General features: G+C 41.5%; 2 protein-coding genes across 2 annotated transcripts; both read right to left on the bottom strand.

Annotated features, from left to right (window-relative positions):
• Positions 1-54,153: 54,153 nt before the first annotated feature.
• On the bottom strand, positions 54,154-102,728 carry EFNB2 (ephrin B2). Its single transcript, XM_084879975.1, has 5 exons — positions 101,913-102,728; positions 78,173-78,456; positions 60,810-60,902; positions 59,964-60,077; positions 54,154-57,998 (listed from the first exon to the last, which is right to left on the bottom strand). Exons 1-5 carry the CDS (start codon positions 102,035-102,037, stop codon positions 57,604-57,606), a joined length of 1,011 nt encoding a protein of 336 aa, XP_084736101.1. The 5' UTR covers positions 102,038-102,728; the 3' UTR covers positions 54,154-57,603.
• A 6,929-nt stretch (positions 102,729-109,657) lies between these two features.
• ARGLU1 (arginine and glutamate rich 1) lies at positions 109,658-133,617 on the bottom strand. Its single transcript, XM_084879979.1, has 4 exons — positions 133,001-133,617; positions 124,531-124,756; positions 122,163-122,246; positions 109,658-111,959 (listed from the first exon to the last, which is right to left on the bottom strand). The coding sequence occupies exons 1-4, from the start codon at positions 133,345-133,347 to the stop codon at positions 111,795-111,797; spliced, it is 822 nt and encodes a 273-aa protein (XP_084736105.1). The 5' UTR covers positions 133,348-133,617; the 3' UTR covers positions 109,658-111,794.
• Positions 133,618-144,179: the final 10,562 nt, after the last annotated feature.

Here is a 144,179-nt window from a genome sequence, read left to right as displayed (position 1 = left end):
TATAGTTAATAAAAGGAAATTTGGAGTTTTGCCCAAAAAAATTTTAACTGAATGTTTGTTCTCATAAAATAGTTATTTCCACTAAAAGTTCATAGACAATAAAAACTTTGCTTCCTTGGGAACTGCTTTTTCTAGTGGCTGATGCTTGTACACATTTATGTGTCAATTTAAAAAATTTTTAAAACCAGCATTTTTTGAGCCACCCATCAGAGCTTGTCGCTCTTCTGCAAAAGTGCCTTTTCTGAGTTCAAATAACTTTAATGTGTGAAATGTCTTGGTTTGTGATTTTTCAACTTGGCTCATTCGCAATGTGAAAGGGGAATACCTACAAGATAATTGACTTTTACTTGCAATTACACCTACAGTTAAAAGAAGTGTAACTGACACTAACATAACTGCTTTAAATGTTTTCAAGGTACTGAAACACTAGCTGGAAATGAAGGCTTGACCCTCTCTGAAAGCCTTGAATAACCGGAGGTCTCATAGTCATCTGTCACAGCAACAGCTAACTCTTCTTTTAAAACAAGTCCATTTTTCAAGCTCTTTCTGAGATTGCTATAGATCCTGGGGGCAGGACTGAAAACAAGATCATAATTGAGCAGTAGGAGGTCTGCTTATCTCTCTCAGCGATGAGTTGGCAGAGGACAAGGGACCCAGACAGAGTAAATGCAGGGAACAATGCACCTGCTCGGAGGCCTCTGCTGGTTTTAAATCGTGTTGGTAAGAAGGTGTGAAGAAGCGGGTCTGAGTGTTTTTATGTGCTGATTTAGGGTTTGGGGTGGGGGTGGAGGCTGGGAGGTTCAATGGAGTGGGCAGAAAAGACATAATTAAAACTATTCATTTCACATACACACACACACCAAAAAAAAAAAAAAAAAAAATCTGCTCTATTTTCCCAGTGGGCCTTGATCTCTTTGTTACACTGTATTTGGAAAGTTCTATTGAAATGTCATTCAGGAAGTGCCACTGGGGCCTTGTAGAAAAATAGAAAGAATGGTTAGCAAATAATAGGCAGTTGAAAGATAAAAGCATATGTTTTTTAAAAAGTAATATTTCATTGGAAGTCTCTTACTAGGTGTTTGCTCAAACCTAAGAACTTTGATCTGGATTTTGATTAAATTATATCCAATAAACAAAGTTAGATTTTTAAGACATTACCAATTCTGTGTATAAATATATTTGGTTTTTCACCTTCTTCACCAATACATTAACAATAAGATTTTACCAATGTGGAAAGCTGATTTATACCTAAAGGAAGACAAATGACAGTAACAAAATAATAGTTTCCATAATTAAAATCATCTGGTGACTGTGTTGGTGTCACAAATAAATACTTAGTGCACTCCATGATTTTGTTCTCAGCTAATGGATATCTACCTTCAAGTTGATTTTCTTATTCCTCTTTCTGCCTCTAAAAAAACCTCTTTCTAAAAAAAAAAAAATAAAAAAAAATAAAAAAAATAAAAAAAAAAAACCTCTTTCTGCAGCTCAGAATCTCCCGTTGGCATCAAAGGGAGTGTCTTATGTACAAGGAGGATTAAGGCTGCAAAAATCCCATTTGTTGGAGCTAATTTCTACAGAATGTACACACTGTATAAATATGTTTAATGTAAATATAGAATTATGCAGGAGAAATATGACAACCTTTCCTTCATCCATAAGAGCTAAATGTGTAAAAGCTAGGTATTTCTAGAATACAGGAAGTAATATTAGCAAAGACATTTAAAATAATCAGTTATTTTTATTCTCTGAGACCATGCCAATGCAAAGTGAAAGCAATTTTGACAATTTGGAATAATGAATCCATCTTGAGGTTATTAATCAAAATATGGTCAATCTGCTTGTCTTCATTAAAACTTGTTGCAGATGAGAGGGAATGGCTGGAGGAGGGTGAATGATAAGGAGGGGAGAATCTTTTTATAATAAATTTGAGCTCTAGTTTCCAAATTTATCTGTGTTCCGCTCTCTTGCTGAAATATGGATGCAAGTTTCAAGTTAGATAAATAGCAGCATAACTATCAATGCTTTCAATTATGTCTATAATTAGACACTCGAGTAAATCAAATATCCTGCTTGGCGTTTCTCTGTATTTCACAGAAAGAATAAAATTTATTTTTTCCAAGGAAATAATTTTCTGTCATATAGTCAATGCATTTAATAACTGAGTAAATTGGAATCATTTCCTTTGCTAGCATCAATAATGTTATTCATTCAACTATAATGAATGTGGCATTGAATAAAATTTTATTGATCACTAGAAACAAGAAATGCAGAAAAAATCACTTTTACCCTTTAAAAAATAAATATACAAAGAATATGAACACAGCTTGTTAAAACTTTTGTGAAGATTGTTTTCTATTAAGAACAACTGAATTCTTATATTTTACATAATCAAAAATTTTATAATTTATTTCTTTTTAAAGGGACAAAGTTCTAAATATGTTTGTAACAATACCTCTACTGGAATTTACATACTATGAATGAAGTATGCATATGTATTTCAATTTGTTTGGTGTTACAAAAATAAATATTTAACATTATTTGACCACTTTCTAAGGCAACTTTTTCACACAACCTACAATCTTAAGAAATATTAAATCCCTCTTTTAAAAGAAAATTACAACTTACATGTGTCTTATGTGGGTTCCAACCTTTCACACTCCTGCTTTTACAAAATTTAAGTAACTATCTAAGCGTGTTCTATGCCACAGTGTGTAAAGCATGGCACCAATTCAAAACAACTTAGTAAAAAAAAAATACTGATAAGTTTTAAGAGAATAATGGTGTCTTGTGTACCTCAAAGATGGTCTTAATTTATCATCTGAAAGCTTTTATTATAACATAACAAGCTGTGTAATCCCCACTTTGAAATTAAAACTGCTCTTCAGGATACATATTGTAAAACGGTGACATCAAAGACTGTGATTTTGAGGAAAATTGTTCTTTATAAAGTAAATACCCTATACTTGTCTAAAAACAAATTTCGCAGAAAGGCATCAAGACAGTGTTTCATTGTAGGCTGTGAATCCTTTCAAAGGGCCGGTGCCCTGAATATTAACATCACCTCACCTAGACTCAGTATGTGTGCAATTACCTCGGAGAGAAGAGCTGGGACTGTGAGGTCTCAAGGGCTGAGATAATGACATAAAATAAATTGCAACGATTACCCGTGTACTTTTCCAGGAGACGTATTATTTAAAACCTAACTAGGACTTCAAGAACGAAACAGAGGAATGTCCACTTTATGAAATTGCTATTAAAGTGTGACCCAGAGTTGAAGACAAGGTTAATTATTGGTTTTTAACCGAAGTATCATTCTCGTTTAATATCAGTGCCCAGGTCCTAATATTGAAGCAAGTCACATTTTTCAAGGACAATTGCCTTTGAATGAAGAATGACAGGGCTCTGGTCTTTGCTGACCTTTACAACTCCTACAGTGTAATCCATGGCAACTCAGTTACTACAGCAACCAAGGAACACGCAGAACAGGATAAGACCGTGAAATCTGATGTCATACTTTCATAAGATATAAATTGCAAATGATATTCTAAAGTAGGTTTGTTGAGTTGTGTGATCTAAATTATAAATTAGTTGGAAGTGAATGCGGACCAAGATTTAAGGATCTGACAACATTTATTGACCACCTACTGATAAAGTGGCAAGCAAAGATGAATAAGACATAGTTCCTGATGTTCTTTTCTTCCCTTCACCTTCACCCACTTCAATTGGAAGCTCATAGTTAGTTCACGGCCTTTCTTAGAGGCTTTGTTGCCAAAAACAAAGCATTTTGAAACACTTTCATTCCTTTGGTCAACAAGAAATATGTAACAGATCTCATTAGAAATTATCCAGATATTTGCCAAATTTCTAAGTTTCTTTCTGTATTAATGGTTACATCTCATCCTCACCTTTCCACCTTGGAAAACTGACTTAAGTATTTTTGTGTATTTGGACTCCAGCTCTAGAAAATAAGGCTCCTAATTCCTTCTGTTGGTGCTTCACTTTTTAAGTACTTGCAGTGACTTTCATTCAAGTATTTCTAGTATTTCATCATTAACACACATTTGGATATGAAAGTGAAAAAGAGAACTGTTATTGGCCTTAGTTTATCAGAGTTCTACAATTAGATTATAAAAAAGTCAATTTTCCATGTTGTGCTTGGGATATAACATGGAACTGAGAATTGAGTTTTTTGTTAGGACTTTGTTAAGGGTTCTTAATAATAGTAATAATAACAATAATAATAAGCCTGAGATGAATGTGGCAATAGTCATAATGATGTGTCTTGGCAGTAATTCTGCCATTGGCTCTGATCCAATTCATCACTGGATCAAGACTCAGAGTCAACTCCAACTTTATACGCCTGGAGACAAATGTCATAGCCAGTCTTCAACTTGCAAGTTCTATAAAAGGAAATACCAAGACTGTTGGGAAATATGAATGAGTGATATTACAACACATAAATGACTATTTCTCCACCTTTATTCACGGATAGAATGGAGGTAGTTCTAATGATTGCATTTCCCAGCAACCCCTGAACTCTACTGCTGGTGTGATCAAGACGTGCTCCACATCCAAGCACACTCTGAGGGCCAAACTGCTCTGCTCCAGCCTGCTTCTAAGTCAGTGACTATAAACTGTTCATTCTTTTCCTTTCAGATCAGTTTATACTACAAGTTCAAACCCCCTGTCACATATTACAAAAAAATAAAGGAAAGCATATTTGCACTTCACAAGAGGTTGGATGCAGAAAACAATACTGCCATCTGAGAGTTCAATCATTCCTTGCTTCATCGTACAAAACACTTACTGAGCACCTATTGGCCAACCACTTATGAGCCTTGAAAAAAAAAATACCATCCTCAGATCAACTCACGTGTCTGGAATCAAATGCCAGACATGCTAAGTAGGCAATTGTTATCAGAACAATAATTAAGATCTGTAGAGCCAGCCAAGAGAGAGAGAGGCAGGGTACAGACTTAAGATCTGAGAGTAGGAGCAAATGAGGCTTCCTAAATGGGAGGCCGGAGTGCCCTTAGAGAGCAACTGCAGAGAGTTCCTTACAGTGCCAACAACTGCACGGCCTTACAAGGGGATGAAGCAAATGCAATATGATTGGGTCCTATGGACCAGCAGGGGAGGGAGGCATAGGCCATGTTATGAAATTTGGTCTTCCTTCCCCTCAAAGACAAACCAACAAACAAACCCTGGAAGCCTTTTAGAATCCTCTTTATGGGCTATGTGCAGCAAGTGCTGCCAGGCCAGCAAGCAGCACAGTGTTAGGAGGGCCCTGGCTCTGGCATGGTGTTAGTGATCCATGGCTGCATGACAAATTCCCCCTAAAAAAAACTTAGCATCCTGGAACCACAGACATTTATTATTTCACAGTTTCTGTGGGTTAGAAACCCAGGTGTGGCTCAGCTGGTTGCCTCTGGCTCAAGGTGGCAGTCTGGTCGAGACTGAAGGAATGGTGCTAGACAGTGACTGAAGGAGGTGTGTGCTCCCAAGCTCACTCCTCCTAAAGGAGTGGAGCCTGCCTCATTCCTGGGTGTGTAACCCAAGGGAGAGTGAGACACACCCTAGATGAAAGACACCCAAGACAGAGCTACATACTTTTGCAACCTTCTCCTCCAGTGACATCTCATCACTTTTGTCATCTTCCCTTTGATAGAAGTGAGTCACTGGATCCAGCCCACAGCCTCGGGGAGAGTATTCACAAGGGTGTGAAGCCCCAGAAGGCAGGGGTCATTGGGGGCTGCATAATGAGCTGCCTAGCATGCCTGGTATGGGGATAGTCCCAAACTTCCGCCTATTTGGCTGGCAGCATAATTTCATGCTACGGGATCAGGGAGGACAGTGGGACCATCCTTTAATTGCCTCCATAATTCTGGTAACGTTTTCTGTGCATTTGCAAGAGCCCAGGCACTGTATTCAACACATTATTTACTCTAGTTCTCAGAACAACCATGTGAGACAGGAAGTATTGCCTCCGCTTCACAGTTGAAGGGAGTGTAATTAATTTGCCCAAGGAAAAACAGCCAGCAACTGTTAAGAATATTATTAGCATCAGGATTCAGACCTGACCTAAGTATTTTTTCTCTCCAAAGTCCACACGCTTCACCACTGTGCAAACAGCCTCCAGTCTCCTATCTGCTTCAGAAGCTTGTTTTCAACTGTGCTCCTCCCAGGCACTTCAGAACATAGTATAATATCCCTGATGTCTGAAGAAGAAAACATAATATCACCAAAGCAACGTCAAACAGGACCTTAGGACAGTGGTTCTATACCCTCAAGATTAGGCCCATAGCGCTGATAATTTGATCATTGCTCAATGAACCAAAAAGTTGCCCATGCACAAATTGAATCTCATACTCTCAGTGCTAATCCCATAACGCATGATCTCATCCTGATTTAAAACACCATCTTGTTGGCTTTCTATGCTTGAAGTAGCACTGTGAAGCCTACCAAACACACACTCCTACACACGAGTTGTACGTTAGGGCAAATTTTTCTGAAAAGAGAATTGACCATGAAAACACAGAATTTTCTTTCAAAATTCAAAGCAAAAGTATTAATGACACCACCCTGACTCTACACTAAAATATGGAAAGTACTCAAAAAGAGATCACTGGACTGACTATTAAAGTAAATCTAAAATTAAAAAAAGAAAAAGAAAGTAGTATGAGTCGCTAGGAAAGCATCTGGTAAAGAAACAAGCAGATATTAACTCCATTTGATTACAAGGTTCAGAGATGAAACATGTTTAAATGTGTTCTGTAATAACAGCCTTTATTTATATTTATACCAAGGAACTCAAAGTACGTTGTGAAATTATTTCATGCCCAAGAGGGAGTAGAAGATGGGTATCATTATCCTTTTTGGGGGTGAGGAAGCTGACGGTTCTGTCAGGCAGTCCTGTACTAGGCAGGCTGCCTCTGAGCAAACGTGTCACCCATTCACTGCGTCCCAGGGATTGTCTGGACAGCACCTGAGTTAGACACTGTCTCTGAGAAGGAGACCATCATTTGAAAGAACAGGTGTCGCAGCAAAGCACTACCGAAACACAGACATGAGAGTGATTAATTCTGCCTGAGACCATTGGAAAAGGTTGACAAAAGGAGACAAAACCTAAACTAGACTCTGAGGGATGAATGGGTGGAAGGAGAAGTCAGGAAGAGGGAACAGCATATGCTAAAGTGGAGAAGAGTGTAGAAGCCTGGTGCATTTGGGGACCACTCACTAGAGACAGCGCCCCAACAAGCTCCCCTTGTTAGTTATCATTTTAACTGGACATACAAATTGCTGCGTTTTTTACCTTTTGTTTGTTGATTATTGTCTTTAGGTTTAGGGTTTTGTTTTCTATGAAAACTCTTGCCTATTAGAACTGCATATTAAAGTCCCCATAAATGGACATCAGGTGCAGGCTATAAGCAATTGACAGAGCTTTAATTTTCCTCAGAAAAGGCATTCTCCAGGATTGAAACATGTACTTTAGTTTTGCTTCCTAGTATCAGAGGTGTTTCCTGGCCCACCTACGGCAATCTTATTGTAATTCCAACACCAACAATTTCTCTACTGCTGGGTGAGTCCCAACAGGAATACCTACTGGCATCACTCACTCAGAGCAGCCTCCTGGGAACTTGTATAATTATTACTAAATGAGGGTTCTCCATAAAGTACCCCAGGACCAGCAAATTCACTTATTAGGAAATCAAGGAAAGAGAACAAATCTATGAAATATAAAAATCATTTCTAAACAAAAAGTATATTTTCCCTTGAAAATAAATATAAGCTGGTCTATCCCCACTCATTCAATTTTACAGTATAGAAGAGTAATTTCTTTTTTAAAAATAAATATTACCATGGAATTAATGCAAAAAAAAAAAAAAGAAAAACTTGGAGAAAAGCATTAGATTTATAGTTGTGAAACAGTGTTTTGTTTTCCAGTTACTAATCTACTGCATCAATAAATTCTAAATAAAAGTCAAAATACCCAGACTAGATGAAAACATTTCTAAAAAACTTAACTAGACTTATGCACTGAGATAGAAAATTGTCCAAGGTATTAAGTTAAGGCGAGGGAGGAGGGCAATTGAAGGATTTCAATTTGGTTAAAAGTGATGATAATGTGTACGTTAGCAAATTAACTTTTTTAAAATTTAAGGAAAATAGATCTAATGGTTAACAGTGGTTATGTCTGGGAGGACAAAGTATTGAAACAATGAAGACATTTATAATATAAATGTTTTATAATGAGCATGTATTTTTTAATAATCAGAAAAATCAAACACTAGTGACTCTTATAATCTTTTGGGTATAGGTGAGATTGCTCAAGTATTGTTTAAAGTTGTTTATATGCTAGAAAAGGCCCCACTGAGGTGTCTTACTCTGAAATGTTTCCTCCTTCTCCGGTGAGATCTTAACAATTTTCTTGGTAAGCCCTTCCAGCTCTACGTTCCCACCAAATGAGCTTTGAAAGCAACAAAACAAACCGAAACCAAATCCAGAGGGATCCTTCCAGACCGCAGCCTGACAGGGGAAGTCCAGGGGCTGAAATCAGCCCGGCGTGGGCCTCTGCCTGAAGCACAGCCTCTCTCACTGGACTGAGTCTGGGGCCCCAGGGCTAGATCACCGGGTTTTTCTGCTAAAATTGAATTAACTGTGTTTTCCCAGCTGGAAAAAAAGAATGTTTTAAGCTTTTCTCTCACAAATAGTTCTTAAGCCTTAGGAACCTGCTACTGTTGCCATTGTAATTAGCTAGTTATTAAAAATAAGAAAGGGGCAAAAGGGAGGCCAGACATTCTAAGCATGGCCATCTGGGCAGCTTCACCAGGAAGCTGCAACTTCACACTCCCCAGGGAACTGCCAGTCCCTTCCCTACAGATCCCTGGGGAAAGGTACTGGACAAAGGCAAAGATGGACACATGCCCACTGAGCTGGGGTGACATGGGGAAAGCGCCTGTCAATCAAATCTGCAAACAGAAACCATTGGCCAGAGCGGCTGGGGCAACTGCAAATCTGCAAAAATTTGAGAATACAGAATCCCCTAGACAAAGGAGTTTGGGCTCTTGGCTCTCATGGCTCTTTTGCATTCACCCGTGTTCCTAGAAGCTGCATGGCCCATGGCCATTCGGACCCCACACACAATGGACGGATGGACTGCAGCTGGGAGCACACACTAAGCTAGTCTGATGCTGGATTGGACTGGGTCCCAACGTGGAATGGAAACTTTGGGCAACGGCTTTCATCCTAATGGGACCTTGGAAACACGGGGATTTAATTCCACAGAAATTAAGCTTTCTACAATATCTCATCCTCCCCTGTGAGGCTCAGAAATTTATTTTTCTTGTGACATTGCAAGAACCCCACTTCCACCAGCAACAGGGGGGGACTGGGAGAGCTCCCACTGATAACACGACCACTTGCCTTTCTTTGAATTTTTTAAGTAAAAATGGTATTTATTTTAAGACTAAATTATCGGTTGGTTTTAAGTGTAATGCACGGTTATTTTATGTGCTTTTACAAAACACAGAAGGACCTTCTGGTGCCTCACCACCTGAGTGTACTTGAAAATGTCCAGCCCAATACCCCTAGCAAGGTGCGAGGGCTGCTCCCCACCTCCCAGTGTGCTGGTCACGTGGAACACAGGTCTTTGAAGAGCCCCAGGCTCTACCTCCTGCATTAAAGCACACGGTTCCCTCTGCCCGGATTCCTCCTTCTTCCTCCTTCTCCTTTCAGATTCAAGTCAACCTTTATCTTCTTTAGGACATTTCCCCTTCTTCTCTTTCCCTGTTATGCTCCCATATCACCTGGTACATTCCTCCTTTTACAGACTATTCACACCGCAAGCTTATTTACTTGCATTTCTCACCTCGACTGAACAATGGTGAGAAGACAGGCACAGTGCTCTGGTCACCTGTTTTCCTAGCAGTGCTGGCCACAAATGGTTACTTAGGTAATTTCTTAAGAAATAGAGAAAACATTTAACTCAAACCCAATCTTTAACTTTAATTCTAATCCTAATCCAAAATAATCCTACTGTATCCTAATGTGAACTCAAAAATAAAGGAGAGAGAGAGAGAGAGAAGGAGGAAGGAGAAAACTTTCCAAAGCATTTGTCTTACATTTTAAACCAACCTATATTAAATGAACCCTAGAATTGAGGTGGCTTGTACAGTAATGTTCCCCCAACATACCATAGTCTCATTTTGCAAATATTTATGCAACACCTATCATGTGTCAATCACTATACTGAGCATGGTGAGCAAAATATACAGAAGCCATAGTTTGATATGGTCAGTAGACATTGACCCATGGTCACATGTATATATTTATAGACCATGATCATTGCCACAAATTTTTAAAATATGCATTAGAAAGGATCCTAAACCTGGTCTGGGAGGATCATGTTCCCATAAATGTGTCCGTCAGCCTAGAGTGAAGAAGGAGAGGATTTCAGCAGGCAATGGGGTCAGGGGGAGAGACTGGGTGGGGGGCATTCTGAGAGGGAAGAATATCATGTCACAAAGCTTCCAAGACTGAGGAGGCCTGGACATGGATACAGAGGTCAAGGTGCCTAGAGAGCAAAGACAGGGGAGAGAGATGGGGCCAGAGAAGAGGGCAGGAGCAGGTGATTCGGGGCCTGCTTGGCCATCTCAAGGGTTGGAGCCTGACAGTGACACAGTCAATGGACATTTTGAACAGCTCTCTGGCCACAACGAGAAGAAACAAAGAAGGAAAATGGAGGAGGCCATTGCAGGGGTCCAGGTAAGTGAGGTTGACAGCCTGTACCATAGCAGTGAAAGTGGGGAGAAGAGGAAGAAATAGATAAGTGAGATTTCTAGAAGCTGAAAAAAAAAACAGGATTTGAGGATGAGGAGAATGTGGGAAGCAGGGGGAAGGCAGGCTGGGATTTCTGGCTTGTGGGAAGGACGATTCACTTATATCCTTTACTGAGATAATTAATCCTGGGAGATTTGGATTCATTTTGGACATGTTGAGTTTCAGGGCTCTTCTAGACACCCAAGTGGAATTTAAGTAACTCTCATGCTTACTGCAGGAATGCAGAGGAGCCAAATCTTCCGTTCGGGCTTTAGCAAACAAAATATCCAATGAGGAAGGATTTGGGAGGAGATCTGAGGAGGAGAAAATTGCCTCTCTTCATGCCTCCCACCTGAGCTAAGTCCACACTAGCCTTCTTTGTCTTTGTAAAATATTTTTTCATGGGACGTGTTGAAAACAGGACTCTTAGCAAATGCTAAAGCCAGTTGCTGTGAAGATCTACAATGGGAAGACACAAACACTCATGCATTCATTCAGTCAGTCACTTATTGATATATGTGTTAGTACTCCCTGGTCATTATATTATATATTATATTATTCAATTATACTTCTTATGGTTTTTATGTATGTTTACTTTTCTTTACTAGAAGATAAGGTTTTTAAGGGTAGAATCTTTCTTTTCAACTCTCTTATTTCCAACAAGACCTAGAAAAAAATGCTCTTCTAAATAAAGATCTGTTGAGAGAGTCGAAGTAATGTTAGCTAAACATCCTGGAAAAAAAGGCATTTATAAAGCAATTTTTCATCACAAGTTGTTAGTATGAGCTAATCAGCAGGTTTGCACATGGCTGTTATAATTCATCAGAGGGAAGTGTTCACCCACTGAGCTATTCATTTGTTCAATCAACAAGCATTGCACACCCACCAGGGCAGCACAAGAAAGGAAAACCAAAGACCCTTTCTCCCAGGAGTGGCCTCGGATGCTGCCACCGTGGCCACCTGCCCGGGACGCTGCTCAGCCTGCAGCCTCTCTCCAAACCAGACAAAAGCCACAGCTTCTGCTCAACCATAAGGCAGGAGGAAAGGCATTTTTCTCCTCCCCAATCTTTTCCAAAGCCAGAAAGGAAGACTTGACTCGCCTGCAATATTAAGTGTTCGGATGAGAGATACTTAAACAATTTAGGATGATGATTTTGGAGGCGAGTCAGCATAAAAGCTGAAATGAACAGGAAGGTTCTTGTCAAAAACCGCTGGTGAAACCAAGGAGAGGCATGCATGCGCCCCTCCCTGTTTTCTGACGAGTTCTGAGATCCTCGCTGTGGCCATTTCGTCATCCTTCTGTGACTAACCCTCTGTCTGGTGACCTTAACCTTCTCACTGCCATCAGGCCTGAGAGGAGGATTTGGACCCCACTGTGGGGCAGAAGGGGCTGGGGAATGGAGAGGAATCTGACCTGCTGCAGAGGGCAGCTATTTCCTAGACAGTTGGATGACGTCCTCCAAGCCTACAAGATGCTGATCTGTGTGTACTTCTGCCCTGAAATCAGAGCCTGTCTCTGCAGTGGCTACGGAGCCAAGTCCTGAATTAGGTCTTCCCTTCACTGTACCCTGAGCCCAGGAGTGAATTCCATCATGCTCAGTCTTTTCAACCGCTTCCTACAGATGGAAGCTTCCCTCGATGCCAGAAGGCAGCGAGGAAGAATAATAAAAGGCTATAAAATTCCTTCCAAGTGTAAAAGCATTTTGTAGTGTATCATAATTTCAATGGTCATTAGCATTTTTTCAAAGTCGCTTAGGAAACATTTCTGATCTCGGGATAATTAAAGAATAATGAAAGAGTCTTGTTCCAAGGCACCTGGTCATCAATGTTTGACACACACCGAGCAAGGTTAAGCTGAAGTGCTAGTTTACTTTGGAAAATGACAGGCTTGTTTTTCAAGGTGCAATAGTTCGTTGCAACAGTCTACAGAACGAAGTTCACGATGATGAAATAGCAATTCACATCCTTCATCAGTTCAACAATATTTCTTTCATGCTGGATAGTTATTAAAATGAAAATCTGCCCTGGTCCAGGAATGTTTAATTCTTCTCATATGTGTATTGTTATTTTTATACTTTTGATTATTTTCTTAATCTACTTTCCAGGCTTACTTATTTTATCAGCTGAAAAGCTGGAAAAAATCCTTATGGCTAAATACTTTGCTGTTTATTATTTTACTTACTTTTTTAGCCAAACCCTATGATAACATTTTAATTTGATAATGTTCCATTAAACATATTAATAGGAGATAGAAAAATATAACAATTAAGCAATGCTTTAATAATTTTTAGTAAAATGCATCCGCAAGCACAAAAACATCATATTTTATACTTTTAGCTTCAGTAAATCTGTGACAAGTGATTTATATTAATAAACTGTAGGTACATCAATGTACACATTTTCAGAGTATAAACTAGAACCAAACTAGAAGCTATATCATGTGGGTAGTGTTCTGAAAATAAAGACATATATGGCCTGACTCTAACAAGTTTTGTTGCAATCAGTATATCAATGACCTTGCCTTCATTTCTCCATAAAATGCACAGTGGAAATAATGTTAATAATATAGTGATGTCATTATGAGAGACTAAGGTCAGAAAAACATTCCCCATAAACGCTTCAAAAATAAATGTTCAATTAGAACTTAAGTCTTACTAGTAAACATATTTTAAGTACAACTGAAACTAATGAGCATGTCCAGTTAGATCTAATTTTTAGAATATAGCTAAAATCAAACTGGGTCTTATTAACTGAATAAAATACAATAAATATCCTTCCAAGTAAGAGAATAAAAATATTAAAACATAGGCTATTAAGTATTTTATGGCAAAGAGTGTGATAAAAGAAAAAGAGAGATTTAAAATAATTGTTGATTAGTGATACTTAACCACTTAAAGAGATCTTTCTCTAAAGATAATTACACTAAGCCATTTTTTAATAAGAATTCTTATATTTAGACTTCACTACTAGTAAGTCAACAGTATTTTTTTTTTGTAAGTTTGTATTTCATTTAGCACATTTTTCTAGTAGATGAAACTACTGTGTACTCAAGTTTTAAATTTAATTTTTAGAAAGTAGCTATAGAAGCAATCAACATCTGTGTTGGTATCTGAAAATAAACATTGAGCAGGAAACAATAAGATTAAGTAATATTTACATAATGAGTCCAAATTAACCATATATACAAATGTCTGGAATTAAAGTAGCAAAAATTTGAAGCTAAATGTTTGGGTACTTTAAAAAAGCTTACCATTCCTTTATTCCAGACATTTCTAAACAAGTTTCTTCAAAATAATTAGAAAAGGAAACAAATCCTTATTAGCCATATTTATGCCTATATGTTTGTTAAAGTTAGTCACAATCTATTTTTTATGTGGTATTGTGAAATTGTTATCCTGCACATTAAAAATTTGTGAGTAGAGGTTACAGAAATATTTTTGTTTAATATAATATCAACTGTTACAAAAAAAAAATCACTTTGCTTTGGGGATTAGCATTGTCTTACTTTCTACCTTGTTCAAAGTATATATATATATATATATATATATATATATATATATATATGCTAATGTGTGACCGTCCAACTAGTTGCTATGATGCACACTGACCACCAGGAGGCATACACTCAATGCAGAAGTTGCCATGATGTACACTGGCCATTTACAGAGGAATGGCACCGTGGACTTGGAGCCCACAAAGCAACACTCAGCTTCCCCCAAGTGGGACACAGGCCCCACCACCATCCCAGAGTGACAGCAGCTTACACTGAAGAGACCCCATGGCCCAAAATGTGGCCCACAACCCAGCCCAGCCCAGAAAGAGTGGCTGTGGATGCCAGGTAATGACATCACATAGTAATGCCCAACTTCCTTTCCCTAGCAACTAGTCTCCTTGCAGTTTCTTCAGCCCAGGAACACGATTTGCTTTATAGACAGGTGGAAACATTTTACATTTTAACCAAATGTCTGTGAAGTGTTTTCCCATGCCTCATCTCATTTGATCTTCATAGAAGTCCTAGAGTAGGCAGATGGGAGACTCGGTGGAATCCTATTTTCTTTTCATTAGTTGGAAGACAGAGATTTAGAAAACTGAGAAACTTGACCCTACTGAAAAGAAGAAATGGTGGACCATAAAAAAGACTTCAGGTTTTCTCACTGCACAGGATATAGTCAAACACTGCTGCAGTTAAATATTTTACCCTTTGTTCTTCCTGCGTGATCTACAATAATTATTTGCTTAATGTTGATATTTACTGCTGTGTTGCTGACAATTATCTGAAAGAGAAGTTGGGGCATTTCACTGGGCTGGAAAAAGTTTAGCTAAATCAGAAAGCAGGCCTAATTAAGCAAGTTTATCTATATATTTAAAGATCTTGCTGGTGCCAATCACACACATGTGTTTCCATCTGTCATTGTTGATCATGAATAATATAATAGAGAAAGGATGAATAGCATTATAAAAATATTTCTTCTAATTAATTTCCTTTCAATGTGCATGAATTCATGCACCAAGCCATTAGTTAAAATATATTGTATTGGAAAAGACAAAACTATGGAAACAGTAAAAAGACCAGTGGTTGCCAGGGGCTAGTCTGAGGGGAGGAGTGAGTAAGTAAAGCACAGAGGATTTTAGGGAAGTGAAAATACTCTGTATGATACCATAATGTTGAATATATGTCATTATACATTTGCCCAAAGCTATAGAATGTGCAACACTAAGAGTGAACCCAAATGTACACTATGAACTTTGGGTTATTATGATGCATTGGTGTAGATTTATCCACTGTAACAAATGTACTACTCTTGCTGGCAGTGATAATGAGAAGGCTATGCCTGTGTGGGAGTAGGAGGTATTTGAGGAATCTCTGTACCCTTTGTTCAGTTTTCCTATGAACCTAAAACTGCTCTAAAATGTAAAAGTGTAAAGGGGTCAAAAAGTACAAACTTCTAGTTATAAAATAAACAAGTCATGGGGATGTAATGTACACATGGTGACTATAGTTAATACTGTATTGTATATTTGAAAGTGGTTAAGAGAGTAGATCTTAAGACTTCGCATCACAAAAAAAATTGTAATTATATATGGTGATAGCTAGACTTATTATGGTGATCATTTTGCAATATGTAAAAATATCAAATTATTATGTTGCATACATGAAACTAATATGTTATATGTTAATTACTGTTCACTTAAAAAAAGAAAAAAAATCTAGTAAAATTTTAGCTACTATAAATTTATTATGTAAATGAAAACCTTTATCAAACTTTTTCACCTATGTTTATACTTTACAAAAGACAAATGCAAATAAATGTCTGACTGAGAATAGCTGACAATTTGTTTTTCCTTATGTCTTTCTCTATGAATTATTTCCAAAAAGTTCTCTTTCTTAAAGCCAAGTATATTGAAATACTGATTTTTCCAAGTGCTATTGTTGCTGCTGACCAAATTCCCCTTCTTGGTGGGCTTATTTTTCCATATTCATCTATAGAAAGATTCCTCCTACTCACATTTGATGTACAAGTTTCCTCTTAACCTGTTTTCTTCTTTTACTTCTTTCCCACTATTTCTACCCACCACCTTATATACAAGCAAAGAGAAAGAAGGAGTTACAACATGCCTGGTATGTGCTCAGCACTCAATGGGAGTATATTTGTTGAATGAATGAATGAATGAATGAATGAAAAAAACAAACTAATTTATCTATTCACATCCAGTCTTTGGTTTCCCAGTTCATCTTTCAGGCTGTGCCAGTTATAGGCAATAAAATAAGCAAAGCAAATATCATGTCCCCCAACCCTCTAGTCCTTCTCACCATTTTCTTCTTTCCCTATGAGGAGGACCAAAACCCACTGCTTTTCTGCTGCCATTCTAGATCCCAACCCTGATGCATCCATTTCCTAGGGCTGCCTTAGCAAACTGGGTGGCTTAAAACAAGAGAAGCTTACCATTTACAGTGCTGGAGGCCAGAACTCCAAAATCAAGGTGTCAGTAGGAGCCGGTTACCTAGACTCTGGGTGGAATCCTCCCATGCCTCTTCTAGCCCAGGCCTTGCCAGCAAACCTCTGTGTTCCTCAACTGGCCGTGGCACCATGCCAATCTCTGCTTCTATTGTCACATGACCTTCTCCCTGGGTGTCCCTGTCTTCATACGGATCTTTTTTTTCTTATAAGGACACCAGACATATTGGATCAGAGCTCCTACTGATGACCTCATCTTGACACGTTTATGTCAGCAAAGATCCTATTTCCAATAAGTTCACATTCACGGGTACAGAGGGTTAGAACTTAGGTGTATTTTTGGGGGGGACACAATTCCAGCCATAACAACAGCTGCTTTAAGACTATCCCTGAACAAATCTGACAACAATTATGACAGTGGCCACAGCAACAACAAGTACAATGGTAACAAACAAAACAACTCCCTGATGATGATTTATATTATCTTCATGTTTATTCCAGAAGTGCTCATTTTGAACAACTTTGCTACAAGTAATGAGAACAGGAAACAAATCTCTACATCTTGACTTTATTAAAGTCAACAAGTATTTCTGGTGTGTGTTTCCAATTCTCTAACTTCAGCTACTTACTGCAAAAGAAATCATCCGGTATTCATTCAGGTTAAAATTTGGGGAAACTGGTATTTTAGTCCAAGGATGCGAAATCTTGTGGTGAAATGACAGGTTTTTAAAGCAGGAAATTGGAAAGTGTTTAGGGTGCATACCTGGAATTCTGTAAATTTATGCCACAGAGACAGACCATCATCAAATCTGCCCTCATAATTGAGGTCTGACCTGCCAGAGCGAAGCTTCAATTCTTATCTCACTAGACTCACAAGTCCAAGGTTCAAAAGCAAGTTTATGTGAGAAGGTAAGACGGTTTTAAATATGCTCATCCCGCAGGCTTGGGGCAAATGTCTTACACAGTTCCTCATTTAAAATACAGGTATTCCTAGTTTGTAGTTTTAGATGATAAGATTTTTATCAGTTGAGAACCCAGAGTGAAAAGAGCATGTGAAATTCCAAGTCTCTTCTGCCCTCTCCGCCTCCCCAAGACCTGTAGATCCTAATAGTCATTATGGCTTGTCCTGGCTCGTCTGGAGTGCACTGATGGTGAGTTGACTTTGCAGCCCTAATTAACGGGAAATTGTAGAGAGAAAACATTCTCTGTTTCTTTAAAAAAAAAAAAAAAAAAAAAAAAAAAGATTCTAAACAAAATTTAGCAAGTTTTTAAAGTAGTATGAGAGTTTAAAAGATTGAGAGCATTATAATTATCTCTAATGAGGCAGTTTAGGCCTCCATCTGTGAGGGCCCCAGGGCTTATGACGGCCCAATCAGATCAGGAGCAGGACATTCTCTGGCTGTTCCTACGCTGTAATTAAGTCATGCAAGTGAGGAATGCTGGCCCTGGTTAGAGGCTGAGGCTCTGAGACAGTGTGCTGGTGTGGAGTTCTTAGGTGGTAAGTGGAGCCCAAGAACTGTGTAATCTGTGGAAGATGTATTTTAGGATCCATATATGTAAGCTGTGAGGGTGATGGGGCTTTGGGGAAGGATAGCATACCACTATTTCAAAATGGAAATGGCTATTGCCTCTGAAGGAGCTAACCATAAACACCAGTAAGTCTTTAAATTTTTGTTTTGTTTTACTTTGTTTTTATCCATTTTCTCTGCCCAGGGAGAGCACAAGCCAATGAATATGTGAGAGAACAATGTTCTTCCACCAATTTAATGCACTCATTTGTTTATCTGATACACATTTACGGGCTGACTGATAGATGACAGACTGCCAGTGTTTTAGGCAGAAAGGAAAGGACAGGAACAGTATGTGTGGTATCTGCTTCCCAGGGAAAAAGCCTCCAGGCTTTCACTTGTGTCTCATATCCCAGCAACATCACATGGCCATCCCCAGGTGCAAGTGAGGCCAGGGCAGCAAGCATGGGCTCCCCAATTCCTGTAGTTAACAGGAAGTGGGTATTGGAAGGGAGGTAGAGTGCATGAACAATGCCTTGGACGGAAGCACTTCTGAGGATGTGGTACACAAGAAGGAAACAGGCAGCTGAAGGTCTAGAGGAGGTGGTTCTAGGCAGAGATCAAAGTAAGAACACAGCCCTAAATTTGGGGTGATCTTGGCCAGATCAAGAAACGTGGTATGGCTGGAGCCTAGTGATTGAGGGAAGAGTGAGAGAAGTCAAGGACCAAAAGGTGGTCAAACAATTATCAGGGAAGGCTTTGCAGGGTAAGAGTGTCAGATTGCATTTTGTCTAAGTATAAGGGGAGCCTGCTGAGAGGTTGTAAAAAGTAAGGAGTAAGATGGCACACCTTGCATTTTCAGAGGTCATTCTGACACCCTGCTGAGTGGAGAATGGATTACTAGGGACAAAGACAGAAGAAAGAGAGGGTACTGAGAAACTTGCCTCAGGAGCCTGACAGGAGATGATAATCCCATGGTCTAGGGTGGTAGCAGAAGAGATGAAGAAAGGTAAATGGATTTGGGATGTAAGTTGTGGAGAAAATCACAGAACTTGCTGATGGAATAGAGTATGTCATTTATTGTCCAGTGACAATTTTGAGAGCAAAAGGAAATGTTATAAATAAATTAAAACAAAAACTGGATCAACAAACCTAAATGACTATTCCAGGAAAATTAGGACACAGGCAGAGGTGAGGGGAAGGGGGGTTGAAAGAAGACTCCTGCTTGAGTGAAACAATTGGCTCTAGTGACATGGAGAAGGGAGTATACCAGCTGTGTGTGTATGTTTGAAGTAGGTTGAGTTTGAGATGGCTGTGAGATAGCCATTATCCCAAAACAACAGAAGCAGTAAGAGATAGATGAATAGATAGGTAAGTAGAGAGATGATAGACAGATACATTTTGAGGAATTAAATCGGTAGGTCTGCAGGCTGGAAACTTCAGCAGGAATTAATGGTGTAGTCTTGACTCTGAACTCCATAGGGCAGGTTGGCAGAGTAGAAACTCAGGCAGGATTTCTTTGGTATCATCTTGAGGCAGAATGGTTTCCTCTCCTGCAAACCTCTGTTTTTGCTCTTAAAGCTTTCAACTAGTAGATAAGGCCCACTTACATTATTGAGAGTAATCAGCTTCACTTAAAGTGATTGTCGACATTAACCACATCTACAAAACCCTTCACAGCATCACCTATGTTAAAGTTTGATTAAATAACTGGATACTATAGTGCAGCCATGTTGACACCTAAGACTATCACACCCATAGTAATGTCAAATAGAGAAGAGCTAGCTAGCTCGTAGAGAGGTCTGAGATGATGATATATAACCTTCTGTAAAGCCAAGGAAGAGAATGAGATCTTGTAATGAGAAAGAATATAAATAGAGAAAATGGACTATGATTAAGTCATGGAATACTCCACATTTAATGTTTGAGCCAAGAATTATGAGCCAGCATATTAGATAGGCAATTAAAGCTATGGAAGTAAAAGGAAAACCAAGCAAGTGGTCTTTCCTGAAAGACCAGGTAAAAGGTTTCAAGAAGAAGGGAGTGGTCACCTTATTACATGGTGCTGAGAATTTGCTTTAAAATGGAGAAATGGCTAGCACTTACCATTGGATTTAACAACATGAAAGATGGAAAATGTTTGAGAAGTTTCAGGTTGAAGGGAAATAAAGAAAGGAAGTGTTACTATGGGATGGAAGAAAGAACCAAAATAGAGCATCTATGCCCAGCCTAGGGGTTGGGGCAACTTTCTAAAGGAGATGAGTTCTAAAACAGGGGAAACCGAGGGGAATTTTCATGACATATTAACAACCACACACTTTTAGTCCCTGGACAAGTGGGGACCCTGGGAAGAATGTTGGCTGTGGGCATATTTGAGTTTTAAGTAAATTACTATGGTAACCAGGAAAGTATAGATTGTAGGGGCATTGAGTCAGGAAAGGGGCAGATAGAGCCCGTTTCATAAGTAGTCAAGAGAAGAGATGACAAGGCTTGAAGGACACAGGAATGGCAACGTGTTTTAGAAAGTAAAACAATTGTGTGCTTGCTTGAATTCAAGCATAAGGGAGAAAAAAATTGCCCTAATGAGTGTTGTTACCACCAGAAACAGAGTCTAAGCTGGAAGGTCAGTCTTGTTCATTTTGTTTAGCCTTTTGTTGGGTGGCATGGAAAGTTGATGAAGTGAACTTGGACCCATCTTGAATTTGAGGTGTCTGTGGGACAGTTCAATGATGTATTCCAGCAGATAGCGGAATCTGAAGTTCTAGAGAGTCAGGTTGGCTCAAGTCATGAGCCCAAACAGGACACTTGGCGCCATGGGGTCGATGGCATAATCCAGAAGAGTGTGGACATAGCCCTGGCTTCTTCTAGGGTTTCAAAGCTTCGTGGGGAATTTGTGATTGTCCAAGATGTGGACTGCGTTGAGTGAAAGTTTGGCTAATGCAGACAGTTTGGCTGGTTGATAGAAAAGGCAAAGATAGGGGGAAATGATTTGAAAGGAGCCAACAGCTCACATTTCTAACCGCTCCCCCCCTCCCCCCCCCATAGCTAGTCAGTGTGTGAAGGAAGCATCTTTATTATATCTTTTTTCCCCTCCAGCTTTCTTGCTGTGAGTCTTAAGTTACTAGGGACCTGCAGGAGTTTCAATAGCAATGTCATAGCCAAAGGTTTGGAAGCTGACTTGAATGCTTGGCATGCTGCTAAGAGTCATCTGTTAGGCTAAGGGAAGCCGATCATCAGGTGACACACTCATTTTGTATTGCCAAAGTCAGAGCAGCCAAGGGGAGAAAGAAAAACCCAGAGATTTATCAGACAGACTATTGTTGACTAACCTCAATGTAGGGGGGGAAATGGTGATTTTTTATTAAAGTGCTGAGTAGCACACAAGACTTCCTTCTTATCCTCTTAGTCCTTACAGGCTACCTCTATGAACATACTGAGAAAGCCGAAATTGTCTGAAGCACAGAGGTGCTTTCTTGGCATGAATCCCAGAATCCTCCCACACCATGTGCTTGGTGGGGAGGTCAGGAGAGTGGCATGGTTTGGAAGTGTGATGGGTACAAGGGGGATGAAATCATTTCTTCACTTGGTCCATGGATAAATATATCTGACAACTCTTGATGTATTTCACCTCGGTCTCTAAGAGTAGCTGTATGTTGAGGGGGAAGGGGGGTAAACACTATGCAATCTGAGAATGAAATACGGGTGAGTCCGAGTGACGAGATGAGGTAACACTGAGTGCTTGCCAGCCCTGAGCATGAGTTGGAGTGCTAAAGTTTCAGGCAGTGGAAAAAGGCAGGTGATACACTCTGGATAATGGATATGAGTGAGTTCACTGATGATACCCAGATGAAAAGCTGAAGTCCGTGGAGAAAAATGGAGCTGTCTACTTTGAAAAAGCCTCAGGTGGTGGAGTCAATACATAGGAGAACCGCTATTACAAAAACATGTGGAGTACCTGCAAATGCAATAACTTGGTTTCTATGTTTTAAAAAACTACAGGAAAGTATAGAACAGAACAGATACCTGTACAGCCAGTATTCAGAGTCAAAAATTGCTGACGTTTTTATTTTTAATTATTTGTAAAGAAAGTAAAAATAAAATTTTATAAAGTGAACTGTACCTTCTGCATCATGACTCACCTTCTCTACCTCCTCAGAGATAAACAATATAGGAATTTGATGTATTTCCCATCCATGTTACACACAGACATACACACACATACATACACACTCAGATTAGTGTTTTTAATATCGCCATGTACTATGTCTTACTGTTTTGCATTTAATAGTGCATTGTTTACAACAATTCATGCTGATATGCATTCATCTTATACATTCAATTACCATGTACTCATTTCAACTCCGTTATATGAAGGGGGATTACCTAGTTTCCTCCTTTAAATTGTTGTATATTTATTTCAACTCCATTATATGAATACATTGTAAATAGCTTATTTATTTTTTGTGCTGCAGGTTTAATACCCTTATTCATGTCTCCTGCAAATAAGCATGAGTTTGTCTAGAATATATGCCTCAATGTAGGTTAGCATATGTGAAACTTTAATAACAATTGCCGATTTGCTCTCTAAAGATACCAAATCATTTACCTTTCCAACAACATACATTGGTATTTTGGGGAGAGTCTTATCAAAATGAGAGTTGGCCATACAGTTGGCCATACCTTATGGAAGCCTGACAATTTAGACAAGCAAGTGTATGAAGGATGGGTTAGAATCATGGTCGGCAAACTGCGGCTCGCAAGCCACATGCAGCTCTTTGGCCCCTTGAGTGTGGCTCTTCCACAAAATACCACAGCCTGGGTGAGTCTATTTTGAAGAAGTGGCGTTAGAAGAAGTTTAAGTTTAAAAAATTTGTCTCTCAGAAGAAATTTCAATCGTTGTACTGATGATATTTGGCTCTGCTGACTGAGTTTGCCGACCATTGGGATAGAATAAGAGAGGCCTCACAAAGCACAAAGGGCATTTGGCTGATTGTTTCACTGCTTATCAGTAATTCTGGTGGCCGCTGAAACCAGTTTGGCTCAGTGGTAGAGCATCAGTCTGCAGACTGAAAGGTCCCAGGTTCAATTCCGGTCAAGGGCATGTACATTGGTTGCAGGCACATTCCCGGTAGGGGGTGTGCAAGAGGCAACTGGTCCATGTTTCTCTCTCATTGACGTTTCTAACTCTCTCTCCCTCTCCCTCTCTGTAAAAAATCAATAAAATATATATTTTTAAAAATGCTTTAAAAAAAGAAAGAAAGAAAGAAAGAAGGAAAGAAAGAAAGAAAGAAAGAAAGAAAGAAAGAAAGAAAGAAAGAAAGAAAGAAGAAGGAAGGAAGGAAGGAAGGAAGGAAGGAAGGAAGGAAGGAAGGAAGGAAGGAAGGAAGAAAGAAAGAAGAAAGAAAGAAAGAAAGAAAGAAAGAAAGAAAGAAAGAAAGAAAGAAAGAAAGAAAGAAAGAAAGAAAGAAAGAAAGAAATTCTGGTGGCCCTCTCTACAAGGGCCCTCCTGGCAGTAGAACTCACTATGAGAGAACCATACTTCTCTGGCCCTGTATTCTTTGGCCACGGAATACGAATAGAAAGTTTTAACAGCCAGCCCAAAGCTCAGGATGTTTCTCTCTTCCTTTTGCCAGCAATTTTCCATACAGGGATTACTTCTTCAATGCAGGTCACAAAGCACAGCGGGTCCTCAAATAACTTTGTTTTATTCAACATCATTTCATTATAGCACTGATGAGTTGCCTAAGGAGCTTTACTCTTGTTAATGTCAATTAACTTATGGTAAAATTGGTTTCCCTAGACATCATTGTGCTTAAATTTTGCAGAACCTATTGACGAGGACGTTAAGTGAAGATTTACTGTAAAGGCAACAGGGAGCAGAGCTTCAATCAACCCCAAAAGGTCACGAAGCTGGAAGAAAATATAAACTTTTGCTGTTGGAATCCACTTAGATGGTGTGGTCATTATTGTTGCAGCATAACCGTGCCTCTCCCAACTGCTACAGACATTTTCAGAATGAAGAGAAGCGATGTGGTAGCAACTGTGGACAAATCAAATGAATGAATGACTTCGCGCACTAAGAGAAAATGTTTTTAGGGTTGTGCAGATTGATTTTTAAATCAATACTGAAATGCTATGTTGTATTGGTATTTTGAACATCTTTTATCAGAACATTTGAATCTCCATAATTCCTTTTGTCATCATACCTAGCAGACGGAATCAGGAGAAATCCAACCTTCTAAATTAAGGAGAAAAATAAGAGGTCAACTGTATACCTGAAAAACTCGCCATCTGAAGATTCTTTATCTGAAGCCTTGGGTTGGATCTTGAGAGACATATAATAGATCTATCATCCTTGAATATCACAACATATTAGGTTGTATGCATTTATTTCTATTAAAAAACAAGGCAGGATTTTACAATTCAGTATTTTATTTGCTATCATTTACAAAGTAGCACAATGGCCTGGCTGGTGTGGTTCAGTGGTTGAATGTCAACCTATGTACCAGAGGTCATGGTTCCTTTCCCAGTCAGGGCACATGCCTGGGTTGTAGGCTAGATCCCCAGTAGGGGGCGTGCAGGAGGCTGCCAAAGATGATTCTCTCTCATCACTGATGTTTCTATCTCTCCCTCCCTTTCCCTTCCTCTCTGAAACCAATAAAAATATTTTTAAAGTAGCAAAATGCACAGCTTGTAATTATTTAAGAAAATAACCTAATTAGAATTTGAGAAATTAAAACTGAGAAAAAATTACAGAGGCCATTTGTTCAAAATTCTGAGTCCTGGTGCTATAGAGTGGGAGAAGATAAATATTAAAATGAATATCTCTACACTCTTTGGCAATTCAAATAGATATCCATTAAGAAAAAAAAATATTCGTTAAGCTTTTATTATGTGTTAGGTATAATGTTGTGTGAACGGGAGGCTCAAAGAAATGTAAACCCCAGTACTTGACCTTCCTGACCTCAAAATGCACTTGGGCAAATGGGACATAAACATATGGAAAAGCACCTAGTGGTGCTAATAAAAAAATTTTTTAAAAGTGATAGATACAGATAAAGAGGATTCCAAGGTGGCCTTCTCCCCCCTGCTTCCCCCCACCCCCATGGTTCTTACCCAAGGTCAATAGCTAGCAAGTGGCAGAGACCAGACTGAAATCTGGCTTCTTCCAACTCTGAAACATAACTGTAATTTAGAGATGCAAGCTAGTGGCTCACAAGCATGTTCTTTCTTCCTTCCTTCCTTCCTTCCTTCCTTCCTTCCTTCCTTCCTTCCTTTCTTTCTTTCTTTCTTTCTTTCTTTCTTTCTTTCTGTCTTTCGTCCTTTTTGGTTTTCACAGTTTCATAAAATCAAGGCAACATCTGATAATAATTCGAAGCATTCCTGTGAAACTTATATTCTGAGCATCCCATTTCCACAGCATCCCAGGCCGGAGATAACTGGTGGTTCCAGTGCATAGAGTGTGCCCTGCCCAGTCCACCCAGTCTCCTCACAGGACAGAGGCACATGCAGCCACTCTAGCCCTTAGTTTATCCCTCCAGTCAGCCCCATCCTCAGACCAGCCAGCATAAAGACATTATACAGATGTTATCTGTCCTGGTTTATATAAAAGAAATACCCAACTGGATGCCTAACATTGGAAGATTTAGTTCCCAAACTGTCAAATGTCACTTAGCCTGCACCTGGCTTCTTGTTCCATTTTTCCAACCTCCTTTGCTACTGCTCTCTTGGCCTAATCTCTGTTTATGTCTTTCCTTGTCATTCCAATTTGATGCATGATCCACCTTCTCTCAGTCTGTGACCTCAGCTCTCCTCCTGCCTCTGGCTTTCATCTCTCTGACTCTGATAATACAAACAACCATCCCGTCAACACTCATCCCGGGCCACTGGCCCCTGGAACCCATTCTCCCATGAGCAGAGCCGCATGGGCAGGACGTGGCCTAGCCCACTGCCTTGCCAAAGTTTAATTGGTATTGGCGTATTACCATTTAATTTTTCACTTATTGATAAGTTTAGTTCACCTGCTTCCAATTATTTTCTGAAACAAATATTCAGAAGAAATGCAACAGACACATTAAATGGTTAAAATAAGAACAATAGAGTAAAATTCAATGAATAAAGAGGGTGAGACACAATTTCGCTATTTCAATGGTGCTTATATAGAACAGTTTTAGCTTCATCGAAACCATGGCATAAAAGAAACAAAAAGGAGAGATACTATGAATTAATATAAGTTACGTGACTTTATCAAATAAAACAAACATATCAGTGCACCTGGAAAAAAAACTTTCTGCACTTGAACTCCAAGAAAAAAATTAAAGTCTTAATGAGTTATTACTTTTCTGCAACGATGAACTATTTCTCAGAGTTTGAAGATAAATGAAGCCGACACTGCCTTCAAAGAAGAATTTTTCAACCCACCAGAACAGAACATTTTGATGAAATAAGAAAAATGCATTCCTCTTCACAACCTAAAAGCGTTTGCCGGTATTATAAACATCATCTTGGTCGGAATGCCCCATCCACGGGAGTGAACGCTAATCCTGACCCTGCTGTGGTCTTTGACATGATCTCATTTCACTGAATGCTACCCTGACTTCCTAACTTTAATTAGCACTTAGCACCTGAAAATGGATACTTTTTCTTACAGCGAGGGAGAGCTTTCCAAAGTTCCTCTGAAGTGACACTATTTTCCTTGACAGGTTCATTGTGTGAAATAGACTCATCATTTCATTACTCCGGGACATCAAATTGTTGGGAGCTGTAGCTCATTCCCCTCTCAGCCTGTCTGGGCCTGACAGCTCCTTTACAATGGTTTTGAAATTCCATTATCCATTATCCAGTGACCCCTCTGACCTGCCCTTTGCTTGGCTGGCATCTACCCTCTTTGGGTAGGAGGGCTACCCTAAACCTTTCCCTTTGAGGGCCTTTCAAAGCTGTTCTTTTAGAGACCAAACAAGAGTTTGGAGCCCACGAGTAACACACAGAGAATTTCTTTGAACTGTCTCCTAACTGATCCAAGCAGACACACCCAGACCCCTCAGGAAAGGATTCAGCAGAAAGATCCAGGTGACCATCAAAGTGTTTTCCTCCTCCCAGGAAGCTACCAGAATCTGATCACCAGTGAAAATGACAGTGGTTACTGTTTTGTGTGTGGCCTCGGGCATGTGCCAGCCTCCTGGCTTTCCAATGACTGCCAGACCCCCTAACCAACGTGAAGATGGGGGTTTGCATGTCTCCGATTCTCCAATATAGGCCCTCAGCCTTGGCTGATAACATTGTCAGCGGCTTCAGCCGCTGGAGGAGGCGACGGAGAGGAGAGCCTGGGGTGACCACCTTTCAATTAGCATGTTGCTCTGCCAAGCTGGCCGGCCTGTCAGTTGGCACAGAGGCCTCCCACCCATCAGCCACCTCAGACAGGGCGACACAGCCAGATCGGTGAAAAGGAGACAGCAGTTAACACGGGCGAGCAACAAAAGGCGAACCAGAGAAAGGAGCCGGAAGATGGGCGCGGCGGGGGCTGTGACAGCGCCAGCCACGAAACTCCTGCCTCCGGGGGCAGGCTGAAGGCAGCAAGGAAAGGAGGGCCAGCTCAGACCTGACCTTTCTCTGCCGGCTGGAAACTCATCACTCTGAGCCCTGATCTTAAACATGGTTCCCTTACTTCCCCTGTGTGTCTGCTTCTGGAATAATCATGCCTACACTTGATAGTGAGGAATCCGAGACAAAGTTTATTTTTAGACGACAAAATGTTGACAAATGGTTTTTTTAAAAAAAAAAAAATTGTCCTGACAACGATCGGCGTGATTCTTCTCCATTTTCTCTTTCTGTGTTGCCTTGGAGACACAGCCTCATGCAGGTAAAGCTCTCTCTCTCTCTTTGGGGAACCACAGTGGGTGTGGGAAGCGCTTCTGCCACTTCTATCCACACACATGGCAGGAGCAGGTAATCCTCGGGAGTCCATATGGAACGCATTCATGCCTTGCAGGTGTGTGGGCAGGAGGCACAGGTGCTCCTGGAAATCTCATCTGGGCACAGGGCTTCCCCCGCACCAGCACATGAAAGGCCTGGGACCCTCGGAAATCCACCTGCACACAACCGTCCAGCCCTTGGCACCAACCACAACGGAAGATGATTTGTACAGCGGAGAAGCGGTCACTTTGATAACCATAATGGCATGGAAGCCGGTCCTCGAAAAATACGTGGAGAAACGCACGGCTTCTGACTTGCTACGGAGCGAGCCTTTGAAAGCCTCCATCCCCCCTCTCAAGGTGACTGCAAAGATACAGTGCCAGCGAGGCGTGGAGAATTCCCATCAATAATTGGGAGTGCATAAGACGCCGCCACTAAAAGCCTGAGAGAGGGCTCGGCCTGCGGTGACTCTGACATTGATCCAAGCATGATTATTCAGCTCTTCATTTCGCCAGCAAACCGACGGATGCAAAGGTGAAAAACAGAAAGTTCAAAGAGACATATTGCTTTCTGAGGTTAAGGCAGCATATTTTGTTGGCGGTGGGAAAGCGGCCCCAGGTGTTAACCTTGGCTCTTGAGTTCTGACGAAGAGAGGGATTCAGAGCCGAGCCTCAGATTGTAAGAGAAAGTTTATTTAGAAAGTCACCGAGGTAGGTGTGAGCAGTAGAAGAAATGGGCTCAGGAAACAAGTTCCAGCAAAAGAAGGACCCTTGGAGCTTAGTAAAGAGAGAGGGGGGGACCAAAGAAGGAGGAGAGGTTTGGGCATGCAGGGCAGGGGTGCGGGAGGGGGAATCTAGGAGAAGCAGGGGAGGGGGTGGGGAGAGTGTGCCAATATGAGCCATACATAGAGCCTGGCTGGGTGCTCTGTCCTGAGGGCTTTTAGCTGAGGTCTCAAGGGTGGATCTCAATAGAATACTCATGAACTTTCCCAGTGTGTCTCCTCAGCTCCTCGGGGTCTCCGCTGACTGGTTGGCTCCTGGGGAGGGGTTGTTAGTCATAGCAGCTGGTCCTGATGGCACCCATGGCATTGCTGGGCCTGTTTTTTGCTGCTTTTCTGGGACTAGAGCTGAAACACAACTGAGGCCTAGATGCCATCTCCAGGGGTTGATACTGAGGGAGAGTGAGTGGTGGTGCAAGGGATTGTAGCTTAGCCCGCTGCTAGGCACAAGGGGTTCTCTGCACCTGGCCCATCATTCCTACCCTGCGCATGTCCATCGGTCTACTTCACATTTCACTTCAATAAGGACCAGATTCCACATACAACTACAGACTTCTTTTATCTTTCAGAAACCAAGCACATGTAGAAAATAAGTTTGTTTGTCTGACTTTGAGTTTTGAGTTTATTCTTTCGAACAGGAGAGGGAGGAGATCATAGCTGGGCCTCGCTGGGTCCTCCAGCAGAGGCCCCTGGCAGAGGAGGGACACCAGTTGGGCCGGGGCCTGCGGGCCCAGACAGGTTAGGAAGGATGGAACTGGGATGCAGGACTGAACGAGGGAAGGGAAGGGCAGTTTGCCAAATGTTCCGGGCATCAAATTTGGTAGACTATAGGGAGTGATTGAACAGAGACGAGAAATAAAGGAATTTAAACCATTTTTGTGATATAATTGTTATAATACTCAAAAACAAAGTAGTGTAAGGAACTACCATTCTCCTCTCACAAATTTAATCATTATTGAGAGTTTTGTCATATTTCCTTTAACTGCTGTGTGTTGTTGTTTTTTGTGTGTGTGTCGTTTTTTGGGGTTTTTTTATGTGTGTGTGTTTTGTGGTTTTGCTCCAGTGTTTTATAGGAAATCCTGAAGTGCATGTCACTTCACTTTAAAATATCTGACAAGCACGCTGATTCCCTTATGGGACTGTAAGGCCATTATCACACCCCACAAAATTAACAATAGTCTCTTGAGTCATCTAAAGACCAATCCATAAAAAGTTTCTCCAACTGCCTTTAAAATGTCCTTTTGTTCAAATCAGGGTCCAAACAGGTCAATATATTATATTTGCTTGCTATGACTTGTAAGGCATGTGTCATCTAGAGCCATCTACCCTGGTTTTTATGTTTGTCCATATCATTGACTTTGAGGAAATCCCATCTTTTGGCTGTAGAAGGTCCCACATTTTGGAGTTATGTGTTTGTTTTTCCTTTTTAATCCTCACTGAAGGACATGCTTTTATTGGTTTTTGAGAGATAGGAAAGGGGGAGAGAAGAAGAAGAAGAAGAAGAAGAAGAAGAAGAAGAAGAAGAAGAAGAAAAAGAGAGAGAGAGAGAGAGAGAGAGAGAGAGAGAGAGAGAGAGAGAGAGAGAGAGAAGCATTGATGTGAGAGTGAGACATTGGTTGCTTCCAAACATACCTTGACCTGGGGATGGAACTCACAACCTGAGTACGTGCCCCGGGAATAGAGCCCATGACCTTTTGATGTATAGGATGATACCCCAACCAACTGAGCCACATTAGCCAGGGCCCTTGTACTATTTATTTGTACTATAGTTTTGAGCCTGGATGATTACAATAATATTGAAACCACTGGCAGAAATAGGGAAATCTCAAGGAGAATGGTCTAGTCTAGAAGAAAGGTAAGTTGTGTTGCTTTTTTAAAAATAAGATTTATTTTTAGAGTAGTTTTAAGACAGAAAATTTGAAAGAAGGTACAGAATTCCCATATAACCCTTGTCCCCATACATGCATAGCCTATTTCACTATCAACATTCAGGATGGCACATTTGTTACATTCAATGAACCTGCACTGATACATCATTATGACCCAGAGTCCATAGTTTGAATTAGGGTTCACTCTTTTTTTTTTTTTTTAATTGATTTTGTACAGAGAGGAAGGGAGAGAGATAGAGAGTTAGAAACATCGATGAGAGAGAGTCATCGATCAGCTGCCTCTTGCACACCCCACTGGGGATATGCCTGCAACCAAGGTACATGCCCTTGACCGGAATCGAACCCGGGACCTTTCAGTCCCCAAGCCGACGCTCTATCCATTGAGCCAAACCGGTCTCGGCTAGGGTTCACTCTTAGTGTTATGCATTCTGTGGGTTTGGACAAATGTGTAATGATGTATGTCCAACATCATGGTGTCAAACTGAGTGTTTATACTGCCCTAAAAATCCCCTGTGCTCCACATATTCATCCCTCTCTTTCCTCCCATAGCAACCACTGATCTTTTTTATTATTTCCATAGTTTAGCCTTTTCCAGAATGTCATATAGTTGGAATCATATAGTAAGAAGCCTTTTCAGATTGGCTTTTTTCACTTAGTGATATATGCATTTAAGTTTCCTCCATGACCTTTCCTGGCTTGAAAGCTTATTTGTTTTTAGAGCTGAATATTATTCGATTGTCTGGTGTACCTCAGTTTATTTCACCTACTGAAGGACATTTTGGTAGCTTCCAAATTTTTTTCCAATTATAAAACTTCTGTAAACATCTGTGTGCAGTTTTTTTGCGTGTGGACATAAGTTTTCAAGTGCTTTGGATAAATATCAAGGAACACATTTGCTGGATCATATGGTAAGAGCCTGTTTAGTTTTATAAAGAAACTACCAAACTGTCTCCCAAAGTGGCTGTATAGTTTTGCATTCCCACCGGCAATGAGTGAGAGTTCCTATTGCTCTACATCCTCGACAGCATTTGGTGTTGTCTATGGTCTAGATTTTGACCATTCATGTAGTGGTATCTCCTTGTTTTAATCTGCATTTTCCTGATAACATATGACATCTTTTCATGTGCTTATTTGCCATCTGTACATCTTCTTCGGAGGTGTTCATTAAAGTCATTGAACCGTTTTTTAATTGGGTTGTTTATTTTCTTAGTGTCGAGTTTCAAGTGGTCTGTGCATATTTTGGATAACAGTCCTTGTTCATATATGGCTTTTATAAATATTTTTTTTTCCAATCTGTATCTTGTCTTTTCATTCTCTTGACAGTTTGTTGTACCAAGCAAAATGTTATCATTTTATTAAAGTCTAGCTTATTGATTATTTATTTAGACAACTGTGCCTTTGGTTTTGTATCTAAAACACCATTGTCAAAGTCATCAAGGTTTTCTCCTATGTTATCTTCTAAAAGTTTTATAGTTTTGCATTTTACACTTATAGCTGAGATCCATCTGAGTTCATTATTGTGAAGGGTGTGAGGTCTGTGTCTAGAATAATTTTTTTGCATGTGGATGTCCAGTTTTTCCAACAATATTTGTTGAAAAGACTTTCCTCCATTATATTGTGGTATTGATGTGGGTCTATTCCTGGGTTCTCTACTCTGTACCATTGGCTGTTTTGTCTGTTCTTTCACCAAAACCACAAGTCTTGATTACTGTGACTTTACAGTAAGTCTTGAAGTGGGGTAGTGTCAATTCTCCAACTTTGCTCTTCTCTTCAATATCATGATATCATGTTGACTATTCTGGGTCTATTGTCTCTTCATATAAGTTCAGTTTGAAAAGATCTCTTTAGACCACATCCCCAGAATTAATTCATCTCCAGTTTATTTGTGTTCCAAATAAAATCCTATTGATTACACCAACAACAAAAATAAACAAACTAAAAAAGCCCCACTATGCCTCACCTTATGTTGATGCTATTTATGTCTGTAATGGCTCCGCCTTAGGAATATCAGGAATTGTAAGCTCTGCAATGCAGGAAGGGCCTATTCAGTTTATCCCCTACTGTTTATGCCCAGCTTTTCCTAATTTTATGAATTGTTTTGAGGAAAGTTAAATAAAAATACTTTCTGCTTTGAATATGTTAAAATGGACAAAAGAGGAAATGGTTAATGCATTATCTTTACAAGCATCCCTTTTCCTATTTCCAGAGAAAATATTTTCATTGAAAAATAAAATTCTCATATTTCCAGTTATGCCAGTGACCGTCACAGTTCCTCCTCTGTTTTGCTTTGTTGTGCTCTGGTCCCAGGTATTTCCCCATTCTCCCAGAATTTGGGGCAACCAGTCCCCTGGGCTCTCTGCTGTGTACTGAGGCTTCTTCTGCACCAGCCCATTTCCTTTCTTGAACTCTCTCTCTCCCTGTTTCTAAAGAACACTCACCCCTACTGATGTTCTTGTTATCAACACTCTAACATAGCATTCGACTAAGTTATTTGTGTATAACACCAACATAGGAGTTTATATGCAAACTATACCCCTTAAATTCCTGCTCATTTAAGCCTGTGTGCTAACTGTCTAAATAATAGAAGATAAAATAATAAGATGTATTAAGTGTGTAGCATGTGTTCAGCTATGTGCCAAGTGCCTTGGAGTGTCGTCTAAGGCTACTAGAGGTAAAGAAACTTACCTCTGATGGCAGAGGAAGTAGATGATGGAGCCAAGCTAGGACTGCAGTCAGCTGCTTTTAACCAAAACAGTGTGTTTAAGCCATTTTTATTTATTTTTTATACTAGAAATCTGGTGCATGAAATGTGTGCACAGGGAAGTAGGGGGGATTCCCTCAGCCCATCCTGCACCCTCTCCAATCTGGGACCCCTTGAGGGATGTTCAACTGCCCATTTAGGACCAATCTTGGTGGGATAGGGACTAAATGGGCAATCAAACATCCCTCTCACAATCCAGGACTGCTGGTTCCCAACCACTCACCTGCCTGCCTGCTGGTTCCCTAACCACTCCCCTGTCAACCTGATCAACACCTAAATGGTCCTTTGCTGGCCTGATTGCCCTAACTGCCCTCCCTGCAGGCGTGGTCCCCCTACCTGTCTTCCCTTGAAGGCCTGGTCCCCCACAACTGCCCTCCCCTGCAGGCTTGGGTTTCCCTTGCAGGCCTGGTTCCTTCCAACTGCCCTTCCCTTCAGGCCCGGTCACCCCCAACTGCCCTGATGGCCCGGTTGCCCCTAACTGCCCTCCCCTGCAGGCCTAATCACTCATAACTGCCCTCCCTTGCAGGCCTGGTTCCTCCCAACTGCCCTCCCCTGCTGGCCTGCTTGCCCAACTGCCTCCCCTAATAGCCTGGTCCCCCCAACTGCCCTTCCCTGCAGGTTTGGTCGCCCACAACTGCCCTCCCATGCCAGCCATCTTGTGACAGTCATCTTGTGTCCACATGGGGGCATCTATCTTTGACCACATGGGGATGGTCATCTTTTGTGTTGGAGTGATGGTAAATTTGCATATTACTCTTTTATTAGATAGTATATTTTTATTTCAGAGAGGAAGGGAGTGGGAGAGAGAAATATAAACATCAATGATGAGAGAGAATCATTGATTGTCTGCCTCCTGAGTGCCCCCCACTGGGCATCAAACCAGCAACCTAGCCCGGGAACCAAACCATGACCTCCTGGTTCATAGATTGACACTCAACCACTGAGTCATGCCAGCTGGGCCAAGCTATTTTGAATGTTGCTCTACAGCAACTCTCCTCCTGTAGTTTTCAACTGAGAAATGGGATGTTTGACTCTCCGAATTGAATCAGCAGTATCCATAAATGCCACTTTTTCATGAAATCCCCCCCAGTAAGCCCCATGCTATTCTATCAGAAGCAGAGAAACACACCCTCCTTTCCCTAAAAGAATGTGACAGAAGTGTCACTATATCACCAACAGGAAGTGTCAATATTCTCACAGCACATTGCAGTTTTGGCAAACACCTTGGACTGCATTGCCGCTCATCGCTACTTCTGAATTACATGCAGATCTTGCCACTTGATAAGCTAATAAAGAAGCTACTACTCTGTCACAATTATTCTAATATTTTGATAACTGTATTTTAAGGAATTTGGTTTCCTGTGATAAGTCCACTGTAATTGGTTTCTTTGGTGTCTTATGTGTTTTATGTTATGGTTTTGAAAATACTGTTCCCAGAAGCAGTCCAAGGATTTCACCAGATTGCTCTGGGTTCCTAGGCTCAAAAATTGGTTAAGAACTCCTGTTTGACTGCCTGCTTTACATTCAGAAATCGTTCCTCCTCGGCTGTGAAGCAATCTACTTAAAAATGGTCAACTAGCTTCCTCACTGAGAGGAGTGTGTTTCACATGGATGAGGTAAGGAAGCCTTTGCAGACCGAGGGTGGGGCCTGCGGGCCTGCAGTCACTTAGGGCTCACCTGGGAGGGCAGCCCCGCCAGGGCTGAGTCAGTGAGAGGAGAGGCAGCTGTACCCAAGGCCGTGGGAACGGGCCAGGGAAGGAGTAGCGCCACCCCCAGGCTCCTCGGCATTGGCATTTCTCTCTGTCTACTTCTGACTTCTGGTTTCCCAGACTCTGTTGGACTCTCCCCAGTTGGGCCCCATTTCTTCTGTCTGTGGTTTCCATCTCTGCTTTGACTCATCTTCAGGGGCCCGGCCCCTGGCTGCCAGAGCTCCTGCTCCGCACCTGCTCCCTGATGAAGTGTATGTCTCTAGAAATGCCTGTCTGATCAAGCTGACCCCTCACCCTGATGTAACAGAGAGGTGGTAGAACAAAGCTCTGCTTGACCATGGAAGTGCTTCTATCCACAATGGGAGGAAATGCTAAGTGTCTTCTCTTTTTTGGTCTCCTTCATCCATTTCTCCACCCCCACCTCCAGCTCCCACATTCTGGCTATCACCATTCTGCTCTGTGTATCTAACCTTGTCGGGGTATTGTGTGTGTGTGTGTGTGTGTGTGTGTGTGTGTGTGTGTGTTTTAGATGCCACGCTTAAGAGAGGTCATTCGGTACTTGTCTTTCTCTGTCTGACTTATTTCATAAAATGCCAAGTTTCAATTAGAGGTTCGTGCACATAAAGATGCAGGCAGGTTTGGTTTGGTTTGTTTTTCTATCTGGGTTCACAGATCCCTGAGTACTAACCCATCCATCAGCCGAGTCTCAAACACCAGCCCTGAGTGACTGGAAAGGTAATTCTTGTTTCTGGGAACATACTCATCTAGGGGTACAGCGGTCTCCATTCCACTCATGACTCAGTATTTCTCTCGAATGTCTCCCTCCCTTTAAGCTTCTTAAATTCCCCTTAGTGAGCGAAGAGGTTCCCGGGAGGGCTGGATGCCCACTCCAAAGATTCCTCGGGACTGTCAGGAGAAGCCACTGCCTCCCTCCCTCCGCTGCTCGTCATTGCCAAGGCAGAGATGCCCACTGAAGAGTCACCCTATGACACTCCTGCCCAGGGCAGTGCCACTGTGCTGGCCGCATGAGATGGCCCTTGTGGTGCTGTCATCACGGAAAACCCTGCTGCTTGTGCCACCGGTGCCTTCAGAGGTGGGCTTAACAAAGTGCCTGGCAGGTGGTCAGCATGCTTAACCATTCTCTGCATTGGGGATTTGGGTAAAATTGCTCTTCTAACTTGTAGGTGGCTTTGACCTCAGCCCCTTGCCCAAGCCTCTAACGTGAGCATGTAAGGGCTAGGTGGGGGCTGAGGAGGGAGCAGAGTATGAGGTTCTGAATCACGCTTTCCCTCAGGCCTTAGGATATGGCCTTGAGTCAAATGGATGAGCCAGTCACTTTCTGATTTCCCACTGATCCTTTCCCAGGAAACCCCTCAGCTCCTCACTGGTGCAAATCTTGGGCAGGCAATGCCCGGTCCTCAGCAGCCCTAGATCTGTCCTAAGGTTCAATTAAATAAGTCACTCGTTAGCTGAGCCTTTGGGGGAGGTCTTCGGAGCAGAGGCGGGATTTGTGACTTCTGTAAAATAAAGGATTGCCAATATTATCTTCATTTGCCTAACTGTGCTATTAAATATTAGTGGGAACTGTCGGTTGTAATGTGGTAAAGATTATTAAGATGAACCCATGGGAACTGATAATTTGAAAATGTATGTCCATTGCAATTCCTATTGGCTGCCCTAAAGTGAGAAGGAAGTGAAAGGAAGTCAAATCCTCAGTCATTGTTTTTTAAAAAGTTAAATAATCATTTAAAATTTTATTTTTATCTTTACCCATTCATTAAATCTGCTGTATATAACCACCACCACAACAATGATAGCAGTAAACACAAATAATTTGACTATAGACAGTATTGTTTCAAGCACTCTATTGTTATACCCCACCTAGCCACTGCAGCAACTCTGTGATTGGTAGTATTACTGGTAGTTTACAAATGAGGAAACTGAGGCACAGACTCAGATAGAAACCTTACTTATTATAAGGCAAGATTTTAAGAATATCTTAAAAGGGATCTAAGAATATTTCTCACTTTGTTAACTGCTTCAATGATCATAACTTAATGCACATATTGCCCTGAATTCCTTTGTAGAATTATGAAACTTCTCTACCAGTAATTTCCAAAGTGTGGATTTTACCCATAGGAAGTTGAAAAAATTTGCAAAATAGATGTGGTTACATTGGTTTAAAAAAAAAAAAAAACTGAAATAGAAGAGATTCATTGAGGACTTATGTAATACTTTCAACAATAAAGATTAAAATAAAATAAATAATTATGGAAATAGAACAAAAATGTATACAAAATATCAGGTTATATCACAGATGATAATGGTAAATGTTTCATGAAACTTTTAGTTGTATATTATGTGTGTGTGTGTGTGCGTGTCTGTTTGTCTGTCTGTGCTAGGTCACATATAACTGGGTTACAGTCAAAAGAACTTCACCGAGTCTCCAGCCTGCGCTTGGCAGGGGCAGGACTGGGCGGGTTAGAGCTCATGCTGAGTTAACTGGACCTGCCTGAAAATGCTTAGCTGGTTCCTCATCCCAATCACAGCTAAGGTATCAGACGCCCTTGCCTTTGGACCACAATAACAGCTATCTGTCTATTTCCTTCACGGTGAGATCAAAAGTAGCATATTATCTTCGTGGCATGAGTTAATTACAGAACCCCAAGAAATGGAGCCACACACACAGCAAGATTCACGTGCGATGATACTCACGTGACAAGAAGGCTTCCTTGCCCCTCCCCCGGACTGCCAGTCCTGAGCAGATCTGCATTGTCATCCCATTGAGGGTAACTGTAACAAACCAGGCAACCAGAGAGCCCTGTATAGGAGCCTCTGGTGGATGTTACCCCAGAAGCGACAGCCCCCACGACGCCCAACCTCATCCTCCCTTGGCTTACAATAAGGAGCATCCTTGCCTACATTCTCTGAGGCATGAAAGCCTGCTGCTGATTGGCTAAGCCATCTTCATCCTGTATCCCTTATGCATAGCTGCCATTCACTGCATACTGGGTGAATGTGAGGGGGTTTGCTTGTGGTGTGTGCATTCATTTTGAAACATAATTTGAACAGAACCATTTAAAAAAATAAGAGTTAGCTGAAACCGGTTTGGCTCAGTGGATAGAGCATTGGCCTGTGGACTGAAAGGTCCCAGGTTCCATTCCGGTCAAAAACATGTACCTTGGTTGCGGGCACATCCCCAGTAGGTAGCTGATCAATGTTTCTCTCTCATCGATGTTTCTAACTCTCTATCCCTCTCACTTCCTCTCTGTAAAAAAACAATAAAATATATTTAAAAATAAAAATAAAAATAAATAAAAATTACTTAAATAAATGCACAAAAAGTAAGTAACTGATATGTAACATATTTTGAGACTTGATGCATTCAGAGTCAGCACCGTTGTAAACTAGGAACTGAAAAGCAGCCCTGAAGACAGACCCTCTGGCCTCTCGGGCCATATTATTTTAGCCCAATGTTGCTGTCAGACTCAGAAACTTCCCTGGCTGTGCTGGGTTCAGCCACTGCACTGTCCGCCCTCACCTACAACCCTTCGTGGGAATGGCTGTGGGACTGGGTGTTTTTGTTACCAACTTATCAGAAACTTTGCAAGTATGAATCATTGGCAGAAATTTCCCAAGGGAATTCCTGACTATTGTCAGTTTGGGAGATATGAAAAAGTTATACTCTTGGCAATGGCACCACTTGCTGCTCACAGTTCTCTCCAAAAATGTAATGCTGCCACATAGATAAAATTAAGGATAAGGCAAACATTTTTTTTCCCTTGCTATATTCTATTTCCTGTTGAACTCTCTCTGTGTCCTCATTCTTGACTTTATGATAATAACTGCCTGCGGTTAATTACCTAATGTTATTTATCACGCTCTTAGAATGTGCTGCACTTTATGACAAATCTTTTATATTCACTGTCTCGTTTGATTCCTACCACACCTCATGCGGTAGGTACAACTGCGATGCCCATTTTATGGTGAGAAAACTTTGGACCGCAGAGTTATGGGAGATTCCCAAGGTCACACGCAGTGAATGCAGACCGAGATCTCTTGAAGTCTAGGCCCCTGGTCCAAGCTGTGCATCTCTCTGTTTGGATGCCCAGGTTCCTGGTTGGCATCCATCAGCCCAGTACAAAGAAACAGCCTGCTTCCCTAACTCTTTATTAGTCACTGCCTTATGCACTTGAGCTTCTCAGTGTGTTTTGTTGTTGTTGTTTTAGGACAATATAGCCAACATTTTAATCTACCTAGATAACATGATCCCTTCACCTAGACTTAAAGCATAATTTTTCAAAACTAGGTAGAAGAGAATAGAATCCCGGCTCTCCTACTGATATGAAAAGAAACACACAAATTAAAGATTTTACTTAACACATTAATGAGGCAACTGGTAAGACAAAGTTTAAAAGAAAACACGAAGAACAGAACCATTCTTAAAGATTGGGAATATTAAAATGGATGTGCAGCCGAAACCAGTTTGGCTCAGTGGAGAAGAACGTCGGCCTGCGGACTGAAAGGTCACAGGTTCAATTCCGGTCAAGGGCATGTACCTTGGTTGTGGGCACATCACCAGTGGGGGTGTGCAGGAGGCAGCTGATGGATATCTCTCTCTCATCGATGTTTCTAACTCTCTATCCCTCTGCCTTCCTCTCTGTAAAAAATAAATAAAAATATATTTAAAAAAATACTAAAATGAAATGGATGTACAGACAAAGGCAAAACCAGCTTCTTCCACAGTGGAGCAAACAAGTCCGCAGAGTTTCTACCTCTGGATAGAATTGATCTCGGCTTCTTTAGACAGTGTTGCATTGCTATGAGTTATCTATAACTCATGGAGTTCTGCAACAGCTCAAAGTCAGAGAAAAGCATGAATCGGATAGCCTGGTAGTACACTGCTCCAGGGAACCCCAAGTCCAGCCACCACTCTACCTGTGAAGATTCAGTGGGTTCTTCACAGCTTCCCCCTTTGTTTACTTATGGACCATAGCAGGATGGAGTAGTCACAAGAGACTTCCTGTGGTCCCCAATGCCTAAAATGTTGACCGTCTGGTCCCTCACACAAAACATTCACCAACTCCTCCTCCATATAATGTCTAATTTTTCTCTGAAACATCTTTTTTTCCTCATACCAGCTAAAGCACATGGCTTAACAGGCTATGGAAGGCAGGTGACAAGGAGCAGAGGAATTTCTTTCAGAGCAATAACTGAGGGAAATACTTGATGTGTTAGTTGGCTAGAGCTGAGGTAACAAAGATCCAGAAGCCAGGTGGCTTAAACAATAGGCATGTGTTTTCACACAACTCTGGGGTCTGGAAGCCTGAGGGCAAGGTGTAGGTTCCTCCTGAGGCTATGCGGGAGAACCTTTGCCAGGCCTCTCTCCTTGACTTGGAGATGGCTGTCTGCTCCCTCTGTCTTCTCCCCCTCTTCCCTCTGTGTCTATGCCCTAATTTCCCCCTTTTATAAGGATACCAGTCATGCTGGATTAGGGCCTATCCCAATGGCTTCACACTAACTGGATTACTCTGTAAAGACTCTGCCTTTAAATATGCTCACCCTCTGAGCTACTGCGGACTAGGACGTCAGCACATGAATTTGGGAGGGGACACGATGCAGCCCATAACATTTGGTTACAGGGGAATTTGTGCATGCACTAGCTGTACTGTGAAGGTGGTCAGCTTCTCTACCAATTCGTGGGACCTGCACTATTGCAGCCCGTCCAGACGCAGAGCCATTCCCATCGCACTGCTTCTGGAACTCAGTGGCTGTTGGAGAACATCTCTACAATTGTACTTATCTGTGTTTGAATAAGTTTTGCTCTCTGGCTGCAGCTAGCAAGTGTAGAACACTGGCATATGAGCAGGAACCTTAGCAGCAACACATTCTATGTATTCCTTATAATTTTACAGCTACCATGTATCTTGGCTTATTATAATAAAACAGGAAAAAACAAGATCTTACTTTGGGTCTGAATCAGTAGCACCTTAAATAAAATTGATAAGACTATACTTTATAATTGAGATTTACTGAGAGTAGAACTTAAAAGTTCATACTAAAAAAAAGAGAGAGAGAGAGAGAAATGTGTGAAGTGATAGGTTAATTAACTCAATAGAGAGAATCCTTTCATAATCTGTACATACATCAAATCATCACAATGTACATTTTAAACATGTTACATTTTTTTTCGGGTCAATTAGACCTCAGTGAAGCTGGTAGGAGTGTGTGTGGCTTAAACAATAAAAGCAGAACAGTGAGGTACAAAACAGTGTGTTCTTTTCTTACTCTGGAAAAAAGTTGCTAAATGTTTCCCCTTCATTTAGAGACATTTAAAGATGCTGTATATGTACTGTTTTTGGTTACTATTAATATTTTCATGTCCATTAAAAGAAGTATAGCTTTTTACAAACAAAAAAAAATCAGCAACATGGCATTACTTGTGGTCAAGAGTAAAATCCATCACAAAGCCAAGTCTTGAGACCAACTACTTAAAATATACTTTGAAATTCTGTTCAAAGATCATTATTGAGTGGCTATTATCTTCTAGGTCCATTTTGATATGTTACTTCCACTAATCTTCACAACAGCTGATCCAGGCTGGAGTTACTAGACCTCTTTTCATTGATGAAGAAACTGGGGGTCTAGGAAGTGAAGTAACTTCCTCATGAACTGGTAGAGAGCTCGGCCTGTTGTGGTTCAGTGGTTGAGCATCGACCTATGAACCAGGAGCATTGACCTATGAACCAGCAGGTCAGAGTTCAATTCTAGGTCGATCCCCAGTAGTGGACGTGCAGGAGGTAGCCGATCAATGATTTTCCCTTATCATTGATGTTTTTATCTCTCTCTCCCCCTTTCCCTTCCTCTCCAAATTCAATAAAAATATATATTTTAAAAAAGAACTGGTAGCGAATAAGTAGCAGGCACTGGAGTCGCACTGCCACCCGTGGCCAGTGGATATGCACTCCAGCTCTTTCATGAAAGCTGTGACTGTGATGGAACTGTATGATTGAAAGAGCCCCTTTGCATATCACATACTGCATAATTTGGTTATAACAGGAAGACACCACCTGCAGATTTCACGCAGTGCAGGAAGTAGGAAAGACCTGGTGATGAGCCACATTGCCCTGAGTTGCAAACCACTAGATTCCAAACGCAGAGGGAGGCATCGCTGACCAGTCCAGCCTGCTCTTCCTGGCAACAGGATCTTTGTCTGATGTGTTTTTCTAATGCTCCGACTCCACCTCCCGTCGCTCAGATCCACAGAGTGCAAGACCTATGAGTTATTTCCCTGCATGTGGAAATTGGCAAAAAAAAAAAGAGAAAGGGAAAGAGCCTAGAAGAAAACAAATGGATTCCATTTTCTCTCTCCTTGGTTATCACCGTTAGCTATTGATTGTGTTCGCTGAAATAATTAAAAGCCTCTCCCGGTTTTTCAAAGCCTCGAAGGAAAAAACAGAGAGCGTTCATGGTCCTTCCTGTTTGAAGAAACTGCAGCCAAAGCCAATTCCACATCTGGACAGAGAAGGCATAATTTGAATGTTACGGAGAAGCTTTTGTTGCCAAAAAAATATTTCTAGATCCACTCGCTACGAGCTGACGTTTTATTAGGAAAAACAAGAAAAACGGGCATTGTCTTCAGGAGGCCTGAGTGAAATAAACCATGTGCTTCCTGAGCAAGGCCTTCTAACCTTTAGAAACTGTTCATCAGATGAGACAGTTGAAATTCGGGGGTGGAGGAGCTGAGATACTAAACAGGGAGACTGTGGTGGGTGTGGTTCATACCAAAGCACACTTGGCAGTTTAGGGATGGGCTGAAGAGGGCCCGCCAGGGGGATGCAGGCCCAGGAGGGCACAGGCAGGAGGCCCACAACATGTGGCCTGCATGGTGGGGAGGAAGAATAAAGCATCGGTGCATTAAAGGCATTCAGAACCAACGTAACCATTTCTCTAAGGCCCGCTTCTTTTACCAGCCTCTCAGTTTCAAGTCGCTTATCTGTTGGCTTAATCTCTATTCTAGAATATCTGCAATAGATGCAGGTAAGCGAGGCCCAAATGGGCATTGGGGAGGCCTAGAAGATAGGATTAGGATAGAATTACCCAAGGCAAAGGGGACAACCACACAGGCGGTGCGGTCTAGGGAGAGAGAGAGAGCTAAGTCCAGTTCTAACTCAAAGCAGTTCTGAATTGCTGTCCAGGGAGAAATATATATATACACACATGTCTCCTCATCCCCATCCCTCCTTCTTATCTGATAACTGGAATTACGGGCAAGGGTTCACGTCCTTTCATTGAAGAGACTGAGCACTGTTTAAAAAGGAAATGCCCCCACAAAAGAGAAATGGACAAGCTGTTATCAGCCACTTATATGTCAGCAACCGTTGATGCTTGTTGGGATAACAAGATTTCTTTCTTTAAAAAAAAAAATTTTTAATTTATTTTTAGGGAGAGAGGAAGGGAGAGAGAAAGAGAAAGATCCATGTGAGAGCAGAACATCCATTGGCTGCCTCCTGCACGCCCCCCTGCAAGAGATGGAGCTGGAATCCCAGCATGAGCTCTGACTGGGAATCAAACAGGCAACGTTTTGGGGCATGGGACAATGCTCAAGCAGCTGAGCAACCCCAGCCAGGGCAGGAAAAAAAAGGATTCTTAGTCACACTCTAGTCCTTATTGAATCTGAGCCTCTGATACAGATAGCTCTATTTTTATTTTCCTGGATCTCTCCCACGCCCCCCCCCCCCCCCACCTGAGCTTCGTTGAAGAATAATTAACGACAACAAAAAAATTAGCATGTTTAAAATGTACATTGTGATGATTTGATGTATGTACAGATTATAAAAGGATTCTCTCTATTGAGTTAATTAACTTATCTATCACTTCACACATTTCCCTCTTTTTTTTTTTAGTAAGAACTTTTAAGTTCTACTCTCAGTAAATCTCAATTATAAAGTATAGTGTTATCAACTATAGTCATCATATTACACACTAGAGGCTCGGTGCATGAAATTTGTGTGTGTGGGAGGGTGTCCCTCAGCCCAGCCCTCTTGCAATCTGGGACCCCTTGGGTAGGGTCCCTAGGCCTGGCCGGCGATCAGGGCCTATCAGGGCTTTCCTTCTCTCCCCCTGCCCCCAGCAGCTCGGCCCATCCCCGGCATTGCCACTGCTTGCCATCTGTGCGGTGCTGCCACCCCTCCCCCACCACCAGTCACCTCCCTTTTGCGGGCAACATGTGTGGGGTGCAATCACTTGGCTGGCCTGGGCCTTCCTCTGCTTGGTGATAGCTGGCTAGCCCCACACACCCGCCACAGCATCACTGGCTGGTGGACTGAGCCTCAACTCTGTTGGGCAATTGCTCACCGTAGCCCCAGATCAATTGTCCTGCAGAGGAAGGACCCGCCCACCTGCTGCAGCACCGCCAACTGGGTGATCAATCACGGGGCTCTGTATCCGATCACCCAGCAGAGCGAGGTCCCGCCCACCTGGCTGGGGCTTCACAATCAATCACAGAGCTGAGGGTGGCCTGGGCTTCCCTCTTTGGGGTGATTGACCCCTATCAATTGCCCTGCAGAGCGTGGCCTGGCCCTTCCTCTGCAGGGTGATCTTGGGGCAATGGCAGGGCTCCCAACCAATCACTTCACAAAGCCTTGCTGGCATGGCGCCAGTGCGTGCTGTAGTCTGGAGGTCTGGAAGGTCTTCCGGAAGGTCATCCAGATGGTTGTTCTGCTGTTCGATCATTCGCTCTATTTGCATATTATGCTTTTATTATTATAGATTAGATCCTCAGAACGTATTCGTCTTAGAGCCAAAAGTGTGTATCCTTTTACCAACCTCTCCATATTTTCCCACCTCCCCAGCCCCTGGCAACTACTTTTCTACTCTGTTTCTATGAGTTTGACTTTTTAAAACATTTTTCACAAGTAGGTGATGCCATGCAGTATTTGTCGTTGTCTGGCGGGAAGCTCCGTGTTAAAATGGGGATCAAAGTTTACAGAACTAGTTTAGTGGAGAGCCATCATTTTTAGAACAATTTTTTATTTTCAAAAAAAAGGTTATTTTTCTTAATGAGCGAAACTTATTTCCATAAAGAGAATATGTTCCTCCATAAAACTAAGATTAAAGCACGGGGCTGTGGTTGGTACTTTAACAGCAGCTTTATCTTAGGTGCTTTCCACTTCTCCTGCAAACTTCCAGCAACATTTTTGGCAAATGAGCAATCGTTTGGGGAGACACTCAGTAAATCTGAGGTGAACAAAAAAAGTCCATGTCTCGCGATGTTTGCACAGAACTATTAACACATCCTCTTATGGCTTCCCGATCCCAGCCCATAGGCACAGAGTGAGAACAGAGGCAGAAGTAAAGTATATGAAACGCATGAGAGAATTATTGCCTAAATCTTACTAGATGAAATTTCTATTAGATCCTGTGGATACACACTGTGGTTTGCATTAGCAGTGTAACTGACTGTGACCAAGTGGCTTATACTTGGGCATCTTCTCTACCAGAAGCAGAAATATGTGTCCATGCATTGCGATCTGAGGTCCACGGCTCAAGAGATCCAGTTCTGGACACACTGGTCCTGTATTGGTAGGGAACACAAAAGTGAACATTCATACATATTTATGTACGTGACTTATTCCTTCCAAGAACTTGACATCAAAGTGATGCATGATGCCTTAACAGCTGCTCTGTACAGAGGTGGTACTTTAAGTACAACCCACACACCAACAAGAAGCTCCTGTTAGTATTAATCTTTTTTCACCCAGTTGCCTCTTGTAGGTTTTATAGTCTCTCACAGAGTAAAAATGTAAACACACTGGAGAAGGGAGGCAATGGAGTGGAGCAGAAGTTGCATATTTACACCAGAAAAAGAAAAAGGAGGAAATTGGAAGGCAATCTGGCAGTATCTATAAAAATTTCAAATCTGCATTCCCTTTAGTACAGTAATTACACTACTAGGAATTTACCTTAAGGATGTTACTTGGAAAAGTAGCTCCAGCAGTTAATCATGTATGTGATAAGAGAGATGGCTTAGCATGTAAATTTGATGTTACAGAGTAACACAGGTCTGCCGGCAGAAGGCTCTGCTCCACACAGTCACTCAGGGACCCAGGCCAACCAAGCTGCCACCATCTTTGAGCTACACCCTTTGGAACTTGTGACATCCTCAGTCGCAACAGCGGGAGAGGAGTGGAGCATGGGGAGCCTGTATCCTCTCTTTTATCCTTCACACATCATCCTGGCGCTGGACCATTGGCCTAACTTAATTGCAAGTGACGCTGGGAGCACTAGGGGAGTACATAAATTATCTGAGGAGTCCCACTGTCTCTGCCGCTAACCATGAGCCGCTCATGAGGTATTGTGTGTAGAAGCTGAAAAATCAAATTTTGCTAGTGGGGGTTGATTTAAATAAACTGTGGTATATTATGTGGTTGTTGTGTGTGTGTTTTTCAGTAGATCTGAATGCACCAACAAGGAAAGATTTCCAAGACATATTATTTACTAAGAGAAGCATGACACAGAACGATGTATCTCAGGGTGGTCTCTATAAAGATCGTTTTTAAAGAAGCGTGCATTCACATGCAAACCTATGCACACAGTATTTTTTTCTGAACCACTGGACACGATTCTATTTATGATGGTTATTTTGAGGGATGGAGGAGAGGGTGGGAAAAGAAACATACTTTTCTACCAATGCAGCCAGAGCACTATTTTTAATCCAGCGTTTCAAAAAATAAAAAGCTAAATTTAACAGACCAGTTGATAGATCGTGACATTCTCATTAAATTTTCTCAAGATCAGCAACGATAGTGTGTTTATTTGCGGGGGATTCCTTCTTTTAGATGTTAACATGTGGGAAGAAAGTTTCATGAGGTCTACAACTACTTTCAAATGCTTTCGCTAAAGTGGTGTGTGTGTACAAACACAGAGCATGCATGTATGTACAAATTGTAGATTCGTGGGGGTTCATTGTCCTGGTCTGTCACCTGTTCTGTATACCTGCAAATTTTCAAAGTAAAAAGCTAAGAAAAATCAGACGAAACTAAATGATCAAAAGCATCCCACCATAAAACAAAGGGCTTCACAGATCTCCCGTCTTTCCATGTCAGGGTTGGTGCAGATAGAGCTCAGGAGCAGCCACATGGAAACGTCTAAAACAGACATCAAAATCTGAATTCAAGACACACCAGAGAAAGCAGTGGTGCTGCCAGTCTGTGGTGGACCGCGCTCTCTGAAAGCATTTCTGTCCCAGCCTATAAAAGGCGAGGGCAACCCTATTAAGCGTAACCAGGCTATTTAAACTGCTTAATCACTGTTGTAATCACAGTGCCTGCCTGACTGGTAATGCCGTTTACAAAGCTCTGCAGCTTATTTCAAACGCTTTTCTGGAATCTGTCCTTCCAGTTAGCCTAAGTGAGAGACTCTTAAAAACAGCGCGCAGGGGGGTGAAAAGCCAGGTGACTTGGATGCGTTCTCTCCGGGTCCTTGAGGCGGCGGTGCCTGCAGAAGCAAGCAGGTCCCTCCAGGTCGTTCTTCGGGGGGCGAGTCATGCTGCCAGCCCAGCGGACAGCTGCCTCTCCCTGTGTCTTTCAGGGTCGCTGCCCACGGAGGTTTATTGCGAGACACACAAACTCCAGCCTTTTCCACTTTCAACAGTTCTCTGCAGCCACAACCAGGTCCCCACCGCGTGTGGCGAGGAAGCCTGAGAGAAGGAGCCATCCCAGGTGTATTTTTCATCATTTGATTAAGTAAACGGTAGCTTCCTCTTTGGAAAGGGGAAATTGTGCTCTGTCACATCCAGGAGACTTTTTTTTTTTTTTTTTTTTTTTTACAAACATGTATGTGACAGTTCCATGCAGTCTGAACTTAGGACACTCCCGCTCCTGGAAAGTGGTGTGGCCCGGTCTGCCTGACGGGCAGCCAATGGTATGGAGACATAAATGCATGCAAGTGACAGTGAGATTAGCTCCATCATTATTTGTATCGGAAATATTTAAGGGAGTTGGTGGGAGGCCCTTATCTCCTCTCTCCCCTTTTGCAAAGAGGGGAGTTAAAAGGCGTTTCTGCAGGAGGAGCCGCTTCTGCCCTGCGTCTGAAATGCCTGTAACCGTGCAGGGCGCTCTGGCAACAGTCCACGGGCTCAGACTCCTTTTCCCCTGCTGTTTGTGAGCTCGGGGCTGACTCCTGTTAGCAGACATAGGGCTCCCTGCAATTCTTCCCTCAGAACCAGCTACGAGAAAACTACCAATTATAGCCAAGAAACAGCCTTTCAAATACACATACCATTGTACTGTGGGCTGGGAAGCAATTGGAAACATTTTGATTTGCCCTTTAAGGCCAGAGGCAGGCACTTAAGGCGAAGTCCTAGGATGCTCTGAAGAGCAGTTGGGCTAAATTTAGCATCTAACCAGCAGTTGGCATATATGTAATGAAAGATTTAAAAGGGAAAAAATTCAACCCACAGGAACAGAAGATGTAAATGGATGAGAAAACAAGGCTCCTAATAAAAAAAAATGCTAAAAAAATAAATAAATAATAAAGTAAAGCTATTCCAGGAATAAAACAGAGTGGTTATAATGCTGTTACTACTTCTCATACATGCATCTCAGTTGCCTGGTTGCTATTCATGAAAGTTTGTAGGTTGCTGACTGAACTGTGAGCTCCCCAATGGGAGGAATTCTGTCTTCCATGGCATCTCTGATGCTTAGTTAAGCACTAAATAGACACCTGTTAAGCACTAAATAGACGCACATCGGTTAAACATCATGGTCGGCAAACCACAGCTCGCGAGGCACATGCAGCTCTTTGGCCCCTTGAGTGTGGCTCTTCCATGGCCTGGGCAAGTCTATGTTGAAGAAGTGGCATTAGAAGAAGTTTAAGTTTAAAAAAACTTGGCTCTCCAAAGAAATTTCAATCATTGTACTGTTGATATTTGGCTCTGTTGACTAATGAGTGCCTACCACTGTGTTAAGTGAACAAATTAATGCGTGTGTGTTCATTGTACAGAAGCTTCTAGACTTGTAGATAAGCATGAGTCTGCACAGGTGGACTGCTTGTGAGCTTTGTGGACCCATCTAATGAAAGGGCTCTAGGTGGGAATGGCTGAAACCAGTGTTTCTGCCTCTACATCACTGCTCTCTACTTACCTGGGAGTGTTTGTTGCTAATAATCTACACTTTCAGAGACAATATCTGTAGATCTGTCATGTTTTGTAAGCAACACTTCAGAATGAGATGCATGTAGTCAAGTTAAACCTTCGGAAACCTCCATGAATAGCCCAGAGAGCCCACAGCTGCATGGCTGGCCTCAGTGGAGGAGCAGCTATGCAGTCTGCCTGGGGTCACAGAAGGAGCCAGAAGTTCCAGACAGAGGTGCACCCGGCGCTGAGAGTTGTATGCTTTTTCTCTGAGTCAACGGACACGTCATCACCAGGATGGGCAGGAATCTAAACTACACTAAAAGATACGTATAAAACAACGAGATTTAGAGTTATGTTACTTGAGTGGTATGCAGATGACCTAGGTGATAAAGAACTAAGAGACCAAATACTTACAGATCTAAATGAAAGATGCACCTTGAGCAATTCCTATAGCTGTCTTTTTTTATTTTCTTTCTTCACCCTAGAGTTTGACATTCATTTGTACCACTTTTTTTTTTTTTGTCTTTTAATGTTGTGTTAATGAGGCCACTCAACAAAAATGATATAACTGAAGAAGAATCTTGCAGCGTTTGGCTCCAATTGGTCATAAGAATTTTTCTTTGATGACTTTTATCTCCCCTACTGTTTGGTTATCTCCCTCAGACTTTTTAAGATAGTCACCATAGCTCTAAAAACAAACACACACACACACACACACACACACACACACACACACACTCTGATCTTTTCATTAAGCACGAATGGCACTTAGGAAATAATAGCACTTTTAATCAACTAAGAGATGTTTCTTAGTCATACAGTTCCTTGCCCCAGAATACAGAATCAGAGGTATAAATAATAAAGGAGGTATAAATAATAAGGATGTGTCCAGATACCAGCGTGAAGAAAATTATCAAGGAAATAAAATAAGCTCACGTCTACAAGGACGACAACGTGAAGGTGAGCTGAGTTAACCGGTGGTAGAGACAATCACCAGCACCTAACAGGTGTCCTGGTCCATGGTGAGCCCCTCTGAAATATTTAAATAGAAGACGGAGGCCTGGTTGCGATTTTAAATAAAGAAAAAATATCTATTTAATGGTGCATAAAAGGCTGAAAAAACAAGAGTATGACTCCCAATTTAAAAAATTATATACCTTGCTACTGGATATTTTTGAATTTTGATGCTAGGAAGAATAGAGAACCAACAGCAGATCTCCGAGCCCTGTGGTGGGTTTGTGATGGAGGCAGTAGTAGGTGAAGTGACAAGTGCAGCCCATTGTGTGGGGAGAGTGGCACATTGATTATGAGCCACTCCAGTAGTCTTCGGAGCTTTGTCTGTAGGAGGGCCGCATAAATGGAAGCTTGCATCCAAATGCTTTTCTACAGCTGAAAATGCTGATGGCTTTGCTTCAAATTCTGGACAAAGTTAAAAGTGACCTTAATGTGTTCGAGTCCCACCCTCTACTTACCAGGTGAGACTGAACGGCACAAAACATGAAGGGATTTGCTGAAAGGCCATGGGGCAATCAGTAGCAGAAATTGAGCTAGAAGCCATTCATTTAACACATTTTTTCAACTAATGCTTTGTAGTTATATATGTATGGAGGTTTTTTGAGGGGGTTAGTTTTTTTTTTTAATGTAATTAACTTCATATTAATACTTTAGGGGATTCTGTTAATCAATTTTGCACAGTATAAAAATCTTGAAATGAATGAATGTATCCTTAGCATTTTTTTTCTTTTTTTAAAATTAATTTGAAAGAGAAAGGAAGGGAGAGAGAAAGAGAAACACCAATGTGAGAGAGAAATATTGATCATTTGTCTCCAACATGCACTATAACCAGGGATCAAACTCTCAACCTAGGTACGTGCCCTGACTGGCCATTGAACCCACAAACTTTTGGGTTTGGGGTGATGCTCCAACCAACTAAGCCACCCACTAGGGAATGTCTTTAACTTTTGGTGCACAGTTTAATCACTAAAAACTGTTTCATCTACCTGGTATGCTATACTTTATTACAATTAAGTATAGTACTTTAATATTCCCCCATCAATGCTTCCGAACTGACATGAGGGGTAGGAAATATTCTTTTCCATTCCAACACTGAAAATTTGACTTCAAGTATGTCTGGACTGTAAATATAACACACATAGTATCAAATCCACTGAAAAACCAAAACAAAAGCAGAAGCCAGGTTAGTGTCCTTTGCGCTACCCTACCAATTCTGTCTCCTCCTGAGCCACCTGAAGGCCTATTTGCTACAACCAGAGAGTAGGCTCATCATGCTTTTCTACACGCATCAGGAAACTGAGTTTTACTCCTCTGGATTTTACTCTGTGGCTTCCGCTGATTCTTCTCCGGGCTAGGTGTAGGGACTGGCAGTAAGCCGCGCAGTCCAGGGACTGAGATTTTATAGATTGTTTTTTCTCATTTCCATCGTGCACCTTTTATCACAGCGTTTGAATGGACAACTGTTTTCCCAAAAAGGGAATTGCCAGCCGCGGGAGCCGTTCTGAAGCACGGCCAGCTGGCCAGGGCAGCGTGGGGTGATGCAGTGCAGTGCTGTCACCACAGCGGGCTCACCTCTCAGAGGCACCCAGGGAACCTGGTTATACAGCCTCCGCGAGAAGTTTCCGTGTGTGAGACTCCTTGCCAGTTAAAAGGAACAACAACTGGCCCCATCCCGTCCTCTCTTCACTGAGTTTAACTCAATTTGAAAAACGTGGTTTCAAAAACAAAATGGAAACAACAACATGCTGTATCTGGTCATTTAAATAGGAAGAGAGGTCCCAAACTACATTTGAAAATGCAGTACATCTGTGTGGTTTTTTTTCTTCTGTTTTTTTTTTTTTTTTTAATATATATTTTTTTTACTGCAGAGAGGAAGGATAGAAACATCAATGAAAGAGAATCATTGATCGGCTGCCTCTTGCATGTCCCCTACTGGGGATCAAGCTGGCAACCCAGGCATGTGCCCTTGACCGGAATCAAACCCAAGACCCTTCAGTCCACAGGCGGACACTCCTCTTCCCCCTCCCCCTCCCCCTCCTCCTCCCTCTTCTTCTTCTTCTTCTTCCTCTTCTCCTTCTCCTTCTTCTTCTTCTTCTTCTTCTTCTTCTTCTTCTTCTTCTTCTTCTTCTTCTTCTTCTTCTCTTCTTCTTCTTCTTCTTCTTCTTCTTCTTCTTCTTCTTCTTCTTCTTCTTCTTCTTCTTCTTCTTCTTCTTCTTCTTCTTCTTCTTCTTCTTCTTCTTCTTCTTCCTCTTCTTTTTTTCCCCCAGACTAATCATTAGTAATCATGGTATACAGAGTAAGTATAGCATTTAACTCAGTGACTTAGCTAGGAATTGCAAGGGAAGGCAGTTAGATGTAGTAGAACTAAATGCTAAGATGAAACTACTATTCGAGCATCAACTAAAATGTGGTCCTCTGGAGTTATTTTATTTATTTATTTATTATTGATTTCAGAGAGGAAAGGAGAGGGAGAGACAGAAACATCAATGATGAGAATCATTGATCCGCTGTCTCCTATAACTGCCCTACTGGGGATCAAGCCTACAACCCAGGCATGTGCCCTTGACTGGAATCGAACCCAGGATCCTGCAGTCCACAGGCTGACACTCTATCCACTGAGCCAAATGGGCTAGGATCCTCTGGAGGTTTTGTTTATTTTTTAGCAAGGAGAGACTTGATAAGCATTTCTTTGGTACAAGAACTGTACTAGGAAGACACGCCAAGATCCCTGCTTCTAAAACTAGCCTTTCAGGAGAATCTCCCCGGGAGTTTTCGAAACATAAATATTCACATATTAGCACTGCGATCTTGGGCAAGACAATTGTGCCTGGAGAATCTTCTGGATCATTTCCTCATTTCAATTTACTTTCTCATCCTCCACACCCCCTACCTAAAACACTTCCCCCCTTGAGGGAAGGGTTAGCCTGAAATAGTACAGAGATCTGAGCATTTTTCCCCAACTAGCAGCTGCCAGCGGGTGATGGAGCCGTCCCCTGAGGGGACCAGACCAGTCTTTGCACCTCCAAGCCCACAAGAGAACCTCCACATTGTCAGAGCGCCAGCCACCTCGGTCACCTTCCCCAAAAGGCCAGCCTCGAAATGAGGTGAACTTCACCGCTGGCCTCAACCCAGGATCACAAAACACGCTTTTATCAGCATTACAATTTCACAAAGAACCCTTGACGTTTTCCTTCCTCTGGGGTTAGTCCCTGAAGAAGAATGAAGCTGCCGATAGCAAACTGCTTTGCTTGAATGGAAACTAGATCAGCGCGGACTCAACGCTGAGATAACAAGAGTGTGTTTCCCTCTCACAGTTCTCTTTGTGGGTCACCGGGCAGCCAGTGTGGCCCAGGTGAAACTCGAGCTAGTTTCTGTTTCGGAAGACTAGGACTTTATAAAACTTTATGGCAAAACAACGCTTGTAAAGTGTGCGTTCAGTCATTTTGGGGGGAGACCAATGGGCTCATGGCTCATGGCACTCCCATTGTGTGCACGGCCTGCTTTAAAAATGGGCAAACAGAAATGCCACGGGCAGAAAGCCCCGGGTAACTGCCATCACAGAGAAAGGGAAGGTGGTAAATTAAAATAACAAACAAACAAACAAGCAAGCAAGCAAAAAGAAAGGAAAAATGAAAAGAAGAAAAGGAAAATACTACGTTGAAAGCGCTTTTTCCATAGGAAAAAAATATTTTATTTTTTTAAGAACAAATTCGGTTTGAAACAGACGTGGAACGTGACTCACGGATCTCATTGTCTGGGGGCTAACTGCGATGTGGAACTAAAGCGGACTGAAAACCTAGGACAGGCTATGAAAATAAAACAAAGGAAGAAAAAAATATTTATAACTCAAGCATAATACTGTGTTACTTACAAATTGGACAACGAAATTTTAAATAAATATTCATGGTACATAATTACGGCACAAATATGCAGCAATTTGGCAACCTTTTATACCATTTTTTTTCCTCATTACAGTGCAAAGGGGAATGACACTGCCGTTTAACAAGCTGTAGCTAAATACATTGCAAAATTCAGATTTTATACAAAACATCTTGCTTAGACTTTATAAAAAACCAACATTGCTCTATGTACACAATCTGGGTAAGAAAAGCCATTTCTGTCTTGTTTGCATGTGTATTTTTTTATTAAAAAGGTGAATAAGGCTACTGATACACCCCAAATCCATATACAGTAAAATCTGGACCTATATACAGCATCTTCACTTAAACATTATGGTGCAAATTCCAAAGTCAGGTGACTACGGATGATAATACAAGCAAGGCATTTACAGTAACTTTCCAAAGCTGAACCAACTTCAAACAAAGGGACAGTTGGTAGATTGTCATATTCTGCACCAGACACAAAACAGACGCACAGAACACTTTTCAATTGGTCGCAGGTAACTCTTCATCAATTTATCTGATTTTTCACAGTTTAGCATATAACCAAAATGTAGCCAACTGATGATACACACATTTGATTCCATTACAATCAGACTATTTCCCATGTTCCCCCTTCTTGCCCCTCTCCCCCATACTAAAGGTAATTTTTGATGGCTTACAAGAAAATCTTGTATGAATGCACATAAAGGAGAAGGTTGGGGTGATGGAAAGAATTACATATGTACTGTGGCTGGTCACCATGGCAACCTTCCACAGAAATATGATATAGATATATATAATATATATTGCAGATATATATTATACATATATGTACACATGTATACCACACACCCACTCATACATAACACACACGCACTTTGGACCAACATCATTTTCAGGTTCAGGAAATAAGAGAAGAATAATTTCTGTTGCAACTCATTTTTTTTTTTTGCAGGTAATTCACTGGAGGTTCGAGAACCTTAAAATGCTGTTGCTACTTTTCTTTCCCCCTCCAATTCAGAAAGCAAAGTGTTACCATAGAAACAGGACTATGTTAAAGATGTCTATTTTGCATAGCACATAAAATAGTAGATTTCCTGTTTACTCCTTTTGTTTCCCAAAAGGGAGGGGAGGGGGGGGGTAGAAGGAGGGAGGAGGGAGCTAAAGCCAAACTTTTCGGCTGAAACCTCCCCGCTGGATGTGACCTGGTGGATTCTAGTGAACACTTCAGCCATAAGGCAAGGGAAAACACAACACAGAAAATAAATGCCGGAACATCTTGTCATTGTTAAATATATGATGCAGTAACATCGATTTCCTGGTATTCGGGGCTTGCACTTCCTAGTCTACAGTTACGTGAGACGCCTTCAGAGGACTTGGTTATTTTTGTATTTGCTCCCATTATTGTTATTTTTGGAGTGATGTTGTTTTTCCCAGAAGTAGCTGTCCAATTTTTTTTTTCTTCTTTTTCTTTTGTAAAGCACTGAGCATCGGGACCACTTAATTGCCACAAGTGAATTTCACATCTTCTGGTGTACATGGTGTGCAATCTTAAAATATATATTAGTAAAAAATCTTTCACTTTATATCCCTTGTGTTCTATACACCTATTATAAATACATCCTATCCTCCTTCCCCCCCCTCCTCGATATCATAATTTATTTCCGTCTTAAGGACTCTAAGAGGTTTGCCATATGTGCTTCACCTTGACCCAGAGCACCTGCACTCGGCCTTGCTCAGTACCTACGCCGCGGTCCCCGCAGCCCGGACAGCACCGCCATAAACCAAAGTGTTGTAAGGCTCGATCGGGGAGGAGGGGCGGGGAAGGGGGCACTGGGGGGGGGGGGACAGGGGGGATCTGACTACCTTTTACATGAGAATCCTTTAATAATGTTAATGATGATGGACTTACAGCCTGTTTGACCTTTGGCTTTTCCACGTCTAGGTCAGATTTGGCTCTCTGCTCTTCTCCTAAATGCTTTCCCTGTGTTTAATAAAATGTGATAAGTATAGCAGCTGAATCTGCTTTAAACATCATCCAAAGCAGACGGACTTTTCCTACAGCCTCGGAGCTGTACGTCTTATTGCCAGTACCACAACAGTCCTGCGGGATCTCTCCCCTCGCCCCGCCTCCCCCCTCCCTCTCCACGCCTGTTCCTCTCCCAACAATGACCCTTTGTTCCACCCAGAGGAGAGGGACTCTTCTTTTCCTGCAAGTTGCCATTTGATAAGAGTGAATGCCTTCCAATGCACCCCTCATCCACTGTGTGCGTGTGTTGTTGTGTCTCCTACTCGCCTCTTAAAATCTCAGTGAAACCAAAGTGCTGTGCTACCTAATGGGGTCGCCCCGCCCCACACCCTCTCCCAACTTTCCGTGTCAGAGGCAGTAGCATTGACCTGTGTTTGCAGGCAGCCCTTTTCCTCCTTCCACCCTCTCCCACCGACTCCTAGCCTTCCTGGCTGGCAGCCTGGCGTCTGGCTGGAAGGCTCCTCCTCCTCAGCAAACACAATTTCTAGAAATGTATCCTATTATGATCTACTCGACTGGAGCTGTTTGTTGCAAATGGATGGAGTAGGAGAGACCCCGTTCATGTTCCATTCGTGATGCAGAACGCGGCGGGAGGGGACGATCCCATGGGAAGTACGGCAGAGCCCTGGATAACGGGAATGTGCAACCGTGTGAGGCCTGCGAGCTAGCGCTCTGCTCTCTGCAAGCCCCACGGAGCCCGAGGTCTGTGTGGCACGTCGGGGGGCACACCCCCGAGGCAGCAGATGGCGTTTCCAGGCGTGTGTGTGGCATCCCGGGGCATCCACACCTTAGGATGCTCCAGGGCTCTCTCTCTCTCTCGTGTCCACCCGCCACGGTCTTCCCTTGGCTGCGGTGCAGGCCTGCGTGACCGCGGCACATGGCTTCGAGGAAGGACAAGGGGGCGAGGCGAGCGCCGGTCCCTTCTGCACAGTCTTCCAGCTGCTGCTGGGGAGCGAACATCTGGCCTCCCCGCGGCCCGAAACGCTACAGACTAGGTAAGCTTGTCCAACTCAACGGGGGGGCCCTTCGGAGAAGGAGGGTCCCCCTCCGCCACCCCTCGCTGTGCTTCATTCAGTCCACTGGAGCGAGACACAAGGGGTCGGCCGCGCCCCCGCGGGCGGGCGGTCGGTCGGTCGGTCGGGCGGTCGGCAGCGGGACAGTCCGTTTCCTCCGGGGGAAAAAGCGAAGGCACCGCCGCGGCCGCGGCTCAGACCTTGTAGTAAATGTTCGCGGGGCTCTGGGGCGGCATCTCCTGGACGATGTACACGGGGTGCCCGTAGTCCCCGCTGACCTTCTCGTAGTGCGGGCAGAAGACGCTGTCCGCAGTCCGCAGCGGGATGATAATGTCACTGGGCTCCGAGCCGTTGTTGTTGCCGCCGCTGCCGCGCTTCGGGGTGGCCAGCGTGCTGAGCGACAGCGCGGCCGCGTGCTGCGGCGAGTGCTTGCGGTGCCGCCGCCGGTACTTGAGCAGCAGCACCACCAGCGTGATGATGATGACGATGAAGATGATGCATCCTGACGCGATCCCCGCGAATAAGGCCACTTCGGAACCGAGGAGGTTGTTCCCCGAATGCCCGGCGCTGTTGCCGTCGGTGCTGGAACCTGCAAGGGGTGGAGGCGAGTACAATGGTTAGCGCTGCCGCCCAGAAAGCCCACCGCGCTGCTGCTCCTAGGAAATGTGGAAATGAAGCAGCAGGGCCGAAGTTTTATTTTTTTTATTGTTTTTAAAAATATTTTATTGATTGTTTAAAAATATATTTTATTGATTTCTTATAGAGAGGAAGAGAGGGATAGAAAGCTAGAAACATCGATGAGAGAGAAACATCGACCAGCTGCCTTCTGCACACCCTCTACCAGGGATATGCCCGCAACCAACGTACATGCACATGCCCATGACCAGAATCGAACCTGGGACCTTTCAGTCCACAGATCGACGCTCTATTCTCTGAGCCAAACTGGTTTTGGCCTTTATTGATTTTTTTACAGAGAAGAAGGGAGAGGCATAGAGAGTTAGAAACATCGATGAGAGAGAAACATTGATCAGCTGCCTCTTGCATACCCCCCTACTGGGGATGTGCCTGCAACCAAGGTACATGCCCTTGACTGGAATCGAACCCGGGACCTTTCAGTCCCAAGGCTGACACTCTTTCCACTGAGCCAAACTGGCTTGGGCAGGGCAGAAGTTTGAAAGGGCGGCGAGACTTTGACAAACCAATTACCTCGGCTGATAGCTAAACGGAAAAGGCAGAAGTGAGCCATCGAGGTGAAAGGAGATGTGACTCGAGGTCGGATTTTCATGCTGCTCTCAAATCGCATCGTCTCCTTTTCATACATCATCATCCATCCGCCCGCCTGGATGGGCCCTGACAGCCAGCCCTTGATCTCGCTTCATGCCTGAACCCACATCAGCCAGCCTGCGGCCACAGCAGGGGGAGCAAAGGAAGTGGCCGAGGCGCTAGCTTGTCCGTGTCTGCTGCCCACGCTGCACCGTCTGCTTTCCTCTAGGAAAGGTGCGTGGGTTCCTGGGAAGCCAGCAGCCTGCCTTCTCCAGAGAAGCCCTGCCTGCTGGCAGAGCGGGCGCAGGCAGCCACGGCGGTGATGGGGCCTGGGAAAATGTTCAACTCCTAACTCGTTTGTATTATTTGATTTACACTTAAAATATATTTGGAAGGCAGCAGAAACGCTCATGCTGAAACAGACTGCCAACCCAAATGTTAAGCACTAAAAAACTGCCTGGCATCATTATATTACCCATTTATCAGTTTGTCACAAAAATTTGACACATCTTGTCACTGGAAGTTAGAAATAACAACTTCCCTCCTTGACGCTTGGAAAGAGAGGGAATATTGCTACAGATGCTAAATTCACACGACTACCAACCAGGCGTACGGATCCCTAATACAAAACTGCTGAGGTCTGCTCAACCACTTCCATATAAAAAAAAACAACTCTTTAGCATGGTAACAAATACATAGCTGTTTGTTCAGATTGTTAAGAAAATGACGTTAAATGACAGCCAGTTTTATCTGGTATTGTAAACTTTTGCCAGGGATCTGTTTAATATTTTATATTACACTATGTTAAAAAAAAAAAAAAGTTTTTATTTTTTCTTTTTTTTCTTTTATGATAAGCACCTGAAAAACACAGCATTGTGTAATATTTTAAGATGTTACCATCTAAAATGTAGAAGAGGATCAGTCAGGCTCTTTGTGGATTAGATATAATTAGGTGAGGGATTAGAACATTAATTATATATACATTAGCATCGGCTTTAAGCTGGTGTTGCAACCAGCACAACAAAGTGTCAGCCAATGAAAATGACTTCGTTCTGAGAAAATAGCGCTAATAATTGGCACTTACAGCTGATGAATTCCACTCTTCCGACTGGAGGACTTTTGCAGGAATGAATTATGTTGCTCTTACTGAGCAATTACCCACAGCTAACTGAGAGCAAAGATGACTGACTTCAGTAACTACGAGTTAGTCCTACTGGTGTAGAAGTACTTCGACTCTTGGGATACGAGGCGTGTGATGCACACAGACTACACGCACAGTCATGCTGCTTACCTGGATTTGGTTTGACAAAGGGACTTGTTGTTGAGCTTCTTCCATTTGTACCAGCTTCTAGGTCTGGGCGTCTCGTTGGATCATTATGCCTGGTTGACCCAGCAGAACTGGCATCTACATGAAAAACAAATGATTACTTACCGCACAGACATCTGATAAAGATCTAGCTTTAGGATCTGGATATATATCTCAAGAGGCATGAATAGCAAATGAACATAAGATTCTTTATGCAAAGGACTATGAGATACAAGAATATAATGTTCCTTTTAAAACACAAACGGTTATACTAGTTATTTCGGAGGTTTAGATTGTGAGGCCATCTGTGGAAACTATAGGGATTCTTGCATTTGGCAGGCAGAGCATTGCAGATGACATTTCAATTTAACTGAGCGAGTTGATTGACTACTATACCCATTTCTAATTAGAAGAGTAATTCTTTCTGCACAATAGGTTATCTATACGTGAAAAGGCTAAAACAAACAATCGTCTTCTGTAGTCAAGATGCAGAAATGGGCAAAACTGCAGAGACTTAGTTTTCTTTCTGGATATTTTAATTTCGAACCATAGAGGTGTTTTGCTTTTGAGAAGACAAATATCCATACACGTATATGGCAATAGAACATTCTACCTGGCTGCCCTTCGCTTTTATTTCCAATAATAAAGAAATCTGTGACAGTGACTTGAGGAAATCTCAGTGGCTCAAGTTACAGAGAAAAGTTTGCTTTCAAAACTAAATGGAAGAGTGACTGAAGGTGAGTGTGAGCAATACTGGTGCCACACTAGCTGGGGGGTGGGGGGCGCGCAACCAGATTACAGTGGCTTCATGAAGCAGCAGATGGTCTTTACCTTGTCCAACTTTCATGAGGATCTTCATGGCTCTTGTCTGGCACACCCCTCCCTCCTGGTTATCCAGGCCCTCCAAAGACCCATTTGATGTAGCTGATTGAAAATAAAATGGACAAAACAAAAAAATAAAGAAAAATCAGGAAATCAATAAGCCAACTTTACATGAACATGAAATGTCTGAAAACAATTTGAAAAATAAGAATTCACCCTTAGTCATAAAGTTTTCTGAAAGTATGAGATGCTGAAGGTTGAAAATAAAAATAAAAACCAAAGAAAGAAAAATGGATACTGTCAACACTGCTGCATGTAGGCTATCTGGTTTCAGATTTACTTAAAGCACTTTCTCCTTCCTCCATGATCGAGTGGTTTCGTTACGGGTACACACAGATAAAAGGCACAGCATCTTCCAAAAGGCTTACTGACTATTTCGGGGTCAGACTCAAAAGAGCAAAGTAGTCACTACGGTAATTTCAAAACGTGGTAATCATCGCACAACACCTGCTTCCTCTACTACAGATTTCCTGCTTCAAGAACAATTAGCTTGATGCGCCCTGTTTGTCAAGCATCCAAGTTCTGTAAACACAAAAAGATTCCCACACCCCCTTTTTCTTTCCACAGCCCTCCTCGAGCTTAAAAAAGTACTGTATATGTACTAGAAGTCAGCTTTTCTTATTCTGAGGCCTGTCCCTCCTCATTTTGTAAGTCAACTACAAAGAACGAGTGTGTTGTTATTACGGATGTCAACCTTGGTCCAAGATTCAACCACGCTCCCAGTGTTGGGCAACTGTGGATGGAGAGAGGGGGTCCCCCACACATCCCACTGCTCTGCTTGGTACTGTGGCAAAGCAGGATATCAGCCACGGGTTCTAGCACCCACTCATCTCGTTCCCATTCTGTTTCAAGAGGAACAGGAGGAGGAGGGACAAGAACATCTGACCACTTTCAGAATTTCTTTTTCAACCATCCATGCTCTATCCCACTTGGACACATTCTTGTTCTGTCCTCTTAGGACGGTGAGTTCTCTGAATTGCTTTGAAACCGAAGCTGTCAAAGGATAGGCTGCCAGGTACTTTGCTGAGGAACAGGATTTAAATTACAGGTCAAGTTCCAGGAGAGAAAAGAAGCTAGACATTTTCATTCCTCCAAAGTTCAAGGGGCAAGGAACAGAAGTGTTTCATAATACACTTCTGCAATGGAAATCGTTCTCTACTTTGATTATCAAAGTGTTCTTTACCAACAGTATGCATTTAAAGGCACAGAAAAAGGGACAGACTTCCTGGTAAAAAAAATAAGCCCAAAAGACATTTTTTTTTTTTTTTTTTAAATAGGCTGCTTGTTTTCCAAACGGTGGGTGGGCCAGCAAACAAATTCTGGGTCCGTGTATAGTAATATGCATGTCGTGGATAATTACATGAACTGGAAAATAAGACACGTAATTTACTTGCCTCTGTATTCTTGAGTGATTTTCCTTAAAAACAATGGCTACCTCTTGGTATGTATAAATATCTCTTTGCTTATCTGAGTGTTTCCTTAACGCTCTCAGTCTCACAATCATATCTCGCTCTTCTGCTATTGCTGATTCTGAGTTTCTCTTGGGAAACTGGGCAAAAGTTGCCATAATAACTTTAGGGGGTAGGAAGTAGACAGTGGCCTCTTTGCAGATTGTTAAGAAAAATGTGTGGCAACAAAACTAAAATAAATACTAAAAATTAAGAATTATGAATCTAAAGAAATCATCTCTTCCCACCCCATTTCTTCATTTTTCTCTTTCCCCAATCCCTTCTCCAAATCTGTGCCTAAATTTCAAAGTACCCTTTTCTCTTAAAGAACTAGAATAGTATAGGTATCTATGAGCAGGCACTATTTCTGAATAAATATAGAGCAGTGGTATAGATTTTTTTCTTAATTATTTAGATCCTTCTCATAAATTAAAATATGTTTTCATACAGAAAGAAATTATAAAACTAATGTCTCTTTTCTGGCTGCTGGGTTTACTTAGTTCAAGTGAAATCTCTGTTTTCAAATTCATACACACAGAAATGCACCCATAGGCAAATGTACCCAACTCAAAGATAAATGACTTTTTCTTATTTAACACCAAGCTGGCAAGTGATAAAAAATAGGAGTGGAAGGGTGCTGTACAGAAAAAAAAAAAAAAAAAAAAAAAAAAAAAAAAAAAAAATATATATATATATATATATATATATATATATAAATATATAGATTTATTTTATTTTTATTATATATATATTATTTATTTATTTATTTATTTATTTATTTATTTATTTATTTATTTATTTATTTTTTACAGAGAGGAAGGGAGAGAGATAGAGAGTTAGAAACATTGATGAGAGAGAGTCATCGACCAGCTGCCTCTTGCACACCCCCTACTGGGGATATGCCCACAACCAAGGTACATGCCCTTGACTGGAATCGAACACGGGACCCTTCAGTCCGCAGGCTGACACTCTATCCACTGAGCCAAACCGGTTTCAGCAATATAGATTTATTTTAACCTTGAGAAGGATAGGTCAAAGATTTAGGTCTCAAAGAAAAAAAAAAAAACAACAACAAATGAACAGCAGAAAGGGTAAGACACGGCAGGGCACAGAAAAGTCACTGGCAAATACAATTAAAACGACATCTGCAAAGGTAGCAATCACTGGAAGCACAAGAGATGCCCATAATTGGAGTGACCTTTCCTTTAGATTTTATTTGTAGCTCAATGCCTTTCCTCAGAACCAAAGACTTTGTGCAGAGCTCCCTTGGGCCTACCCAAAATGATGTCCAGAGAACCCCCAAACATAAAGAACACTGAAAGTATTCAAAATTCAATTGTGATCTAGAATTTAACACCCACAGACTATGAGATGGTAGGAAGAACATTGTGAGAGTGAAACTGCATTGCACCCTGAACAACTGACATTTTGTGTGTCCCTCGTTGAGAAAGAAGCCTCTAAGCCCTGGTATTGCAATGAGGGGGACCCATGGATGCTACCCTGGCAGAGGTCTTACACAACTGAAGCTACTGCTGATGGAGGAGGGTGGGGGTAAGAGAGGAGGCTGGGGCCGAGGGGGAGAGCTGGCCAAGAGGCACAACATGGTGAGTGAGGGCAGTTTTTCTCCAACATTCTGATTCATTCCCCTTTATGTCAACTTGGACGTTGCAAAGGTAACTGGAAGACATTGAAAAATTCATTACTAATGTTAAAACAGCATGGGAACACTTGGCTATTTAAAAAAAGAGCTAACTTTTAACATACAGTTAGATATTCCGCCATGAAAATATTTTTGCCCTAGTGCTGACCGGTTTGGCTCAATGGATAGAGCGTCAGCCTGTGGACTGAAGGGTCCCAGGTTCAATTCCGGGTCAAGGGCATATACCTTGGTTGCTGCGGACACATCCCCAGTAGAGGGTGTGCAGGAGGCAGCTGATCAATGTTTCTCTCTCATCGAGATTTCTAACTCTCTATCCCTCTCCCTTCCTCTCTGTAAAAAATCAATAAAATATTTTTTTTTTTAAAAAGAAAATATTTTTTGTCCTAAATTAGGAATGACCTAAACTGTCACAGAAAACCCTGCTTTAAGATGTTACTACCAACTGAAATTTCAGCGGGTGAACTTTATAGCAAGCATAAAATAATTCAGAATAACCTCAACTTATTTTATGTTGGATACCACAGTCAAAATTGACCTATCTCCTCTCTACTACTTCCTCATGGGGCAGGGCAAGAGGGCGTGGTTCTCATTCAAGGGGTTTCCCTGCCCCCACCCTGAGAAACTGCAGAGCCCAGTGGCCTGCCCTGATTGTGCCCGTTGGCTGGCAGAGAATGCTGCAATAAAGCCACAAGCCTCATTGTCTGCTTCCTCCTGCAACAGCCAGTTACCAAGAAGCTTTAAAAGGTTGAGTGGCTGACTTTGAGAAACAACAAGAAACTGCTTATGCGTGGGAATAAAATCTATTTCCATTTCAGAGGAAATGGAATTATTTTTATTGCAATTATTTTTATTATTGATTGGAATGTATGGGGGGGGGGTTAACATAAAGAAAGTAAAAATAAACTGTTACCTCATTCTACATTGTTTTTCTCTGAATCTCTCTACAAGCATTATCTAATCCCACCGTAATCAGAAGTACTAAATGGATAAAATTGCACTGAATCATTTGGAGACAGAAAAATAACATTGTTATACCTAAGCTTTTTAGGGCCCAGACATTTTTTTCCCCCCTTGGCCCAGGGGGGGGGGGGAAGAAAAGACTTTATAAAATTAAAAATTACTAGAAAAGTTTCTCCATGCAGTTAGCAAATCGGTTTAATAAAAATACATGGGCATTTTATAGCCTGCTTTTAAAAGCTTTTGCTTCGGGGATCTAATTGCATGGACTGAGTACACTGAAAGCCTTATATTGTTCCCCCAGGGCCTGGTTTTCAGTGGGTGGAGATCATTGCTCAGCAAAAAAAAAGTACCCTGAGTTCACACTGCCTAAAAGTCTTCTTCGTGTTTTAAAACTACACAGCCAACGTCTGTGGTTTCCCCTCAATTTGCACATGAACTTATCTGCAGTTCCTGCTCCCTGGGAATAGTATACTGGTTATCTGAGTAGAAAAACAGAGCACCAGCGAGCAAGGCAGACTGAAAGGGCAAGAATATTTCTGGCTGTGTTTTTCAGAGTGTGACCAGGGAGAGGAAGCAATATTGCACTTAAAACATGTCTTCATTAGGCTGTTATTGCTCTGCACCCAGGAGGCTGAGCTGCTGCACTGGGTCTTGGCTGTTTTTCAGTCCATCGTATCCGAAGCGCTGTGTTAATCAGATAGAGAATTCTACTGCTGGATTGGTGCTGATATATGGGTCGCATTCACAAAAAGGTTAGAAATGAGGGCAGCACACAAAAATCCTACAGAATCATAGCTTCACTATGAAGGAAAATTCTTAGGTTATAATGGAAAGCATGAATCATCAACGTATGCTAATGCTTTGGAGAATATTCCTAACTACTCTAAAATGTAGCTTATTGCCATGGGGCTGGGTGGGGTGGGGAGATGGGTGGACACTCAAAAGCAAATATTTTTTATTAATTTCACCAAAGAAGTCCACCAAAAAGAGAAAGAGAGAGAGAGAGAGAGAGAGAGAGAGAGAGAGAGGGAATATGTATAACAGGGTCAGGAAAATCTGAGTTCAGTTTTCTAGCAAGAATTAAAACCTTATCTTTCTATAAAGCTTACACATGACATAGTCTCTCTTATTTAAATATGAAACAAACAGCATTGTATGAGCATTCTCACTATCACCCTCTTTGGCCTTACTATCTTTTCTAACATGGCATCCATCCTATGCTGGCCCTGCTGACTTTGATTTCTTAGACCAGCCTCCCTACACACTAGTCTCCTTCAGCTCAACACAGTCTTCTGAAAACCAGAAGCCTATTACCTGGCAAACATAGGAACTAAAAGAAGCAGAATCAAGTGAGGAAGATGGAAAGTAAAGCCAAGACATTAAAATAAACATGGCACAGAGACTAGCCTACTGTTTTTCCTCTACCAGGGTGTCTAAAAGAAAAGGAAAAAAAAAATGGAAATGAGATATGTAAGTTGAAAAACAAGGAGGCTGATAAAACTATAATTACTTAATGCCAACATACAACCCAGGAAGCTAAGCTCTGTCTACTTAACACCCCGACATCAGTTCAAATTCAAATGTGTGATGCAAATTCAAAATATGTTCTAAAGAAACAGAGATCTCATTTCTATAGCTCAAATGAAGGCAGTTTAATGCCTTGGGTACCACGGTTCTGCTTTCTGATACCAAATTAAAGGGGGGAAATCAATCTCAGCTGGAAACAATAACATTCACTGAGTGCTCAAAGGTAAACACTTTACAGAAATTAATAAAATTATTATACAGAAACATCTGTATTGTGTGCCAAAAGAAGATTCACTTTTTCTAACTTAGCCCTCCCCTTTTTTTAAAATATATTTTATTTATTTTTTACAGAGAGGAAGGAAGAGAGATAGAGAGAGCTAGAAACATCGATGAGAGAGAAACATTGACCAGCTGCCTCCTGCACACCTCCTACTGGGGATGTGCCCGAAACCAAGGTACATGCCCTTGACCAGAATCGAACCTGGGACCTTTCAGTCTTCAGGCTGACACTCTATCCACTGAGCCAAACCGGTTTCGGCAACTTAGCCCCCTTTTTGTGTTTTACTTTGTTGGATTTACTGTGGAAGAAATGAGGTATACACCACCATGACTTTCCAACAGCCCTGTTATTTTTGCTTGGCATATTATTAAAAAAAAAAAAAAAAAAAAAAAAAAAAAAAAAAAGCTCCACATTCTTTCAAATAACATGGCAGTTTATCCCATAATGCCTGCTCTTAGGATAAAAGTTTTATGAATACTTCTTAAATGGCCTCACAGAAGAAAAACACAAAGGCACATATTTTCAAAAGAAACTGTATATCCACAAAAGCTTTTTTTTTTTCCTTTTTAAATTCTCCACTTAATGAGATAGCTCTCAAGTGGCATTTGATTACCTGATTTTAGTGTGTGGGGAATGGTTTCCAGGTAAAACACTGGATAAGCCACTAGTGATGTAGGCTGTGTGGGTTTCTCACCCAAGGAAACCATGTCCCAGTGTGAGAGGAAGAATTATTTAAATGGAAACCACATCGCCATGGTTGTGCTTGGCAATTTTAAAGCAATAAATCAGGCATTAAGAAGTAATAACTATCTCAGCACCAGTGACTTCCATACAACACAATTACTTATGTTTCTCCATTACACAGAACAATTTGGGGGAAAAACGAATTTAAAAATGAAGTCACAATTTAGGCCTTCCCTCTTGGATTCCAGTATTAAAATATGACTAAAGATGCCAGGTATTGAGTGTAAGTGGATGGTCTTAATAAAATGGTATAATTTTATTTCCACAATTTCAAATGTTCACCATGAATGATAGGATTAGGATGTTATATTGACAGCTCAGAAAAAACGAGTTTTTAAAAAATGTAACAGCCTTAAAACAGCTTCGTAAACTGTCTTCTTGTGTTCACTGAAAGATTTAATGACATATATTACTTTGCCGTTTTACATTACTTTTTCGGGAAAACAAGAGACAGATGGGAAAATGTGCCACTCTCATGGCATAATAGTTTAGATAGACGTGATTTTATTTGCTTTGACAATATAGACACCAATGGTAAGTCCAAAGGTACCAATGTAATATATATTCTTATAGCTCATCTCTCATACATCAGATGAGACTTGGACATTGAGGGTCAACCTACTGAGAGAATAGTAACAACATAAAGTAATAAATACCACATTTAGAACATTAAGAAATTCTGCCATAGCTTGCTCATAAATTTTTTTCTATCCTCATCAATATATTTATTGATTTTAGAGAGTAGAAGGGAGAAAGAAAGAGAGAGAGAGAGACATCAATGTGAGGGAGAAACATTGATTGGTTGCCTCTTGTATGAGTTCCAATCAGGACCAAACCCACAACCTAGGTATATTCCCTGACTGGGAATTAAACCTGGGACCCTTAGGTGTATGGGATGATGCTCCAACCAACTGAGCCACACTGTCCAGTATACTCATACAATCTTTTCACTATTAAAAACTATACAGCCGAAACCGGTTTGGCTCAGTGGTAGAGCATCGGTCTGCGGACTGAAAGGTCCCGGGTTCGATTCCGGTCAAGGGCATGTACGTTGGCTGTGGACACATCCCCGGTGGGCACATCCCCACAGGAGGCGGCTGGTCAATGTCTCTCTCTCATCAATGTTTCTGGCTCTCTATCTCTTTCCCTTTCTCTCTGTAAAAATCAATAAAATATATTAAAATAAGTCCTAAAAAAACTATTTAAAAAAAAAAACTGTATACAAAGATCAAGTGATGATCATTGAAAATATGAAGACACACAGTTATCTTCAATAATTAGTTCTGAAAAGTCACTAAGATTCCATACCATCCAAGTGAAAAAGATGGGACGAGAAGCAGTGAATGTGTACATATGTGTATGTGTGTGAGTGTAAGTGTATGCACACCTCGGGGGAATAGATCACTGAAAAAAAATACCCACCAAGTATTAACACTTTGGTGAGAAAGATCAAATAGTCCTGGTGATAAATTACATGCCCTCTACCTTTTCTATGAGAGGCCTGATTAAATACATGAGATCATTTCTGAGTGGTTTACTTTATTTCCCCTTAAAATATTGCTGGCAATAAATGTAGTCTTGATTTTTAATGAATTCCGTTGAGGAAAAAAAAAAAAAAACATCACTTGCTAAGTCTAAGTTTTTATTGCTAAAAAATGATAATGATTTTTTGCAGGTGGAATCTCTCATTAGATTAAAAAAAAAAATTCAACATGAGTCCATTAAAAAAGAAAAGCTTTTCATCTAACATGCTTTAGGGGAGTTTGTCTTATCATCACAGTGATTCAGACAAAAATTAACATCATGAGAATGTGATAATCAACAATAAAAGAATAATTAGTTTTATACATAAAAGTGAACCTTACCACTGGCCAAAACCTACTAAAAAAGAGAAATTGTGTTTTAAAAATAGGTGCCCAGATGACCGCTTCAATATAATAACCACACTCACATTTGAAAAAAGAGAATGATGTAAGAGTTCTAAAGATAAAACATAATTCCCTATTGTCTCTATTAGTTTAATTTTAAGTATTCAGATTTTTTAAAAATGAAACTTTCCGGTCAAGAGATACGGATACTCTCCCATGAAAATATTCTGACACATGAAGAAGCATGTGTCTGAGTGAGTGATTCTTTCTAGCACACGCTCTCTTGCTCACTCCCTGACCTGTCTTTGTGGAGCTATGGAAATGTCTAGATAGCAAAGGGCCCGAGTAAAAAAGTTCCTGGTGGGGAGCGGTGCCCATCACGCAACCCTCTTGCTCATTCTGCGGTCACTAATTGCATGCAATGATATTAATGACCCCGGAATCGCCAGACCCCAGCACTGAAGTGGAAAACATCCATCTGAGGCCGAGCACCGCGCTGGTTGCTGGGACGTCACCAGTGACTGAATTAATGTTTGCTGACAGCTGAGAACACAACACTGCAGATGAGAAAAATATGCCACTCTGGTGGCATAATAGTTTGGATGGGCATGATTTTATTTGCGTTGACCATCGAGACACCAGGGGTAACCCCAATAAAGGGCCCTGTCTGAATCTGCCCTACACATGAACCTTATTTTGTTCGGGGTGACGTGCTCTGTCCTCTAAGAATCCAGAGCAATTTTCCACACGTTTGTTTCAATAAAGGAATACCTTCATCTCCTGGTTTAATATCAGGGACAGTGAAACAAGGCTACCTCACTAATGCAAAGAACCACTTGCTAAGCACAGCTATCTTTTAGCAACACTCAGCTGGCTCCTCTGCGCAGTGATCAGTTATGCAACTGACAGAGGTTCTGCCAATCCATCTATCCATCCATCCACCCATCCACCCACCCATCCACCCACCTGCAGCACCAGTACCTAGTCTCTTAATCCCTCTACTTTGAGAGATCTTTATTTGTATAATTTCACTATTTAGCAACTTTTTATTGAGGGCCTTAAAGTGCTTGGTGACATTAAAAAAAAAAAAATAGGATAGTCTTATTGAAGAAACTTAATCGGTAGCAGATCTAAAAAGGAAAGAAAATTCAGAAGATCTAACAAATTGCTATTATAACCAACTTGTCCCAATGGCCCTGTTTTTTTCCTACTGCTCTGTTCTTCATTCAACTTTAGGGCATATGATTGAAATTAGTTATTATTGAGGTTAGTTCCACAGTGTAGGGCAGGGCATTGGGCCCAGCATGTTTGATAGAATCATTGAGTTCGTTAGGTATTCATATCACACGAGAGTCTTTGCTATTGCTATAGATGTGTTATGAGTGTATAGGCATATACTAGTGCTCTTTCCTGCACTGTATTTGCGATGTGACATATACAAATACTATCTTCCCTCTCGCTGTGCATACATTCATATGTGTAGTGACACAGGGAAGTGTCACATGAATGACATCGATCTAAGGGTCTGACAGCCCTGGTTTGAGTTCTGGCTCTGACACTTCACGGCTGTGTGAACTGTTCTAAACAACTCACACTTTCGAAGTTTCGGTTTTCTCTCAGTGATAAAAATTTCTCCGTCACTTGTGTTTCCCAAGACTTCAAAGGGACACAGAGTATGTGAGGCCACAACACGTCCCCCGGAGTGAGCAAACACCCAGCCTGAGACTTCAGAATGTCAGGAACAAATGTGTGACTCTTAAGGACAATATAAATAAGGTTTTTCAAAGTAATCTTTTCTGTGTGTGTGTCTGTCTATGCCTCTTGGCTATTTCCTAAAGTGGTTTATTTTGCTTTAAATTTTGATCATCGTGATGAATATTTAAAGGCTATTAAGAAAGAAACTTGTTCCCTCTCATGCTTGTACTAAGTCTCTGCTATTGTTCAATTATTTAAAAGTCTAAGTGAACCTTTAAAAAGCTATAAATACAGGTGCTACAGATATTAAGATGTACTTTGTGAAATAGTAAAGGCAGTTTTATTCTGAGCAATTCCTAAATAATTTCTTTTTTTCTCCCTTAAGTAATCTCCTTCATTTCTCACCTGCTCTTGCTTTGCTCTTATTCTGCACAAGGCATTGGTTTCTCCCATTGCTTTGAGAATCAGGGTCACCTTATTCTTTCGCTGGCTATTTGGGAATTAGAAATAGTGCTCAGAGGACTCTTTCTGTCTACCTCTAAATGAGATAAGCTGTCACTACTGCCTGGTGAGGCCATGGACCATGAACAGCCTCACTCTACAACAGCCTTCTCCGCCTAAACCCTGAGGGAGCTGGGATAAATATCCCAATGGCCATGACTCCGTCAGACCCAAGTGCCACTAGTCTCTCAGCACAGTCTCCAGTTAAGCAAATCCAAGGCTTCATTCCCTAAGTGCAAAGAACTCTCTGTTCATATTAAATTCACCAAGGAGTCTTATTCAGAGACTGGGAGAGCCTTCTTTGCAGTCAGAAAAAGATTTCACATGTTTAAAAAATAATAGAAACAACGCTTCTAATTATCATACTAATGAAATGATGTACTTTCCCTTCCCGGCTAGTCTGGGTGACAACGCAACTCTGACACATTTCTTTTCTAGAAGAACCTTTATACTACATTAGGATGCTGCTGAAATTATCAATAAAAACACAGCACTGCCTTTGTGGAGCAGGGAACCGAGAAAACGCCTGGCAAATGGTTAAAGGCACGTGGAGGAAATGATTAGACAACTGGACGACTCCCTCCCGGTGCATCTCCCTTGGGTCTTACAGAGGATGTGCTCCCATGCCTGGGCCATTCCACCAACTAAACCACACATAAATGTATGTTTCCCGGCAAGGGAAGCCCAAGGACAAAGGAACTTTTATAACACTCTCGGAAGGCAAAGAGGGAACATCTTATAATTAAACTCTGCAGCATTCCTGAAACTTGTAAACTTTCTGGAGTTTCATGTTATGGATGGCTTTCAAATAAATGGTACTTTCTGATCGCATCTTCCCCACCCTTAGCTTGCAGAACAGCATAGGTTTGTCTGGCCTTCCGTCTCACACATCCTCCCGCACTCCAAAGAGACCCTTAATCATCTGCATTTGGTGCCAACCATGGAGGTAAGCACTTTACGCATATGACCCTCTGTTTAAACACACATCATCCTGAGAAGGAAGGTTCCGTTATCCCCAGTTTACAGATGAAGAGTTGAGGCAGAGACGGATAAGTTACTTTTTGAGGGGCATTCAAGAAGTCAGGTCTGTCCACCCCCAGACTCTCAACTGCTATGTTAATCATGTGTATGTGATTCCCCCAAACACCAAACATTCTGATGAACATCCTATCACAAAGATGACAGTTACAGGTTAAAAACAAAAAGGTGTTAAAATGCTTGAATTCAGCAATTATATGCAAGGCATCAAACATAAATCCTCACCCCAAAGTCAGAGGACGTAAGTGACAAACTGATGTATCCATATCACTAAACTTAATGGAAATGTAGTTTTTGTTACATTTATCATAGAAATAATAAATCAACGAAAGCATATAATCACTTCACAGACACCACATATCCCATATAACAAAAGGCTAATATGCAAATTGACCGAACGGGGGAGCAACTGGTTGCTAGGACTCGCAATGACCATCAGGGGGCAGATACTCAATGCAGGAGCTGCCCCCTGGTGGTCAGTGCACTCCCACAGGGGCAGTGCCACTCAGCCAGAAGCCGGGCTCAGGGCAGGGTGGTGGCGGAAGCCTCTCCTGCCTCCGTAGCAGTGCTAAGGATGTGGCTTAGGATTAGGCCCTGGGAACAGGCCTAAGCCATCAGTTGGACATGCCCCGAGGGCTCCTGGACTGTGAGAGGGCGCAGGCCGGGCTGAGGTACACTCCACCCCGAATGTCCAAATTGCATGCACCGGGCATCTAGTTCTTATATATTCTTCAAAAAAGCTAGGTATGAAAGAATATTTGAAAGCTCCCACAACTATTTTAACTATTTTCCTGGGGAAAACACAGTACATCCAGTATATTTTAGTGTCATTTGCCCCCCCTACTCCCCAAATACAAGTAAATAAAATAAAAATACAGAAATGAAATCTGTTCCTCTGTTTTGATTCTTTAAAAAAAATAGTGTTTCATCGTATTTGTGTGCAAGTGTTTTAATTTATTTTGCAATTTTGTTTAGCAGTGGAGTTTATGCCTAAAAATAGCAAAGCTGACTGTGGAGACTTCCCATTTTATATTCTCTGATTAAAAAAAAAAAATGCTTTGGAGAACTAAGCCAACGAAGGGCCGAAGAATGGTGACTCATTCTAACTCATCCAGTATTTCTCAGGGAAGAATTTCCCAAGGCACGGAAAGTGAGGGATGGCTTTCGGAAGGATGACTGTGAGCATGGCAGGGTGTACCTTCGAGAACAACTTTTAATGGAAGCGATCAGACAATTTCCCACAAATCCATGTCTTGGCTACGGATTTGAAGTAAAATAACACAAAAGCCACATAAGCTAAACTGGGAGGTGCTCTGAGCATGTAGTGTTCTTTTTTCTAACAACTCTGCCCTGGCCACTGTTTCCTGACACAGTGTTCATCCAATGACACTCATTTTTGTCTGTCTTCTGACTCACATAATTTTGTAGTGTGATGAAAACCTCTTCGTAGCTATTTTAGGAGATTTTGTGCAAAGGCTGGTTAACCCACAGAACCTTCCTAAGGTTGGATGTTGCAAAGGGCCAACACACCAAAACTGTTGACTCATTCGCCTCTATCACCTCTAAAAAGAAATTATAAACCAGGCACCAAGAGTTTACAAGAAAACTTTAAGACAAAAATTTGGATGAAGACTGAGAACAGTTAGAAATGCTTTCCTAGTATTAACTGAAGCATTTACTAAGACAGAACTGCCCTTGACAACAGGCAACTTCAGAGATAGTTATTTCATAAACTTTTTTTAAACTTTAAAGACATAATAAAAGTTAACTATAGGGTACATAAAATGCTTACTATGCTTTTAAGGTAATTAAGAATCTGAATGCAGTATAAAATGGGGCTTTTTCAGACCAAATGACCTTAGCATCCCTACCTTGGGATCATTTAAGATTAAGAGATTTTATTATGCAAATTAGGCCTGAGGCTAATTAGAGAAATAGGTCACTTGAAAAAGTTAATTCTAAACATTCAGAAAACCTGCATATATCATTTTGCCACATGTCAAAGCAAATAACCAGCTATGAGGAGAATTAATGAGGATTCATAGCATTTTGTCATGTGATGAATATATACTCAGTAGTCTTAAAATACACTTCCAATTAAAAATTAATATTTGCTTCTGAAACTCAAAAGTATAGTGCCTGTATTTTAAATCTGGTAATACTACACATCAAATTAAACATCTTTAAGTAATTTACAGCAGATCCTGTCTATTTCAATGGGATAAAAGCTACACTAACAAGAGTTCCTATATTGGATGCGTATGTCCAATCATAGTTGGGAACTGGAGACTTCCATCACTAGCCAGAACTACAACAACAGCCGTTTCTAGAGAAGAAATTAAAATTCAAAGAAATAAAGCTACATTCTTATTAAGCTCAGGCAGCAGGACTAGAACCCATATCCCCAGGCCCAGTGTTCCTGGAATCAGGAGATCTAGGGCACCAATTCAGTCCATTAGCAATTTAGACTATACCCTTGCAGGGTAATGAAGTACTGCACATAACTATTAATTCTCTTCTTTCTCGCCATGGAAAGAAAGCAACACACAATATTGATGATTTCCATACTGATGATGAAAATCATATTGATTTTCTTAGTTATGAAGGTGCTAAGTAGACACTAACATCTGAAATTAAGCACATGCAGCATATATTGTAGCAACTCAAAAACACCAGTATTATTTATTGACTATCTCAAAATAAATCGATGATTTGAAGTATTAAATATATACTTGTAAATTTTAAGTTTTTTTCTCCTGCTACCTAGTATAGTACTATTTTAATTAGAATGTGACTATGAGAGAGAGAGAGAAAAAGAGAGAGAGAGAGAGAAAGAGAGAGAGAGAGAGAGAGAGAGAGAGAGAGAGAGAGAGAGAGAGAGAGAGAAATATTAAGATTGTTTGATGTGAGCCCAACTGGCATGGCTCAGTGGTTGAGCACTGACCTATAAATCAGGTCAAAGTTCGATTCCCGGTGGTTGGGGCACATTCCTGGGTTGCTGGCTCCATCCCCAGTGGGGTCATGCAGGAGGCAGCCAATAAATGACACTCTCTCATCATTAATGTTTCTATCTCTCCCTCTCCCTTCCTCTCTGAAATCAATAAATATATATGTATATTTTTAGAAGATTGCTTGATGTGGAAAGTAGTCACTTTTTCAAATCTCTTTATTTTCTTGATGCCTTGGGATTCTTGAAGAAGCAAAAATGTTCACATTAACTTTTTAAACTATTTTAGAATGTGTTCTTCTCATCATTATTTCTTTCCCATGGAAAGCTGTGTGTCAGTGAGCTTTGCTGTAGGCTGGGTGACAAGTCGGTTTCTGCACTTTCCCCACTTCTGTAAGGTCGTCCTATGTCTGTGCCCTGGCGGAAGCCTTTCAGCTTCTCTGTGGAGAGTCTGCGTGGACTTCCCCAGTCTGAGCTCCGGGCCCTCACCCAGCCCAGTGACAACCACCCAACCAGCCACATTCAAACCGCCTCTCATTGTTCCAACCTTGAAATGCTCAACTCTATTTTAAGAACAATTCCTTTATCCCTGGCTTTTGCACTTTAAATCAGAACTCTACGGAGAGTTCTGGGGGCCAGCAGAGCTCAGCTACCCACAATGAATCTAATAACGAGTTTTTTGAGAGAAGAAAAATAAGAAATGTCATCATTGTGCAGATTAGTATCATAATTAATTACAAAGTAAACCGAGGTTCTAAATACAAACCTGTCACGTGTTGATAAGTCATTTATTATTAAATGCTCACATTTAAACAACCAAAAGATGTTGCTTGTTTAGTATTTATATTTATTTCCTGCATATTCAGACTCAAGGCTAACCCCATGGTTGCTGAAATCCCACTTCCACTCCCTGGGAACTTAGAAATGAAAAGCCGTCTTCATGAAGTCATAGACTAAAGTGCATGGAGGAGAGAATCCGGGTCTGTTGACGGGTCTGCAAGGAAGAGCCAATCCGTGGGCTTGGGCTGCAGGTACAGCTCCAATGACAACATCTAACACCACAGGAACATCTGATACTCTACAGCATCTGCTCTTCAGGTCTCCCTGCACCACCTCCATTTTCTTTCTTTCTTCCACCCTAGCTGGGGGAATTAACCTTCTTAATGAACTCATCTGAAGTCATTTTCAGTTCCCTATAAATGGTATGCCAAACATTAGTGTCCTTGGTAAAATCTTACTTAGTAAATTGTCTTTAAAAAAAAAAGCCACTAGGCTTACAAAAGCTTAAGGTTTCCATTTATTCTACCTAATAACTATTTTAGAATCTCAAAGATGTCTCTATTATTTTGTACACTTTGCCACCCAATCTACTTGCTTCATCCCTTAGAATGCTTTTATTTTCATTTTACAATAATTATTTCTTTAAATATATAATTCACCACTTTTCCTTTTTGTGTGTTTTTGTTACTTATTCTCGCTCAGCCACTCTCTGTGTATCAGGTTCACCTACAAATAGGTTTTCAGTCTCTGTGGCACTTAAGGTTTACAGCAAAGGATAATAAGAGAATTGGATGGCTATGACCACTTTTGTTTTAATTGCAAATGTAGTAAAAAAAATATTACATTATTGAGCACTAAGTCACTATTCAGTGAATTATTGACCCTGAGCTTTAAAAAGAGCAGCTAATAGGCTGAGAAAGCAGAGTTTTAACCTGGTCACCAAGAGATGGGAGGGTGCAGCCACTGGAGAGCAGTTAAGTGCTCCTCCCTAAGGAACTGAGACTATGGTAATAGATAAGTGAGCAAAATTTTAAACCAAAGAAATTAAGAAAAAAATTATTTCATTGCTTGAGTGACGTGAAGAGCTGTCTCAATCACCCAGTCTGCACTGACAAAGCCCAGGCCCTAGAATGACCTGGCTTTGTGCTAGGATGGAGTTTGCCTGAGTAGTCATGTGCTCCAGGGGATGCACTATGTGACTTCACAGCCTCATGATTAGACAGCAGTTCAGATATGACTCAAAGGGTACATGAAATACGTTCCTAATGCGATGTATCAAATGTCCAGATAGATTTTTAAAAAGTAATTGGTTGAGCAACCCCCACTAAATCTGCTTTTGACGTGCCCAGGCACAACTGTGGTTTGTCTGTAACACCCATCTTTTGAACCTATATGCTCTATCTCACTGATGCCTACATGAGGAAAGGGTACCCTTATTACTGTTGAATCCCTAGTACTAAGGCACAGTTTCTGACACAGAGGAAATACAAATGAGTGAGTGAATGGATAGATGGATGAATTGATGAAAAGAAATGTCACAGCACAAGAGTTACCCAACAAAAATCTCACCAATGGTCCTTAAAAATGCTTTTGTTAGTAGAGATGCTGAGTATATTCATATATATATATATATATATTCATTTATTTCAATGCTATAAAAACTCTAGATTTTTTTCTCTTTAGGTATTTATATTTAATGAGTACTATTAGTATAGGGTCCCACATTCAATTAAGGTTTCTTTCCCAAAAATGGATTATCACCAAATATTTGCCACAATAAATACTTTTAAGGAAGCAAAACTTGATACAAACCTATTTAGCTTATCCTAATTTCTATAAAATAAATAAAGAGAATTATACTTACATATAATGTAATAATCTTTGTTCTTCTGAAATTCTAGACCCCAAAGGTTAGGACTGAATTCTTGAAACTTGATAGTGAATTTTACATCTTGGTCTGGTCTGGCACAGTTGAGGAGAGGGGTATTTTCCTTTTTAATAGTGCATCTGTCTGCTTGGTCTTTATCAACCATATAAACTTTATAATATTCATACTGGCCAATAGTTTTAGAGTCCATTTTGGGGCAAATAATATCCAATTTGTCTCCTATCTGTGGGTATAGTACCAGTCCTTGTCCAGGTAGAAATCTAAAAGCATAAAAAAAACAACAACATTGAGTTGACAAATGTTAACATATTAATAATTATCACAAAATAGCCAGACAACACCAATAACTCCAAACTACAATTTTATAAATTCAAACTTTTATTTACTAAAAGTATCTTAGTTCAGATCAGCCTGGGATGAATGTATTTAGGAATTAAACTTTAAAGAAAAGAAAAGGCCGAAATCGGTTTGGCTCAGTGGATAGAGCGTCGGTCCGCGGACTGAAAGTCCCAGTTCGATTCCAGTCAAGGGCATGTTCATTGGTTGCGGGCACATCCCCAGTGGGGGATGTGCAGGAGGCAGCTGATCGATGTTTCTCTCTCATCGATGTTTCTAGCTCTCTATCCATCTCCCTTCCTCTCTGTGAAAAATCAATAAAAATATTTTAAAAAGAAAAAGAAAAGAAAGAACTACTCTCCTTACTCAACACCAGTGGTTTTCATCCTTTTTCATATCATGGCACACACAAACTAATTATTAAAACTCGATGGCACACCAAAAAATATATTTTTTTGCCGATCCAACTCAAAAAATGGCATAATTTTGATTCATTCATACCAGATGGCTATTGTTGTGTTGGCTGCTGTCACTTTTCACCTGATAATCCAAGGGAAAAGAGTCAGTGCCTCTGACTAAATAGTCAGCTACTGCATGTTTTTTTTAATTCTTGTAGCACATCAGCGGGCCTCTTGCGACACCCTGGTTGAAAATCGCTGCCCTGCGCAACGGGACCAATCAGCCTGCTGACGTTTCTTTGCTACCCCCTCACTTTCATAGCTCAGTACTCCTTTGTGTAACGTTACAATAACTTTTCCTGCGGGTGAGTCAGCCCTCCCCACCTGTTTGTTATTTTTTAACCATTGGCAGCTTTCGTTTATTGGGCATGCCACAGAAAGATGGCATCAGCGCCAGCGAACAGTGGGCGCACTAATACTTTGTTGTCTTGTTAAGTTTCCATTGGCTGTTGATGTTAATTAACAGACAAGTTTCATCAAGAATGTTTCAAATTACTTATCATAATTAGTCAGTCACTGATCAAACAATGGGTTTTTTATGGCAGCGAACAAAAGAAATGTCTTACAAACCCATAAAAGATAACTAGAAATAATTAGTTGTGGTATTGATTCAGCTGCAAGATGAAGAGTCCCTGACTTGCAAGGACAGCAGCTACTGTCCTTGCTCCACCAACCCTTTCTTCCCTTCCCTGGAGATGTATTTGCTCCAATTAATTCTTAGAAGCAAAGCTTTAGAACTAAGACAACTGATACAATATCCCCTCCATGCTTACAGCTAAAAGCGTCCCTCCCTCCCCTGCCTCTTTCTTGCTAGCCGTGCTGCTGAAAGATCGCTCTTAATGGGGAGTTTCTCTGAGAACTGAAACAAGAGCTTCCTAATGAACATCCTTCTACAAGTGCTAACACCAACAACACACTTAGAGATCCCAGCTCTTTCCTCTGTGTGCAGCCAAGCCTTCAGGCTCATTAAAATATTAAAGCCCAAGAACAAAGCATCATGTCTGAATCCTGCCAATCCGACCCTTTATTTAACCAGGGAAGCCCACCAGCCATAACAATGAATGGGCTGTCATGCAATGAGAAAGCCAGGATGGCGGGGCACCCTGGATGTCAAATCCGAACCGAGGAAACAGGTTATGATGTATCCTAATGAATGGTATTAATTTTCTGAAAATTACATGAGGGTGGTTATGAAGCATCACAGGACATAACAGAAATTACATTACAGATTTATATTAAAAACCAATACTCTGTTATGGCAGGGAAAATGCATGTTGCTGACAGTGGTTTGTCATCTTCCTTGGGAGCGCTACTTTACAATCCTGAAGAGAGAGAAGTACCCCCCACCATCACCACACTTTATTTTTGTTATTAAGCTTTTTTAGCCAGGATATATGACATTTATTCATTAACAAAAAGAAAACGAAAGAACGAAAGGAAGGGAGGAAGGGAAGGAGAGCAAAAATCACCTAACGTAATACCCAAATGAGTATTTTTTTAAATCACAATGACGAATTTCATACAAACATGTGTGCATACGTGAAGAATTCTCTAGAACTTTGGACAAATGAAGATTACCAGTGAGTAAGAGTCTGTCTTTGATCTTCTTGACCACTTTCCCAGTTTCCGGGGGAGATGCTTTGGAAATTCAACTCCAAAGGACCCAAGGACTCCTGGGTATTCCCCCAACCTCCTGAGTGCCAGTGTGGACTCTCTAGGCAAGTCCATCTTTGTGAATAAGAAAACAAAGACTCTAGGTTCTGGTGGTGGGATGGAATCAGACTGTCTGCGGAAAAGGCTTTTTAGCCTTCACACTTGTCCCTTATAGGGCTTCTGATATGTTGCTGGCAATCACTACCGATGAAATCATGTGAGCCTTATCTCACTCACCTGCGTGACTCATCCCTTTTCTCAGTTTTATCCTTTAACCTTCTTAGGAAACCTTCACTGCATCCAAAGACCAGAAGCAAATTCCTGCCTGGGGTTCCCACCTCACTTCAAATATTTTCTACCCTAAATCTTCTCTTTTAGTAGCTGACACAGAGCAACCACCACATGTAAGCTGTTGTTAGAAGTACTAGTATTCATCAATCACAGCCAAGGCCTGCAGCCTGGAGACCTGTACCTGCCTCCGCTCAAAGCCCTGATCTCCACACCCATCCACTTTCACCACCGGCCAGCGCCCCAGGGGCTTGTCCCCGCCTCAGACATCAGCGTCCTTAGCAGCCAGATGGACCCATTTTCTTGTCCATCCAGTCAATTCTTTTCAAAATATGCATCAGCTCCCCCACCCCTGCAAGCTGTATATCATCTCTGCCTATCTTAGAACGCTCCCACATCACACCCTATGTCTAAAGTTTGGCTCACCGAGCTCTTTCTTCATTCAAAATGCTCCCAGGATCTTGTTTCCTTCATGAGATACATTTTCTTCCTGCTTCACCAAGGACTCACTGGAGGTGTCCTCCCACCCATGGCAGTAACTCCTCATGACTCCCTCTTCACTCACCAACTCGGAGTTACAGCTTTTGCTGGTGCTGATGGGTGAGGCCAAGAAGGCGTGACACATGGGCTGATGTGCCAACAAAGATCTCCACGTTCTAGACCATATTTTCAGAAGGCACAAATCCCTTGAAAAGCGGTAATAGTCAGTGATGGGGAAGCCATAACCCATAAAGGGAAGGGGAAGAACCTCAAATTTCAATAAGCATACTTCATATGCTCATGGCAGTAAATCTCAGTAAAACTCATTATTTCTAATGCTTGAAAAGAGTCAGTTCACTTTGCAGAACATATTGCGGCAAAAAGTAAAGCAAGAATGTTATCCCTTTCCCCTGAAAAAGTAACTGTTTCAAGGGAATATTAAAAATATTACTGCTGCCCTAGCCGGTTTGGCTCAATGGAGCATCGGCCTGGGGACTGAAGGGTCCCAGGTTCAATTCCAGTCAAAAGCACATGCCTGGTTGCAGGCTCAATCCCCAGGGTGTGGTACATGCAGGAGGCAGCCAATCAATGATTCTCTCTCATCATTGATGTTTCTCTCTTTCCTTCTTCCTTCCTCTCTGAAATCAATAAAACAAAAAGTTTAATATATATATATATATATATATATATATATATATATATATATATATATATATTACTGCTTCTTTATGCAAATCCACAGAAAAAGACCCAATACTTGAGTGCTTTACAGGTTTACTCTGTAAGCACACATATATATCCGTCAGCATAGCAGTGGCTTTAATTGATGAGGTTAGGATTTCTCCACAGGCAAAGGGTGAGGCTGTGTTTGAGTCTGAATCACAGATTCCTCGTACATGTCACCACTGTGTGCCTTTGAGCCCCTGCAGCCTCTTTCTGCCCTCCCAGGAACCCTCACTGTTTCTAAGGCAACAGAGGAACAAACAGGAGTCATATGAGTGTAACAACTTAAAGCGCTGTATTTCATGCCAGACTCTGAGCGACAACAACAACAAAAAAAAGTAGAAGATCCTGATCATCAGGAATTTACAATCTATCTCCCTGAGGGCCAGAGGTCCCAGGTGTGTCTGATTCAATAACGAAAGCCCAAGGGCTGACATATGGTAAATGCTCCGTAAGTAATGTATTCACTGAAAAAAAAAATATATATGGAAGAACAAATGGGAGCCAAAATATACACAAATAAAGTAAAGTCAAATTAGGTGCCACAAACTATTTGCAATTACAGGCATGGAAGGAATGCTCGAGTTGGGACCACCTAGCGTTGGGACTGGGGTGTGCTGAGAGCAGAGATGGGATTTCCAGAAGACAGCAGCCTAGACAGGATGGTGTTTCTGGAGAACAAGAAGCCGTGCAGATGGAGTTTCAGAGCTGCTCTCTCTGGAAGGATTTATGGGTATCAGCAGTCCTCTGCAGTCGCTTTCTATTAAAACTGCAAGGCAATTAAACACCTCCAGAAACACTAATAACAAAAACACTGCTGCTTTTGAGCACTTACCCTGTGCTAAGCGCTGATCAAAGCGCCTTACATCACGTTCTCTTCGTGTAATCACTGCGCCCGTACCCAACATGCAAAACAGGTGAGGATACACCTGCGCCAAACACCGGGCACCACAGGAAAAGCGCCCTTTCTCTGCACACGTGTCAGGTCTCACTGCATTACGTGAAAGCATAAATCTGGTTTGTGAAATGGATTTTTTTTTTCTTCAATTGAGCTTTTCACAAGCCATAAAGTTAAAGGAAATCAAGAGAAAGTCAGTCTGCACACAAGCTTGAGAGCACCTCCATCTACCTCCAGGCCAATCACCGTGGTTGTGCCCAAAGCCGAGGCTGCTTCTGAGGGAAGAGAACTAGAGACCACGGCTCATGAGGGCAGCAATCTGGGATCCCTGCATTCCCCTAGGCCTATGGTGGGCAAACTGCGGCTCGCGAGCCACATGTGGCTCTTTGGCCCCTTGAATGTGGCTCTTTCACAAAATACCATGGCCTGGGCAAATCTATTTTGAAGAAATGGCGTTAGAAGTTTAGGTTTAAACAATTTGGCTCTCAAAAGAAATTTCAATCGTTGTACTGTTGCTATTTGGCTCTGTTGACTAATGAGTTTGCCGACCACTGTCCTAGGAGGCCACGAGCCAAAAGGAGACACAGAACCAAAAGAAACCTCCCCAAATATTTTGCAATATTCAATAATACACTTCTGTTCACTAGGATGTGTCAAAAACAACTATGATGGTGACAACTGGCTAATTTTATTTTATTTTTTTTTAATATATTTTATTGATTTTGTACAGAGAGGAAGGGAGAGAGATAGAGAGTTAGAAACATCGATGAGAGAGAGTCATCGATCAGCTGCCTCTTGCACACCCCCTACTGGGGATGTGCCCGCAACCAAGGTACATGCCCTTGACCGGAATCAAACCCGGGACCTTTCAGTCCCCAAGCTGACGCTCTATCCATTGAGCCAAACCGGTTTCGGCCAACTGGCTAATTTTAAATGACTCAACTGGCCATCCAGAGTGAATGTCAAATCCAGATTTCTTTTTGTGTGATGACCATATTGTAACCAGAAGAAGCACAGAGGGAAAGCCCCATAGTTATAATACGTATCACACAGGTGAAGCTGTTTTTATTAAACTAGATCGCAAGTAAAAAGTGGTTAGAGGCATCATTTAATCAAATCTGCTGGTGTTGAACACAAAACCAAAAGACAAAGATCAATCATGCTTCGCGTCCTACGTAGGAGAGAGAACACCGTCAGGCCAGTTTCTTCTCTGAGCCAGGCTACTTAAGGGCAGAGCAGTCACCTCACTGCCTTTCTGAGGGGAAGTCGGATTTGCCTCCCCATCGGGAGAAGTGGGGCTCAGCACTGTTTCCCGGACATTGGTGCTGTGACTTCTCATGGAAGGGCTTCCGTGGAATGCTCCGAGAGTGGGGCAGGCTGAGCAGAAAGAGGCAACTCCCTGTGTTTTCTTTCCCCGCCCCCAATGAATCAGTCCCAAGCAAGACAATAAATGTGATGATTTTGAATCAAAAATAGTAAAGAGACGGTAATAATGTGGAATAAAATGGACACTGGAAGTAGGGTTCCACATGTAACCTGCCCGGAATGAAATGGTTTGATGTATGTTTTTATCTTCCGATTCCCAATTGAACTTAATCCAAGTTTTTAAAAGTTACTCTGAAAAACCAGACTGTAATTCTTCCCTGGGGAATACTTTGAATCAATCTAATAACCTAAATTAGACATTACTATTTAATAACCGAAATTAGATCTCTAATAATCTAAATTACACATTTCAACTTCATGTTCATCTTTGGGTAAATTATTTTTACAATGCAGACAGTGTGTGACATGGTGTTCTTTAACGTTTAAATCCACTCTAGGAACCCAGGCTTTTTTTAAAAAAAAAAAAAGCTAGCACAATGCATTTGCAGCACAAACCAGCCACTTAGGAGTGTAGGGATGGTGACATGCAATTTTCGTTTGATAGAGCAGAACACCACAAGTTGTGATCACAAGCCTGGATTCTTCTATTGGCCAGCATTGCACTACCGGGTCTCACGGGATAAGTCAGATGGAGGCCATGATTGCCCAATTGACTTCTGAACCTGGCTGGATGGAACGAGGGGATGCCTGGGAAGCCAGGAGCTGAGATGCCTGGGGATAGCTCTGTAGTGGAACCACAAGTGCACTTTCCAGGCCCCTGCGTGTGCCCCGTTTCCCCTTCTCTTTCCTCTCCTACCCTCTCCTGCCTGGCCTCTGGCCATAACACATTCACCTCAGGACAGCCATCCAAAGACTTCTTCCCCTTTTCCTCGAGGTTCACCTACAAGAACAGCCAAATGACTGAATGGCCCCTTTGATCCCAATAATAAGTCTGTGAAAACATACATGAAATACGAAAGAGCTGGATCTTCTTAAAGAAAGCAATAAATATGCCAAACTCCCATATGAGCAAGGGCAACTCGAAATGTTGTGACAAATGCAAAAATGTGAAGCTGATGCAGAATACAAGAGATGAAAATGAAGACATATTGACCAGAATGACCAGTTTCTGTGGCCAAATGATTGGGTCAGGCAAAGCCCCTCCAACCAGACATGATAAAGGTGTTTCTAATTTAAAAAGTGTCAGCTCAGACCCAGAGCCATTTCTATTTACCATTATGCACAGAACAATCTACTTAATATAGTAGATTGTTCTGCACACTTATATTCTGTCCACCTGAAAATAGAACGATGGTACTCATGTCACAGGACCAAGGCCAGTCCTGCCGGTGTGCACACTGTGGGGACAGGAGTTGTACTCGGGATGATCTGTCTCTGGAGCAAACTGCCAAGCAGAATTGGGTTCATAAGTAAATAATTACTTTTTTCATGGAGCACTGCTTTCATGTTTCCTTTCAGTTCAAAATTATATCATCAGAATATATGCTTTATACTCTAATTTTTAGCTGTCTGGGTTTTTTCCAGAAGTCTCTGCAATAAACACTACATGATTCTTGTGATCAGATTGGAACATTATTTTTGTACCGTTGCAAAGAACAAACTCTATCATTTCTTGAGCAAGCTTTCAGAACTCTGGCTTTTAAAATAAGCATTAAAAAACATATAAAGCCTGTAGACTTTTCAACATTTTTTGATGCAATTTCTTAGAAAGCTTAACTAAAAAAGTTATTGTAGACCTGGCAGTTAGCTGAAGTGTCATCCTGTGCACTGGAAGGTTGTGGGTTCAAGTCCCCGCCAGGAAGCAACGGATTGATGTATCTCTCACATTGATGTTTCTCTCTCTCCTTTCCTCCCTCTCTAAAATCAGATTTTTAAAGCAGTTATAATCTGAAATGAGATCTATTTAACAAATCCGTTTTTGAGTCCACAAAAGCTGTTGTAACAGCTACTATGCAATGTACTAGTTTATTCAAACACACACACAAAAAAAACATATGGGATAGACAGAATTTATGCTTCATTACTGAACTGCACCAATCTGGGAGCTGGCTAACAGTGTAGGGACGCGGAATACCAGTGTCAGGAACTTTGGGGGCAGGTTTACCTTAGCAGTTGGCATACCAAAAATCACAGCGCATCATGAAGTCGACTCGTTCACAAATCAAAGTTCTGTCTTTTTATCGCATGTTAGAAAACTCCCACTTTTCCCATAAAACGCTTCCATTTCATTTGCCTTAAATGCCAAAGGCTGCAGGGAAGAAGAGCAGTCGGTTCGTAAACGGGGTGAGACTGAGACTCCGAATGAGGAAAAGCACGCTGCTGCTCTGCTGTAACTGGCTGGTCTTTCCAGTTACCTGCTGACAAAGGATGCACGCTGCTCTAGATAAGCCCGAGCCCTTGACCCGTAACGTCACCGTGCACTTGGGCCTTGCAGTCTACAGGGAGACAGAATAGGATTAGCACAGAAGCCCAAGATGCCTTTCAGAAACGCTCTGTGCACTCGGGGAGAATAAATACTGCGGATAACGACACGTTCATGAGTGTGTGAATCTGAGGGCACATTTCATAAGCAGGCAGGATATTCAGTTTTGCATTACTTTCCTTTAAGGCTAGATTGCTGCTACTGCTTAATAATGTATTTTCTACAAGCCCCAGACAGGAGAGTTTTGTTATAAAATATATAAATAAATAAATGAAAACAGGGTCCCCCCCCAAAAAAAAAAAGATTTAGGCAATATCAGCCATAAGAAATACTTGGGGAGATTTTTTTCCTTTTTTGTGCATAGCACTTTACTGCCCCCTTTTTGCACTTTAACATCAGAACAATTTTCTTTACAAACATCTTCTGAAACCAGAGATAGTGCGGTGTAGCTAGGGGGTGTCAGGTTTGTACAGAACTAGGTTACCAGATCCCACTGCTCGGAGTAACAAGTAATTACCTTAAAACTTCCAGAGAGTGTACCTCTACCTCCTCCGCGAGTGGCTTTAAACCTCCAAGAAACAAGGTAGTCACTGGAGGCTGTAACTGACATTTTCTGCTTTAACTCGCATGTGTGTGTGCGCTGGAACAATTGTGTGTTTTCGCAGGTGCCCCTTCTTTCACACTTTTCTGAAACAAATATTATCTGCAACATGAACCCGATGTATTCAAGGGAAAGAAAAGGGGCATAAAAGTAGGCTATACAATTTGGGGCCATTAACGTGTTATAAATCCGAGAACTAAGAGGAGGGGTGTGCCTTTCAAACTTCACACCAATGACAAGCGAAACCTTTTCAAGAGAGGGAAAGATGAGAAGCACAGGAACTCAAGTGCACTGGGAGCCTATACGCCTGCAAACCAGTTCAGCAACTCTTCAAAGTGAGGCGCTACAGTACTTGTGCCTCTTCATCTGTGCACATACTCAAAAAAAAAAAAAGCATTAAGCTGGTCCACAGGAAAGTTTTATTTATAAAATTCTAATCTGCAATACATTCCTTGGCCCAGCGACCTCCACTTGCATTTAACAGTCTGTGCGTGCTGATGTGTATACTTTCATTTAAACTTAATCCATTTCCCTCTGTCATCCTGCAATTACCATACAAGTCAAAATAAGATTAAATTTCACAGCCTACAATGCCGCACAACTGAATGAAAACCGACTCCTTCTGATGTTAATCTTGTCTTTTATTTGTGATATAATGCTCAAAACACTGGTGGCTAGAATAAGTTTTATTTTTACCTCCTCAAAAGTAACATTCTCGTAGCTTAAATTTTCTTTTTGCAGGGAAATAACCAAGTCATTACTTCACTTTTATCCATACCCTGATGTTCACTGTCTATAAGAACCTGCCATTCATGATAGGACAGCCTATCGCAAGCTGAGGTTAAAAAGGTACCTTCAGCCGAAACTGGTTTGGCTCGAGCGTCGGTCTGTGGACTGAAGGGTCCTGGGTTCGATTCTGGTCAAGGGCATGTACATTGGTTGTGGGTACATCCCCAGTGGGGGGTGTGCAAGAGGCAGCTGGTCGATGTTTCTCTCTCATCAATGTTTCTAGCTTTCTATCCCTCTCCCTTCCTCCCTGTAAAAAATCAATAAAATATATATTTTTAAAAAGGTACCTTCATCTGTAAGTCAAACTTTAAGTGTGTGACACACAGATATCACTGTTTTCTTTCCACAGTTCCCAGAGACCCAGGGCTCTAAAACAGCCCCTCCTCCAAAACTTTCCAAAAAAGAAAAAATCATGCCATGAAGGCTGCACGGAAGGTCAGGTAAAGCGACACGGAGGGACCTGACCAGGAAGCCTGGGAGGTAGCGCTGTGCAGTGGGAAAGCGAAGGAGAGGGTGAATCACTAAGGCCAGCCTTTGTCATGCCGGCTTGACCACGCCGGCTCCACTATTGAAACAAGCGTTTCACAACCCTGAGAGGCAGGAGACGGCGCGGGCTTCTTTCCCAGCTGTACGCTGTTTGCACCTGCACGGTCTTGTTCCGAGCCCTGCTTTTAGCCGGAGTCTATAAAGGAAGGTGGAACTCTCCTTATTTATAGGTGAGGCCCCAGAAAGAAAAATGCCTTTCATCGAGAAGGGCATCTCCAGCCGGTTCTCTCTCTGTTGTTTTAGGGAGAAGCGTGGAGATCTATGTGCTCATCTACCCGAGTGGGAAAATCACAGAGATGAAAGGCACGCGTAAATCATCCCAGGAACGGGTTGGCACTTTAACAACTCAGAGAAATGGAATTAAGGTCTTAGCACATAGCAGCAGCACAGCCTAGAATTTGGGTGTATCTTTTCTGTCAACCCCTCCCATGCCTTTCATTCCCATCATCACTTTTTTTATTATTATTTTTTTTTATTTTAAAGAATCTTGCCTATTTCGAAAAACAATTCACCGGTGTTTTAAAGGGAACTTTGGTGGGGCAAACGGCTCTGCGAGCGAGGGTGGGCACACCAAGGGCCTCCAGTGCTTGCTCTCCGAGCTGAAGTGTGCCTCTGGGACTCAGCCTGTTGCATTTACCCTTGGACCCGAGTGCCCAGTCCGCCCCGTGCCTTGTATAGAAGGGGAGGCCCATGGGTGTCAGTGTAAATAAAGGATGAATACTTGGATAAGGAAAGGTTTAACAAGAGACGAAATTCTTTTCGTTCTCTCTTGATGTAAGCTGAGATTCCTCTTGCCAGCCAAGCATAATAAGGCTAGCAACACGATTTATAAGGCTGTGCGTAATCGCTTTATAGCCGCCTCCTGAATACTTCCTCCTTCCTGGCTCCAGAGCAGGGTGAGGAATAGGTGGGAGGTGGGCATATGACAGGAGACATTTCCCTGCACCTCCTAGTGCCTGCTGACAGCCCAGAGAGTGGGGAAGAGGGAAGAGAAACCAGACAGGTTACACAACAGCCAGGTCTGCGCTGCTAATTTGTGAAAAGAAGCGTAAAACCAATTGGGTTGCTACTGACTTCCCTAAAGATTACTCCCAAAATTGCATATATCTTAGAAACATGAGAATGGTGTGCCATGGTAACCCTGTGGACATTGTATATTTCCTGCTCAGTCACCATGAGCAGCCTGGCATTACCTAGACCACATGTGTCAAACACAAGGCCCGCGGGCCAAATCCAGCCCGCCAGGCCTTGCAATGTGGCCCGCACCGCGGTGTCATCACTGCACTCCGCTGTCAGTTTATGACATTGTCAGTTTATGACTGTTCAGTAAACCATTCGGCCCTCGATTTAGGCTGGATTTTAGATTTTGGCCCCTTCTCTGATTGAGTTCGACACCCCTAACATAGACAAAAAAAAAAAAAAAAACACCCCCAAAGGTAAATAAGGTACTCAGTTGCTCCTGAACTAAAAGGAGGAGATAAGAGGATGCTCCAGGGCCCTCTAAGAGAGTAAAGATCTGGTGATCTGGCTGCTTGGTGTATAGGTAAAAGCAAATGATAAGTCCCAGGGAAATGCCATCCGGAGAGGCTCAGTCCGGAGTCACAAGAGCCCCAGGCCCACCAATACTCGCCGCCCGGCTTCCTGAAACAAACTGCTCCCAACTCGCTGAACATCAAAAGCCAGATGGGCTATCCTGAATGAATCCACAGGCAAGGCGCCAGAATCCCAGTTTGCTGTAGAAATGGGCCTGGACTTGATTTGAGTCTTCTCAGCTCTGACAAGCTGGAAGCTGGCACCGCTCCCAAAATCCGAAATAAAATGGCATTTAATTGTGACTAGACTCTTAAAAAAGATGTCATACTATCTCCTCAGCTTGACACACACTCCGCGTAGAACCAAATGCAGCTCCCCTTGGAAATCTGGCTTTTTCTCCCAGCAAACAAACAAGCAGATATGAAAGGAGTGATACCCACGAAGTGCATTAATATTACACACTTTCATAACTAGCCCCCTCTGGGTACGACCTTGTTATGTCGAAGACTTAAAGGATCGATTTAGAATTGCATGCCCATCAGAGGAAGGCTATACGTCAAGATGGACAAGGGAAGAGTTGTACCCAAAACTTTCTTTTTCTGCACCTTGTGTGTACTGCTCTGAGCAAACACCTAATTCAGTACACGATTTCTACTTATCCCATGCCACAGCATAAGAGAGGCAGGGAATTAGGAGGGGTTCTGGAACCAGAGTAATCAGGTTCAAGTGCACGCTGTAGCACTTATTGGCTCTAGGACTTTGGGCAAGATAATTAACCACTCTGTGCCTCAGTTTCCCCATTGGTACTATGGGAATCATAAAAGTACCACATAGATGGTTACTATGATGGCTGAATGCATTGGTTAAACAAGAACAGCAGCTGGCACATAATAAGCTGTATTCAACCTTGTTCAATAAAATATACTATGTCCACCAGGTAAGTAGGTTTCTATATAAGAAATACCATTTAATATTAATGCAAAAAAAAAAAAATGTTCCACTGCCCTCCCTACAGGCTGAATTTGTATTTTTATTCAAGAACCCAATCTCTTACTGTACCTGCAGTAAAATACACAAAGTGAATTCTGCCCAGACCTTCTGCCCTCTCTGGAAACGTTGAAGGATCCCGTCCAGGGCTATGAATGTCACAACAAAGCATCAGGGGTAGGAAGCACAAAAGAAGAGTATCCAATTTTGGTAGTAGAAGGAGAATTAAAAAGTGCTTCCTAGAGCAGAAAAGTCTTAAAGAATGTTTAAAAGTCTGGCAGCTAAAAAGCCACAATGAGACATCAGAGCTTACAAAAAGGCGAAAGTGCCATGTGAAAAATTTTATTAGCACTTTACTTTTTATCTATTCTGCATTTGTATGTGAAAGGCAAACTGAACCAGAGCTAGGGGCACAGCAGATATTCAATTAGTTTTAAATTAACAATGGCTGACATATATTGGCTCATTGTGGCAAGCACAAAGCTAAATAAACTCTTTAAATCTTGACCACAATTTTATTACTCTTTTATTCAGTACTATTAGATAATTATTCCCATTTTAGAGACTGGACAACTGAGAGACACCCAGGGGATACTACTTCCAAAGCTTCACAGCTAAGAATGAACTAGACTGGGATTGGGCCCAGACAGCCAGATTCTAAAAGCATGCACTCTGATCTAAACTAAAAGAGCACTTACCCAGTTGTCTTCCCTAAATCCAGTTGCCTGAGCTTTCCAGGATCAACACAAGCCTTCTGACACAGGATACTGCTAATTCTCATATTAATAAGGTAGCTGAAGAGTCACTGGGTTCACTCTCCCACACGGTTGATTTTTTCGTTTGTGGGCCCTATCTTTGAGTTATGCTCTGATAAAATAATGTAGGTGTTTGCAGATGTACACTTTGTAGAGACACAGCTCTCTTAGCTGGAATGTTATTCCTTCGAGTTGCTTATTGCAGACATCTACTGTGTATTTTGCTTTCAGATGCCTGCTTTCTCTCTAGACTCACTTTCCCTTCCCTGGGGCCGCTTTTCTGGACACCCCTCCAAAATGAACACCCCACTGACCATAGCCATAGACTATGCACCACATCACAAAATGCCTTTCCTCCCACCAGGATTCCCTCCACTCCCCTTAGGATGTAAGTATTTTGAGGGTAGAGACTGATTTTTGTATTCTCAGGGTCTAGTAATAGACCTCACAGTTCATAAATACTTGTTGAATAAATCAAGGAATTATCCACCGTTAAATATCTAGAGATTCTAGCTCATTTGGTCTGGCCCTGCTAAAGCATTAGGAGTGAGTTAATGAAATGTTCGACCAAATACAGCAGGCTAGTTTTTAAGTTGATCATTCTGTATGGCCCTCGAATGATGTTATAAATACCCTAATGGCCCCTTGCTAGAAAAATGGTCCCCTACCCCTGATCTAGATGATCCCTGATGGCCTCCAAAGAGGCAAGCATGGGGGCACAGGGCAATGAGGCAGGGCCACAGATTTCTTCAGAGATCCCAGAACAGCCTTTATGAGTACGATGACCTAATGTTGTGTAGTTTTCCAAAAAACTTGCTCAAAGGCAAAGGTTCTCAAGGTGTGGTCTCAGACCAGCATCAGCATCAACTGAGAGCTAGTTAGAAATGTAAGTTTCAAGTCCCACCCAGACCTCAGGAACCCGCAATCCTGGGGGCAGGGCCAGAAGTCCCGTTTTAACAAACGCCTCCGGGTGATTCTGAAGCCTTCACGTCCTAGAGTCCTTCATCTCAAGACACGGAGCTCCAGGAGCAGGTGATATGTTAATACAAAGCAGGCAGCCATAAATACATTTGGGCTGTGTCTGTTCATTCAACCAATACTTACTGGATGTCAATGCCAACTATTAGAAAATTCTGAAATGAAATAATTCTTGTCCCCTGCCTTGTAGGGATGGGGAGGATGGCGATGAAGGGGATTAAGACTTGCGTGTGAATCTTGACAGTGCAGTGTATACCGATTTTCCTATGGCCTGGGTATTTAACTAAATTGCTGTGGGATTATAGAGAAAATACTTAAAGAAATGATGTTTGATCTACTACATCATAAAGAGGGGAAACTGTGAACTTTATGGACAGTCTATTATAATAAAGATCCATTTTTAAGATCTTTATTAAAAGGGGGTTTGGGAATGTTTGTTTTTATCCAGGATGTACCCCAAATATAGTTCTGGTAGTTAACTGAAAACTGACATGTTCTATCTCTTCTGCAGGCTGATAAACATTCTGATGCCCTAGCTGGTTTGGCTCAGTGGATAGAGCGTCAGCCTGCAGACTGAAGGGTCCCAGGTTTGATTCTGGTCAAGGGCATGTACCTTGGTTGAGGGCACATCCCCAGTAAAAGGTGTGGATCAATGCTTCTCTCTCATCGATGTTTCTAACTCTCTATCCCTCACCCTTCCTCACTGTCAAAAATCAATAAAATACATATTTTAAACATTCTGAGCTGGCCTTGGAAATAATTGGCCCAGCCTCACTCACTATTATGGCAGTTCGTATTCAGGGCAAATGTTTTCAGGCCAGATTCAGAAGCATTCCATCTGGTGGTGAAACCACGTCGGGCCTCAGGTTCTCAGGCTGGAACACGAGAGGCCAAAGAGAAGCTGGAGGAGACATTTCAGACTCTCTGGCTCTGTAGGTCAGAGATTCTGAGATGCACAGAGCTTAGTATCCTGCAGGGAGTGCAGACTGCGGAGCCACAGTAGAATAGGCAGAAGGCAGGGAATTGCACCCCCCTTACCCCAATGCACACCCCTACCAAACAAGCAAAAGCCCAGGACTGTCTATAGTCTCGTGTTTTTGTCCAACACAAACATACACTGACACGCCAGTTTCAAAAAATGTAGGTAGCACTTGTACCTATTCTGGAGTGATATGGGAGTAATGCATCCATTAAAAAAAAAAAAAAAAAAGACAGAGTAATGCCTCAGATGCTATAGTTACTTAACTGGCAAGTATTGGATGAATGACCCACGGCCTGTAGTCAAAATCAGATGCAACCAAACTTAAATGGAGAAAATGAGCTGGATTGTTTAATAGTTTTATATAGAAAGCATGAAGAATCTCCAGAGCCTGCAAAGTTTTCAGAGCAAGGCAGAGAGAGCACCAGAGTTCCATTCCCAGCCTTCAGAATGCCTGCCCACTACTGGGTATAGTCAGAACGTTTATCTAACCATGCTTTAGAGAAAGAAAATAGCGAACTATGAGTACTTCACTACTGCCAATTTTCCCTATGTTTTCTTTAGAGAGTTACAAAGGGCAGAAACAACTTGTTTTTCTTTAATGGAGCATTCTCCTACTATGTTATTTATTTGAAATCAGCAAGCATGCACTCACCTGTCACAAAATGCTTTGGACTAGAATTACATGTTTGAATTTATACGTGGAAAGGAAAACAAAGCGCCACTGCTGATTTGCTGCAGGAGCCACAGAAATAAGTTTACCTGGCATTCAGTGGGTGTGGAAAACATTTTATAATTGACCACCTATACTTTTTCCTGGTTAGCCAGATTCAACCACCCTTGCCTGTAACACTTCTGAAATATGGTCAGAGCAGGATGATGGTTAGTAAACGAGAGGCAGGGCTTTTTCCTGCATCATTTCTCTGATCACTTTAACCCTGGCCCTCACAGAAAGCTGGAGGCCAGGGCAATTCAGCTTCTCCTTTTGTCATCTGCCTGCCATAAATATGCACCAGTCTGCAACTGAAAAGCTGAAGGAGGCCGCAAGCTTGCCGGACATTTATCATGCTCTGTTCCCTGTTAACAAGCAAATACTTTAGCTGAATGGGCCATTAGCAATCATTGTCAAATGCAGAATGCAAGGTGCTTGGATGTGACCAGCTTGTAAATCAGGGGGTGTCCCTCCTGCGTGATGAACCCAGGCAAGCGAAATGGGTCTTTGGATATGGATTGCTGAATTAAGTTAGAGAGGAAGGTGAAGCAGCAGGCCTTGGCTCTGGCAGGTCTATGGGCAATCATTTAAAAAATGGTTTTAATCTATGACAGGCACATAATGATGAACAGAAAAACAGGCCACGTATGCAATCAATCTACAGCCCAAAGCAGATGGTCAAGTCAGCTGCCTGAGAATTAGGAATAAAATCAATGAAATGGGTCTGAAACAGAGTATTTGGGATTAATGAAGATCTTCAGACACTCACAAAATGTGTTCGAATGCCCTTGAGCCAGCCACTCCATCAGGAAAGGCACTGGGGGTGTTTCGTTCAGCATTGTCAATGTCTGAAGAGTTCAGGCTCTCCTGAGGGGCTGCTGAAACTTTTCTTCAAGGCCAAAGAGGCGGCAATAAAGCAAATATTTCCCTTCTGGCTTGACCCAATTGCAGATGTCACTCTGCATGTAACCCAATCACGGCGTCCATGGCTTATTTTGTGTAATGACGGAAATGGAAAGTGTGGAAAGGCAAAAAAAAAAACAAAAGTACAGCGTATTTACAAGGTTGCTCTTACAAGGTTGCTCGGGACAGGGGGCAATTAAGATGCAACAGCATGGCGATTTTGTTGTTACTGTATTTAACGTGAAAGCTGGGCATGCTAACGTTTTCACAGGCCTTTTATGTGCATGAAGGGTGCCTGTCCCATGGGACTCAAAAGGTTAAAACTCACATGGATGAGTAAAATATCACCTAGAGAGAGCCCGTTCTAAATTGCCCCTTTAATGATTTTATTATACATATATATTATTTTTTTCTAGGGCGGGAAGGACAAAACTCAGAGAAGAATTCTCTGGCTAAGGGAGAGGGGCAATAATACATGTTTACCTTTTCTTCTCCCGCTCTGTGCTTGGAGGCTCAGGGTCTGGGAGAAGGTGGAAATCAAAAGGTCTCTGTTTTCTTTTGCACTAACTCCAGCCCTACCTCTCCCCTCTGGCCTCTGTTCCCTGCCAGCAGGCCCCTGCCTGAAGCCCCAATAGATGAAGGCAGGGACCGCCAAGTGCAGCTAATCCTACAGAACGGCGGCCGCTGTCAGGCCAGGAGTTAAAAAGGAAAATCTTGCAGGCCTTAACAACTGCAGTGATCTGAAGTTTTAATCAGCCCCCAATCTCAACCTCTGAAAAAGGCGGTCAATGAAACCTACCTTGGCCATATTATCTGCCACCAATGAGCAAGAACTGAGCAGCTTTTCTTTCCTTGCTTTCCCCATCCCAGGCCACAAGTAGGGCTTTCATACTTCCTAATCCGAGTTTCCAAGTCTGTGTGGTTCTCACATAATAGGCAACAGCCCGGAGCAAGGGCCTGGTTTCTACACCCTTTTCAGGGACGTGTCATTTCCAACATCAAGCTAATCTATATGTTGCCATGGCTTCACCCTTTATCTGCCTTTACATCTTATGAACTGCATGGATTTACCACATTATTTTTATCTGAAAGACAGAAAATGGTGGTTTTATTGCCATACAATCAGATTACTGCTGCTAGTTTCTCTATGCCTTTTTACCATACTTCAATCAAAGGGGATCAGTTTCTTTATACTCTGCCCTTGATTTACATTACATCTGTAAAGACCTAGTCTGGGTTGTAATCCCCTTATTAACTATGACCAGGGTTGATTTGCCTAAAAATAAAAGCAAATTGTGTCAGACCCTTTCACTTTGTTTTTGATTCGGAACTACAAAATGGATTACTAAAGAAACCTTCAGAGTTCACACGGCTCGTATAGCACTGAATTTAAAATGAGAATTAAACAAGTTAAACAGGGGAGCCGTGTCAACGGTTTACATTTTCCATCATGGGAGAAGGGCTGAATTGCTGATGTCTTTGTATTATTTGGCTTCAGAGAGACAATGAAGCCACAGGAGTTTTTCCAAGCTGTTCCGAACACTGTCCCATTCGCTATCCTTCCTTCCTTGCTTTTCTTATAGTCCTCTCCCAGCCCCATTCTAATTCCTCCCCTTAAAAAAAAAAAAAAAAAAAAAAAAAAAGGTGGGGGGGGGCCCCTTCCCTGAAAGACCCAACTCCTAACTAGAAGCTTATCGTTCTATGGGTCCTGCATATTTTAATCAAAATATTTTAAACAGTCGAACACTCCTATTTAAGGCTCCGCTCCTCCACACAAAGGGTGAGCTCATAAGCAAATCTATGTAGATGTATGATAAGTGACCTGAAAAACAGGCTCTTTATGTCAGCAGCAAATGAAGGCAGAGATTAGGCAGGCAGGATACCATTTTCATCATTACCTCTTAAAGAAGAGTGCTTCCTTTTCTGTCTCATTTGCAAGGGGAGAGTTAAAGAATAAAGTTTTCATCAAGTGCTAAGGAAATATCCCTCTTTAAGAATTTTTTTTTTCTCTTTCTTGGTGAGGGTCTACAGTATTTCCCTCCCCCCCCCTCCCCCTGCCACTCCCATTCCTGTGACAAGTCACTGCAGTCAGGATTTGGGGTCTCAGATCCTTTCCTCTCAGAAGAGCACGCTGGGAAATGCTGCTCTCAGGTAGATAGATGTACAGAATCAGCCTCCTGGGAGCTACCTGGAGCATTTCAGCGGAAGGCAAGGCAGCAAAGATTTAGTTGCTCCATTTGAAGGAAATTACGATGGTGAGCCACCAACTAAAGGATATATCTCAGTAACTTCACAGAGGAGAGGTTTTATGGGAATTAATTGAAACACACCCATTATGATTCTTCTTCAGCTGACTCCATGTGGAGAAGCCATACCAATCTGTAGTATTTTTGTTGTTGTTGTTCATTTATTTTTTATTTTTATTTTTACTTTTTAGATGACCTGGGAAAGATGTCTTATTCACCTGTTCTCATCCTTTAGCCCGGGAGTCAGAAACATTTAGGGACGTGGAAGTCATTTGCATTTCTTTGCATTCGCTGGACAAGTGTCAACAGCTCTGCTTTGGGGAAGATTTAGAACCAAGTGCTTAACAAATCATCTTAACCCCCAGCTCCCATTTCGGAGGCTTGAAGCTGTAATTGCTGAGGTTAGAAAGTGCAGTCCCCAGACACACGATTCCCAAATAAATTCTCCCCTCGTCTGAAAGAAGGCTACCAAGCATGTTGTGAGATAGCGCTTTAGCTCTGTCTTTGTGCTCTCTCTGGCTCAGTTGTCCGGCGAAACGAGACGACAGTCCATTACCTACAGTTTATCATCCTGACAAAACGTGAGGAATGTGGATGTGAAAGCACTCACAATTCCACCCCTGGCGCTTTGTGCTCTTTTTTCTCTCTATATTAAAACCGACAAGATTAACCCAAACGCAAACTGCGGAGCATAGTTCAAGGGGCTATTCAATCAGTGCTGAATGTGCATTTGTTTATCTACAAAAATAAGAATTTCGGGCACAATGGAGGGCAGGCTGGCTTATATATGGGATTGAATGGGCTGTTTAAACAGCACTATCCATTGTAGTTTATTTTATCAATCTCTGACAGGTCCGTATTTATTCGGAGCCTGACTGTGATGGAGCCCATGTATTATAGGTTATCTGGATATTATCCGGCCATTCTTTTCTATCAAGTCAATCAGTATCAGGAATTTAGTATTATGTAAGGAAAAAAAATGGCATGGGAAAAGCAAAATGCTTTGTTAACTTACTAGTATGTGGTGCGTAGGATAGAGCACCCCTAGACATGAGAAATTAATGCTCAACTGAAATTTTCAACAAAGTTGGTGTAATTCATTCTAGAATACCATACCAATACAGACTTGCTTCCTCTCAAGTGAAATCAATATTTAAAAAAAAAAAAAAAAGAAAAAGAAAGAAAGAAAGAAAAGAAAAGAAACAACTATTTTATTTTGGCAAGAACATCATGTTTGGGAAAAATTGTCCTACTGAAGTGTTAACTAGAAATAAATGAAAAAGCCAGGTTTTGCTGCTATTCTCTCCCAAGGTTAACACACACACACACACACACACACACTTTTAAACAACCTAAATGTCTACAGCTGATCCAACTCAAGCAGAGCACATGGATGCAATGTTAATAATCATCAGGGCTAGCGTTTCAGTATGTAGAACTTCTTTCAATTACTGCGTACACTCTCAGGGATGGGAGCAGCAGATAGTGTGATGCAAGTAGTTATGGAGACAGTAAATTTACAAAGGGTTTTCTGGACTCTGTATCCAAACAGCTGCTGCATGCTCCCTGTGTCCACCACCTGCTAAAAAAGCTGACCCCTGAATGAAACAAACCTAATCCCTGATGGCTGCTTCTTGACAAATGAGTTGCTCCCCAGTCCAGATGAACTGATGGGAAACTTCAATGCACTTGATTACCTGCTTGCCACATCCCACTGACCCACCAACTTTTCTCTGGAAATAAATATGCAAAACTTCCCCAACTAAAATGAACCCGCACCATGAGGGGTTTTTTATTCATTCCTCCAGGAAGAAATCTTTCTGATCTTTCATCCTAGCATTGAGCTACATACTTCAAGTAGACCTTTGCCAGTCCTCCAGGCAAGCCATTATCGCGAGAATGATAAAAGAAATTCTACTCTTGAGGACTCGGAGCAATCAAGCCAACAGCAACATCAGCAGTGCAAGGAGGCTGGCTTCTTTCTCTAAACTGCAGGCCTCCAGTAGGTCTCTAAATCCGGGACCACAGCTAGGAAAAGCAGACTATTGCTAATAATCACCAGAAATCATCAGGACGGTGAGTAAATACCAGTCACCCCCCGCACACGTTCGGAAAAGAAATATTCATGTCTAAACCTTACATTGAAATAATTATTGCTCTACGTTTTCTTTTTCCAAGTAGGTATTTCTAATGCTCCTCCCAGATAGACACCAACTAGTAGCTAATAATGCAAAGATATATAAAGAGCTGAACACTGGAGGAGTCAATGGGGATTTCTTTAAACTAGATTTAAGTACAAATATGAAATCCCAATGCGGGGGGAAGAATCAACCCCCAAAGATTGTGCACCAGTGAAAGTGCAAAGTGGAGCGGGCAGGCAGCCTGGGGGAAGAGGAGAAGGCTGGCGCCGCGAGCATTGCGCATGGAAGAGTGACCTCTGTAGGCACAAAGCGAGCACTGGCGGCCTCATCCGGGCTCCCCGCCCGCCTGGCCAGGGGACACCCGCGGCTGCGAGCTGGTCTGAGCCCGGCGCTTTCTGGCACCACCTGGTGCCTCACCCTCCTGTAAAGATGTTACTGCCACTCATTTCTCAGCAAATACGGCATCTTCCATTAAGGAACAACAGCCAAAAGACGCCCATGTTAAGATGAGGCTCAATGGAAGGAGGTTGCATGAAGTAACTTTTAAATGTGTGCAGGGCTGTGAAGGGCCAGCTAGCAGTCTAGCATGGTGCCTGGATTTATTTGATCCGCTTTAGTGCTGTGACGTTTCTCGCCCTTGTCACTGGGGGATTCTGGGCTAGCGTAGTATTGGTGAATGTGAAATGGACCACTTTTTAAGGAGTGGCTATCATTCTTTCATTAAGATGTGATTTCTAAATCAATCCCCCCTTCTCTTTACTCCTGAATCCATGGCCAACTCGCTCAACTTCAATGAGGCCATTGATTTTTGCTTCTGATCTCAAAAAGCTTACTGACTCCAGGAACCAGCCCATGCCTCCATAGTTTCCCCAAGTTTTCTCCAGGCTAAGATTCCACAATTCTGTACAATATTTTTTTGGCTGAGATTCATCCCAAGAATGAGGTAATATGCGATCCTGAGCGCCCAGAGGAGGAGTAACTGCGAGATAGTTAGCGATGGGTCGCCTTTAAATTCTAAATTCTAAATGTGCTCACTCTGGTAGCTCCCACTGAAAGTTAATCTCCCGCAAGGCCTGGCTTTCTCCTGGCCGCGCTGTTGGATAAAAGCAAGTGGGGTCTAAGGATCCCATTCCAGCCTGGGCTTCAGCTAAGGTCGCCTGGGCAGGGCCTAAATGAAGCTTTTGGGAAGAGCGTCCTTAAAATCTAGCCAGCTACCGGACCACGCTGAGTTCCTGGCCCCTAGTCTAGAAAAGAAGAGAGCGGCCTTCGTGCAGGGATCTCCAGGAAAACCCCGAGGCCCCTCTCCGGGACGGGAGCGGGGAGCTCGCCCCCGGAGTTCTCCCGCGGAGCCGGCGAGCTCCCCCTGCACTCAGGCTCCGGGGCGCTCCGGGCGGCCCGGGACCACAGGCTCCCCGCTCCGGGGTGCGCCCCGCGGCCAGGGGGGCCGCGCTCGGGGCCCTCACCGCGCTCGGGCGCTCGTCGGGGGCGCAGCATCCATCCCCGCCTCTCTCCAGAGCTCGCCAGCCCCTGCGCGCCTGCCTGCCAGCCCGGTTGGTGGCCCCGTTCTCCATCCTCGGGAAAAGAAGGGGTCCAGGGGCCATCGGACACCTTTGCGGACGCTGCACGGAGCCGCCAGGAGCTTTTTAACACCCGGGAGCGCCGGGGAGGGGAGGAAGGCGGGGATGGAGCATCTCAGCCCTGGCGCTCCGACTGGAAAGCCGAGCGAGTGCAATGTGCCATGGATGGGAGACGGGAATCTGGGGGCTCATGGCGGGGAGGGGGAAGACCGAGGTTCCAGAAATAGGCTCTGAGGCTCCGCGGCCCGACCTTTCTGTCGCACAGACCGCGCGGCGCGGCGCGGCAGACCCGGGGCGGCGAGGGCGATCGCGGGATGCCACTTACTTGGAGTTCGAGGAATTCCAATAGATGGGCTCTAAAACTATCGATCTGGAGATCGCACTTCTGCATAAAACCATCAACACTCCCCAGCAGTACTTCCACACGGAGGAGTCCCTCCTCACGGCCATGGCCAAGCCGCTCCCAGCTCCTCCGCGCACTCGGGACGGCGGAGGTGCGGGGTGCGGGCCGGAAGCCCTGGTTCTCCAGAAGGCAGCAGCAAAGGGGAGGCGGCAGGCAGGTCTGGGGCGCGCCGAGCAGCTCCAGCGGTGGTCGCGGGCGCCAGGAGCGCTCCCCCTCGGGGCCCTCACGGCGAGAGGCTGGAGCGCACCCGCGGGGCGCGGCGGCGCGGCGGGCTCGGGGCTCCGGGGCGCCGCGCCGGACCCAGCTCGAACCGCCGGCTCCCGTGCGACTCCAGGGTGTCGGGCGCGGGACGGCGGGGAGGGAGGGCGAGGGAGGACACAAAGGCGGAGAGACGTCTGACCGGGCGCGGGTGGCGGGTGCTGCGTCCCGAGCGAGCGGGGCTGCCTCCTCGCACTATAGATCCAGGAGGACGACGGGCAGCGGCCCGAGCGCGCGGGCGCCGCGACGACGCGATTCCATGTCCCGGAGCGCGGGGCGGCGAGGAACGTCTCCGGAGCGCGGGAGCCTCCCCACTCCTCGCGGCTCCCAGCCTGCGGAGCGAGCGAGCAGGAGGAGCTCGGTCCCAGGCGCGGGCGCCGGACGCGCGCGGGCCTTTGTGTGCGGGGAGGGCGCCGGGACCCGCTCTGCGCGCAGCGACTAGATCCGGACACAGCGCCGCGGTCCCCGCCGCCGAGGAGAGTCAGCGCGGCCGGCGCGCTGTCAGACACTATAAACGCGGGGCCCCGCCCCGCCCGGCGCAGCCCATTGGTCCTCCGCACGCAGCGCCTGTTGGTTGGGCCGCTGGCCCGTCAATCATCCGCCCCCCGTCCGGCATTGGGCCCCGCCAGGCGGGGCGTCGGCTGACAGGTGAGCCCCGCCCTCCGGCCCGGCGGCGGCGGCGGCGGCGGCGGCGCGGGCTGAGCGCAGGGAAGTCGGCGGAGGAGAGGAGCCGGCCGGCTGGCCGCGCAGCGCCCGGGAGGCGCGGCGGGGACGCGGGCAGGGGCGGGTGAGCGGGAAGCGGGGATGCACGGAGTCACCTGTCCCAGGCCCCAGGTCGCGGTTCCAGGGCCCGGCAAGTGTCCTAACTTTGAAAGACAGCGTAGAGGGCGAAACTTCGCCGACAGGGTCGAAGACAGAGGGTCTCCCCGTGCGTCTTCCTTCTTTAAATATCTAAAAAGTGGGATCACTCTGCAGGGTCTGACTCCCACCTCGCACGCGCATCCCTTCCTCTCCCCGGCCTCTCAGGGATGCGCTTCAGACCCGATGTTGGTACCAAACGTCAGCAGGGCCCCAACCTAAGTCAACGGGGCCTCGAGTTGCCAAATGATTCATCCCCAGGGACCCGGCGCCGGTGGGGCCGCGGACAGGGAGGGCGTGGACGTCCTGGCCCTGAATCCCCCGCGCCTTGCTTAGTTAGCATCGAAGGCAGCACTTCTTGGGGAAAAGTGTCGCCGGCCGCGGGGCTTTGCCTTCATTAGCCTCCGGGACGCACGCCTCCCCAAGGTGGCTGGGAATTCAGGGGTGACGGTATCAAATAGCGCCCAAGTGGAGAGGTGGCAGGAATTCACTTGGGTTCTTGGCGAAGTGCTTTGCCAAAGAACCACTTGGACAAGCGCCACTCTGTCGACTGCTTCCACGGACCCACAGCGCCCACTAGCGGCCAGCTCGCCATCTCCGCGTGCGAGAGCACAATGGTCTGTCTACCCACCCGGACCCGGCACAGCGCCCCCCGCCCCCACTGCTCCGCTCCATCTAATCGCGCAGAGAAAGTCCAAAAGGGAACCTTTCTTAAATGACCGAGAGCAGACGAACACGGAAGAAATTAAGCACAGTACAAATGTACAGTTCAGTTTGGGGGGCGGGGGGGATAGGGGGGAGTATGCCGTATATCCACAACATGCTTTCAAAAACCCCAACCCCCGTGTCCTCCAGGGTTTAATGTTTCAAATGCAAAGAACTGGGCAGTCTTCCTACAACTGTATTTCTTTACCCAACTTATCCGCTAAGCTAAATTTAAAACAGAAAATGTATGTTAGAAACATCGTGTTTACTGGTTTGCTTTCACCCTTGCTTTTAACATTTAAAGATTTGATGATGCATTAAGTATTCGTTTTGTGAGATCTAAGCCATAAATTAATGTATATTTTAACTGGGCATGTAAAAAAATAGTAAAGGCTAGTTTAAGATGGAAAATGTTATTTAGGATACACGAGGTTGTGAAAACATATTATTCCAAGTTGACCTTTACTCGAGAAGATTTTATATTCCTCAATTGCTAGTTTTAAATAATCCTCCAACTCAAGGAAATAATTTTTAAAACTCAAAGGCGGTAAAAACCGATTCCAGGACATGGGTAGATTTCCAGGAGGGCTAAAAAACATAGGAAAAGTCAGGCAGTATTTATTCATAAACTCACAAGGGTAAAAATAAGTCGTTTTTAATAAGCTTAAAGCATTCAAAAATTTTTTTACATTTCTTAAATATTTAAAATGTTCTTAAATTTCTTAAAATTTTATTTAAAAGCTACTAGCTTAAAGATCTTTTAAAAGAATTAGAAGTATGTTACTATGTTTTTATTTAGCAGACTTACACTGTGAAGCTTAAGTTGTGACCTCTTAGCTCCTACATCCTCTCTTCAAGTTAACCAGAGGAAACAAAGGAACTTTGCATTGTCTGAAAATAGCCATAGCTTCCATTTTTAGTAAATCAGATATTCTCACATCCATAGCATTTTACCTTGAGAAAAATATAAATGTATGTATAAACTCACTTCCTATTTTTATTTGACCAAAACTTAAAATCCTACACAAGATTCCTGTTGGGTAACTTTGGAGTGTGTGAACATTATCAACTTTCAGTAAATATGAATAATTAGCTATATATATTTACTACGTGAAAAGCATCAGCAGCAGTAACTTCAACATGCTAATGTTTCACTGCTACTTAGTAATTTCAGCAATTAAAAGCATCACCTCAAATCATATATTATACAAGGCAAAAAAAAAAAAAAAAAAAAAAGTCCTATGTATAAAAGACAAAGCTGACTTTTTAAGTATGGGAACCCAAGAAGAAGCAATCACATGAGTTATTTAATACTTCTTTGCATTTAAAGGACTTCATTTTACAATTAAATTGTTGGAGAAACATGATTATTTTTTGAAAATCTGTAATTTATCAGCACATTAACCCATCAAAAATAAATTTTATTTTAGCACAAAAAATTACTTGAAACTATTTCTAGAGTTAAGAAATTTCTAAAAAAAAAAAAAAATTGGAATTTATTCAATTACAAAAATAGATATAAATTTGAACGTCAAATGAGGTGGTAAATACTTAATGCAAGTTTAAGAAAAACAAGAGGGCAGTCAATTTTGCCCAAGTAAATTCCCCTTACTAGTTATGTTTCGGCCCCTTTGAATTCCCAAGCATGTGCTTATCTTTAGAACTTAAGTTTCTTATATATTCCTTGCATGGTAACCTATCAATTCTAATAAGTACTTCAAAAGACATCTTTAACTTCTGTAAAAACAAAGAACAAAAACCTTATCTAAACTTAACATTACTGAAAAAATTACTGAAACTTTTTGTACGTGATTAAATGTTGTCCAAACCATGAACTTTCTATGTGGCTCCATATTTCTACTAAAACTGTACCTTTGTTTCCTGGCAATTTATTTCATACTAGTCACTTACGTTTTTAGAACTCCTCTGCAAATGCTCAATTTTACTGGAGAAAACTTCGAAACAAGTAAAAAATAAAACCCTTTCTTAGATCAACTTTGTCATACACTCCTGCCACATCAATAAAGCTCCTAAAATTCAGATCACACATTAAAGCTTCTTAAATTTACTTATGAGTTTGGTAGGAAAGTATTAATTATAGTGGGTTCTTAATCAAAAGAAAAATTTTCCCTTTTGGAAATTTAGTGACAAATCATACATTATAGGCAAAAATACCATTTTCCACTATCGCAGTCACCTAAATCTCTAGCTCAATTTAACATTGCTTTTACATTAATGCAAAAAAAAAAAAAAAAAAAAAAAAAAAAGGCAGCACAAGAGGAAAGAATAGTGATGGCTCCAACTGTCTTGAGCACCTGGCATGCAAGAAACCACACTTCCTTATTTGCAAATGAAGAACGGGTTAAGAGGAAGCACGAAGCTGAAGTCACCATTCCAAGTGGAATTGGTAGTTTGGTGAAGATACAGATAACAACTAGCTGTGCAGTTTTGATTTTGTCAGTTCTGATTTTGTTACTCAATTGTAATTTAAATTCTCCAAATAGCATTCCCACTTTATGGACTGATCTGATATATATAGCCGATTATAAAGTTAAATTATGCTCTAAACATATAAGGAATATTACTGACAGCAGTCATTTGATAAAAGGTCTCCTAAAATGGGTTGATAAAATCATTTTTGCTCCCTCTTTAACCCACTTTATATTAAGACATTTAGAAACAGCTGCAATTATATATTCCTTTCTTTGTTGCCATTTGATCCATAGTGAAAACCTTTACAGTGAAGGAAGCAATCATTATCTAAGTGTATACAAAGTACAAACCCATTTTATTCTGTTAATAAAGTCCTGTTTAGTCATAACAGTAGAAAATATACTGATACTATTAAACACACAGGCTCACTCTTGCCTGAGTGATAGTGAAATTGCTGCATCAGTAAAGTTGTAATTTTCAACTTACCAGCTTTCAGGCATAGAAAGACTAAAATATGTATTAAAAAAAAAAAAATAGAACCATTTGAACATCCTCTAATCCAGTGGTCATCCGTGAGGTCTGAATGGTTGGTGACCACTGCCTAATCAATCACTAAAAACCCAGGAAAAGAACAACCTTCAAGACTTCCAATTATGTTCAATCACACACACAATTTTGATAGTAGGTCATCTGTATCCTGTTCCAGTGTTTCCAGCTGCAAATCAGTTATTCTAGTAACTGCAGATACTAAATATTAAAATTAGGCAATGCAATCTAATAATCTGAAAATCAATGGCAATCTGCTACAAAATGTATAGTGCAGTATAATAGCTACTCCAAGATTATGGACTATTATTTCAGTTTGTCGGTTGTTTTTAAATGAGTTGACAACATGGATAACGAAGGTAATAGCAAAGGAATCAAGACCACTATTAATGGCAATTCAACAAATGAAGTTAGGTCATGCCGAAACCGGTTTGGCTCAGTGGATAGTCGGTCCGCGGACTAAAAGGTCCCAGGTTCAATTCCGGTCAAGGGCATGTACCTTGGTTGCAGGCACATCCCTGGTAGGGAGTGTGCTGGAGGCAGCTGATCTATGATTCTCTCTCATCGATGTTTCTAGCTCTGTGTCCCTCCCCTTTCCTCTCTGTAAAAAATCAATAAAATATATTTTTTAAAAAGTTAGGTTGTCTACTGCTTGGGCTTTCAACAAGCATTCCCAATTCCTAAGCAGAGGCCTTTATTTCTTCTACCTTCAGTAGTTCTCTCAGGTCCTTTCACTAATACCGTGATAATTAATAACACTCTGATGAGTGTTCATAGGAATACTGGAGGGCTCTAGCTGGTTTGGCTCAATGGTTGAGTGTTTGTCTGTGGACTAAAGGGTTCCAGGTTCAATTCCAGTCTAGGGCACACACATGCCTGGGTTGTGGGCTAGATCCCCAGTGTGGGGCCTGCAGGAGGCAGCCAATCAATGATTCTCTCTAATCATGGAATATTTCTCTTCCCCCCGCCCCTGAAGTCACTAATACACACACACACAAACACACACACACACACACAGGAGTGACAGGTCTCAAAAACTAAGATAGCCCATCTTCAAAATTTCTCACGACCAATAATATAAAACAGACAAATGCTTCTGGGTATAAACAAACAGAAAATTGAGAACTGAAAACAGAACCTCTTGTTAATAGTGAAGTTTTGGAGAAATTTTAAGTAACAAATGGAGGATCCTTAATATAAAATTAGCATTTCAAATGATGTATGGAGTTCAATTAGCCAAGATCCTATGCTATTTTACTTCATAAAATAAAAACGTACAAAACCACTGAAAATTCTTAAGTTGCTGGTGGCTGTGCAATATTAAACGGAAGACAGAAATGGCCTAAATGGTTACATCTTTATAAGGAAAACTGGAGCAGTAAATCTTTAAATATAAACCCTTTCCCCTCTTTACAAACATTAACCAGTCCTCACACCAAACTATTGGGTCGGCAACTAAGTAATTGCGGATTTTTTAAAGAAAATCAAAGACAATTTTTTCATGGAACTAAATAAGTTTATTCTGTAATGTATTGCCCATTTTGATCAATGACCTTTTGCCATCTTTCAGGCAGCATCATAATCCCACGTTCAAAAAACTTCTGGTTTTTATTAGCAAAAAACTGAATCAGGTACGATTTGACATCATCATCATTATTGAAATTTTTACCATTCAAGGAGTTTTGTAAAGATCGAAACAAAAAGTAATCAGATGGTGCAAGGTCAGGACTATATGGTGGATGTGGCAAAACATCCCAACCAAGCTCCATTAATTTTTGCCGAGTGACCAAAGATGTGTGTGGCCTTGCATTGTCATGATGGAATACAACACCTTTTCGATTTGTCAATTCGGGCCGCTTTTCTTCAACTGCATTGTTTAATTTCGTTAGTTGTTCAATGTAGACATCAGAATTGATCGTTTGGTTGGGTGGTAAGAGTTCAAAGTAGACAATTCCTTTGTAAACCCACCAAACTGATAACAAAACCTTCTTTTGATGAATATCAGCTTTTGATGTTGTTTGAGTTGGTTCACCTGGCCTGCTCCACGATCTTTTCCGCTTGATATTGTTGTAAACAACCCATTTTTCATCGCCAGTTATCAGTCGTTTTAAAAATGGATCATTTTCATTACATTTCTTTAGCAAATCGCAGCTGCTAATGTGTTGCGTTAACTGTGATTCTTTCAGTTCGTGAGGAACCCATGTATTGAGTTTTTGAACATAGCCAATTTGTTTTAAGTGATTTTCAATGCATGTATGTGATACATGAAGCTTCTCTGCAATCTCACGTGTTGTACTGTGACAGTCTGAATTGATTATTGCTTTGATTAGGGCGTCATCAACTTCAACTGGACGACCAGAGCGTTTTTCATCTTTGAGTGAAAAATCACCAGAACGAAATTTGGCAAACCAATTTTGACACTGCCGTTCTTTTAAGGCTTCGTCACCATAAACAGCACATAACTTTTTATGAGCTTGTGATGCGTTTTTCCTTTGCGGAAATAAAAAAGCAAAATATGACGAAAATGTTCCTTTTGATTTTCCATTTTTCAACGAACGCCAAACGAAAACTACAAAACAGATCAAAAAACTTTTTTTACTGATTAACAGCTGAATAGCCAACTATCAATAAAAAAATGTGTTTTACATTTGTACTACGTCTGCAAACCTAAAAATTCAACTGAAGCCATATATGTGTGAAACCCGCAATTACTTAGCTGCCGACCCAATAATTTAAAGGTTTAGATTATAAAATGATTTAATTCTGCAAACTTCACAAATGGCAATAACCATTTATTTAAAATACTGTAATAAAAAGTCACGTTAATTCTATAATGGACTAAGAAATAACCTAAAAAAACAAAAATGGTAAATAAAGGCATATTTAATAAATTAGGGAACATCCAAATTACTAATAGACTGAGAATCTGAACTTTTTAATACATACACAAAGGCAGTGAAAACAAATGAAGAAAACAAATTACTACACATTGTTGCAGCACAGAAAAAATCGGGTGTATTTTATTAACAATTACATCCTCTTTCCTATAGCCTGGCACAGGAACAGTTTCAATATCTGATGTGAGTCTCCAACAGCAAGTAGATACTGCAAAATGTTACTACCCACTTACTGTGATTTCACACCATATGTGGCAGTAAGATATTTTTTTAAAAATTAAAGGCACGTGTAAGCTAGTATCAAATATTTTAAGTCTGGGTTACTTAGATACAATGTTTAAAACACTTGAATTGCAAAACAATTTTTCAATAAACATTTCCCAAAACTTGAATACACAACTTAGGAGCAATGGATCTGTACAAAATAAAAATAAAAACAGAGTAAGAATCATGAAATTAGTTATATTTAGAAGCTGAAAAATAACTTGTAAGCAACCTATATACTTTAAATAAAGTGAATGTTTTAGAATAAGTATGTTTATTAAGTCAGTTCTCACTACATTCATGCCTATAATTCTATCTTTAAAGATGTGTAAACTGATTTTATTGTTCTGTACCACAATTAGGCTTATAGAGCTCAAACTAAAGCAACAGCATTTTTCTTAGCATGCACACACAAAGTAATCTACCACTTACGTCATTTCATTAACTTATGTTTTCACTTTTAAGGACTGATCAAAACTGTCTCAAAATATTGGAGAACATTTCCTCTACTTTGATGACGTTTATGCATCTCAGGTAACATCTTTATATTCATATCCTTTTCTTTAATAAATGTTTCAATACCAGTACACTTAAAGAAACATATGTAAAGATAAATGAGGCAGATTCTGCTCTGTAAGTAATCCACATCACATGCAAAAACAAAATAAAAGCAAAATAAACGTGTTTGTCCCCAAAATAAACGTGCAAGTGCCCTACCAGTGAAGATGATTTGACTCCCTTAGCCTTTCGTGAGAGTATAAAGCTAAGTTCTTTCTGATGGCCCACTTTGAAAATAATCTAAGATTCTATAAATTTGAGAAGCATTTTTCTGTAGTTTTCATTAAGTATAATTTACTGAGATGATATTTATATCCTAAAATAGAGGTACAGGATTGAGAATTTCAATCTTTTTCTGAGTGCTTAGTACTTCTTAAAGGTAATACTGATGTCATAATTGCTGTATCAGCATAAATATTTGTAAAAATAGCCATTAAATACTAATCCATGAGTATATTTAATATACATATAAATCCTATGTTAAAAGTATGAAAGGAAATATAGCATAGTTCTAGGATTTCTAAATTGCTGACCATCAAAAAGTAAACCACCCTCTTTAAGACTTAACAGAACTCAATTTTTAAAAAAAATTGCTTCAACATATGAATTTAAGACGCCTTTATTCAGCAAAATCATTTTATTTACACAATGGGGAATGCTGGTTTGATTTTGTCAGTGAAATAAAAACAACCTGAACAGAGACAATACTGAACTGTATATGTTTTGTGTTAGAGCTGACCAACTGTTTCCTTACCTGTATCAGGAACATCAAGAGCAACAGTATCATGAGGACACTGATTTAACAATACACCATATAGGTCCAACAACACCCGGGAGCTTCCAATGCAATTACCAACTTTTTCTTTTTTTATAAATATATAAAAAAACAAAAAGTCAGCAAAACCAGCATTATGATATAGTAAACAGAGTATAACTCTGAAGTCTGTGAGTCAGTAAAAACCTTATCAGACCATCCACAATTTATAAAGTGATCTGCTCTTCTTCAGATCACTAACACAGAATCCAAACAGGTGAAAAATATATCACTTTTTAGAAGACAACAATGATCTGATAAGGATTTCACTTAATAGAAGTTAAGGGGGAAGAAAAGGAACTGCAGAGCATAGCCCCTATTAGAACAAGCTAACTTTCCAGATTTTCCAAATTAAAAAAAAAAAAAAAAAAAAAAAATTGAAACAAAACAAAACAAAAAAAAACACTTCAACATGAAGCTACAATACAAAGTTTTTCCATTTTTCTTTGTAAAAAGTTCAGAGTTTGCAATTTAATCCTGGGTTTTTAAGGAGAAGGACAGTTTAGGCCTGGACTTCCCCTTGCCCAGGATAATTTTTTGTTCTTCTTTTTGTTGACGTTGTCGTTCTTGTTCTAATTTCATCCTTTCCTCATGAATCTTTCTTTGTTCTTCAACAATTCTCAACTGTTCTTCAGCCTGAAAAGTTAGAAGTAAAAAGTAGAAAATTCTGTCAATTTCATGGCTTTCATTCGTCTTATTTGGGAAATTAGGTGAGAATTTATAATCAATAGAAGTAAACAACAGTATGTTTAATAAAACTTGGCCTAACATCACACAAACAGTGAGAAGAAAAATATTGATAATTATAAGAGAATTTATTAATTATTCCTACATTTTCTAATTTTTAAAGAAAAAACAAACTATAGAAAAGCATTTATACATTTTGAAAATGAAAATTTCTACAAGCCATGCTTGAGGTCAGTATACTTTTAGTCCTGTTACATATTTTTATAGATACCTTCCGTACCATTAGATTAACAGATTGTCAATTACAAACCAAGGTATGGATTTATTCAAAATATTTTACCTAACAACTACGATAGCTAAATACATAATTAGTAAGCCATACAAAAAATTATAGGATAAATCCTCACTGCACTACATTACACTGTCAATATACAACCAAGAAATAGTAAAGGCCTCTTTTTTTGGAGAGAGAAAAGTTAAAACTTTTTTTGACCTGGCTGACTATAAAATGCTATTTCAAATGATACTTGTATAATTAATTCCTGCAGAGGGTTCAACTCCTTCATTTTCAAGCAACCAACTTCCTTTAAGCATTCACTATAGCTTTCCCCTCTTTATCAAGAAAATATAGGCCATTCACATAATCTTCTTCCTCAGCAAGCCTCTCCTTGCGCCCCAAAGTACCATGCCTTCTTCTGTGTTTACAACCAGGTGCAACTTTACTCCTCTCTCAGAAGGTATCAGGCAAATGTGTGGTGGTGATTTTGGTTGTACAATGGGGAAAATGGCTCCTGGCATCTAGCAGATAGAGGACAGGCGTGCTGCTAGATATCCTACAGCAATGCATGGGACAGCCCTCCACAACTAAGAATTATCTAACCCTTGGGTTTTTAATCTCAATAATTGAGTTGTCCTTTTTTCTGTATCTAACCTTGTTCTTAAAACATTCACTGCATCCTTTGAATGCCTACCTATTCGCAAACTCAAATATTAAAATGTCATTACTTCCATCTCCATTAATTCTACTGAAATTATTTTTCACATGGTCAAAAACTAACAATAAGTTTAGTGCCCTTCCTCTTCAGTCATTATCCTGCCCTTGAACTTCAGTCTCCTGTTTATCTCCACTGATAGGTAATGCACTCAGAAAAATGCAAGATAAAAATGTTGAAATTTATCTTGTGGATAAGAAAAAGCCCATTTTTTAAATACATAATTAACACAAAGAGGTTTATTTTACTTTTTGCTTTCAGATGGGGGTGGTGGTAGTGGTGACAGGCTAAAAGGTAGAAGATCAAATAAGGTCAGAGATGAGAAAGATCAGAATTATAATAGTGGAAATCTAGTGGGTAGGCAAGATTTTGGAAAAGTAGATTTTCATGTATTTCTAGGTCTTCATAGTCTCATAAGGTGAAAAATCCAACACAGAACTGAAATATATCTTCTCTCTCTCAGATCTTTTTCCAAAGCTACATTTTCAACTAGCCAATGAACACATATCTGGTAAAACTCTAGGTACCTTCAAATTTCAGTATGTTCAAGATTTAAATTCCAGTAGCCTAATCCTAAAATACACCAGCCCTTTCTACGTTCCCTTTTGCCATCCACATACTATAGCTTTCTGATCCTTCTTCTTTCCCTGACAACATCAAATAGTCATCAAGGTATGTCTCTTACCTAAAAGGTTTTTTCCCCCCACTTACAATTGTTAGCATAACTGTTCAGGGCAGAGCTCTTACAAACTTAAAATGGTTTGTTTCCAGTCCCTGTCCTTTGATCCACCCTACACATCACTGCAAGTCTCACCCTTTTTAAGCATTGCTCTTTTCTGCACTCAAACTTCTAATGATTTTCAGTGTGCACAGAATATGACTAATTTCCTAAATTAGCATACTACCTAGGACTTCCTTTTATATGGCCCCAACTGTTTCTACTATTCTCTTTTAAATTGTCCTTTTTATCTTGCTACCCCTCCTCCTCCTTTGTTCATGCCACTTTTCCTCCTACTGAAACCCAGTCTGTATGCCAAAATTCACTTCAAATCACCTCTCTTGCTTAGACTTTCACTGGTAATCAAAATAAAAAATTATCTGCTTCTGACCATCTTCAATGAAATCACATGCCAATTACTTTACCCACAGTTTTAATAAATCATCACACATTTGGGGATAAGAGCTGGCATGTGCAACTGAATCGAAGTAAAGATTCTTAGTGTGTGCACATACCCTTGGGAAGAAACCCTCACCAATACCCAGACTCACATTTCTCTAAGGTTCTAATTCAGCCCCTAGGAAAGTAGAATAGAACCTTGGGGAGTGAAGGGAACATCACAACCTCAAGACATAAGAGAAATCTATTTACAAATAGCATTTTTTACCCTATCATATTGATAGAAATTAAAAAGTATATTAAATGCTAGCTTATGAAGAGTATATTGGCAGTAATCTACTAAAATTGCATCTTCATAGTACTTTTTACCCAGCTATGTAATTTTCTGAAATTTATTCTATAAGTGAACTGCACACATGCAAAATTATACAGTTATTTATTACAAACATAGCTTGTAAAAGACTGAAAAACTCAGTATTCACCAATATGGAACTATCAATAAATTACAGATCTATAAAACAAAACATTGTAAAGCTGTATTTTTTTTTTTAAAAAAGGAGTCCCATACATACTAATATAGAAAAAAAATCTCCAAGTTATATTAGGAAGTGAGAAAAGCAAAGTATCAAATACTATGTACCATATGTTACTTCTGTGCAAAAAAAGGGGAAAATAAAAATGTATGTATTTGTATCTGCCTAAAAATGCATTTAAACTCTGGAAAAACAAATAAAAAAATAATTGAAAATACCTTTTGGAAATGGGAATGAAAAGTGGGTGGGTGGACAGGGGGAAAAGGTAGAAGATTTCACTGCTTATTTTTCTATAACAAATTTTTGAATCATGCAATCATATTACCTAATCAAAAAATTAAAACAAGATTTTAAAAGTAAAATAATTTCTTTTATAGACAAATACTAATTCTACTGCACTGAAATTACTTTTAAATTGGATTTTAAAAAGTTGCAGTTTCACAAATACCAGTGGCCAGATTATTATGATCTCTGAACATATAATAATTTGGCCACTGAGTGTGAGTGTGTGTGAGTGTGTGTGTGTGTGTGTGTGTGTGTGTGTGTGTGTGTATTAGAAGCCTGGTGCATGAATTTGTACATGGGTGGGGTCCGGCCAGCCTTGCCAGGGGGAGGGGACATGAACAGTTGGCCAGCCTGCTTGCTGGACGAACTCCTGGTCGAAGGGACAATTGGCATATTAGCCTTTTATTATATAGGATAGGATATACACTGAGTGGCAAGATTATTAGGCATTCAGAGATCATAATACTTTGGCCACTCAACTGTATAAGAGATAAAAGTATGTATGTGTGTACAGCAGCTGTAATACCACAGGAAACAGTGGTACCCTAGTGTCTTATAAGTACTTGATAATGGAATAATTTTTATATATAAACTAGAGGCCCAGTGCATGAAAATTCATGCACTGGAGGAAGGTATGGGGGTCCCTCAGCCTGGCCTACCCCCTCTCACAGTCCAGGAGCTCTCAGGGGCGGGAGGTGACCTGGCAATCAGGAAGGCAATGCCCCCATCACACCTCTGCTGCTGCCACTGATGACAGCACAAACCTAGGCCGGCTCTGGTTACCTGAGCCTCGGGCAGCCCTGGGTGACTAAGCAGCCGCCATCTGAGGCTCTCCTGCACCTCAGGCCAGCCCTGGGAGGCTGGGGGACTGAAGGGACTAGGCGCCACCTGGGCGCCGCAATCATTGAGGGTGTGACAGTCAATTAGCATATTCCCTCCTTATTAAATAGGATAAAACAGGTGACTATCCTGTCTTTACATTAAATATTTGTTATTTTGTTCTATTATTCCTTTAAATTAAGCTCAAACGTTACTCAATCACACCTTGGCAAAAACAAACAACAAGAAAGAAAAAGGAGACTTGTCTAGTAAAAACCAAAGCCATCTCATCTTAATGCAGTGGCCCTCAAGTGATGAAAAACTGGTTTCCCACCCATCCATCTGTATGGTCCGACACGATTATCTTATTTGTTTGGTACTCTTCTAAACATTACCCTCTCTCTGCAGTAACTGTCTGACTTGCTGTTATCGTTCCTTGATGACTCCATTTGCTAGAGAATATACATTGTTCCTTCCCCTCTTGTTTCAAATCCATGCAAAAGGCATTATTCTCAATGGGGGAGGGAGGAAGGTATGTGCATGTGTTTAAGTACGAACAATACTAAGTTCTCCTGTAAGAATTACGTGGTAGGCCAAAGAGAAAGCTAGCACCCATAATACTAGAGTCATTATACCCAGGGCCCTGTTATGTCTCACAAAGATGGCTTTCAATCCTACACCTCACTCCAAAAAATGACGAGATGAAATACCAAAAGCAAAACATACCATTATAGAAGGGCCTATTTATCCCTCTCAGTATCTTTTGTCCTTCTGTCCCAACTTCCTTTACCTAAAGGTCTTACTGCTATCTAAAAAATTATAAGCGTTCTTATTACACTTACTAGTTTTAGGTCAAGGTAGTCCTTTACAGAAGTCTCTAACAAATATTGATAAGAATACTGAAATTTACTGGTCTCTACCTGAAACATGTATTAAATTTTAAAAATACAGATAAAAACATTTTATATAAGTTATAGAAATGATGGGAAAGATATTATAATTAGGAATCATGCAACTAAGAAATAACTCAAAACTGTTGGTTCAACAAGATAAACTAGCACTACTGACCTAAAGTCCCATGCTGCCTACAACACTATCATAATTCCCTTCCTTTCTTAAATATTTATTACTAGAGATCCGGTGCACAAAATTCGTGCACGGGGGTGTGTATCCCTCAGCCCAGCCTGCACCCTCTCCAATCTGGGATTCCTCTCACAATCAAGTACTGCTGGCTCCCAACTGTTCATCTGCCTGCCTTCCTGATTGCCCCTAACCGCTTCTGTCTGCCAGCCTAATCACCCTCTAACCACTCTCCTACCAGCCTGATTGATGCTTAACTGCTCCTCTGCCTGCCTGTTTGCCCAATAACTGCCCTCCCCTACAGGCCTGGTCATCCCTAACTATCCTCCCCTGGAGGTCTGGTCCCCCTCCCAACTGCTCTCCCCTGCAGGCCTGCCTCCCCTCCCCCAACTTCCCTTCCCTGCAGGCCAGGTCACCTCCAACTTTCCTTCTCTGCCGGTCTGGTCAGCTCTAACTGCCCTCCCCTGCAGGCTTGATCACCCCCAAATGCCCTCCCTTGCAGGCCTGGTCCCTCCCAACTGCCCACCCCTGCTGGCCATCGTGTCCACATGTGGGCGGGATCTTGGAATACATGGGGGCAGCCATCTTATGTATTGGAGTGATTGTCAATTTGGATAATATTATTTTATTATATAGGATTTTAATGGTGCTTTCAATAGGAAGATGAAAGGGCAACAAAAATAGAAACCTCAATACGTGCCTTGCATCTTTATACAACAGCATTTAAAAAAAATACATTTTTATTGATTTCAGAGAGCAAAGGAGAGGGAGAGATAGAAACATCGATGATGAGTGAGAATCACCAACTGGCTGTCCCCTGTACACCACCACCAGAGGTCTAGCCCCGCACGTACCCTGACCCAGGAAATGGACAGTGAGGAACAGTGACCTGGTTCATTGAGCCACACCAGCCCCGCTACAATAATATTTTGTGTGTGTGTCCTCCTACACAAAGGATATTCTACTTTCCTTGAAAGCATATAGAACCAAATAAAAAGTTTCTCCAGCATCAACAATAATTTCTTATGCTTCCAACTTCACTGAACACAAGAAGTAAATTAGTTCATTATGTCCAAATTCTTACCAAAATTTCTCAAATTCAAACTTCTTTTTCCAAAAGGTAACTTTTCACTAAAGTTTTAATAATAACATGAAGTCAGAATAATATCACCACAGTCTATCAGGTCAAACACAAATATTCTAGAACCATTAGTGCTAGTCTAAAGGCCCATGGACCAGTGACAGCCTGCAAACTAATAGATCCACGGGTCTAAAAGTGTTTTAGAAGCTTTAAAAACAATAATTTTTCTATTATTTGTCTTAACAGTATTATGCAAAAGTAGGACTCCAGTTGAAATTACAAAACAAAAACTGAACAATTACCACCACTTGAGCAATATGTGCTCATCTTTTCCCAGACACACAGAAAATTAAGGTTCATGAGGGTAAACAAAAAGGATACTAGATGAAAATAAAGAGGCCAAACTGTCCCTAGACACCTAGGCACCCAGATACCCAACCCAGAGTTAGAAGGAATCAAAATCTTGGCAGGGCTTAATAAGTTAACAAGCTTTGTTCTAGAAGTCACAATCTGGCATTCCAGGCTATCATCCACAAAGTGAACTCACTACACTATCCAAGCTCTTATGTACTAAGAGAAATTCTATCCTACTTGCTTGGAAATTCTGTTTCAATGTTTTAAATACCAATTATAGGGTCCCTCTCTTCTAGAAATATCCATGCCTTACAAACCATACTGTATTTACTTTTCAAAGCTCAAATTATGATGCACACTTACTTCCTCCTAACTGCACTGAGATTTTTCTCCTTAATGTAATCACCAAGAAACATTATCAAATACAAGGTGGTACAAAAGTAGGTTTAACCCAAGCCATATGCTCAATTAATATTTGACAAAGGAAGCAAGAGCATACAATGGAGTCAAGATAAGTCTCTTCAATAAATTGTGCTGGGAAATCTGGTCAGATACATGCCAAAAAAAACTAGATCATCAACTTACACCATACACCAAAACAAACTCTAAATGGTTAAAGGACTTAAATGTAAGAAGGAATTTAAGAATCTAAGAAGACTCCATAGGCAGCAAAACATCAGACATATATCGTAGCAATATCTTTACCGATACTTGTCCTAGGACAATGGAAACTAAGAGAAAATAAACAAATGGGACTACATAAAAATAAAAAACTTCTGCACAGAAAAATAAACCATCAACAAAACAACAAGAAAGCCCACTGTATGGGAGAAGGTATTTGCCAATGCTATTTCAGATAAGGGTTTAATCTCCAAAATTTACAGGGAACTCATACAACAAAAGAAGATAAACAATCCAATCAAAAAATGGGCAAAGGACCTAAATAGACACTTTTCAGAAGAGAACATATAGAAGGCCGAAAGACATATGAAAACATGCTCGAAGTCACTAAACATCTGAGAGATGGAAATCAAAACAATCAGGTACCATCTCACACCCGTCAAAATGGCTATCTTCAACAAATCAAAGACAACAAGTGCTGATGAGTATGTGGAGAAAAAAGAACCCTCGTGCACTGCTGGTGGGAATGCAGACTGGTGCAGCAACTGTGGAGAACAGTATGGAGTTTCCTCAAAAAGTTAAAACTGGAACTCCATTTGACCCAGTAATCCCACTTCTAGGATTATATCCTAAGAAACCAGAAACACCAATCAAAAAGGATATTTGCACTCCTATGTTCATAGCAGCACAATTTACCATAGCTAAGATTTGGAAACAGCCTAAGTGCCCATCAGCAGATGAGTGGATTAAAAACCTGTGGTACATCTACACAATAAAATACTATGCTGCTATAAAAAGAACCACCACCATGGAGAGACCTGAAGAGCATTATGCTAAGTGAAATAAGCCAGTTGGAGAAAGATAAATACAACATGATCTCACTCATATGTGGGATATGATGATCAACATAAACTGATGAACAAAAATAGATACAGAGATTAAGGTAGCACTGAACAGACTGTCCAACCTCAGAGAGAAGACAGGGTGGGTGGGAACGGTCGGAGATCAACCAAAGGACTTGTATGCATGCATATTAACATAACCAATGGACACTGGAATAGTGGGGGCTTGCCCTCAGTGGTGGAAGTGGCGGGGTGGGGAGTCAATGGGGAAAAAAGGAGATATGTAATACTTTAAAGAACAATAAAACATTTCTTAAAGCAAGTTTATAGTTCTGAGTACACAAAACACAAGTTAATTCTTGTATTATTATTGTATTATTTTTACATGAACTATAGACCTACTTTTGCCCCACCCAATACTTATTGATAAGTAGTGATGTATCTTATAGTGATTCCTTCTCCATTCCATTTGAATTGCTTTTTCTACTTAAGCAGATTTTAGGGTATTTTCACTTAAAAAGCAAAATTAAGTATTCTCCTTCCATTCTGGCCTTCAAAAAAACCAGGACAGCAATATTAACTAAGAATTCATTATACTGTGCTCACTAAGTTGCTTAAGATATTTCCAGCATTGGCTCTTACGGGGGGGAAGGGGGCGCTCACAATATCTTTAAAAAATCATGCTCCAAAACAAGAGTGGGGGACCTTTGCTCTGCCAAGGGCCATTTGGATATCTATAACATCATTCTGGGGCCATACAAAATTATCAACTTAAAAACTAGCCTGCTATATTTGGCCAAACATTTAATTCACCCCAGATGCCTTGGCAGGGCCAGACCAAATTATTTTGCAGGCCGTATATGGCCTGTGGGCTGGATGTTCCCCACCTCTGCTCTAGAAGCAACTATCCTCATGATTCAAACTTTTTTACATTCTTATCTACTATGGATACATTATCTATGGCTCTCTTTCACTTCCACCTTCAATGAAATCCACTGTTAATTACTAATACCATCCCAGATCTTTTTCAGTGACCTTATAGATACAGTCACAGAATTTGTTTTTTCTAAACCACTTAACTAGAGCTTACAACTTGCTTTTCCCCCTCCAGTCATCAGTATGACTTAGCTGCAAATATCTTCCTATGGCTATATGGTTTTCAACACATTTCTAAATAGATAAAACTTTTTTAGACATCTAGAACCAAGAGTCCCTTCTGAGCCATGACTTCATTATGGGTACTAAAAATCTCTACTCCCTCATTCATCCTAATGTAAAATCCATTCCATCTCTGATTTATATTTTTACTTTCAAGTAGAATCACCCAAATGCCACATTCATGATGAAAAGGATTTTTTCTCCTGTACAGAAATGTCTGGTTGTCCTTCATGTTTTGGTTTATGTCCACAGACTTTTAATTCTAGCATTCTCTTTCATCAGTCTTTTATAATTTTAAAAAATTATCTCATCCTCGTCAGGCAGCTCAGTTGGCTAGACCGTGGTCCTGATATGTAAAGGTTGGCGGTTTGATCCCCGGTCAGGACACAAAGAAGAATCAACCAATGAATACATAAATAAGTGGGGGGAAATTACCTCAATATCCTTACATTGGCTTCTTTAAAATTTAAAAATTGCTTTATGTCACCTTTTCCATCTCTATATCATGGTATAATTAACTGATTCTCCATACTTGTTAGATTATAAACTTGGTAGAAAAAAGAATTTACTAATCCTGGTACACTTATCATATATACATATGATCTATCTATTTTGTCTAGCAATTGGTAACAAGGCAACTAATGCAAAGTGAAACGTTGCTTATTAGTTGGTTTAAATACCTTTAAGACTGTTTTCATTTTTTCAAGCACAGAAGTGTAAATGAGGTTAGAATTGAAAAAAAAAAAAAAATTGGGAATGAAGGTAGTACGATTTTCTCCAGGAAACCGGTTTTAAACAACTGCAAATTTCGGAGTTTCCTTCAGATTAATTAGAATATCTGGATTGTCCCCAAAATAGGTTACTCTGGAACACAGTAGCTAAATTCTAGTCAATTATTCCACTCTTGGCTCAAATACCTTAAAATGACCCTGAGAACTAATAATCATAGAGCACAAAGTTATTCAACAAAATTCAGGAAAAAAACAAAAATTATTATTCAGCCCTAGTTGATTTGGCTCAGTGGCTAGAGCATTGTTGGCCTGCGAACTGAAAGGTCCCAGGTTCGACTCTGGGCAAGGGCACATTCCTGGGTTGTGGGCTTGATCCCCAGTTGGGGACTTGCAAGAGACAGCCAATCTATGATTCTCTCTCATCATGGATGTTTTCTATCTTTCTCTCCCTCTTCCTTCCTCTCTGAAATCAATAAAGATATATTTTTTTTAATCAAACTTATTAAAAAACATATCATTCAGGTATGCTTTATACATACCAGTTTGGCTTGTGCTTCGGCAATTTTTCGGTTATTCTCTTCCAGTATTCGCTCTAGCTCCTCACGTTTTGCACGTTCTTCCTCCTAAAGGGGAGGACATGTTAAGATGTTAGAAAAATAAAATGTTTAATTTTACTGATAAATATTTACTAATCTTCCTCTGAACTTTTTTGATCTGATTTACAGGGTAGCTTTATATAAAGCTACCTTCTGTCTGACAAATGATAAACTGTGCAGCCACTAAAATTTGTTTCTAACCCTAAATTGCAATCATCCCTCCCAGTCCAAACAGCAACCGACTAAACCCTCCCTAATTGATAGTTTCCTGGCAATTATTACTAGTACTTTAATATCACACAAATCAACAAGGACAACTAACAAAACTGGAATAGTATTTACCAAATTAAAAAAAATAATATAAAATATAAATAAAGTGAATATTTGTCTCACCAATTATGTATACCTACGTATTCTTTACCTATACTCCTTTAATCAGCATTAAAAGTTGAATATTTACTGTCTTGTCCAGTGTCCTGCAGAGTGTGCTCCTCGGCTGCCATACACGCCAGCTTCCTCTTTAAAATGATTTGTACTGTTAGCTTGGCAATACCTGCATCAGCAGCTCAACCATTTATAAACAACATACAAGGAAGGCTGAGCTGAGGAATGCAGATGTTTATGGTAAGAAGGAACAAAAAATGTAATTCATCATTCCTAAGGCAAACAATTAATAAGAAAAATACATTTACTGTTAGTGAAAAATACAAATGGTAATCCATACTTCATGGAACTAAGGGCTTCTTCCATGGGGAAAATGGACTTAACATTCAGATGTTGACAATTTCTAAAGGCAGCTTATCTTGTCATCTACAGTCTGAACTGAAATTCAGGAATCCATGGGGTGCATAGTCAGGAAATAAAATTCTGTAGTTTATTTTTTCTTGGAGAATTTAATGAGATTTTTATAATGCAAACTATATGAAGATTGCTCGATGGTTTGGGCAGTGTTAAGATCACAGCATACATATTCAAATGATTTTAATATTTGGAAAGACTGGCAGAGGGATGTGTCCGTGTAAAAAAAAAATATTGTTAATATGAAACAAAAAGCACATGAAGAGAAAAAAATCTTCCTATGATTAATAACTCGCTACAACACAGCACCATTACTCCAAAAATATTTTCATAATTAAAAGCCCTGATACAAAAATTTCATACATTCAATTACATCAAGTCTGTGATGTCCACCAAATACAGACATGTATATGTAGTTAAAGACAGCACAAGGGAAAATACATTTGAAAAGCTAAACTTACTGAAAACAGAAATTAATGTCAATTTGTCCACAATAATGCCAGGACTAAAAATGACAAAGAAGCATATATTTTGAGGCAAATATTTAAATTCAAGAAAATATAACTATAGGATTTCCAGTGGCACACACCAATTAAATTCATATTCACTATGGAAACTAGGTTGAGGGACACTCAGTGCTGTAATTTGCTTTGAGTGTGTTTCAGAGACTTTCAACAAGTTTTAGGATCCTGGAGTAATCAGTGCAAATAAGCCATAAAGCTTCAGTAGCAAATTACTGTCTCACAGAAAGAAATTTTCAGCTTCTGCTCCAGCTGCTGATAAAACAAATAATGTGTTTAGCTTGACTCCAGACAAGGACAACCTGCTCCTTCATAACTCTCTAGAGGAAAAAAGGAGTTGTTAGTAGATACTAAAAAGTGGATGAATAATATGGACATTTTTCCTAAAAAGATTCTTTGAAACACATTAGAAAAATGGAGGGCCTTATGATCAAAACACTAGAATTAGTCCATTGTGTTGAAGCAGAATTTGGGGTAGGAGATGAGGGATAAAAGAAGGGAAAAAAGGAGCAAGAAAACCTATTTATCAAAAGCAGGTGCTCTCATCACTCAATGTTAGTCCCTGCTCTTCTTAATCTGACTGAAGGCAAAAAGCCTCTCACAGTCTAGGTAATAAGAACGATAAACAGAAAAGAATACATAACCACAGGTGGATTTTTAACCTTTTCCCTTTATAACTCCCTGTGTCCCCCCATCCTCCCAAAAAAGAGTGTAAGTCCTGCAGCCATGGCAAAAGTTTCAAACACTTCTCAAATATGTAAGCCAGTTCCATTAAATCAAAAAGTTTCCTTGAATATGTTTTATGAAAATAACTTTTAAATATCAGTCAGCACTTCTGCATAGCTAAAAAATTAACTTTCGCAGCAATGTTAAGTTTAGATGAGAAAGGAATTAGTCTGTATTCCATCTCTTTCTGAACTGAGCAGGAGGCACAACCAAAACTGAAAGTTTTGCCATGGACTGTCTCTACTTTCCAAACGACCGAGCGTTACCTCTCTGGCTTTTTGTGCTGCAAGCTCAGCTTGTCTCTGTCGCTCGAGTTCTTCGAGCAACTGCTTTTCCATGATGCGCTTGGCTTCTTCCACCCTTCGGAGAACTTCTCGCTCAATTTCATCCTTCCTTTTCTCCAATTCTTCCTCTACCCTTTTTGCTACCAATTCTTCCACTCTTCGTGCTGTTTCTTCCTCGATGAGTTTTTCTTCTATTTCCTGCTGCCGGCTAGCAAACAAAAATGGGGGGAAAATGACTTAGATAATATAAGAAATAAACCTAAAAATTAAAACTATCTGTAAATCTGTAAAACATTGAGCCTGATTATAGGTTTCTATGATTTTACAATTCATTTTCATGCAACATTCAGGGATATAATAGAAATAATGATGTTAAGTGATACAGAAATTAAACATAAAAGCATGTTTTTTCCCCATCACTTTCTGAAATTAAAGACAGTATATACAAGAGCTTAATTCACCAGTTTTTATTTAGAAATGTAGACCAAATGTGAAACGGGAAATCCACTTTTGTTATCAACTTTACAATGAAAAGACAAACTGTTAATACTAGTATATGGATTTGCTTATTTGCCAGTCCACCCAGTTTTAGGGCTGGGCTGCAAAGAAGTCAGGAACAATCATTATGTAGCAAATGCTAATAATTCAGACCAGAAAAACTCATTACCCTCTTCTCCCTCCAGGCAAAGTCAGAATACAGACTCAGAGTTTCAGAGTGCCAAGGCAATAGTTGTATAACATTTTAGTGAAAATATACCTTACTCAGATTCTGTACTTCACTGTATCTTTTAATTGGTTTTCAATTAAAAGTTCTTCTAGAGATGGAAAGTGGATAAAAATATATTATCAATTCTATTAAAAAGCCAACTGAACCATAATACTGATTTATTTTAACTCCATTTTGATATTATGAATCAACTTACTTAAAATTCTGCACTGAAAGTACTGTCATTTATCAAGTCAGCATAGTGGAAACCTTATTTTATACCACTGGTGTCCAGTGATTGCCTCACATATATTTTAGATTGAATTGAAAACCAAAACACAAAAAAAGACCTCATTTCTTTCTTTTTTTTTTTCTTCAATATATTTTATTGAGAGGAAGGGAGAGAGACAGAGCTAGAAACGTCGATGAGAAACATCGACTAGCTGCCTCCTGCACACCCCCTACCAGGGATGTGCCCGCAACCAAGGTAATGCCCTTGACCGGAATCGAACCCTGGACCTTTCAGTCCGCAGAACTACGCTCTACCACGAGCCAAACCAGCTTCGGCTCATTTCTTTATTTAATTACATCAAATGATAATATTTTGAGATTGACTGGAAATATATTAAAATTAATTTCACTGGTTTCTTTGTTTAATAAAGTGAGCATTAAACACACAAATCCACTTCAACTATATTTTGGGGGTGATTCAATTTCCACTCTAGCGCTTTCATTCTTAATTCCTGTTACTCAGAGTGATACCATTCTAATACTGATTTACCTTTCACATTCTGATTCATGTTATAGATATTTTTACATTTAAAATATCTACTTTTTTCTGTCGAGATAGCAGCTACTTGAAAAAGCATAACTTCTTTTAGTTTCTAGGAATTTTAAAAATCTATTTTGAAGGTTATTTCATTTAACTTTCTTTTTATTACTGACACTATTACAGATACCCCCATTTCCCCCCCCTTTGCCCACCTCTACCCAGCCCCCGCCCTTCCTTCCCTCTGGCCATCACCACACTGTTGTGTTGCTTTATTTAAAAAAATAACTACTCCCGCTGAAACTGGTTTGGCTCAGTGGTAGAGCATCAGTCTGCGGACTGAAAGGTCCCAGGTTCGATTCCGGTCATGGGCATGTATGTTGGTTGCGGGCTCATCCCTGGTAGGGGGTGTGCAAGAGGCAGCTGGTCGATGTTTCTCTCTCATCGAACGTTTCTAGCTCTCTCTCTCTCTCTCCCCCTTCCTCTCTGTAAAAAATCAATAAAAATATATTTTAAAAAAAAACTACTCCCCACCACATTAGTAGTTTTTATTTTAAAAAGTCACAAAAGCCTAACATGCTCTAACTATTGTAGAATTTTCTTTAACTCCTCTTTAATATCCAATAAAATACAGCCTTAGGGTATAAACATTATAGCTGCTCAGTAAGAGAATAGATACCTACCCCAACATTAAAAATAGCTAGGAATGTCTAAAGGAAACCAGGCAGCAATTTCAATGGAAATTAAACTACATTTCAAATACAAAATTTCTGTTTATCTACTTCATCCAGAAAAAAATAAATAAAAGATAAAACAAGTAAGACTGACAGCTGCTAAATCTGGATGAAGGATGCATTAAGCTTATAATAACCTCTCTACCTTTGCATTAAGTTGGAAAGTTTTCATAACACAAAATTTTAAAAGTATACAGGCCCATATATACATAATTTGTTAGTTGGTTCTTATGCAAATTAGTAAATGTAGAGAAATCTAAGAAGAAACTTTATAATGGTACAATTCAACTCTTAAAGGAAGGACAATGTAAAAAGTTCCAATTAAAATTTTCCATGTAAAGTAAAAAAGAAGGAAAAGAATAGGATAAAGCTTTGGTTAGCTTATCAATAGAAAAGTTGCCAACAAATTAAACTTAGAAATTTGGTAATGGTAAAAAGACCTGATACAGATTCAGAGGTTTTGTCAACCAGTTTCTAAGTAATAGCAATACCACAGGGGCTAATAGGGCCTCATTTTCATAGACAAGTATGTAAGCAAGCAAGTAAGGAGAAAAGGAGCCTAAATAAATTCAGTTTATCACTTACAGCAAAAGCCAGATCAGCATGGTATTAGCTCCCCCATGTCTCTGCTCCCACTGATGGATACCAAACCACAGGGGCTGGGTGACAGGTACCACAAGCACAGGTAGTGGGTTGCTCTGCTGCTAAGAAGTAAATTCTAACTACAGCTCAGCAGTTTTATAGCCTGAAGAGGAGGGCAAGTGGAAAGTCCCAAGCTCAACTAATACAGGGAAGATGAGAAATGGCCTCATAGAATTTCTCACAAGGCTGCTTATCTATCTCCCTTTGTTCCTGGAGGAGCAGTCCACCATGACGATAATTAAGCCTGCTGCTGTGTCCAACTGGGAGAAAGGCTAAGAAGGTTACAATCCTACAACAGAACTGTTCCCCCATGAGTAGTATCAAGAACATAATCTTTGTTGTTGCTGTTATTCTTGGTAAGGTTAAAATTACTACTCCAGTAAATTAGAAAACAAAACAAAACATTTTAATCAATTTTTAGATCTAGCGCTGAAAAAGCTAAAATCTAATATTGATTTAATTCTCCTCGCCATAACATTGAATTCAGAAAACCGAAGGGCACTTGTACAACTGAATTAAGCATGAGTTAATCTTTATTGATGACAAATTTATCATAATCAATGATAAAGCAGCTATTACACTAACTCATAAGAGGCATTGAAACTTTCTTAAAATAAGCACTTTTGTTACCTTGCCTATCCACTCCCTAATACTTTTGACATAGGATTGTCAGTCTCTTGATGTTCTTTTATCTCTCTCATCTTTTCCTCAAGCTCTTCTGCAGAGTCCATTTCCCTGCCTAGATTTTGGGGCACTGATGAAAGAGATGATCAAAATTTTCAAGTTTTTCCATGGAAATGGCATAACATTAGTTCTCCTTTTTCTCCATGATCTCGGGTGTCTTAAAAACACTAGTCACAATCAATTTTAAAATGGCAACTATTAAAGTATCAAGAGCCCAGAGAAATAGCAGCTAAAGGATATCACGAATTTGTACAGAGCAGCCTGAAATATTATTTTTAAATCTCTTTAAAATGTATGAACTCAAGCCTAGGAGCTTAATTCTCAGAATTGCTTCATAATATTACCAAACAACATTTACTAAGTATTGACTAGGTACCAAATGCTCTGCCAACAGCTTTATATACCACTAGAGGCCTGGTGCACAAATTCCTGCACAGGTGGGGCCGACTCAGCCCCCTGGTCTAACTCCAGGTTGAACTCCAGGTTGGTGGAGGGGACAATTTGCATATTAGCCTTTTATTATATAGGATGTCATCATCTATAATACATAGATCTTTGATGATTCCTGAGGCTAAGAAGGTTACTAACTGGGCTATACCTCATTGCAGGAGCTAAAAGGTGTGATTCTCAATTTGGGTAAACTTCCAAAGCTAATGGTCCTAAGCCCTATAATACCCTTCATTGTTTCTCCAGGACCAAAGTGAGAGACAAAGGCATACATAACGATCTAAATACAAAAATAATTATTTTAAAAATTCATAATTCTTGTCAAGAGTTTTAGATTTTAGAATTTAGCTGATTTTAGAATACAGCTAGATTGTAGGCCTTGATGCCCTCATCTCCCCTAAATACATAGTTCCATCTACTAAATTTGCTTACAAATTCTGCTCTCACAAGTTCAAGTATTCTCTTCAAATAAGCACTCATATATATCCCATGTTCAGTTTAGATATTCTAACTTAGCAGGCTTCTGATTGGTCATGCAGTTAAACACTAAGCCTACTGGAATCTAGGTATCATCAATTACCATTTTCCTGATTTACTGCAAGTCATTTTCAGCTGTCCACTTTTCATCAGTTAATACAACATGCATACAGCATCTCAAAAGATAACATATGAAAATGATAATAAGAGTGCAGGGGATGGCAGAAAGGGAACCACACTAAATGGGTGGTTCTTGGGGAGGAGGGGCAGAACTTTTTAACTGAATTTTGAACCAGGTGAATTAGCTATGCAAAAAGGGGGGAAATCTTTTATTGCATTAAGATTTTAACTTGTAAGATCATTTCTTAAGTTCCGCTCAATATGGCTGCATTTACATAAACTATATTAAACAACATTACTTACTGAGGCCCATTATATGCCAAGCATTGTTTTGATAATTTAAATGCACAATTTCTAATCTTCACAATAAGCAAGGCAAGTATCTTTGTTTCAGATAAAAAATCAACCTTACAGGTAGGTGATTTATTCAAGGCCTCAGAATTGTTAAAATGGCAAGGCAATCTGGTTTCCATCCTTACCACAAACTTTCTAATTAATTAGTTAAGCCCAACAAAAGATTCTAATTTTGCTGGCTCTCTCCATGGCACACTGGACCTCTTGAAGGTACACTTGACACTAGGCGTTCTGGTACCTTTTCTCAGCTTCCCCTTACCCAACCCAATTGTAAATACAAACATTCCCTAAAGGCTCTTTCAATCCCTGGAACTAACTGCTCTTTCCACCCTCTCCAGGGGTCATTCCACTCTCAAGGTTCCCCCAGGTTTGTCCCTGTATCAACCTTGTGTAAACCAGCTATATCCAAAAATTAGTGCCCACAGTGGAAGTGTGAAACAGAAAACTCCCTCTGATTTTCCCTCCTTCCTCTCCACTGGTTTTTGACATTTTAACCAGTGTCTGAGACACAGTAGTTAAACATTTGGTGACTGAGATGTAATAGCCACAATAAAAACATGAACCAACATTATTACTGTTTTCTTTCCCTATGTTTCATGTTCAATGTTATTTGTTCTAAATGTTTAAATCTCTCTTTGGCATTCCCACAACTGCTCCTCCACTACTCCTGTGTGTACTTACTATAACTAGTTTCTTCCCTATAGAGCAATCGGGGATCCATTGTTTTGTTTGTTTGTTTTTATAAAAGGCCTCATGTCATTTACCTGCTTAAAACCTTTTGTTTCTGGGTGAAATCCAAGCTCCTTAATATGGCATACAAGACCCTTCCCATGATTCCCAGCTTCTACTTGACCTTTCCAGTTACTCCATGACTTAGTATTTACAGAACTTCATGTTCCAATTAATATTCACCTTTTTACTCCACAAATATCCTTCTAGGCCTACTCTGACAATCTCTATTTTTATCCACCACTCATTCCTTAGGGCAGGGGTCCTCAAACTTTTTAAACTGGGGGCCAGATCACGGTCCCTCAGAGAGCTGGAGGGCCGGACTATATGAACTACTAATTCCTACTGTAACACCTCGGCTGCGCTCACTGCCCAAAAAACCTGGCGGGCCGGATCAGACTCCTCTGCGGGCCGCATGTGGCCCGCGGGCCTTAGGAGAACTAAAGTGTTGACCCATCCAAGATACTTCTACCTTTCTATAGTCACATCACTATCACTGAATTGGTACCTATTTCTTCCAGTTAGATCAAGATCTTGGAGAGGGGTCTATCTTTATACCCAAAAATAAGACAGTGTCCTATATTAATTTTTTCTCCCAAAGTTGCGCTAGGTCTTATTTTCAGGGGATGTCTTATCTTTCCGTGCCCTAAGTCTTATTTTCGGGGAAACACGGTATTAACAGCACCTAGTACACTGCCTGGCACAGTAAATGCTCCATAAATTGGGTAGTTGTCAGTGGTTGGCAAACTGCGGGTTGGGAGCCACATGCTGTTCTTTGGCCCCTTGAGTGTTTAGCAAAGGCCTGCTTAGTGGTACCCTAATTAAGTTAAACAACGTACCTACCTATATAGTTTAAGTTTAAAAAATTTGGCTCTCAAAAGAAATTTCGATCGTTGTACCGTTGATATTTGGCTCTGTTGACTAATGAGTTTGCCGACCACTGAACTAACCAACAGGGATTTGCAAATAGGAGTTCTGCCCATTCTCTTGGCTCCAAAATCTGGGTCTTTCCTTTATTTCTTTTGCGTTATTTCAAAGGCATTAGACCGTATTTAGTAGTGCCCACACCATGACACACGAATTCAGTGTACAGGCTGCTAGCTCTGCCCATTCCTTCCTTTATAAATGCTAAACATGGTTTGCTTTTCCTATCAACTTGGAACTACATAGCTGCTCTATTTTCCAATTTTCATCCCTGGACTTCTCTGCTATTTATGTGTTGCTCACGGATAAATTATCCTAACTTTTCATAGCATACCACATTTCCTCTCACTTGTCCTCAAGTCTTAGCTTTCTAGGGAATGGAAAGGGTCTTTGGAGGTCTCCTTTGCTTTCACATGAAAAACGTATGCAATATCTTAGGCAATTTTAATAAATATCCATCTGTTGATAGTTATTTGAGAGCTACATGTTTATAGTTAATCTTGTTCCAGACCAAAAAACCTGGGTTCTATATAATCAAGGTTTGTTGTGAAACAATTATTTGTACTTGCTTTTCATATATATCACTGAAAGTTCTGAAAAATAAAGGAAAGTTGAAAGCATTGCTTACATTTTAAAAGAATGCAGCAAAATACCCCCTCCAAGTACTGTATTCTCTGTAATATTAGTGTTCCAGTCCCCTACCTCTTAATAACTTTGCTCTTAGAAACAAGGTTTGCTGAAAAATCTACATAATACAAACCTAAATGCACAAAACACACACACACACAAAAAGCACACAATTTAGTACACATCAACTAAAAGGGAAATTGTCTCAGGAAAATTTTAAAGTTCCTGCCTCATGAGCATTTCTAAAAGTGCCCTGAAGAAAGGAGGAAGACAGCTAGTTAAAAGGCGGAAGTGAACATACCTAAATCTACCTTTCAGCCTAACTGTGGGAAAGGAGTATCCAGAACAGGGTACCAACATTAAAGGCTCCATTTTAAACGCGGAAGTTCCTTAGTTTGGGATTATTTACGTCTACCCTTGAATCAAAGGATACCTGAGAAATACATTTTACCCAACAGGACTTTCTGCACGTGGGCCAAGTCTAAAAAACATCAAGTACACTACAAGGGAAAACGAATGTCAAAACGGTACCGAAGTTTGCTCCAGAAGCATGTAACTCAGAGCTAATAAAAAGCAGTCAGCAGTTAAGAGCAGACTGATTGGGATGGTGCTCCTCAGATGAATGCAAGCGTCACAATTGAGTGTACGGCACACTGAAGGTGGGGGTACAATTGTTTTTACACCTCAAATCACAAAACCGAAAAACGGAAAAGCAGCCGAGACATGTGAAACTACTAGGAATACATTAAAATAGGAGGTGGTGGGGGGTGGGTACTGTTGGCCCCAGACCTAGAAAGTTATCTTATTTCGGAGAAGCCCAGTACCAAAGGTAAGCGGCAATGCAACCATGCTCTGGGGCAGCTGCGATCTGCACCCCACGAGTGAGTTCCCCTCTGTTCCCCTCCTGCGGGTCTGCAAAAGCTCTGCAAAAAACACGGGTCTCCGGGCTGGTTCGCCGCTCGCCCTCGCGGCCACGCAGCTCCCCGGCCCCACGCGGAACTCCACCCCCTGCTTCCTGCACTCCCCTCCACCCTCCTCTGGCGCCAAAATCGCGTGCTCCCCTCTCTACGCCTCTCCTGCTCCAGCCCCAATCTCTTCCTCCCCATCCCACTCCCGGGTCAGGTCCTGCTCCAGGCTCCCCGGAGGGTCCTCGCCACCCCTCCCCGCCTCCCCCCGCAGCCCCGGCGCGGCCTCCATCTATCCCCCTCCCTTCCCCTCCCCTCCCCCGCGGGCGCTCACATTTTTCGCTGCCGCTCGAACTCGGCTTTCTTCTCCTCCTCCTCCCGCTTCTGCTTCTCGTCCAGGCTGCTGCGCTTGCTCACCGTGCGCCCGAAGATGTCGATGCGGTCGGGCGGGGACGAGGCGCGCTCCCGGTCCCGCTCGCGCCGGGACACGGCCGTGTTGGTGGAGCGGGAGCGGGACCGCGACTCCCGCCGCCGGTTCCGCTTACTCTCCCGGGACTTGGAGCGCTTCCGCACGCGCTCCTTGTCCCGGGACCGCGACCGGGACCGGCTGCGCTTCTTGTTGTGCTTGCTGCTCTTGGTGTGCTTGGAGCGGGACGAGCTGCGGCTCCGGGACCGGCCCATCCTGTCCGGGCGGCGCTGGCGCCTAACCGCTGGCCTCAGCCCCGCGCGCGCCGGGGACGCTCTCGCCTGGGAACCTCCGGACGCAGGCCGGCCGTCTCGCTGGAGCCGGGGGAAGGAAGGCCGTCAGCCGGCTGCCTTTCCGTCACTCCCGCGGGCGCACGGCCGCCACGAAGGCCACCTCCAAAGACAAGGCCGCGGCACCAGGAGTTCCTAAAGATGGCAGCCGCTGCTGCACCGGCCGCCCTTCCCACAATGCCCCGCGCGGTGCGCGCAGTCGCGCGAGCCCCGCCCCCCGGGCGATTGTTGCCGAAAGCGAGGCGGGCGCTTCCGAGCGCGCTCGGCTCCTTCCGAAGGCGAGGCGGGCGCTTCCGAGCGCGCTCGGCTCCTTCCGCCGGCCCCCGCGCCCCTCCCAAAGCGTAGGAGCCGAAGTTCCTGGCTTCAGCTAAGAAGAGTGCACTTTTTTTTTTTTTTTTTTTTTTTTTGGCTTTCTGGTAAGATTGGCCAACACCTTTTAAGAATGAACCGAATACGTTGAGGTGCGAACGAAATCATGTCTTGGCATGAACGGACTGCTTTATTTTTTCTAGGATCTGGTTTTGTCAGGCCGCCCTAAGTTGCATCAGAGTGACCCTTAGAGCAGGTCTCTTGCCTCTCTGAGCTTAGCTTCCTCATTTGTAACAGGGGAGGTGACCACACTTTATGAGGTGGTTGTGAGGCTTAGAGGAGATAAAATGCGCTTTGATAAATGGGAGCCTATGCTTAATATGGACCTCCATGTACCATTGTTTTCAATGCTTTGCATTTATTAACAGGGGTTTAATTCTCATTTTAGGGATGGGTACCCTGACGTCCAGAGGGTAAAGTTGCCCAGGTCACACAGCTAGCAGGTGACAGAGCAGCCAGTGTTGGAAATCCTTGCACATAACCAGCAGCCCCACCAAGCCCTAGCCAGGAAAGCTGTATTCCTACATAGTACAACAAACTGCTCCTGTCCTTTTAAACAAACAATACCCTATGAAAAGTGAAATAAAAACATTTTCTCCACAGTGGCAAGGAAAACTATAAAATACTTTGGAATCAAATTTAACAAGTAAAAAGATCCTGATGATGAAATCCCTAAACCTTTGTTGAAAGTCAGAAACAAAGCCTGAGTAAATGAAAGCCAATGCGCGCTTTTTGAGTGAAAAGTCAGTATCAAAAATATGCCAGTTCGCCGAAACCGGTTTGGCTCAGTGGTAGAGCGTCGGTCTTCGGACTGAAGGATCCCAGGTTCAATTCCAGTCAGGGGCATGTACATTGGTTGCAGGCACATCCCCGGTAGGGGGTGTGCAGGAGGCAGCTGGTTGATGTTTCTCTCTCATCAACGATTCTAGCTCTCTATCCCACTCTCTTCCTCTCTTTAAAAAATCAATAAAATATATTTTAAAAAGAAAGAAAGAAAGAAAGAAAGAAAGAAAGAAAGAAAGAAAGAAAGAAAGAGAAAAAAGAAATAGGCAGAGCCCTTGGCACCAACTACCAAACTCTGGGTAGCCGCTTATCAACTGATCAGTCTTTGCTGTTTCTGAGGTAATCTTCCTATCTTTTCCCTAAGCTATTTGAAATCCCATTTATACTCATCCTTCCCTACCCCACTCAATCCCCTGCCCCTTGGCAGGTTAGTTCTCCTTGGCAGCACTTTTCATTCATAGTTGTAATTTTTAGAAAAGGTTAATTAGTTATTTCACATTCATCTCTCTTATGAAAAAGTGAGCTTCTCAAGGGAAGGGGAGGGACCTTTCCTCCCCTTTTGAATCTAGAACTTTGCACGTGGGAAGCATTGGACAAAACGTAATTTGAAATGGTAAACAGGGAATGAGTTATCTGTTTTCCCTTAGAAACCTTAAACCATTGCTTCTTTTAAAACTGCTTTAGACAATTCAAGATTACAGAATATTACGTAGTTTGAACTTAGAAAAACTGATTGCCATTACAGCTTTGGCAATAAAATCAGCAAAACTCTTGTTTTCAAAAAAGCTAACTTTTGATTCAACTCAGAATGTTTGGTTCTATGTAAAACATACTGCTTCTCCCTCCCCCTCCCCACCAATAAAACAAACGTTACTCTTATTCTTCATCTAAAACTATTGTCAGGAGGCCCTATGGTAGGCAAGGTTAATTGTAAAATTGTATGTATGTCCCTATGCAAATATTAAGGGGAAGACAAAAGCCACGTTTGCCCAAGAAACAGAAAGGAAATGCTTCGCTCAGAGAGAGAGCAGGAAAAAATATTTTCAGATGGAGAGAAACACACACAAATAGCCCTAGCAGCAACAAATGCAGAGATCTCTATCTGTTCTGCTCAGATGCCTGAAGAGCAAGGCAGCAGAAAGTCAAGGGAAGCCCTTCTGGGAACTTGTTGAGACTGGCTGGTGGCTGGAGCTGACTGTGAGATGGGGTGTGAACTTGGCAGGCCCTGACGTGGAGCCAGTCCAAAGTGGGAGGCCGAATTTAGTGTCAAATAAGGAACAAATCCTGACTTAGTGAGGAGAGACTTTATTCAAAAGGATTATTGAAAGAGCTAGAGTGGGGGTGGGAAGACTATCACGAAAGGGAGAGGGCGGCCTGTGGAAATAGGGGGAATGTCCTGACAATGAGACCTGCAAGTGTCTCCAGAGTTAGACAAAAAGGGGTTTTCTTTCTTTTTTTTTTTTTTTTTTTTTTTTTTTACTGTGAAGTCTTAAAGTAATAAACTGTGCATATGAAATTGTCTCATGATCAAATTCACGGATAAGAAAAAAGCCAATTTACAATAAATAATTGAACCATGTACAAATATGTATTTAAAATACTACACATTTACACATCTGCAATAACATAGGCAGCTACACACAGAAAATTATTCCTCCCTTATAGACTCAAAGAACTTCTAAGTATCTTAAAAAAGAGAGAGAGAGTAAAAAAGGCTAGAAAGTAAAACAAAATTAGAGAAAAACATCTATCTATACATATCTATATCTATCTATCATCTATCTGTCTGTCTATCTGTCTATCATCTATCTATCTATCTATCTATCTATCTATCTATCTATCTATCTATCTATCTATCTATCATCTATCTAAAAAGCCAGCAACCAGAATGACTAGTCGCTATAACGCCCATTGTGGCCAGCAAACCAGCTGGATCTGGGGTGGTGCTGGCCAGCCAACCTCCCAAGACCCCTCCCCCTGGCCATCCCCGCCCCCGATGGGTCTGCCTCACCCCGATCGGCCCCTAGCCCCTCCCCCAGCCAGCTCCAACCTTGATCTTCCTTCCTACCCCAATAGGGAGTGAGGCTGGCTGCCCAACCTCCTGCAGCCCTTCCCCCCAGCCAGCCCCACCCCAGATGGGCCCTCACCACCTCCATCAGGGGAAGGGCTGGTTGGCCAACCACTCATGGCCCCTCCCCCAGGTTGCTGGCCCCCAATGGGCCCCCCCCACCCCATTCGGGGGCAGGGCCATCTGACACACAGCCCTTCCCCATGATCGGCCCCACCCCCAATCAACCCCCACCACCCAAATCAGCCCTTCCCCCCCCACCACCAGGCCTGCCCCTGATCAGGCCAATTGAGGCAGACTGGACAGACCCCACCTGTGCATGAATTTGTGCAATGGGTCTCTAGTTTACATTATAAAGTAAATCAGCAATACATTACTTTAGAGCAGAGAAGCCCCTCATTTGCTGTTTTATTTTTTTTTTAATTATTTTATTGATATTTTACAGAGAGGAAGAGAGAGGGATAGAGCGTCAGAAACATCAATGAGAATCATCGATTAGCTGCCTCTTGCACATCCCCTACCGGGGATGTGCCCGCAACCAAGGTACATGCCCTTGACAGGAATCGAACCAGGGACCTTTCAGTCCGCAGGCCAATGCTCTATCCACTGAGCCAAACCGGTCTCGGCTTCTGTTTTAAAATACTTTTAAAAGTAAAGCTGTATTTTTTCAACAAAAAAATTTTTTCCCCCACAGTAAACAGTATTATATATATGTGATTAATTGTCTAGATACTTGCTTGGGAATTACACAGCTAAGCAATTGTTTATCATCTGAAAATCTTGTGACATTTAAGAAAGAAAAACCTCTTGGGATTGCCTTATATTTGTTCCTCAAAGAATCTGTGCTACAAAAAGTTAAACTTTAAAACCATGTTTTAATTCATTTTTCTCCTCAGATCGATTACAGTATTTTGGCATTAGCCTCAAGTGAAATAAAATAGACTAGGAATGATTTTTTCTCTCTTCATTCCCCATTTAAAAGCCCCATTAGAAGGGGGAGGGGGTGGAAATAGTGTTTATATTTCAACTGCTGTGTAACTAACCACCCCCAAACTCAGTGGCGTAAAACAACCATTTCATTATGGCCCAAGATTCTGTGGGTCAGGAATTCAGACATGGTACTTCAGGCTTGTCTTTGCTCCACGGTCTTGGGGCTCAGCTGGAAAGACTCTAAGGCAGAAGGCAGAAGAGGGAGCGTGACTCAATAACCTGGGGCCACGTGGACTCACATGACAGTTGATGCTAGCCATTGTCTGGAACCTTAGCGGAGACTATCAGCTATATCCCTTCTGTGTGGCCTCTTCATGTGGCCTGGGCTTCCTCACAGCATGGTGGCCTGTGGCAGCTCCAGATGTGAGTGACTTAAGCAAGAGAACAAGCGAGACAGAAGCTATCTAGCCTTTTCTCATGTTATTTCAGAAGCTGTGAGGCTCGTTTCCGCCACATAGTACAATTGGTTATAAGTAAAATACTAAGTTGGCCCAAATTTAAGTGGAAAATACTTACATACCACCTCTTGAGGGTTCAAAGAATGTGCAACTGTGTCAAAAAAAAAAAATCATCATAATACCCTTGACAAGTCAATGTTTCACGTAACATGTAATGAAAACGGTCATGCGTTCTAGCTGGAAGAGGTCCAGTTCCTGTTGGATGTGAGAAAGGCATTGCACCTCTCTAGTCCTCACTTTCCTCAACGCCAAGATGAAGGGCTGCCCGAGGTGGGCTCCACAGCTCTTCGCAGAGCTATGATTTTACGGCTCTTCCTATAATTAAACCTGAGAGGGTCTAGTTTGAATTTCATATCTGACCTTTCTCTGAGAGGAAGCTAGGATGCCACTGAGAGCAGCATGCCATTCTAGGGCAGAATGAAACACATATCCCTACCCTTCAATTCTGGTTCTTCCCATTGTAATTACCGGTGAGCATAGCATCCATCTATTGCAAGGGCCAGGTGCTGTTTCTTTGCCTCCTTTGGCTTATTTTCTCTCCATCCTCCTAGCAACCTTTACCTTGGTACTGCTTTAGACACCTTTTTGAGGGATCTGCTCAGGCCCACTCCCTCATGGGGAGACCTCTTCTCGGCTTCCATTAGGTTGTTGAGCTTCAAAAGCCAAGTTGATGTGGTTATCAAAATAGAAAAAGGTCAGGAGGTGGAGGGGAGGGGGTGGAGGTTAAGGGTGGGATGTCTGAACTGAACAACTGAAATCTTATGTGAAGTATATTGCCACTAACACTAGATGTGTTGGTAGTATATCACATGGAACATACTTATTGCGTGGGCCATACTTATACCAAAAATGTGTTGTTTTCTGAAATTTAACTGGGTGACCTGTATTTTTATTTGCTAAATCTCACAACATTAACAGCATATTCTTCCCATTTTTCTTTTTGTCAAGAAAATTCTTGCTGTACCCTGTAAATTGCTGAGAGAGACCTGCTGATTATATATTTCAAGGACAACCTCCAAACGCTTCAGATTTGCCAAGGAGGATTCTTGCCTGTAGAGCACTTTGAGATAACAGAATCCCTCTGTATGAATAGGTCATAGAGGATTTAGCTACCAATGACCCTCAAATTGAACCCAGTGCAATCAGAGGCCCCCACCCCCTCCTTTGTCTTTAAAATATATGTTGTGGCTGGGACTGATTTGGCTCAGTGGATAGAGCATCGGCCTGGGGACTGAAAGGTCCCGGGTTCGATTCCGGTCAAGGGCATGTACCTTGGTTGCGGGCGCATCCCCAGTAGGGGGTGTGCAAGAGGCAGCTGATAGATGATTCTCTCTCATCGATGTTTCTAACTCTCTATCCCTCTCTCTTCCTCTCTGTGAAAAATCAATAAAATATATATTTTTTAAAAATAAAAAATAAAATAAAATATATGTTGTGCCCACTCTTCTCACACCAGCAGTCATTTCAGTGATGCAGCCTTGAAATAGTAATGTGTTTCTAAGATCACCTGAACCAAATATGTCAGTGAACCCTGGTTAAGGCCTCTAGCCTCTATATAAATTGTAAAATTCCAGCAGGTGGGTGTGGAGATCTGCTTGTCTTATGCACCCGGGATAAGCCTGATATAGAAGTTCCCTTGCTTGTTACACCTGCCAGTGTAGTTTCAATCACTATTTTTCTTTTTATCCTCAGCGGAGGATATATTTTCCATTGATTTTTATTTTTTTAAATATATTTTGTTGATTTCAGAGAGGAAGGGAGAGGGAGAGAGAGAGAGATAGAAACATCAATGATGAGAGAGAATCATTGATTGGCTGCCTCCTGCATGTCCCCCCCCTCCCCCACCACCACCACTGGGGATGGAGCCCACAACCCAGACATGTGCCCTTGACCAGAATCAAACCTGGGACCCTTCAGTCCACAGGCCGATGCTCTATCCACTGAGCCAAACCAGCTAGGGCTTCATTGATTTTTTTTAGAGAGTAGGAGGGAGGAAGGAGGGAAAAAGAAAGAGAAAAGCATGTACATGAGAGAGACACATCAATTGCAGGGAATCGAACCTGCGACCTTCAGGTTCTACAGGCTGATGCTCTAACCAATGGGAAACTGGCTAGGGCTATAAATATTTTTTTTATTAAGGGTGGATGTTGAGTATTTTTTTTTTATATACATTTAAGGCTTACATTGGCTTTTCTATGAATAGTTTATGTTCTTTGTGTATGTTTTCTTCCTTTTTGTCCCCCAGTAAGTTCTTATTTTCCCTCTCAATTTTCTAAGGAACTCTTTTATATCAGGAAGGTCCTTTGTCTTGAATATGACTGAAAATATTGTTCCCCAGTTTATTGATATTATCATGTCTTTTCACTATTGATATTTATTTTTGGTTTATGGGTTTGTCATATGCTTATAGGAGAATTAAAATATCTTCCCATGAGCGGGCTGTGTCTATTTCTCCTTGTGTATCCTAGTTTGTTTGTAGGTAGTTAGTACATTACAAAGTGTTCTCTTCATGTCACTTGTAATGATTTGGAGCCAGAATTCTACTGTGTCTGATTTTAGTATTAAGACCAAAGCTTTCTTTCTGTTTGTATCCACTAAGTTATACTTTACCCATCTTTTTATTTTCATCTGAACTGAATCACTTTTATAGGGCATATCTCTTGTGCATGACATAGTGTTGGATTTTACTTTGTGATAAAATCTAAAGATCTTCCTTTTTTAATAGGTGACTTAATCCTATTTTCATTTAATGATTAACAGATAGGTTTTGTATTAGCTCTGTCACATTATTTTATGTTGTATGACAGTATTTAGGGTATTTTTAAAAAGTCCTTTACAACATAATCTGTTTGTTTTGTGTACAGAGTTCTTATATTAAAGCTATTTATTCTCATTTTTATTGACTACTTTTATATACATACCTAGGGGCCCAGTGAACAAATACATGCACCTTGAAAGGAACTGTGGCTTGTGAGGCTGCAGTGGGCGCAGGGGTGGGTTTCGGCCCATCCTCCACACTGCTGCCCTGTCCCTCCTGCCCCAGTCCCCTCTCTGCCTGAAGCCCTGCTCCCACTGCCACTGCTCCTATGCGCTGATGGCACCCAGCCCCACTCACACCTGCTGATGGCACGAAGCTATTGGGGCCAGTGCCAGCAGCGGGTGTGAGTGGGGCCATTGCTGTCAGCCGGTGCGAGTGGTGGCTGCTGCCACAATCTCCCCTCAGGAGCAGGAGGAGGTGGAGAAGCCCTCAGGGGCGATCAGCACCAGCAGCTGCTGCTCGCACCTGCTGACAACACAGAGCAATCAGGACCAGCGCTAGGTGCTGGTAGCCGGTGTGAGTGACAGCTACAGCAACAGCTGTGGGTGCAAGTGGGCCATCCCCTGTGGTGGGTGCAAGAGGCGGCTGCCGGCCCCAATCACCCCTCAGGAACAGGGGGAGGTGGAAAAGCCCTGATGGGTAATCAAGGCTGCCAGCCACCACTTGCACCTGCTGACAGTGCTGAGCAATGGGACCGGTGCTGAGTTGCCAGCAGCGTGTGCAAGCACTGGTGTGACCACTGTATGCAGGAGCAAAGAATTTTCAGTCACCACCAGAGGTTCTCTCCAATGAAAGCAACCAGCGCCCCTCCTTGGTCTAGCACCCCAACCCACCTGCTCCACCATCTCACCGTGGCCTACACTTGCCATGTTCTGCACACGCCCCCTAGTGGTCAGCACACATCATAGCAACCAGTTGTTCAGTTGTTCCGGTTGTTCTGCCATTTGGTCTATTTGCATATTAGACTTTTATTATAATGTATAGGATATTACACATACTTTTTATTCGTTTCCTTTTTTATTTTTAGACAGCATTGATGACATTAGAATCATCCCAATTTCTCTTTTTCTTAACTTGATTCTAATTAATAATGATACATTTCTTAGGATTTACATTTGAACAGTGTGATGTGCTTATGCTTCTCTTACCCGGTGTGTCAGCTTTGAATCACATCCTCCCACACTCAGTGCTCAGCAGATTGACTATCTTCCATTCTCTTCCCCTGCTTCTGTTTGTTAACTGTGTCATCTCTACCTCATCAGCACCATGGCATATGCATTCTTCTCCTTCTCCTTCGCAGTACCTTTGGAGCCAGCCCTTCTGTGATGGTTTTGGTTGACTGAAGTTCATTGTCTGAGAATTCCTCAAGAATGTCTAATGGGAGTCGTGCTCGCTGAGTTTGTGCAACTTCAAAACTGTCCCCTTTGTATTTGAAGGATACCTTCATTTGATATAAAATCCTTGAGTTTGCTTGTTTTTGTTGCTGTTTGTTTGTTTTACATCTTAGAGGCACTGCTCTGTTGTCTTCTGGTGTTGACCATTTCTCTGAGAAAATCAGAAGCCAAACTGATCTTTTTGTCTACCCACCCAGAGGAGTCTTTCTTTAAGGTTGGATAGCTTTCCTAGCATATGTATTTGCATTGATGATACTAATACAGTTTCTCAAACATAGTACATGCTCTTCTTATTTAGAAACATGTTTGCTTTTATGTTTGGAAAATTTATTTTTAAATATGTATTTAAATATGATTTATATCATTGCTATTACTATTACATTGCTATTACTATTATTATAGGTGAGGGGATTCCAATCATGTGTACATCGTTTTTCTTTGCAGTTTTTGGCAGCTTCCATCTTTCTTTTAATACTGTTAAATTTTCAATTTACATTGTTCACTTCTCTTATCTTTAGCTTCTAATTTTTTTTTTACTATGCCTTCAATAGTATCTCTTATCCCTTGTTTGACTTTAAATTTATCTTCATTTCTATATGATTTTTTCTTTTTGTTTTGTTTTGACATTTCTTACTTATGTTCTCATATTTCTCTTATGAGGCCTTAATAAGGACTTTTTTAAATTACATTTTTTTAAAAAAGAATGACAGTGTTCGTTGGTTATTGATGTCAAATAATATCTCACATAGTTTAAGTGAACAAAGCAACAGAGTTACGTGTCACTAACAGTACAAAAGAAAGAAGAAATAAAAATGTTTGTGTATGCATAAAGTATTTCTGAAATGGTGACATTGTTGACCCCAGGTGGGAGAAAGCATGTTTGAGAGCTACTAACAAAAGGGAGATTTTTTTATTGTCCGCTTTTTGTAACTTTTTAATTTCAAGCTATACGAAAGCATGATTACGTTAAATGAAATGAACTTGAAGCAAAACTTAAGTCAGCTGGAAATGCATATATGCTAAAAATACTCATGATAAACTTAAAAAATAAGTTGAAAAATAATGTCAGCAAGAGGTCCCTTGCTTTACCAGACATTAAGTTTGATAGATTTCTAGATATAAGTGGATTTAGGCCAAGGATAGAGTCACAGATGAATGGGTCAGAATAGAAATGATAGAACTATCCTTGTCCCAAAGCTCAAACCCTGAACTGGGTCCAGATCCCATTTCTGCTTGTTCTCCTCTCATCTGCATGGTTAATTTTTTTCTTCCTCTTCAGTTAGTTCATCAATTTGCAAACATGCTTAACTCCCATGTTAAAAAAAAAAAAAAAAGTCCCTGATTCTACACTTCTTCAGGCAGTTCTCCAAACACTTATTTCTGCGTTTACTGTTTCTATGTCTTCACCACTCTTCTCCTTACCCCCTACTCTCTTCAGTTAGGATCCCTACTCCTGTATGGCCACAACTCTTATCCTTGTTGCCAGTGACCTCCCGCTCAGCCGTGGTCCATTTGCAGTCCTGATCTTGCTTACCCCTCAGCAGCTTAGAGAAGATCCTTTTTTCCTTCTTAAAACACTTCTATTTTGGTCTCAGGAGATCATACCCTTCCCGCCTTCACTGGTCATGCTTCTGCATTCTTTTTCTCTCCCCTGGGCCCTCTGATTGCCTGATTTACTCCCTCCCCAGGGAACCCTCCAGGCCCTGCACCGCACCTGAATGCTAATGACCCTCTCAAACTTGTATAATATTTCCAGCCCTGCCCTTTAATCTGAGGTCCAGACTTGTATATCCACCTACTCAGGTATTATCACCACTTGAATGGGCAGTGAGAATTTTAACCTTAACATTTTCAAAACAAAACTTTTATTGTTCCTT

Source organism: Pipistrellus hanaki (assembly GCF_964339955.1).
Source record: "Pipistrellus hanaki genome assembly, chromosome: 3".
Lineage (NCBI taxonomy): Eukaryota > Metazoa > Chordata > Mammalia > Chiroptera > Vespertilionidae > Pipistrellus > Pipistrellus hanaki.
Note: the sequence above shows the minus strand (reverse complement) of the source record. Positions and strands in the feature narration are given on the sequence as shown.

What these genes read in the sequence shown, in the direction of transcription:
- ARGLU1 (XM_084879979.1), bottom strand. Translation starts at nt 133,347, where the DNA reads ATGGGCCGGTCCCGGAGCCGCAGCTCGTCCCGCTCCAAGCACACCAAG. An exon ending in TTCGAGCGGCAGCGAAAAAT is followed by an intron (nt 124,757 to 133,000) that starts GTGAGCGCCCGC and finishes TTTGTTTGCTAG; the next exon opens with CCGGCAGCAGGAAATAGAAG. An exon ending in CAGCACAAAAAGCCAGAGAG is followed by an intron (nt 122,247 to 124,530) that starts GTAACGCTCGGT and finishes CCTCCCCTTTAG; the next exon opens with GAGGAAGAACGTGCAAAACG.
- EFNB2 (XM_084879975.1), bottom strand. Translation starts at nt 102,037, where the DNA reads ATGGCCGTGAGGAGGGACTCCTCCGTGTGGAAGTACTGCTGGGGAGTG. An exon ending in TGGAATTCCTCGAACTCCAA is followed by an intron (nt 78,457 to 101,912) that starts GTAAGTGGCATC and finishes TTATGCTTTTAG; the next exon opens with ATTTCTACCTGGACAAGGAC. An exon ending in CCTCATGAAAGTTGGACAAG is followed by an intron (nt 60,078 to 60,809) that starts GTAAAGACCATC and finishes TTTTTCATGTAG; the next exon opens with ATGCCAGTTCTGCTGGGTCA.